Below are 140,456 nucleotides of genomic sequence, written 5' to 3' on the forward strand. Positions count from 1 at the left end.
CTCAGGGGATATTTGGCAACATATGGAAACATTTTTGATTGGAGGTGGACTGCTAATGGCATCTAGTGAGCAGAGTCCAGGGATGTCAGCACCCTGCAGTGCTCAGATACAAACCTGCTCTATAGAATGATACAGATCAAAATATTAATGTCAAGGTTGAGAAATCAGACTTAAGGGGATGGCATGCTTCAACTCTTCACCATCCAACTCAGCATCAGGTAAGGCAGCAGCTGAGGTAGGACCTAATATGCTAAATCCAGTGTCCCAGGAGAGACACCTTGGTGACATGTGGCCTCACAGGGAGAAGAAGTAGGTGTTAGAACTGTGAGGGGCCTATGACTTTATGTGCAAGCTGATAATTTAACCTGCCACAGTTTCACAGGTATGGAAAGAAGACAAGAGGCTCCAGACTCAGACAAAGTATTCTTAATACTTGAGGCACAGCAGGCAGCATGAACTTTGGCCAGGCTTCCCAAGTCCCCTGGACAATGCAGATGAACCCAAATAGGCACTGGTCATAGGATGGGCTTACATTACAGCTGAGGACCTCCCAGCTTAGAATTCCCAGTTTCTTCTAGTGAACTGCAAAGAAGCAGACCCTACCTCTATGTCAGAAGGAGGCATTATCTTCATTATGTGGATAGCTAATCTTCCCTCTGCTCTACAAAAAGAAATTCTGTCTTCCAAGACTGTTTGTGATACAAACATCTTTGAACAGAAAGCCCAAACAAATATTGTACACACCCCTGTTTATAAGTTGTGTGAAAACTCCAGAGACATAGAGAGAATTGTCTCCCAGTAGTGGTAGCATTAATACTCAATGGGCAGTAGCTGTTGTCTGAAAAGATAATTTGAGCTATATACCAGGGGTTAAAGAGAATTCTGGGTATAGCATAGTGGTTCAGGGTGCAGACTCCAGAGCCAGTCTGGTTTCAAGTTCTGTATCTGCTACTTTTTAGTTGTGTGGCCTTGAGCAAGTTATTTGACCATTCTGTGCCCCAGTTTCTCCTGCTGTAAAACTGAATAATAATAATCCCTATTTTATAGAGTTACAGTGGAAATTAATATATGAGCTAATGTCCAGCATCATTAATCCTCAGGGAGATGCAAATCAAAACCACCATGAGATGTCACCTCACACCTGTGGCAAATGACTATTATCAAAAAGACAATAAACAGGTGTGGTGAAGATGTGGTAAAAGGGAGCCCTCATGTTGTTGGGAATGCAAACTAGCACAGCCATGTGGAAAACACTATGGAGGTTCCTCAAAAATTAAAAATAGAACTTCCACATGATCCAGAAATTCCACTTCTGGGCATTTATCTGAAGGAAATGAAAGCACTATTGAAAAAAGATATCTGTACCCGCAGGGTCACGGAGACGGAATTTTACAATAGCCAAGACATGGACGCAAGCTAAGTGCTCATCAAAGGATGGATGGATAAAGAAGACGTGGTATACATACTCAAAGAAATACTACTCAGCTACAGAAAGATAGAATCTTGTTTTTTGTGACAACACAAATGGGCCTTGAGAGTCTTATGACAAATGAAATAAATCAGACAGAGAGAGAGAGAGGAAAATATAATACTATAAGATTTATTTGCTGAAAGCTCTGCTTCCTCTACGAAGAAAAAATATGGACCTTCTCAGACAAACAGAAACTCCAGAAATTCATTAGAACTAAATCCCCACTCCAAAAAATTCTACAAGAATTCTTAAAGCCAAAACCAACAGAGGAATGAACAAAAAGAACAGAATAAAGCAAGGAATAAATTCACAAAAAAGACAAACAAAATGGCAAACATAGATGCCAACATATCAATATTAACTCTAAATGTAAATGGATAAAATTCATCAATAAAAAGACCCAGAGTAGCAGGCTGGATTAAAAAACTAAATCCAAACTTCTGCTGACTCCAGGAAACACATTTAAACACAAAAGATAAACACAGACCGAAAGTAAAAGGTTGGAAAATAATCCTACAAGCAAATGGACCAAAAAGAAGGCAGGAATAGCCAAACTTACATCAGATGAAATAGACTTCAAAGTAAAAAAGGTAAAAAGAGACATTGATGGACATTACATTATGATCAAGGGGACAACACATCAGGAAGATATAACACTCATCAACATATACTCAACAAATGAAGGGGCACCAAAATATATTAGACAATTATCAGCTCTGAAAACAGACATTAAAGAAAACATATATATAGTGGGAGACTTCAACACCCCACTCTCACCAATGGACAGGTTAACGAGACAAAAAATAAAACAAAGACACTAGAGCCCTAAATAAAGACAAAGAACTCATGGACTTAACAGACATCTATAGGAAACTGCACCCAAAAAAATCCAAGTACACATTTTTCTCAAGTGCGCAGGGATCATTCTCCAGAATCGATCACATACTGGGCCACAAGACAAACATCAACAGATACATGAAGATCAAAATCGTTCCAAGTATCTTCACTGATCATAAAGGCATCAAGCTAGAAATAAATCATGAAAAGAAAACAAGGAAGACTCCCACTTCATGGAGATTGAAATCCACACTACTGGAAGACCACTGGACTAATGAGGGGATCAAAGAAGAAATTAAAAAATACTTTGAGTTGAACGACAAGGAGGACACCACTTTCCAGATGCAGCAAAAGCAGTAATAAGAGGAAAATATATAGCAATACAGGCTCATATCAACCAACAAGAAAGAACCCAAAGAAACAGCCTAATCTCACATCTCAAAGAACTAGAAAAAGAACAACAAAAAAAACCCTAAAGTCAGTAGAAGAAAGGAAATAATAAAAATCAAAGGAGAAATAAATGAATTGGAAATTTAAAAAAAAAATCCAAAAGATCAATGAAACCAAAAGTTGGTTCTTTGAAAAAATAAACAAAATAGACAAACTTCTAGCGAGGCTCACAAAGAAAAACCAGGAGAAAACACATATAAATAGGATAATAAATGGAAGAGGAGAAATCACAACAGACTCAGTAGAAATCAAAAGAATAATCAGAGATTATACAAACAAATTCAACAACCTAGAAGAGATGGACAAATTCCTAGAATGATATAATCATCCAAAGCTGGACAAAGAAGAAATAGAACAAATAAACATACCAATTACAAGAAGCAAAATTGAGGCAGTAATCAAAGCACTCTCCAAAAACAAAAGCCCAGGCCCAGATGGCTTCATAAATGAATTTTACCAAACATTCAGCAGTGAATTAGTGCCTATCCTACACAAACTCTTTCAAAAAATTTGAAAAAGAAAGAATACTACCAAATACGTTCTACAAAGCCAACATTACACTAATACCCAAACCAAACAAAGACAGAACAAAAAAGAAAATCACAGGCCAATCTCCCTAATGAACACTAATGCAAAAATCCTCAACAAAATCCTTGCCAAAAGAATCCAACAATGCATCAAAGGGATAGTACACCACGATCAAGTGGGATTCATCCCAGGGGCACAAGGATGGTTCAACATAAGAAAATCACTAAGTGTAATCCAACACATCAACAAAAAGAAAAATAAAACCCATATGATCATATCAATAGATGCTGAGAAAGCATTCCACAAAGTCCAACACCCATTTATGCTGAAGGTCCTTGAAATTCTCGGATAGAAGGAACACACCTTAACATGACAAAAGCCATATATGACAAACCCACTGCCAACATTATTCTCAATGGCAAAAAGCTGAAGGCCTTTCCTTTAAGATCAGGAACAAGACAGGGTTGTCCTCTCTCACCACTGCACTTCAATATAATACTGGAGGTCCTAGCCAGGGCAATAAAACAAGAGAAAGACATACAAGGAATCCAAATAGGGAAAGAAGTAAAACTATCACTATTTGCAGATGTCATGATAATATACATAGAGAACCCTAAAAACTCCACAGAAAACTACTCAAAATAATCAACCAGTTCAGTAAAGTAGCAGGATACAAAATCAACACACAAAAATCAGGAGCTTTCCTATATACAATCAATCAATCTGAAGAAGAAATCAAGAAAACCATGCCTTTTATAATTGAAACCAAAAAAAAATCAAATATTTGGGAATAAACCTAACAAAAAAGGTGAAAGACCTATACACAGAAAATTATAAAATGTTGTTTAAAGAAATTGAAGAAGACCCAAAGAAATGGAAAGACATCCCCTGCTCATGGATTGGAAGAATCAACATTATTAAAATGGCCATCCTCCCAAAAGCAATATACAGGTTCAATGCTATTCCAACAAAAATCCCAATGACATTCTTCAAAGAAATAGAACAAATACTGACGAAATTCATATGGAACCACAAAAAAAAAAAAAAAACCACAAATACCCAAAGCCCTACTGATGAAAACAAAGGAGAAAGGCGGTATCACACTTCCATCCTTCAAGGTATACTACAAAGCCATAATAATTAAAACAGTTTGGTATTGGAACCAAAACAGACACACAGACCAATGTAACCAAATAGAGAGCCCAGAAATAAAGACCCATCACCCAAATCAGGGATAGTGAAGGCAAAGATAAACACCTGCGATTATATCAAACTGAAAAGCTTCTGTACAGCAAAGAAAACATTAACCAAAACAGAGAGACACCCACCTGATTGAGAAAAAAATCTTTGCATTCCATTCAACTGATAAGGGACTGATCACAAAGATATACAAAGAACTCACCGGGCTCAACAAAAACAAAATAAACAATCCAGTCAAGAAATGGGCAGAAGAACTCAAAAGACATTTCTCCAAAGAGGAAATGCGAATGGCCAACGGGCATATGAAAAAATGTTCAACATCCCTTTTAATCAGGGAAATGCAAATCAAAACCACACTGAGACACCACCTTACACTGTTAAGAATGGCACACATCAAAAAAACAAGCAGCAAAAAATGTTGGTGAGGATGCGGTGAAAAAGGAACTCTCCTACATTGCTGGTGGGAGTGCAAACTGGTCCAGCCACTGTGGAAAGCTGTCTAGAGGTTCCTCAATCTACTAAAAATGGAGCTACCATAACATCCGGCAATTCCAGTTCTAGGGAATCTACCCAAAGGACACAAAACAGTGATTCAAAAGAGCACCTGTACACCTATATTTATTGCAGCACTATTTACAATAGGTAAAACCTGGAAACAACCCAATTGCCCAAAAATAGATGACTGGATCAAGAAGATGTGGCATATATACACAATTCCATTATTCAGCAATCAAAAAAGATAAACTCATGCTATTCGCAGCAACATGGATGGAGCTAGAAGGAATTATGCTCAGTGAAATAAGCCAGAAGGAAAAAGAAAAATATCAGAAGGTTTCACTTATAACGTGAATATAGGGGAACCAAATAACCAATTATTATTTTAAAAATAATAATAATATCAGTACAAAACACAACAAAGCAAAAACAGACAATTATAAACCAGAGACATCCTGCAGGGGACGAGGAGGGAGAGGGATCAGAGGAAGGGAGGAAGGAGCATAGGGGACTGTGGTGATGGTGCATGGATTCCTTGGGGAAGGAAATTCTATGGGGACTCAATCTGAGAGGGTGGGGGAAAACAAATATTGTTTAAAAACATTTTAAAAATGATAAATGTTAAAATAAAAATAAATAAATAAAATCAGGAAGAATGAAAACAAAGACTTGCAAATGAAATAAAGTATTTGAAGATTTAAAAAAAGATTTATTTGCTGAATCTAAAAAATAATACAATATGTGGAATCTAAAAAAATTATAGAGACAAAAATGGGTTGGTGGTTACCAAAGAGAAGGGTTGGAGGGTGAGTGAAATGGACAAGGGGGGTCAAGAAACTTGAGGAAAACTTCAAGTTACAAAATAAATGAGGCAAGGAGATGTGACGTACAGTATGGGGACTATAATAAATAATACGGTATTGCAACTTTGAAAGTTTATAAGGAGACATGACCAGTAACTTGTTATGATTATCATTTCACATGTATGAAATGTCAAGTCGTTATGTTGTACACCTGAAACTAAAATAATTTCATTTATACTTCCATTTTGTAAATAAATATATACATACACACATGCCACAAATATACATATATGCTTATATGCAAGGCACTTAGATCAGCGCAAGTAAATTGAGGGCCACGTCTGTGTTAGCTATAATTATTATTAATTATCATGATGAGGCAGCAAAGCTTGTGGTTGTGCCTGTTTTTCGGCATCTGTTGGCAAGCTCTGTAACCCACACAGTTCCCTCGGAATCTGTCTCAGCTACTCGAGGAGGCTATCGGTCCATTTCTCCCTCCCCACCCACCCCCACACTGACTTGCTGCTCCCCAGGGGAATTCCTAATAAAGGGGCAACTGGACAGGAAACTGGTTTCAGGTACCAGGGAATCCGACTCAAGTTCAAATACTGGCCTTGCCACCTGCCAGACTTATGACCTTGGCTGAGCAGCCTCCCTCCTGGGGGGCCTCCAAGTACATACTGCACCAGGCTGCAGGCAAAAGACCAATGAGTCCCCTGTTCCCTGAGATGTTGCACACTCTGGGTCATCCTTAGCCATTGCCATTTTCATTACCATTGTCATATCATTATTCAATGAGCAAGACTGCATAGGGAGGAAGAACATCTTTGCTCCTTTCCTCCAGTACTTGGCAAATTCATTCTGGTCCCTCTAGTTCCCTGCATACCTTAAACTCCAGGTGACACAGTGGTGGCCACCCCCATACTCTCTGTTGTCTGATCCTGGCAACCTCATCATCCACCACACTGCCCCTGCCCAGTCTCTCTCTACAATCAACACACACTCATCTCTCTTAGTCCCACCTTCTTGTGGTCTCTATCTCCTCCAACCCACCTTTGACTCCTCTTTCAGGCCTCAGGGCAATTGCCACTTCCTCAGGGAAGACTTCCCTCATTTACTCTCAGGACTAATCAGGTCTTTGTGTTACATGTTCCATTAACAGTTTCATCCATTCTCAATGTCTGCCCAGGTCCCCTTGGCTCCCACTGATCTCCTCCCAGCCCCCTCTCCTTCCTTCTTCCAGCACCTGTATGGGGGTAGGGGGTGTCTTTCTCCATTTGCTGAGGTTGGCATGGCCCACACAAGGTTTGGTCAGAAATTCTGGCAAATGCATGAAGGGGAGCAGCAATCAAGAGGAGAGGATGGGTGGATAAATACCCCAACTCCCTCAGTTCGATGCCTACAGTTCCAAAGGACTTCTCTCTCCTGCCTCCCACAGGTGCCTGGTAGGACAGTGCCCCTTGCCCTCCATCCTAGTAACTAGCTCCGTCATGCAGCCTTTACAGGCCTTCTTCCCTCTGGGTCTCACTTCCCCACCCCTTACTGGTTTCTCCTTGAGCACCTCCCAAATAAATCACTTGCCCTTCAATGCTTGCCTCAGGGTCTGCCTCTAGATGAGTCTAACCTAAGGTAGCAATTTGCCCCATCATCATGAATTCTGTAATCACCTGCATGTATAGGTTGCCTCTCCCCACTGGGTTGAGTCATGTCCACCACTGTACCCCCAAAACCTGCAAGGTGCCTGGTATACAGTAGATGCTCCATAAATGACCCTGAGTCTCATGACTGTATAGTGACTCTGATGGCAATAGGGAGCTCTGCCCCCACTCTATCCTCAGAGGCCTCCAACAGGAGAATTAAGGTATAGGAGAGATGCTCATTGCTGCACTATTAATGGTGGCCTCTGCCCATCTCATGCCCCAAGTCATACACCATAGACAGCTAGACCAGAATCTTCAGAGGCCAGGAACCCCTAATGGCCCAGCTGGCCCTGACCAGGATTCCTGGGGTATCCCTGGGGAAGATACACAGAGAAGGCATAACTCTGGTCCCAAGGCTACAGACAGGGGGCACAGCCTGTCTGTGGAGAGTGTTGACCTTTAATGCCATTCCTTGGCCCCTGGCATCAGATTTCCCCTCTGGGAGCTCCCTACGCAAGAAACCATTCCAGGGACAAGCCTGCCCTACATGGCCACCAAGCGAGGCAGCATGTCCTAGGAGAGGTCTTGAATTAGCCACACCACCTTTGGTGATGCTGGTCCCAGGATCTGGGGGACAGTGGAGGTGGGGGTCTATGGAGGTGGAGAGTGTTGACCTCTAATGACTCAGCCTGAAACAGTTAAAAGATAGGAATTGAGGCCAGGAAAGCATGGTGAGGGGTCTTATGTCGCTCTGTTCTAAAATCAATTGTTCAGTTTCCAGGTCTAGCACTCACACGCTAGTGAACCACTCTGGATCTCAGTTTCTTTCTCTAGAAACTGAGACTATAAATGGTCCCCTGTTCTTTGAGCTCAAGGAGTAGGGATGGTGTAAATATTTAGTGTGGTGCTGGCATGAACATTACTTCATTATCTATCTCGTGTTCTTTATTTGTCATTGACATTCTACAAGACATGATTATGATAGTCTGCTTTCATCAAACAAAGAGTCTGAGTCTGCCCTCCCGGATATGGGGAAGGGATAGAAAATGGAAGTATGGAAGCAGGGAAGGGTCTAGACTCAGCCCCCTCGGTTCTAAAACACAGAGAGAAGTCAATATCCTTGGAGCATGAGAGAGGTTCCAGAATGTTCTGTTTGCTATTGTTTCAGCCCGCAGGCCAATGTGGGTGGAGTTTTCACCATGGCAAAGAGGAGGCCGGCTTAAGAGGCAGTGGACAAGCAGGACTGGGGCAGATGGGATCTGGGAACTTAATAACTTTGATCCCCAGACTCCCCAGAGGCACTGCACTGCCCAGTCCCTTTATGCAAGAAATGCAAAGCCTCACAACCTACACACCATCCCACATAGACGTCTTGATGTTGGCTGAGGGTGCAAGACTCTATCTAGGAGTCCAGGGGGAGGGATCTTCTGATCTGGGCTTTGAAGAATGAATAGGAATCTCCTAGTCAGATAACTCTGTGTGTGCGTGTGTGTGCGTGTGTGTGTGTGCATGTGTGTGAGAGAGAGAGAGAGAGAGAAAGAGAGAGAGAAAGGGACAGTTATGTGTGTGTTACAGAAAGAGAAAAGGAGAGAGCACATAGTACATAAAGGGAATTGTATTTTGATTAGCAAGGATACTCTTACCTTCTGGGAACCAAACACTCCAGGGGCCACAGATAAGACCAAGGAGGCAAGAAGGCAAAGGCTGGCCCCGTAGCAGCTCACAATCCAAAAGCAATGATCAAATAATAATAGTAATAACTCCCACACTAGAGTGTGATGCTAGGGTCCAATCCAAGAGACATTCTGTGTTCATCAAGTGAATAAATCTTTCTGAATAAACCTTCCTGTCCCAATAGCTGGAGGAGAGAGGAACCCATGCAAAGGCCTGGAGATGGGACTCGGAGGCCTGGACTAGGAAGCGGCTGGAAGGGCTCTAAGCTCCAAGATGGCAAGACTTGGGAAGTTGGGCCTTAAGGCACCTCCTGTTCTGAGGGTGGTGGACAGCCACAAGAGGATTCTAAATGGGGGAAGGGCAGTGGGTGATGAGGCCTGAGAGGCATCAGGAAGCTGTGCTGGGCCTGGGAGTTTCAGAGAGATGGACATAGAGGCTTTCTCACCTGAGTGAGCTTGTTGCATGTGGCGGTGGTGGAGAAGAGGTGGAAACATAATGGGGCAGACATGGAGATACAGAGTTCCAGAGAAAAGACCAAAGAGATGAGGAAACAGAGGGAAATGGAGATGGGAAAAAAGAGAGAAGATAAGAAAGAGGGAGATAAAGAGAGACACAGAAACAGAGCTGGAGAGAGAAAGAGACGATGAAGAAAGGCACAGAGACAGAGACATAGAGTCACCGGAAGAGACCAAGGCCCATCCGAAAGGGGCAGGAGGAGTGCAGAGTCACAGAAGATGGGATGAGAACCCAGAGGGGAAGAGATGGGTGGGCAGGCGACTCTCCCCAGTACCCCTGTTTTGCACCCACCAACAAGTCCTCTCCAGCCCTCCCAATTACAAGCAGGAAATTGACCCCTACTCCAGGGCCCTAGCTGGGGTCCTTCTGGGCCAGCATTGTGCCTGCTGGTCCACAGGGACCTGTGTCACCAGGTTAAAAACGGAAACAGATCAGGCCTTTTTTTTCCTTTCAGAAAATCCTAGGCCCAAATAAGGTGAGGGCTGTGGGGAGAATGATGAGTTGGCCAAGTCCTCCTAAGCAAGCGAGTGGCAACTAGCCCAGTCAGCCTGGTCTTGGGCCTCCTCCAAGACTCACCCCAGCAGCTGGGCGGTGCGCCTGGGAGGCTATAAGGGCCTCCCTCCACCCCAGCTGCTCACTCACCGGCAGCCTAAGTCCCACTGCACACCCTCCACACCCACCTCCCCAAGCCTAGCCATGGAGGCCATCAAGAAGAAGATGCAGATGCTCAAGCTAGACAAGGAGAATGCCATCGACCGGGCTGAGCAAGCGGAGTCAGATAAGAAAGTGGCAGAGGAGAAGTGCAAGCAGGTGAGATGCCTCCGCTGGGCTGCACTCAGCTCTCCAATGCCTTCTCTGATCTGGTTCCCAGGGAAGAAAGGCTGTGGGGCTCAGGATGGGTGTTAAGGAAACCTTGGAACCTTGGAGTTGGGGTGGGGACAGGGGTTGATTTCTGACCAAGAGTGAGGGGACTGTTGTCTTCCTCAGAGAGGTACCTGGAGTGGAGAAAGAAGGGTGACAGGACTCACTCCCAATGGGAGCAGAGGAGACATAGAGACAGAGGGAGAGGGGAGAGGCAGAGAGGGGTGTGTGTGTATGTGTTTGTGTGTGCGCGTGTGCATGGTGGACACACTCAGTGTTGGTGTGGGTTTGGGTGCGGGTGCAGACATGGGAGTACACATATATATGTCGGGGTTTCATCATAAGGTGTATGTACTAGAAGGTGTGGTCAGAGGAACAATAAATGTGTGAAAGTGTATCCATGTGTATTTGAGTTTTCTGTGTGTGCACATGTGTGTATTTGGGTGGTGAGAGTCTCAAGTGAAGGTCACTGAGAACGAATGTGCATGGAGAGAGTGAGCTCGTGCCTGTGGGGAAGTGAATATGAAAGAGTGATGTGCCTGTGAGCCTGTGTGTGTTGGTGTGGAGTCAGCATGGGCGTGTGTCTGTGTCTGGGGAGAGGCTGGCGGTGCGCTCATGTGAAAGCTGGCGTGACTGTAATGGAATGTGCATTGTCTGGGCGTGCACGTCAAGGTGAAGGTGACAGTAAGGAGCTGTGTGTGCACATCAGAGTGTGAATCGAAAAAGTGTGGATCTGTGTCTGAGCGGTGATGGCCCCATGTCCATGTGCAGGTGTGACTGTGAACCTGTGAGGAATGTGGTGGTGGTGGTGGGTTCAGCTATAATAGCTACTGGGCAGCTCAGTGAAGGTCAGGACACCGGGGTGGGTAGAGAATTGAGGGTGAACATGAGAATACATGTCTGGGGGTGTCCCTGCTGTAAGTCTGGCTGGGGAAGGCAGAGGTGCCCACGGAAGGCAAAGGTCCTAAATCCCAAGTTTTGGAGACGAGACCTTGGGGGGCTCCTGAAACAGGGGTACATCAGGGAGCCAATGGAGGGGCAGTGAGGCAGAGGCTTGGCCTGGGCAGTGGTGTGGGGCAGAACAGAAGTCAGTCGTGTGGGTCCAGGTGACCTAAGCAGCAGGCAGAAGGAAGAGGGTCCCTCCTGTCCACAGCTCCCTGCTCCCACAGGAACCATCCACAGGCACCCCACCAGGGTCAACCACCAAGCCCTCAGGAGTAGGAGCATCTGGGTCTCAGATAAGCTCCAAGGAGACACCCAGGGTGATGACAGGTGCCCAACCCTGCCCAGCCCAGATGCCAGGCCAGCTTGGCAGGTAAAAGCACAAGCTCTAGGTTCAGAATGACCCCATTCATGGCTTAGTCATTGAGCACCTTGGACCTGGAACCTTCACCTCTCGGTGCCTCCACCAGTGTGAGAAGGGAAAGTGACAGCCTCCCTTATTGCCATGGCAGGATTCAAGGTGAAGGGGCAGAGGGGCAATTGGAACCCTTGTCCTAGAGCCTGGACTGAGAAAGTGCTTGATAAGTGTGGGACTGTTTCCTGCTCCACCCCACTTCCCTTTGGGCCTCCCCATCCCCCAGTGTCCCGGGGTTGCCCTAAGCAACTGTGACACATCCAGCACACAAGCCTCACCCAAATGCTCCCTGTCACAGACTCCCCTCCTCCTTTCCTATGCCCACCCCTGCAAGCAGACACCCATCCAATGCTAGCTCTCAGCTGTCACTTCCATCCATCATTTAGCACTCACCAGGAGGGCCTTAGTTAGGGATTTAGAGAAAAGCAAATTTATGACTAATTTTTACTAAGGTGTGAATAACTGATATTACAGAGCCTCCCAAGGCAGACACAGATTCAAAAGAGAAGGGTCCTTAAACCTTCAGCCACCTTTGTGGCCAAGGAAACAGGGACAGGTTCTCCAGCCTCCACTTGAATTTTCATTTTGTTCTTTTTCCCTTCACGAAACCACCCTCTTATTGGACTTAGGCTTGAATGCAAGTTGGATGGTCTTCTAGCTTTGTGTCTCAGGGTGCATTGCTCCCCGTCTCTGAACTGTCAGTGTTGTCATCTGTGAAATGGGGACAAACATTGCCTTCTTATGATTGGGCATGGAACCCAAGATTCCAGAGGTCCAAACAGTAGCCAGGGCCCCATGGGGCCCAAAGACCAGTCCAGCTGGGAAACAGAGGTAGAAGTTGTTGAGAGAATCCACTTCTGTTCCTTGTGCTTCAGGAAGCCAGAGAGCATGGGTCTCAGCACCCACCTGATGTTAGGGACTCTGCAGCATAGTCTAGATTCTGGACCCCGTCTGTCCAGTATGGAAACAACCAGGAGCCCCAGCCTGCCTGCTTCCTGTCCATTCCCTTCCCAGGGCAGTGATATCCGCCACTGCTGACCTTTGCCCCCACATCCTGCCTCAACCCTGCCAGGAAGCCCATTTTCAGAGACTAAGGTGTACAGTCCATGATCCTCCCAGCCATTTTACACACAGGGAAGCTGAGGCCCAAAGAAGACTCAAGAACCAGGGCAAGGCTGTAACACCAGCAAGGGCCACATTCCAACTTATGCTTTGTATTTGGAATTCAACAGAGGGAAAAGAAACAGAATTGTGTCTGTCTTACTTATCTTTCAGGCTTACGATCCTGCCCCTGAAGGGTGTGGGGCTGTTTGATTCATTCTGCAAACTTACCCCAGAGTTCCATAGTGAGCATTGGGCCCAGCCCCTGCTGGGGCCCAGATGACCTTAGCCCTGGGCCTGACTCCTGAGGAGCCCCAGTATGGAAAGAACAGAGCCAAACTTGTAGGGACACCCCGCTTTAGGGCCCAAGCCTGGGCCAGTGGGAGGAGAGGACTGGGGGGTACAGGGCAGTGTCAAGAGCTCTGCCCAGGGCAGCAGGGCAGCCTCCCAGGAAGAGGGTAACTGGCACTGGCTGTGAAGGCTCAGTCAGAGGCAGACATGTGGACTGTGGGTACAGCATAGGCTAGTGGTCAAACCAGCTTTGCAGTCAGACTGACAAGGGTCCCAACCCCCTCACTGTATGGCCTGGGGCAAGCCCCTTCCTCATTCAAGGACTCTCTGACTCTGTGACAAGATGGTATTTGCAATGTGCCTGACACATTCTAAATGCTTCATAACTCCCTGGACACCTTATCTAATATTTGTTGTCCAAACATTGCAGAGAAAGTCACAAAAACCCCAACACTCTTTACACCCAAAAAGCCCAATGCTGCAGAACAGGCTCCTGCACTTTCATGTTAAGAAAGAACTGTGCCTGTCACAGTTGGCACCTCATAAACACTGAGCCCTGGAGAGTTAGAAGGAAGTCACAGACACTGAGTCGCACTGACCTGGCTTGAAGGAAACTGGTTCATTTTTTGTCAAGGCAGAATTACAAAAGCAGCTGTAGGACACTCAGTGACCACCATGTCAAACCTTTAACAGGGTCATACAGATGGGCTTTGGAATCAGGCTTCAGACTTATGCCTGGAGGTGAAGGTCAGGCCTGCAGACCCGAACTCAGGTCTGAGCAGCTGGCACCTCCTGCTCCCTCCTGCTTGCCATGAACTTCCTTGGGGTGCCCCTAGGGCCTTTAGACAAAATAACCCCTCCACCCCAACTCTCTGTGGCACCTATGCAACTTTGGCCAACCCCCAAGATTTATCCCTACCCTCCTCCATCTCTAATCACACCCAGCAGCTTCCCAGATGGGATAACTCCTTGGGAGAGCAGCATTTTTAAGATCTGTACACATACTCACATAACACCTGGCACACTGTGCACCTCATCTCCAGGGTTAGCATGCGACCCAGATAAGATTTAGGGCTTAATCTAGAAGCTGCAGGTGCAGCAGCTTTTCTAACAAGCGTTTGAGAAGAAAAGAGACCCAAGTCAGGGAGAGGTGCAGGAAACAGGCCTGGCATGACGAATGGAGTTAGGGGCTTATCTTCACAAGAAATGGGTTCAAATCCTGTTGCTGTGTGACCTGGGGGAAATCACTTGGCCTTTCCGGGCCTCTTGCCATGAGAAGGAAACAGGAGAATGAAGAGGGGTCCAGTGGGGCTGCCTGCCCACTTTGGGAGCATGAATAGGATCAGGTCAAACCACTGGAGACATGAGTCAGATCAAGACAGGGGCTGGACATGATCACTCCAGCCCTTAGTGGGGGGCAAAAGGGGTAGATACAAACAGGTGGGGGCTTAGAGGGGAGGTAGAGGCTTCCTGAGTAGACCCTTGACTGGTGTGTTGGGGGGATGGAGATGGAGAGGTGAAGGGGTCTGTGGTTTGTATCACACAGACTTGAGCTCACATTGGGGGGGTAAGGGGAGGCAAACTCAGGATAAACGAGAACTGAAACTTGGGGGGATATAAGGGATATCTTTACTCAAATGCACAAGTCAGATGTGCAAGAATTTGAAAGATTTAACCTGAGTCCTGGAAGTCCTCTTTGAGAAGCAACTCTTCTTGCCAGGCCCCCAAAGGCACAGGCAGGGTGGCTCTGAGGTCTTCAGAGCACTTTGTGAGAATGTCTGAAAATGACTTTGGCACTGGAGAGCCATGGCAGGTACCAGGCAGGAGGAGGGCAAATATCCACTTAGAGAGTTTCCCTGGCTGTGAGCTGGAGGAAGGGGACAGGCTGGGGAGAAGGGGGAAGTCCAGGCATAGACAATGAGGTGCCCCCTTTCTGCTTAACCCAAGGAAGGCTACATCCCTGAAATTGGAATGCAAAACTAAATGTGTTTATGGGAAATCTGCGGGGACTTCAGTTTCAAGCTGGACTCAAAACTCCAAGAGTACTGGGGGACCCCCTCCCTCAAAATGAGCACAGCAGTTCCCAGGACAAGAGGAAAAAAGTGAAAATCATATTAACAGGTAACACTCATGAGTGGTGCACAGCATTGTTATCCCTGTTTTACAGATGAGGAAACTGAGGTTCAGAAAGAGTTGCACAGAGAACTCTCCTACATGTGGGGGCCTCCTGCACTGCGGGGGGGTGGGTAATGCCTCCCAAGCTGACGCATCTTCCCCCCATCTGTCCCCAGATGGAGGAGGAGCTGACGCATCTCCAGAGGAAATTGAAGGGGACAGAGGACGAGCTGGACAAACACTCCGAGAACTTGAAGGACGCGCAGGAGAAACTAGAACTGACGGAGAAGAAAGCCTCAGACGTACGTGCGCAGTAGTGCGGGGCCCGCGGCGGGGCCAGCAGGGAACCCCTGGGCGGGGCCCCCGGGCAGGCGGCACCCGAGGAAGAGGGAGGAGGAGGAGGAAGAACTGGAGGAGGTGGCGCCTCCCGGTGCTTTCTCCAAATAAGTCCCGAAAAGGGGCCCCTTCCAGCAGCTGCGGCCAGCGGTGCCGACGTCAGGCCCTCCCCCAGCGGTGCTGACGTCGGCGGTCAGGCCGGGTGACCTCATCGCCCCACGACGGCCGGGCCGGGGCGGGGAGAGGCGGGGGCGGCCCCGGCGCTGGCAAAGGCTCGGGGGCTGGGGCGCGGCCGCTGCTGCTCTCGCCGGAGCCGAGCCGAGCCGCGCCGCGCCGCGCTCCCCCGCTGCCCGCCGCCGCCGCGAGCGCCCCCGCGCCCCCCGCCATGGCCGGCCTCAACTCCCTGGAGGCGGTGAAACGCAAGATCCAGGCCCTGCAGCAGCAAGCGGACGAGGCGGAGGACCGCGCTCAGGGCCTGCAGCGGGAGCTGGACGGCGAGCGCGAGCGGCGCGAGAAAGTGAGAGCCCGCGCCCGGCCCCGCGCCGCCCCGGCGCGCGCTCCCCTCGCCCTTCCTCGCGCGGCGTCGCCCCCACCCACCCCATCCGCCCGCCCTCGCGCCCCCGTCGCGGGCCGGCGCCCGGCCTGGCCGCCGAAGCCCCCACCTCGCCTCCATCCCCCCCCTCCCCGGCCCGGAACGGGGTGGGGGGCGCACCTGGGGCGGGCGGGCCGGCCGGACGGGAGGGGGGGGAGGGGGCCGGGAGGGGCGCGCTCTCCCGGCGCCGGGCTGGGGCTCCGCGCGGCGCTCCGACTCCGGGCTGTGGCGCTGGCGGGGCCGGGGTAGGGGGTGGAGGGCGAGACGCCCCGGGAGCGGGAAGTGAGCGTGGAAACGTGGAGTTTCCATTGTCTAGGGCTGGACTAGCCGCCACGGACTATGGGGCCACTGCACTTTCTCGCCTCTTCGGTGGCTTCCCAGCCCCTGCCGAACTTTCCCAGCTGTTCCCTGGGGCGCGGCGGCGGCGGGGCGACGTGTCCGCTCCAGGGTTGGGGGGCGGGTGGGGGGCGGAAGTTGTATCCTGAGCCGCCGGCCTGGACATTCCTTCCCAGCTGGTCCCTGAGGGACCCCGGGCCGAGGAGCCCCGCCTTCGTCCTGCAGACCCTTGGAATGTTTGCGCCGGGCGCTGGACTCACGGCCCTTTAGTTTGCCTCCGTCGCGAGGCCAGAGGCAGATCTCGGAGGTGGGGGCCTCACCGGCGTCTCTACGTACTCCCCCCACCCTCCCTCCCCTGCCCCACCCCCCGGAGCGGGGCAGATGGTGGGAACCCGGGGATCTAATCCCATCTCTCCTACCGCTTGTTCTTAACCCCTAGGATCATGCAGCTCCCGTCTCTAAAATCGAGTTGTCTACCCCTAGGCCTTAGGAGTAAAACCTCCTGTTTGGCATCTGGCACATAGTGGATGTTCCAGTCTTGATTTTGGTTTTTGTTTTTTTCGTACTCTTCCTCTACCCCCAGAAGCGCTCACAGTCTTGTGGGGGTAAGGGAGAAAAATAATGCTAATGGATTGGGGTGGGGGGGGGGTGAGTCCTTGTTTTGTTATAGGAGCAAGACAGGGAAGAAGCCCACCTGGGGCAGAGGCTTCAAGATGGAGGTTGAGGGGGTTCCTATAAAATAGTTTGATGGGACCAGCTATCTGACTGGGCAAAGACTCGGAGGCAGGCAAGTTGGGGAACCCCTGGAAGTCTAGGGTCCTTGAAAGCTGGAGCTCTGGGACTCAGGGTGGAGACCCCAGAAATGGAAAAAGATAACTGGCCAGGCAGAATTGTGTGCAGTGACAGATCTGGAGAAGAGCCTTGGCCTGAGTTGGAGTTTAATCCTATAAGGGCTGCTCTGGCATGAAACGGGCTCAGGAACTCTGTGTAAGCCTCAAACAGTAGCTGGTTTGGCCTCTTTCATACAAGTAACCAGCATAACCCTCTGATCTCATCCCAAGTCATCTCACTGGAGGACAATTACTTCTGCATAAAAATGGCCCTTTGCCACCAGCCAGAGCTTGGGAGTGGGACAGGAAAAGTTTTGGGAAAAGTTGTGACTTCTTCAAAAGTTTGATTTTCAGAGCATTCTCCTTTTTGGTCAGGAGGAGGAAAACTGAAGAAAGTTCTTGGGTAGAAACTGCACCCAGAAAAGGGGGGTGGGGAGGAGGGTGCTTTCTCTTGTAGAGAAAGCCAAGAGCAGGCGTGTGGCAGACTTCTGGGACTGTCTTCCGACAGCTGGTTTCATTTAGATTTTTGTGTGATTAACCGACATCTTCCTGTTCCTTTGCCACATGTATCTAGCTAGCCTCTTTTACCTTATAAGGGAAATCCTTTGTAGAGTGTAGAGGCTTTGATTGCAGGAAGGGGTGGAGTCCAAAATGACTAGCAGTGACTAGCAGTTTTTCAAAAGTACATATATATGTACTTGTGTACATAAATGAATATGTCTTGGAGCCTTTTCAATTCCAGACAGTTGAATGTATGCCAAAAGCATGCTTGTCGGGATCCAGAGTTCCCTGCAAAAGGAGTGGCTCAGTTTTGTTTTTCTGAATGATCTTAAAAATCAATTCCGTGACTGCTAATGGCTATGGGCTTTCTTTTTGGACTAATGGAAATGTTCTGGAATTAGTAGTATTGATTGCACAATATTGTAAATAGACTCAAAACAGTTGTGGGGCAGGGGATCGAAGGGGAATTGATTACTAGCTCCAGTTGCTGTAGAAGGGGGTATGGAAGGGGAATCAATTTCTGGCTCCAGTTGCTGAAGGAGTTAAGAGCCATATCATTTACAAAAGAGTGAAAGATATCTGCTCATTGGAAGGAGAGGTGACATTTCTTAAAATAATTCATCAGCGGTTTTAGTGGATTCTCCAAATTGGTGTTTCTGAGGAAATTTGGACCAGAAACACCTGTGAGAGTTTTCCCTCCAGTTGCTGCTAGAACTCAAGCTGAGGCATCCCTGTGTTTTGTAGTAGTTTTGGCCTCATTCTGTTACCCTATTTTTTGCTGTATAAACTCTGGGGGCAGGGGAAGGAGTGGTTTCCCACAAATTTTTATAGCCTTCCCCAATTTCAAGATTCTTCAGTTTATCTTGATGTGAAGAAATCACTGTGGCTTTGCACTTCCCTCCTCCGTGGAGCTCTATTTCACTGACTTAATATTCTTTCCAAAGTGTGATTGGCCTCAGCTCCCCTGCAGGATTCAGGGTGTAGGTTCAGAAAGGGTGGGAACTTGAGTAGAGCTTAGGTGGCCATTATGACTCTGTGACACTAAATCTCAATGTGCCTCTCCATTTTCCCACCTTTAAAATGTGTGAGATAGGCCAGAATAAAACAAGGTGAAATCTCAGTGGTAAGAACTGCCCTTTTGTGGGACTTCCCATGTGGTGGGTACCCTTCTAGTACGGCCCTCATAGGTGTGTGAAGAAACCAAATTTTCTCTTTTATCTTTCTGTTCCCTCATCTCTCAGTCAGAAATAGTGAAGGACATTTTTCCCTCAGGCCTGCCCTGCCAGCATGACCACCAATTATATGGACTGAGGCTTCCATAATCAACATTTAACTGAGGCTTCTGTATTCTTGCATTGTCATCGTTCAGGTGACTGGGTGAGCCGGGTCACCCATGATCTTACTTTCAGGAATCCCAGAGAGAGGCCAGTGCCGGAGTCTGTAACATACAGTGTCCTTGTCTCTCTGTTGATTTGACTGTCCATCCTGTTTATCATTGAGTATCAGATGTTCCCCTATGGTTTCAGAAAAGATCATGTGGAAAATTCACATTCTCCAGACAAGAGGATGTGAATTCCTTGCTGCCTGGTCTCCTGGGTGTGCTTTGGGGGCATGGGTAGCTTGTTAGCTAAGGGAAAGGGTGCCATGTGAGTGGGGGCTCCCACCACTGACTGGCATGTTACTTAACCTGGCTGCACCTCTGACCTCCCCAGGCCGAAGGAGATGTGGCAGCTCTCAATCGGCGCATCCAGCTGGTGGAGGAGGAGTTGGACAGGGCTCAGGAGCGCCTGGCCACAGCCCTGCAGAAGCTGGAGGAGGCAGAAAAGGCTGCTGATGAAAGTGAGAGGTAAGGAAGCTAAGTGCCTGCTTCAAGGAAATGGGGATGGTACTGGGACCTCCCGGGGCTAGGGTGAGAGTAAATGAAGCCACGTGGACTTGCATGTGTGCACGTGTGTACAGCTGCATGACCACACCCTCTCTCTGGAAGCCATAGCACACCTTATCGATGTTCTAGACACATCCATTTCCAGGGTGATGTGAGATGCAGGGGGGAAATGGATACGTGGAATGATGAATAGTGCTGTCGGACAGACCTTGGGCAACTGTACATTCAGGCCTGCAACAGAGCTCTCCATTCTCTGGAGCCAACTGGTTCTCTGGCACACCTGGGCATGGACTCTGGAGGGCAGATGGTGTAATTCACAAAAGCAGCCATCACCATGTAGTATCCCTGGGTCTCGGTGTGGCAGCAGCATGGGCCAGGCAAGTGGTCACTGCACAGCTACTACATGGTTACACAGAATTCACCATCCACCAGCTTCCTGGTATGATCTCCAAAGGGTTCATTTCTAAGTATGTTGTTATGATCATAAGCTGGAGGTTACAAAGCAACTGGGGAATGTTGGGGGCTCACTGAGAATTGCCTAATTGGAGATTTCTTTGAGTCCAGTAGAACAAGGGACTGTCTCCAGAGCACAAATTCCAGTGCAGTTCCTGCTTCAGGCACTTAATAGGAGAGGGCAGTGGCTCAGGCAGCCCCCTTGAAGTGTGGAGAATCTGGCCATGGGTTGCTCAAGGCTGTCTGGGGCCTGGATTAGCCGCTGCCCACATTCATAATCAGACCAGCAGAAGTGGCTGGATGTCTGACTTCCAGTAACTCCCCACAGCAAATCCTAAAGAGTGAGAAGGACCCCCAACTTTTGTTGGAAACAGTTTTGATGGAAAGAATTCTATACTTTGGGGTCCTCCCACTGCACTTACTGTGTGGTCTTAGGGAGGTCAGTTTCTTCTCTCCAGTACTGCAGTGGGCTTTCTGAGCTTGCTCACACGCTGAGGGTGAGACCTTGTAGAAGTGTGATGGGTACTTGACAGCTGAGAATGGTAGTGACTGCCCAGATGGAAGTATTTACTACACAGCAAGAGGTATGTGGCCCTCTAGGCAAACAGGAGATGCACCGCTACATAATCCTGGGTTGCTCTTTAGTGGTGTCTGATTTACCTAGTCCTCCCCACGGGCCAGAGAAAACTCATTTCAAGGCCTGCTGAGTTGTACACTTCCAGCTGTCCCCAAGACACCTTCCTTTCCAGACTGAATGTATCCACTTTAGTTTAGCTCCTCCTTCCCCATCACCACATTGGTGCCTGCCTGTCACCTGGGTTTCCCACTGCAATCCATCCATCCATTGTTTTGGTTTGAAACCCGCCAGTGGTCCCCTGGCCTTTCAGCATGAAACCGTCAGCATGTCTTTTGGGTACCCAGCTTGTGCTGTAGCCACCCATGTTCTTCCATTCCTCTGGGGCACTCTTAGCACTCCCACTGAAGGGTACCCCTCTGTTCTTCACTCGCTTGTGGACTCTCTTCTGGAAGGCATAAGCACCCCCTCCCCCACACAGGCAGAATTCATCACAGCCTTCCAGAAGGGACAGCCACAGTGGCCCGGGCTTCTGCTCACATGGTTGGCACACTCTGTGCCTTCTTCCTAGATGATGAGAAGCATTGTGGAGCTAGAGGAGCACATATTCTGCAGCCAGACCACTGGGGCTTGATGCCCAGCTCTGCCTCTTAGCACATTCCTAACCTGAGCAAGTTACTCAGCCTCTCAGTGCCTGTCTTTTCCTCTGTCAAATGGGCAGTTGTGAAGTTTAAGGTACTTAGTGCCAGTGTTCAGTAAAGGGGAAGTGAGTTCTGTGGAGTCTGGCTCCTGATAGATGTCAGAGAAGTGAGGTGTGTGGTGAGGCAGAAGTGTGTGTGTGGAGTAATGACAGTGTTGCTCTTTGCAGAGGAATGAAGGTGATAGAAAACCGGGCCATGAAAGATGAAGAGAAGATGGAGATTCAGGAAATGCAGCTCAAAGAGGCCAAGCACATTGCTGAGGAGGCTGACCGTAAATACGAGGAGGTGAGTGGCGCTGGTAGATGACAGCAGCAGGAAGCAAGGAGGAAATGGATCTGCGAGAGGGAGGCCCATGGGACCGCCTAAAGGAAGCTCTTGGTTAGGTCAGCTGTCTTTCTGTGTCCACATCCGTTTTTCCAGAGATGAACACTTGGCTGGAAAACTGTCTTCCCCAATGCCAAAAAGTCCTGCGGAACTCTGTAACACCTGCTGGGGAAACCAACCGATGATCATTTTCTGTCGCACAGCAGGGTGTTTTGGCAGTTTGGCTAAAATTGAGAATTGTGGTTCTCAGCTGTGGGCTTTCAGACCACAAAAGTTCAGTCCCCCTTCTGCCTGCTTCCATGATCTCATCTTTTCCTGCCCCACTCCTGGGACCTGAAGGAGAAAATTTAGATTTTCCCCATGACTATCTGAGATGAAAAATCAGCAGAAAGCTCCATGTTGTAGGTAGCCTGGACGCAGCCTCTCTGTATTCAGGCGGGAGGGTACCCGCTAGCCATGGCTATTGGGGATCAGGATCTCAATCCTTTCTGTCTCTGCAGGTAGCTCGTAAACTGGTCATCCTGGAGGGTGAACTGGAGAGGGCAGAAGAGCGTGCTGAGGTGTCTGAACTGTGAGTAGCAAGGCTCAGCTCCTGGAGCAAAGCAGGAGAGAGGAGTAGGTTTTGTTCGGAATTGACTCCGAACTTATAGGTCAGGTGCATAGGCCTCTAGGACTCGTTGCCTGAGCGATCTCTTTGCTCTTTCAACCTCCAACCAAAATGGGTTTATTTGGCAACAACAAAAGAGCAATTAGGAAAGTGCAGTCTTAATGGCGACACACGAGTGCCCTCCCCTAGAACTAAATAACTAAAGGGGCTTGGTTCAAAGATGCCTCCTTCCTCCTGGGTCTGGAAGCAGTATCACTTCCTGTCAGAGATCAAGCATGTTGGGTCCTGTAGTTTGCTAAGAGCTGTGCATGAGGGCTCTTTCAACCTTCTGACCTCATTTCAGTAGGATTTCTGTCTGTTAATTTTCATACCTCCATGCCTAGCAAAGAGAAATGGCAACTTTTTTTCTTACGGCCCTGGGAGGTGCTGCCCATGTGTTGACTCATCCCACAGGAATATTGGGAAATAGAAATGAGACAGGCAGAAGCAGAAAAGCCCAAAAATCTCACTGTCCCAGATAGGATATTTTAGGAGGCTGTGCCTACCTAAGTGAACACTGACCTGTGGAAAGTACACTGCACCGTCAGTGTTTAAACGCTTTGCCCCTGATGTCATTGTTTGGCCTTGACACATTACGGGGCAAAGGTGAGAAGCTTGGTGAGAAACCTTCAAGCTCAAAAAATAAAACCCAAAAAATCTCCTCTCAGCCCTGGGTGAGGAATGCAGCCCCACAGAGCATCCTGCTGTGCTGATAGAGATCTGGTTTCCTAAATCCATCCCAACCTTGCTTCCTGGAGTGTCGGTGCAAACTGATTGCACTCCTCCTGCCTCCCAAGCTATCTCATTCTTTTCTGGAATCAACCTCATCAATCATGGATTTCACAAGACCCTGTGACCTCCCTGCTGGCAGAGGCCCAGTAGTGCTTTATAAGCCTTCCAAATACCCCTCGGCCTGCCACGCCTTTGCCTGGCAGGACAGGGTTTCCATAAGTACACAGCACTAGACCTCAGAGAAAGCTATTAACATTTTTCTCCTGCATTCCTTCTGGGGGCCCTAGGCAGTGTGGATTCCTCCTTTTGTAAATTTCTTTTAGGGGAATTGTGAGGGAGGGTAAAACACAGAAACCCTTTGTCTTTGCACAGAAAATGTGGTGACCTGGAAGAAGAACTCAAGAATGTCACTAACAACCTGAAATCACTCGAGGCAGCATCTGAAAAGGTGGGTGGTTGGCTTGAGTTGGAGTTAACTGGCCAGACTTTCTTCTTTTCTTCCCCTGAATTGCACAGGAGCATGCTAAGGAATCAGGGCCAGGTCTCTGTGAGCAGTAGTTGTGGTGCTCTGCAACCAGGTTACACACACACACACACACAAAGAGGGGTCCAGTGGCCAGATTTTCCTGTTCTGCGGGGTCCTGCACCATCTTTTATCTCCATTGCCTATGAGGCAGAGATAAGGAACATGAGGTTGGTACCTGGTCAGGCCCCTTTTAGGGAAACCTGAGCATAACTGTGTAAATACCAAGCCTCACTGTCACCTAAATCCTGGTTCCTCAAGCAGTAGGTATCAGAGTGGAATTCTCTGCTGTTCCTCAAGCAACAGGTATCAGAGGCTTTTTAGGCTGAATCACTACCCAAGTCAGTTACTCACGACAGGAAAGAACATTAGGAGCAACATACATGCTCCTCTGTGGCCTGTCCTGTCCAAACCCCAGACCCACCTCGTCCTCGCTTTGGGCTGCATTCATCTTCAGTTCCAAAAATGTTCTGTGCTCACCTGTCACTGCCCCTTTCTCTGAACCTGCTACCCACTCAGCCTGGAGTGGCCTTCCCTTGTGTCTTTGCTTGATAACCTCATGTTTTCTTAAATAGCTACTTAAATAGTGCTCCTTCTGAGAGGTTGATGTTTCTCAGCTGGGTGACTCCCTTCTTTTCATTATATTTGACCACATCCATTATAATCAATCACTCAATTAACTACATGCTTTCCTTGTCATATGTAGGCTTCAAAGACAGGTACCTTGTGTTTTTTAGAGCTGTGTCACCAGTGCCAGTGTTGTGACTATTGTACACAAGGATATTTAGTGAATAAGTGCAACCCATGTGTACATGCCAAAGGCTGCCAATGCCGGGGGGATGATGTTAACAGTCATACAATTCCTGCTTTTGAAGAGCTGAATCCATTGGAGTCAACTGACAACATAACAGAGTATGCTGGAACCTCAACAGAGAGACCTTGGAAAATTGGGACAGGTGTCATGGGGAGGTACAGAGCATGGTGACAGCCAAGAGCTCAAATTTCTGGTAGTTTGTAGGTGTGGCTTGGTCACGACATGCAACTCTCAGCAAATTACTTAACCTCTCTATGACTCTGCATTCATTTGAAAAATAGGATGGAGGATGTCTGGTGATGTAGCAAGCAGTTAATAAATGTGGGCCAAAATTCATCTGAGTTCAGCCTTGAAAGACATACCATTTCTGATCAATAATAATGGAACATTCCATGCAGGGAGCATCCAGCCATAATGTAGGGCTGGGAGCCCAAAGTACACAGGATGCATTTGGGAAGCAGCCATCCCCTTGAGGAAGTTGGTGGGAAGTGGGGCTGGAGACAGAGATGAAGCCAGCTCCTGGGAAATGCCTTAAATAACGTATGGTTCTTTCAGTCATCCGCTCCATCACCGTCTTTTATCACAAATAAGCCTGCTCAGGCCTTCAGCTGAAAACTGTCCCAGAGGGACCATCTATTGTCTCAGCTTCACATGCATTTCTTATGCCTGGAAAGAGCCTTAGTCTCCTTTGCTTCTTAGGCATGTTGACAGCATTCAAGCCCAGACAATGCCCCAAGAAAGGGGAAGCTTGCATTCTTTTGTGCTTTTTCTGTTCTCATTTTTAAAGTAGTGTTTTGGTTTCTCCCACAGTATTCTGAAAAGGAGGATAAATATGAAGAAGAAATTAAACTTCTTTCTGACAAACTGAAAGAGGTGAGTATGATCCCACCACCCAGCTAGTGGCTTGAGGTTTCTCAAGGCCAGACTTGAAGCAACCGTGATGCCTTCTTCTCCTCTAGGCTGAGACCCGTGCCGAATTTGCAGAAAGAACAGTTGCAAAACTGGAAAAGACAATTGATGACCTGGAAGGTATGAAGTTACCGCATAATTGTTTGCTCTGCCTCCTCCGATCTGACACCCCCACAAACAGTTGGGGGAAGTCTGTAGAGGGGTTGAGTTGGGCTTCATTTGTCTTGGGAAAATGAAGTGCAGAATGATGTCACATCTGGAAGAATGGAACACTGGAATAGGACAGTGCAAATCAGATTCAGACTTGGGTTGCCATTTTTCAAGAAGTAAAATATCTCTGCCTAACTAGCCCCACATGTGAGTACAGAGAGCCAAATTTGGCTGATTTTTTTTTTTTTAAGTCTTTAGAATTTCCTTAAATTTGCTCATTTCTGAGATGCCTTCCATGTTTTAAATGCCTTGCATTTTTACAGAAGCTCTCTCCCAGAGAGCTCAAAGCTTATCAGAATATGAGAAAACAGAAATAAAATGGGAAGACCTGAGTAAAGACTCCAGTCCACAAGTCTGGTGCCGACGCATCCCCAAATTTGTTGAGGAGTTCCAACTTTAAAAATACTATCCTGTGTTCTTCATGAGATAATCCCTAAATTCCAGAATTCGGGGGTTCAATCAAAATCTCCCACACTGCCTATCCCACCAAGAAAGGAGGCAAAACTCATCCCACAGACCATGCATCTTAGTGTTCGTTTGGAAAGCAAGGCTTCCATATAAGGGGAAATGCCCCATTTCAAAGTATAACCTTTGGACCTGGTGACATCATTATGAGTCAGAAATAACCTGGTGTTTGCAGCGGAAGGTTGGCAGGGAGAAGCTCTAGTTGCCATTCTTTTAGACATTCACATGGCTAATTCCCTGCAGAACCTCAAACCACTCAGAAATCATTCTGTAGGTCTTTTGTTTTTTCACTCATTTTACTGTCTCCTACTTCATGCTTTCTCACTTTTTTTTTCTGCTTCTTGTTGCTCATCTGTGATACTCCATTCCAACCCTCTCATTCTGTCCCCTCTGCTGCTTCTGAACTCTCCCTGGGGCCCTCCACCCTCTAGATGAGCTCTATGCTCAGAATCTCAAGTACAAAGCTATCAGCGAGGAACTGGATCATGCTCTCAACATGACCTCTCTCTAAGAGGCAAATGGGTGCTGCCTTCTGTCCCAGCAGTCCTGACGTCTGTCTGCTCACTGTGGTGCCTACATATCCTGGGGCCTTCTAGAAGCTCCAGTTTCCTGCTTCCTGGTTTGATCTTTTAAGCCATCCCCAGCCATATCTGTGACTGCAACCGGAATAAAGACAGGCAGTCCTCGTCTTCATGCCTTCTCATTCTCTTTTTCTCTATTTGCCACCTTTGAGCTGTAGCTCTAATGCCCTTTACTGTGACTGTAACAGAAAGTGGGTGATTAGGACGAAGAGCTCATTTCAAAATGAGTTTAGGGGAGGTTGTTTTGGAAAAATGAATATAAAGAGGAATTGAGACAGAAGTTTCCACTTGACTAAAATAAATTGGCGATTTTAATGCCATTTCCAGGTTCAAGAGGCAGTCTGGAAGATGGCTTGGACGTAAAAATGTCAGTTACTAGGACAATTTGAGGTGGTTGAGGTGGTGCAAGGGAGAACTGGAGAAACTTTGAAACTTGAATTAGAAAAATTTATGAAGGCCTGCCTCCCTGGTGGCGCGGGGATTAAAGACACAGTGCTATCAAGCTATAGGCAGCCACTGCAGCACGAGTTCAATCCAACCAGGGAGCTACCCACAAGGCAGGGCAGACCTCTTCTGTCTCACCCGCTGCTCCCCTCAGCAGTGTATTTCACATGATTCTTTTCTAATAATATGATATAATTTGGCATGAGCTTTCAAACACCGTGTTACCGGGCTTCTGCAATAGAAATCACTTTGAATGGAGGCTCCTCTAGCCTCTTAAGCAGCTTAATAGAGTCAGCAGAACTTGCAAAAACAAGCGGGCTTGTGCCTAAAAAGAGGCTACCTATGTATGGGTCTGGATCTACGATTCAAATAGCGGCAGTGGCATTTTGGTCTCCTTGTTCTCTCTCATTTGTTTTCTCTCTGTTATACTCTGAGAATGGTGCCTGGGGTTCCCTGAGCCTGCATTATTCATGGAACATCTATCCAGCTCCATCTTGTGGGGGGATGTTCACCTATGAAGCTCACCTCTATACCTTGCCTTTAGAAAACAACCATACACAGAATTAAAGAACACCCCATCAGTAAGAAAAGGGAGTGAAGTGATTCTTTCCTGAGTTCCAAACAAAGCTGCCTGACATGCTAACTTCTACCTGCCCCCCCCACCCTGCCCTTATACTTGAGTTAAAACCTTGCTTTGGTTTAGTAAGAACCCATAAAGTTGGCATGTGGGTGCTAACAGGTCATGCTTCCAGTGACCAAAAGCCCATGAATTTTTCTTTTTTAAAAAAGATTTATTTATTTATGCGTACAAGAACTGTATGCCAGAGGTGTGGAGGGTGAGAGGACTCACCAGAGACAGAGCGGGGAGCAGAACAGACAGATCTACTGAAATACACTGCTGAGGGGAGCAGCGGGTGAGACAGAAGAGGTCTGCCCTGCCTTGTGGGTAGCTCCCTGGTTGGATTGAACTCGTGCTGCAGTGGCTGCCTATAGCTTGATAACACTGTGTCTTTGTTTAATCCCCGCGCCACCAGGGAGGCAGGCCTTCATAAATTTTCCTAATTCAAGTTTCAAAGTTTCTCCAGTTCTCCCTTGCACCACCTCAACCACCTCAAATTGTCCTAGTAACTGACATTTTTACGTCCAAGCCATCTTCCAGACTGCCTCTTGAACCTGGAAATGGCATTAAAATCGCCAATTTATTTTAGTCAAGTGGAAACTTCTGTCTCAATTCCTCTTTATATTCATTTTTCCAAAACAACCTCCCCTAAACTACCCATACCCTTGTACCCCCTTCCTCTCCATGTTCCTGTCATCTACCTGAACTTGTACATAAGCTCCTCCCCTCACACATTGCCACATATATACCCTTAGAAAGATGACAGACTGTGTAGGAGTGGGTTTTTTCCTTTGCTCTCTGTTCATTCCTGGATTTTTTCCAGAAGTTTGTATTCTGCATCCTTTGAAATAACCGCAGCCTTGCATATCCAATCATTCTGGCTAACTGAGCACCTAAGTGGACCTTTATTTATAGATATTAGTACTATCAACCCACTAATACCTGGTGACAGTCTATGGGCCTGCCACAATTCTCAAGGGCAGTTAACACTTTAAGGCAAAGTTACTTTATCTCAGACCTGATAACACAGCCACTTAATAATGTACCCTGCAGTCTCACTGAACTTTCAGCAATTTACCTGGGGCTTGACTATATTACTATGGATACAAAGACAAAATGACACAATTATACTTGGAATTTAAATAGCCATTCCCAGAAGCTCAAAAGGAAAGATTGCTTACGGGGTTATTCTCTCACCAAAGGCTCAAGGACTAATTAACTGGCACTAGGGGGAGAATGTATTACATCACCCATATGTAGGACCAAAATTTTATGTCTGTATAGCACTTCATAGGTTCTGAAGTATTTCTCATTTGTTCCTCATAATAACCCCATACCACACATTGGTATTGTTAGCTTCATTTGATAGATGAGGAAACTTAAGACCTAGAAAGGTATAGATGGATTACTTCAGTGGCTCAATTGTGGCTTACTTCTAGGTGTTCTGACTTTCAGATTGCCAGATTTAGCAAGTTGGAAGGATGCCCAGTGAAATTTGAGTTTCAAATAGTCAATGAACAATGTTTTAACATAAGTATATCAATGCAACATTTGAGATGTACTTATATTTAAAAATTGTTTATCTGAAATTAAAATTTAACTGAGCACCCTGTATTTTATCTTGCCACTATATCTGATTCTCATACTTAGTACTTAGTTATTTCACAGTGGTCTGCTGTAATGAAAATGTGAAGTACTTTATCTGCTATCATTTTGACTATGTCAGTTTGGAGTTTAGAAACCATTTTTTGTTTTTTGGTTTTTTTCCTTTAACAAAGATGCATATTAATTTATTTTTCCCCCCACTCTTAATCCTCACCAGAAAAACTTGCCCAGGCCAAAGAAGAGAATGTGGGCTTACATCAGACACTGGATCAGACACTAAATGAACTTAACTGTATATAACCAAAACAGAAGAGTCTTGTTCCAACAGAAACTCCAGAACTTTTGTGTCTTTCTCTTCTCTTGTAAGAAGTTTCTTTTGTTATTGCATCTTCGCTTTGCTGGAAATGTCAAGCAAATTATGAATACACGGCCAAATATTTTGTATCAGAGAAGCTTTGGGCACCAGTTAAATCTAATTCCTTTCTTATTTTCAAATGGCACCAGCTTTTTCAGCTCTATTTTTATCCTCAAGTTGCATGTATTCCTAAGGTAGGCAGGGTACATATTTTCATAAGAATGAGGGCATTTGGTTCCTGGGAGAATAGACAACCCCACACTTTCAAAATGCAAACTCCCAATATCTAGTCATGGGTCCAACTTCTGCACTATTTGGTCATACAATAGAACGTCAGGGACCATCACAATAAAGTGGGTGAGAATACCTCACTTAGAGCCCAAAAAACCCAAAGGACTGGAGTGCCTATTGAGCAAGATCAGAAAGCACAGATTAACCTAATCATCTTGGCTCTTTTCCACACTCTACCATATAGAACAAACATCCTCTTAGCAGTCCACATGAGAATGCTTGGGAAATGGTAGTCACCATAATTACCCAGATATTTTCAGGGCAGATCCTTGACCATGATCTTCTACGTTTCTTTCTAAAGAAGCAGGCATTTTATTCCAATAATGACCCATGCTTGTCTGCTCTGGTGCCACCCACTCAACAGGAAAGAATATGGCAGAATTCAGTCCTATTCAGGGAAACCATGCCAAAAAGACTGCCAGTCATCAATAATTGAGCAAGAGTGTTTTTCTATTAATATACATTGGCCAGCAGGGGCCTCTCTGGCAGCAGAGTATGGGAAACTGGAGATTTATCTAGGGATTTAATTCCTTCTTCAGGACCAAGTTAATAAATGAACAAGAAACTCCTGATTAAACTGGATATGGAGTAATTTGTAGACAAGGCTGCACACTTTGGCTTTGTTATATTTCCGCTTTCTCGGTTAACATCTCAACACTGAAACATTCCACATTCCCCAGTAGTGTGGGGGCCGACTCAAGTTTACAACTGACTAAAAATCACCCTGCTTCTAGCTTACTCGAATCCTCTGTCCCCTCACACCTATTTATTAAGCATCACACTACCCAGGAGATACACTAGCAAACTGTGCAACTGAATAAAACCTACACTTTCATTTAGATTCTTGCAACTGTATCATATGTAATAGTATCACTTTTTCTACATTTTGGTCAAATAAATTTTTACATAAACTACAATTTGTGTGTATTTTACAATGTTTGTGGACACATAAGCCATTTTAGTTCAATGAATATGAACAGGATGGAAAGATAACTTCCAAGAACGTAGCACGTGCTATTTATTTGCTTTATAACATGACATGCTGTAAAGATTATGACCTTTATACATTTACCGCCGTAATACAAAAGCTCTGCTGTCCTTTGTTATCCCAGTCCTGCTAAGCTAGGTTGTGAAGGATGAGTACATGGTCCCAACACTGCTTGAGTCAGGAAAGCAGTCAGTCCTGCTGCATAAGACTTTCTATCTGTTACATATATAAAGAAAAAGAAAGTTGGAAAGTAGACTGGGCCCACACTGATGAGAACCTGAACTTAATTTGGTCAGGAATGAAAAACCACTGAAGACTATAGTAGTAACTCAAAGCAAAATATTAAGGAAATCCACTGAGATTCATTTTTAAGACTGGAATGGGGCAGATGAGCCAGGAAGATCAGTAAGGGAGATATTTCTGTAATCCAGGATAGTATTTGCCATGGAATAAGAAGGAAGAAATTATCTGAATATACAAATTTTTTTGTTGCCAAATACAATTAAAATTATTTCCTTCATATTCAATATTATCTGATTGGAATTTGCTTAGATGGCAGATGCAGAAAATGTGACTAGGGCATATAATCCATCCCCCTGCCCCCACCATTATTAAAGTGTCTTCTTTCCCTCCTCCCCACACCCTTGGGCTAGAATCTAATCTCAGGATACTGTGTTAGTCATCCTTGTGCACATAACATGTGATTTGGCTTTGTTAAAATAACCTGTCTAAGCTTTAGGGGGAGTTCCCAGCCCCGTGAAGTATGGGTAGAACTGAGGGTGAGGTTAAGACCAGATTGTGAGGACTTAATCCTACCCTTATACCAAGGGTGAATACTTGGTAAGTGTTTTATAATAAACACTGATTGGAAATGGAGGGCAAGATTCAAAAGCTATTTAGAACCCACTTAACCAGGATGAAAGTGATGTTAACAAGAACCTGGGTTTCACTCAGACAGTAATCCAGGGAAAGCTAGTGTAAACAGATGAGTTCAGTTGTGGACATTTTGAGTTTGAAGTACCTTTGAAAAACCCAAGGCCAAATGCCCAGAAAGCAGTTGGAAAAGAGGTATGGCTGGACGATGGATTCCCTAATTAGTGAGAACCACCAGTGTGGAGATAGTAGTAGCCATAGGAGTGAATGAGATCACCTGGAAAGTGAGAATAGAGATTGAGAACCATGAACACTAACATCTAGGGGACCGCAAAAAACCCAAAGAGTTTGCAATGGAATCTGAATAGCGCCCAGAGGGGAGGTGTAGATGGTAGAAGAAAGAAGCAAATAAAATGAGGGTACCAAGAAAAAAAGAACTCAGAAAAAGTGGTCAGTCACATGAAATAGTAAGAGACTGGTCAATGGCTCTGGGCAAAGCTTTTCCTATACAAGGGTTAGATGAGCAGAAGAAGGAGCTCAAGCAGAAAGGATGGGAGGTCAGGATCATCTTTTGGAAGATATTTGTGAGAGTCTCAAGGCCTTTCTGATGCCCCTAGGTGACACAGCGGAGGCAGTCTGGTGCATCTCTGAGAAGCAAGAAACCAGAATGATCAAGACCTTGGCCTCCCACCCTTGTTGGTCTAAGTTGCAAAACCAACTTCGTACTTCGGGGTCTGGAAAGTAACTTCACCTCTCAGACCTAGGTTTTCTCATCATAAAACTGGTGGAAAACAGAAATACCTTCCTTGGTGGGTTGGTGTGGGGATTAAATGTATATTTTTAAAAAAAGGTGACATCACTGGCGGGCACGAAGTCAATGCTTGTGATTCTCACTTTTCTAACTCCATAGGGGGGTTCCCAGGCTCCCTAACGCGCCTCAGATACCTGCGTGGATGCGGGTTGAGGCTCTCCAGCAGGGGAGAAGGGACCTCGAGGCAGAATGGTCCGCAGGAGCGTCCCAAATAGAAAGACGCTGAGCACCTGAAATCATTACTTGTGGGGGCCTAGGTATCTAAGGAGGCCTCCTGACCAGCACAGAGAGCCCGGGGCAGGTCTTGAGAGGACCTCGCTTCGAATATGACGTTCCTTCCAACTCTTCCGTCCTCTCTGGCTCCCCTTGGCCTGACGACAAGGTCTCAAGACTCGCCGGTATGTGCCACCGTCCCTTCCCGCGCTCTCCCGGCACTCTCTGCGCCTGCGCGGGTCCCAAGCGAGCGCACCCTCTGTCAGCATTTAACGTCTTCCCATCGCGCATGCGCAAGAGTCTCAGCCCCGCCCACCACTTACCACATCCCCTTTTCCCCGCCTCCGGCTAGGCGCGCGAGGGCCGTTTGCGCTCCCACCTCTTCCCCTCCCATCAGGGGTTGGGGCGGAGCCCCCCGAGAGTCAGGGGAGGGGGAAGAAGGCGGGGACAAAGATTCCACACACCCCAGCTTGGTCATTTGAAGCCCCGACTCCTCGAGGCTGGCCAATCGCAGCGCGCCCTGTCTCGAGCGCCGACCAATGACAGGCATGCTCGGGCCGCTTCCGGCTTCGCGCGCAGATCGCCCCTCGCCCAGGTTTCCCCGCGACGGGCGGGGCAGAGGGTGGGTATCGGCCTCGGTGACGCGCAGCGGGCCGATAGCCAATGAGGAGTGGATTCGGTCCTGATAGACGGGGCGGGCGGCCAGTGGCGAGGCGCTGTCCGCACTTCCCGTCGGAGAGAGAGTGTAATATGGCGAAGACCTACGATTACCTGTTCAAGCTGCTGCTGATCGGGGACTCGGGGGTGGGGAAGACCTGTGTCCTGTTCCGCTTCTCCGAGGACGCCTTCAATTCCACTTTCATCTCCACAATAGGTAAAGGGGCCGGGGAGCAACCGGGGGCGCCGAAGGCCGGGTCTGGGACTGAGGGAGCGACTGGGTTGTACTGATCAAGGGGTCTGAGAGGGTCCAGGAGGCCGAAGGGAAGAAGAGCGGCTGCTCCCACTGCGTTTCGGGTGGTCCCGGGCCTTGGGGGAGGAGAGGAGCGAGTGCCCATTTTTCAGATGTGGATACTGAGGCCCAACTCTCGGCCCTCTTGTCAGGGAGTGTGTATCTTGGGCTGGAGTCTTAGTGCCTATCATCTTGTTCTGTCCTTACAGCAACCCTCAAAGCGATTCTTCGGGGGTCCCCATATTACAGAAGTGGAAACAGGCGTGGAGAGCTGGCCTTGAAAAAAGGCCGGCGACCTCTGACCTTTCTATTTGCCGTGTGCAGGGCGCGTTATGTGCATTATCACTCTCGGTCTTCTGTGTTAGGTGCTGGTATGCTTCCGACTCACAGATGCGGGATTTGAGGCTCAGGTTGGTGAGAGAATTGCCCAAGGGTACACAGTCTGCAGGTGGTGAAGATGGGAATTGAACCCGAAGCTGAAGGCTCAACCAATCCAGAGAGATAAGAGGGAACATACACCCCAGGACAAGCACAACTGGTCCACCTTGGAGCCAGGACTCCAACCCAGACTCCTGCACATTACTCTGGAGTGTTTAGGGGTTAGGCCCCTCTCTGTTTCTCACACATAGGCAAATTTCCTCTAGAAGGAATGGCAAAAGGAAGAACAGAGCCCTTTCCTGCCCTTCTTTCCATCTCTCTCAAGGGTAACAGTGATGGTGACAGCTGCCTACCCCAGGACCTGTCATCCCCAAGGAGATACTAGATAAAAACTTCATTTTGAAACTTAAATCAACCACTGTCACAAATATCCTGACTTCCCTATCTCAAAGCCCAGGATACCAATTGTCTGCAGAACAGCTTTTACCACAGAGCCAGCCTACATTGTGGTCAAACAGAATTGTCTTGTTGCTTCTCAGTTCTGTCATCCACAAAAGTGGAGCTAACTTCTCCCCATGCCACAAAAGCAACCCTTGCCCACATAAAAAGGTTTGACCTGTGAGTAACACTGATCAGATGGACTGCCCTGTGAGCTATGCAGCATTGCTCTGGATTGAGGAAATAGAAGTCACCAAGCCCAGGGGTTGATTCCAAATCCCCTGGGTGAAAAAAACCTAGGGAATAGGCTTTGCTTCCCCTGTGTAACTTGAACCCAATCGCGCTATATTCCCAAACCCATGATGATCTGTCCATGCTCTCCTCCAGGGGCTGTCCTTTGTAAAACAATTATATACCAGGTGTAAAGTAGAGAGAATTGGACTGGAAATCGTCTTGTCTGTTTTTTGGGTGCTGTTCATCCTTGAACAAGGACTTCATCTCTCTGAACCCCGTTCTTCACTTTAGGAAGGTGCTCTCTGCCTTAGCCAGTGCTCTGGATGGTTGAGGATAAGATCTATCCGATGTGTAAGGGGTTGTCACCCCTGAAGCCATTTAAAGGAAGCAGAATAATTCCTGTAATGAGTCCAAGGTCAGATGTTGGGACAACACTTGCATCCCTGTCAGTCAGGAAGTGGTGTTAACCTCTATGGCTCTCTCAACCCAGACCTCAGTTTCCCAGCATTAGAAACTTCTGTTCAGCACACTCACTAGTGACATCATTTCAGGGGGTTGTTTCTAATTTTTGACAGAAAAAAAAAAAAAAAAAAAAAAACCTAGTGCAGCACTTCAGGGCTCTGAGGAGGCTGACTTCCATTTGCAGAAGAGGATGTGACTTGGGCAAGGTCACCCAGTGAGGTGGAGGAGATACTTGAACGCAGAATCCCTCCCTCCCAACTAGTATCCTTTTCATTATGTTCATAGCCTTCCTGCAGGCCTCTGTCTTCTAGGAAAGTTTAATTCGCCCTGACCTTGACATTATGGCCTTATAACTCTTGGGTCTCGTAAAGTTTACACTTCCTAATTAAATTTGGTATATTAATAAAGCCTAGGAGGTGGATAGGATAGAGTGATGCACTGGGCTCTGTTGATTAAATAGAGCTCCTTAGTTTCACATTTCCCTGTGAAACATGACAGAAGCAGGGGATGTTTTAGGAAGAGCTGTCACAGGGCCTCTTAGTCCTGATATACAACTTAATGCATAAAGGCAAATCTGTGTTTGCACTGACTATACTCCTGGGTTTCCCTTATAGATGAAGGATTAAGTAAGTGGCTTTTTATTTTCAGTCTGGGTTATGTCTTGCCAGAGGCTGTTTTCATTCGCATAAGCTCCATCGATCATTTGTGGTTGTGGTGTAAACTTGGCTCTGTGACTCCCTGGAGTCAGTTCACCCAGTCTGACTCTGCTCCTGCTGCTTCCTCAGGTCCCCATTCATTCCTTCAGTGAGACAAACCAAGTAACACATGTAGACCCCACAGCGCTCATTCTCACAATTCTCTCATTCATCCTTATGCATCCTTCCTAGTGCCTGCAGTATAACAGACATTCCCCTCAGTGCAGGGACTGCAGAGATCATTCAGATGAATCAGGAAGTAGAAATGAGGGTGTGTTGGGCAGGCAGCGTCTAGCAAATTCCTATCCAGCCCCTTCCAGCCTCAGTCATTGAGTGAGACTTGGATACTGCTTATGGATCTGATGTTCTAGCAGGCAGAATTAAAATGGGGGGTGATAGTACCTGTGTTGTCAGAGGCAGCTTTGGCAGGCCAAATGGAGTTAGCATCCCGTCATAGGTTCTGAGAGGTCAAGTCAGACCTGACCTTCAAGGCTTCACAGGCCAAGATTCAGAATAAGCTCCCAGGACCAAAGACTAGGTTTAGCTCCATGTAGACAATTCAGATCAATGTATTTTACTCCTAGCTTCGTGGTGTGAGTAAACATGCTTATAATGTTGGGGATAAGTGGGTGAAGAAGAAGAAGATGAGGGGAATGAGATATGGCAGATTAGGAAGGCTCCCTGAGGAGGTGACTGGGAACAGGGACCTGAGGGAACGTAGCAGAGAGCCAGGTGGCAGTGGAAGGAAAGATCATTCCAAGAGCAGGAAGAGCAAGCATCAAAACCCTGAGGCAAGACGTGCTTCGGATATTTAGGCAACAGACACTTGGGCATTGTGGCCAGAGAGGAGAGCCTGAGCATTGGGTGCTGAGAGGTAACCAGGTTAGGCAAGACCTTTGAGCACTCCTACAGCTCAGTTCGTATAAGTGGGATCACATACTCTGCTCTCTTTGTGTCTGACTCTCTTGGCGTATTTTCAAGATTCAACCACGTGTGTTGTCATGTGTGTCAGGGCTTCACTCCTTTTCATGGCTGAGTGATATTCCCCTGTGTGATGGACCACATTGAGCTTATCCATTCATCTGTTGGCACACCGGAAGGTTTGGAGTGGAGGTTAGCTTTGTGACATGGCTTGGTTTGTGTTTGAAGTTGGAAGGGGACTGGGGGAACAATGGTGGGATCCTGCAGAGCAACCAGGGAGACAAAGAAGTCTCTCTGGGCCTAGGGGACTAAAGTTGGTAAGTGGGAGAGGAGGGCCAGTCTAGAAGGCTTCTGGGGAGTAGCCTTCCAGTGGGTCTTAAAGGAGTAGAAGGATGACAGGTGGGCAGAGTGGGGGCTCCACAGATAAGAAATAGCATTTGCAAAAATGCCCAAGAACAGCATCAAGGTGCACTGGGGGTGTGCTGCCTTGTGTGCTAGAAGGGTCTGGGCAGGGTGGCAGATAGTGGGGGACTATGGCTTGGCAAGGGCTCTATGAGCTGCCCGTGGGGAGAAGAGAGAGGGAGACTTTGGCACCTGACCTGCCCACCCCCTCTGCTAGTCACAGCTTTACTCTGCAGCTCCTGTCTGCCCTCTGAGCATCAGCTTCCCCTTCCATGAGATCAGGCCCTTCTCCAGGTGCCTCCAGATACCATATGCCCAGCGCCAGATAGGTGCTCCCCAAGCCTGCCTTGGCTGTTGAGTCCACAGGTTGGCAGTGGTTACCTTAAATCCAGCTGGGGACATGAGCTAATGGTGACGTGACTTCGTTTCCTTTTCTTTTTTTCCTTTAGGAATTGACTTTAAAATTAGGACCATAGAACTCGATGGCAAGAGAATTAAGCTACAGATATGGTAAGAGTTGTTGATCTTTGTCAGCCCCTTCACCCAATTAGTGCTTGTAGCCAGAGCCCCTGGCATGGCCTTCCCTCCCTTGCCTACCACTTCTCTTTCTCTTTCTCTCTCTTTCTCTGCGAACAGCACAGACACATCATGCTTTCCTCTGAAGATCCTTGTGTCTGATTCCCAGAGTCTGTGTCAGTACCTTCTGGGGACACAGCCAGCAGGCCCAGGGAGCTCAGCATTCCAGTGTGGGCACAGACTGCATCTGGGCTTCAGAGCAGCCAGCTTTTTTGAATAGTAGTACAGGCTGCTAGGAGAGAGGTGCCTCAGCTGGCATTTCCTTTTGAGCCTCTCAGCTTTCTTGCTTCCTCTTTTTCTTCTGGGGAAGCCCAGACCTTGCTTCCCAGAGCAAAGACCCGAAACCCTAGAATTAAAATAACTGAAGCCAGACCACCTGTAAGAGCTATTTCTATCCCATTCATCTCGGTTTGACTTCCCCATGCCACAGAAAATGAGAGAAGTATGTCCCCATCACTGTAGCCCAGTTCTCAGGGTAGGCTAAACCCAGCTTGATCAGAGGTAACAGAGTCCCACCCTGCAGGAAAGCACTGAGCAAAAGAAAGGAACGTCACATTTGGAAGTGGCACTTCCACCCCGCAGAAACTGTAGGTAGGAGGAGGTACTATGAGATGGGCCACAGCTCCCCCTTTCAAGTCTCGGAGCATGAGTTTTGCCCCAGCTTGCTTCTTGGGCCTTCTGGCTTCGGGTCGTATTCACCTGTGCGTCTGCTTTCACCCAAAATCTGGATGAAGCCCAGTGCCTTATTGATCCTGGGCTCAGTAGTCAGTTTGTGCACCTTGTAAATGACAAGCCAGAAAAGCTCCTCCTCTTGCAGCATATTGGCTCCCCAGCAGCCTCAGTGCCTAAGTCCAAAGAGATAGAGTACCAGCAGGTAGGAGTTTCACTTTCCTTTCTTCCTGTGTTCCTGCTTCTCCTCTTATTGCAATCTAGACCAAGACCACAGCTAAGAATAAAGTGACCAGTGTCACCTGCTGTTGGCATCAGTCAGCTTAGCTGCAAATAAGGTCCTTCTGTACAACCCACACACATATAACCCTGCGACAGTAGTCTTGCCCTGACTCCATGCTGACCACTTTGGTCATCCTTATACCAAACATTGAATGCCCTCTGTGCCAACATCTCGGCTGGGCACAGATATGTCTTATGCAGGTGTTACCTCCATACCTGTGAGCTAGGACTTTCCCCCTCACTTCTACCAAGAAGTTGGGCCCCTGCAAGTTCTCCCCTCTCAGCCCACCAGCAAGGACTGTGTTCCTTCCCATGCCGAGAGACCAGCCTTACACATGCAAACCCTGATTTTTGCACACACAGCTGACTCTTGAACAATGTAGGGTTTAGCTAAACTGTCCCCCTTGCAGTCAAATATCCACATATAATTTTTGACTACCCCAAATATATAAATACTAGTAGCCTTACTGATAAACAGGCAATGAACACATATTTTGTGTTATAGGTACTAATTATGTACTATATTCTAATAAACTTGAAATATATTGTTAAAATCATAAGAAAGAGAGAATACGTTTTTGCAATACTGAGCTGTCCCCTTCACCTTCTGAATTGCAGTTTCCTTCTCTGTAATGATAGGAGAATGGGGGGGTGCTGCACCAGCAGCAGAGGGTGAATCAGGAACAGATCCATTAGATACCCCAGCAACCTAAGTAAATACTCATCATTCCCATTTATCAACCCAACCCCCTTCTCTTTATCCCCAGGGACACAGCTGGCCAGGAGCGGTTTCGGACCATCACAACAGCCTACTACAGGGGAGCAATGGTATGGATCGGCTTCATTTTGTTTTCATCTTTTTTTTTTTTTTTTAATCAAAATGACTGTCACTGCCTTGGATGCCCAAGTATGAATGTTTCTGGAGCACCCATGCTTGGCTTCTGGTGGGAGGGTGGAGAGGGGGAGGTGGAGGAGGTACTTGGTCCCAGCTTAGTTTTAGGGAAAGGTCATGTACCTCGCTCCACCACATGTACATACACCCCCTTCTGACTTCAGAGACAATGCAGGGTTTAAGTAGAGTAGAAACCTAATTCTTTGGGAATGAAGGAAGACACAGGAAGCCTGTTCTTCCAGGTGAAGTCAGCGAAATCAGAGTCGGCATGCCCCAACATTTAGGTACTTTCACATGGCCTGCATCCATCACTGTGGAATTTGCTCCTGAAAATTTGAAGCCAGTCCAGGAGCTAACTTGCTCTGGGCTGTTGGCCATTATTTCTGTTGCCCAGGCTTGAGGGAGGTGATGTGATAGGAAGCCTGGCTCGTCATCCCTCAACTATTTAATGAGTGCCTGCTCCAGGCCAGGCCTAGAGGGGAGACCTGGGGTAGGCCAGGGCCCATAAACTCTATGGGGTATGTATGAAGCAGGTGCTCGGGGGCCAGAGGGGTTGCCCTGGGCCGCCTGAGTCCCATAACCTTGCTGGGATTATGGAAGGAGGAGCAGAACTGTGTCCCAGGCAGTGGCATGGGCAGATGGCCATGTCCCCATTTCCGGCTCCCACCACATCCTGCCGTTTCCCTGGTACACCCTATCATTTAACTTTCTAAGGCCACATTGCAGTGATAGTCAGGTCTCTGTCCCTGGGAATCATGGGAGTTCAGGAAATATTGGTACCCAGCAAAAATGGATGGAGGCATTAAGTATTTAGAACACCCCACACAGCTTTGGAAACACACTAGGAACTTAGTCAACCTTTGCACTCCTCATTAAAATTTACTTACTAATTTTCCCCTTACCTTGCTTCGCTTTGGTGAGGCAGTGGCCTAGGAGCACCAGGTGCCTGTGGGAGCTTCTGTGTGACCTCAGGTAGGGCACAGCCTTCTCTGGGCTGCAATAGCCACCTCTGCCCTATTCATGTGTCCAGGTCGGCCATTAACCCCTGAGTGTGGGCACCATAGATAACCCCCTATTTTGAAGACAAATCTGAAGTTCAGTGCCATCCTGAATCCTGCTTATGTTCATATGGAGGTTAAAAGCTGAGCCAGTACCAGCCAGTTCTCTCTAACACTCCTGCCCTTAGCCAGTCCCTGATAAGGCTGTCCAGCTCCAAGATGATTGTGATTAAAAATCCTTCTGGATTTGCATAGAAGGTACTAGCAACTTGCAGTTTGAATCCAGTTCTTCCAGGTCAATTCAGCAAATTCAGAGAAAGCATAACCCAACATTTAGGCATGGATTTAAATTAAAGAAACCTGGCCTCTTGATGGCACCACATTTCAGGTACCCCACAGTGACCTTATGGGAGTGCACAGAGAACATATCCTCCATCTTCATAATTTGGGCTATATCGAATGTTCCAGGCAGGTGCTCAGAAAAATGGTCACTTGTGTCCTGAGGGGAGTCTCAGGAGCACCCAGAATAAGGTGACACCGTGTTTTCCAGGTAGAGTCATTTAAAGACATTTCTATCAGTGAAACTGCATGTATGATGATCATCCCAATAGGCTGTACTGCTAGCTTAGAAGTGTGCCAGGCTGTGCCATCTAGGTTGGTATCACTGCACATGATTACTGCTTTGTGCTTTTTGCTTTTCTTTTTTTTTTTAAGATTTATTTATTTATGCATACAAGAACTAGGGTACAAACCAGAGATGCAGGGGATGAGAGGATTCACCAGAGACAGAGTGGGGAACAGAACAGGCGGATCTACTGAAATACACGGCTGAGGGGAGCAGCAGGCGAGTCAGGAGGGGTCTGCTGCGCCATGTGGGTTGCTTCCTGGCCGGGGATCGAACTTGTGCTGCAGTGGCTGCAGATTGCTGCATAGTGCTGCGACTTAGCCCCTTGTACCACCAGGGAGGCCCAACTACTGCTTTTTTCTGATAAAGTGCTCCATCTGCTGCCCCACCCATGACAGATAAAAATTTGGGACATTGGGATCTTGGGTACATGGTGCCACCTTAGTGGGGTAGTAGGAAGCTTGGGTCTTCAGAGGGGCCAGTGCTGGATAAAGAGGCAGAAGTCCTCTTGCCCTAAGAGCAGCTACTGCGCAGACATGCCGACAAGACTCGGAGCCTGGGTCCCTCGAGGATGTCCTGAGCAGCGCCATGAAAGAGTGGCCCCAAGTGTTGGTTGGTCTTGAAGAGGGCGCAGAGAGGTTCCCATCAGGAGCTGGTATCATCAGCTTGTTCAGCGCGAGCACAGGAGCCCCGGTGGTACAGTCAGTTATCACAGGGTACTTAAACAGAGTGAGCCCTACCTGGGCTTGAATCTTAAGAGTCTTTTCTTCATACCTCAGTATCCCCTTGTATCATACAGGGTTACATCCCTTTATGGTGATGGTGAGATTGTGGGCTCAGAGACAGGGACATTCTGAGGTTCTTTCAGGAACTATGGACTATATCCCAGTTGCTCACACATAGGTTAGGACCTTGGCAGGCTCAGTATTATCAGGCCCCATGCTAGAAGACTGCCCTAACTCTAATGGGGTTGCTGGAAGTCACCTAAGTCAGGCGGCCTCAGGTTAAGACCCAGTTGTACCTGGAAACAGGAGCCTAGACCCCAGATTCAGCCTTGGGTTTCCCATCTGCAGAATGAGGGTGGTGGTACCCTTCTGACTGGTACCTGTGAGGCTTCAGCAAAGCCTTGCTACATAGTACCTAGCAACATAGTGGGTACCATACAATGGGGCAATGTAGGGTGCCCGAGTGCTACCTAAGCCTAGGTGGTGACTCAGGCAGGGGTTAGTGGTGAGTGACGGTGTGGAGGACAGTGTGGATATGAGGCCCAGAGGTTGGTGGGACCTCAGGGGCTACATGGGGCTGGAGAAGGAATGCTGGTGGAGAGGATGACTTGTCAGCACCTCTGTCACCCCATCCTGTTAGGCCTCTCAGCTTGTAGCATGTCCAGAGTGTGGTTCTCTGTTCCCCTGCCCAGGGCATCATGCTGGTCTACGACATCACCAATGAGAAGTCCTTTGACAACATCCGGAACTGGATCCGAAACATCGAAGAGGTAAGGCCAGAGCCCTTACCTGCGTGGGAACTTTCCATTTGTGCTCTCCTTGGTCCTCACTGGAAGCTCCCTGTTTATAAGGAGATCTCTAGGGCATAGAGAAGAAACTTGCCCAAAGCCCTCTAGATGGTGACACGGGCAGAATGGGACTAGAACCCAGAGAGCACCCCAGCCTGGCTTGACACAGACTGGCCCTGAGAGCCCCATCCCTGTCCCCAGCTGACTATCAAGTCTGAGAGATATCTCAGTTTTAGGAAAAGGAGATCCAAGCTCTCGGTCACCATGAGCATTTGTTGTTTTCTAGAAGAGGAAAGTTCTAGAATGGGTGTGCCCTTGTGTTTGGTGGGAGGAGGTGGTTTCAGGTTGTACTTTGAGCTACCCTGTTCAGCAATACTGAAATCACATCTGGCTGGCCATAAAAGGAGGCCTTTGAACTATGGAGGGAACAGGAGAGGATAGCCCTGCCTCCCCACCTCTGACCATCCTGCGCCCCAAAGAGCTCTCCCTCACCCCAGAGACTTCTTATTCTTGGAACTGCAGCTTTTGATAACTCACCAGACTGGGTTCTGGGTCTGAGGCACAGCCGGTGGACTTTACCCACCCAGGAACGTGGGTCCCTGCCACCATCTGCCCCAGGGCTTAATGACCAGCAGGGCAGCCTGAGAGGCCAACTGACGTTTATGAGCAGTCACATTAGCTGCTTCCCCTACGACTCCGTACTTGCTGCCAAGAGACTGTGACCTGACTCAACAGGAGGGAGTGCTCCCATGGGGCCTTGTGGGAGCTTTATTTCTGGCAAGCAGGCAGAAGGGTCTCCCAGTGTGTAGGAGGTTAGGCAGGGAGTGCTGCTGTGCAGTTCACCAAGACCACATGAAAGCAGGAAGAGAGAAGGGTCCCTTCTGATGCCCCAGACCTTCGAGAAGCTCAGACCCTTTCAGCAGGACTGGGGGTAGAAGGGTTGGACAGTTACAAGAAGAAGCCATTTTTAGGTGGAAGGGTGGGGTTAAGGGAATGTCAGAGCACACAGGACTACTGCAGCAGGAAGACAAGACCCCAGGCACAGACTATTTCTGGAGCCCAAAGAAGGCAAACTGGACTAGGAGCTGAAGATCCCAGAACAGCAGCCGGAGCTTCAAGCAGAAGAGTTGGGGAGGAAGGGAGGCAAGTGGGCTTACCTCTCATAACCCCTTGGAAGCCTGGGCACAAGTACAAGAACCTGGTTGACAGCCTGTAGAGAAGCTGTCCACAGGAGCCAGACAGCTTGGCCTTGGTCAGAGTAGTAGCCGGAAGCCTGGTCTCCACCCTAGCCTTAGCTGTGTCATGTGGGTCAGGCCACTCAGCCTCTTTGCGCTTCAGCTTGTCATCTGTACAGGGTCATGCCTGGCAGCCCTGACTCCACCACTCTGATTTCAAGGGGTGGGTCTCAGGTTAGCCTCTCTGATCTCTCACCTCCACCTCTTATCCCCTTCCCCCTTAGCATGCCTCTGCAGATGTCGAAAAGATGATCCTTGGGAACAAGTGTGATGTGAATGACAAAAGACAAGTTTCCAAGGAACGGGGAGAAAAGGTGGGCCTGGTACCTGGTCACTTTTGGGGCAGAGGGGTCTGGGGGTTTTAGGGTTCCCTGTATGGAAGCCAGCCCTGCCCTGCCCTGCCCCAGAAGGCCCTGAGTGCTCGCCAGCGGAAAGGCCAGCCTTGGGAAAGAATCCCTCACAGTGATGAGCATCAAGTGAACTGCCATCCTGGCTTAGTTCCAAGACTGAGAAGGTCCTAGAATGAGAGGCATTACCAGACAAACTGGGGCAAGTTGGGTTGCCCCTGTGTGGCATGTGCCGTGGGAAGAATGGGAAACATTCTTAAGGCTCCACGCGTCCTCCACCCACCTGCTAGGGCCATTCATCTGGTGGCTGCATGCAACAGTGGGAAGTTAAATCCACAGCCACAATTAATTAATTGTTAATTAATTTTTTCCTTACATCATTGTAGACCCCATAGTTCTCCTGCCACAGTATCACCCATGAACCATCACCATATTCCCTTGTCTTCATCCCTCCCCTGTTCCCTCCCCCCGCCCCCTCCTTTGCTGAATGCCTCGGTTCTAGAGTCAGCTTACTAGTTTTGACATTTTCTTGACCTTTCATTTGGTTTCTCTATATTCCACATGTAAGTGAGACCATCCGGTATTTATCTTTCTCCTTCTGACTAATTTCGGCTAGCATAATCCTTTCCAGCTCCATCCACGTTGCCTCAAACAGTATGAGTTTGTCTTTTTTGATTGCTAAGTAATATTCCATTGTATAAATATACCATAATTTTTTGATCCATTCATCTAGTTTGAGGAATTTGAGTTGTTTCCATATCTTGCCTATTGTGAATAGTGCTGAAATAAGCATAGGAGTGAAGCTTTCCATTCGAATTAGTGTTTTTGTGTCCTTTGGGTAGATTCCTAGGAGTGAAATCACTGGATCATATGGTAGATCATTTTTAGTGTTCTGAGGAACCTCCTCCACACAGCTTTCCATAGTGGCTGGACCAGTTTACGTTCCCACCAGCAGTGTAAGAGGGTTCCTTTATCTCTACATCCTCTCCAGCATTTGTTGTTTCTGGTTTTTTTTAATGTGAGGCCCCACTTATTTCTCTCCCCTCAGGGTGCTCTTGGGTCAGGGGCACCTGGTAGCTTATAGGCATTATGTGTTTGTCTCCCTCCCTCACAGCTGGCCCTGGACTACGGGATCAAATTCATGGAGACCAGTGCCAAGGCCAACATCAATGTGGAGAACGTGAGTCCCAAATGCCCCTAGCACTGGTCCTGTAGAACTAGGGTCAGGCTGCACCCTCCAGAGACTCTGCTAGAAGGACCAGGTGTGGACTTAGGGCTGACTTATCAGTGATCCACCCAAGAGGCACTTCCTGGGCAGTGCCATATGCCAGGCTTCTTGTAAGGCCCAGGTAGCCCAGGGGAATCACCTGTGTATTCTGACATCACCAAGTGCTGGCACCAGTGAATGATACCTTAACCATGGTTTTATGTTTGAGGAAACTGGGGTCCAGAGAGTCCCAGCTAATTGGTGGCACCCGGACCCAATTCCACGTTCATGCTCTTGGCCACACTGCCCACCCAGGCAGTCCCTGGTTACAAGTTCAAACGGCTTAGGTAGCGCCGGCCTTGCCTTTCCTTTCACACATAGCACCAGCCTTGCAGTTTCCACTTGTCCCTTGATCTTTCCAAAACAAATCTCCTGCCTCACTCCTGACCTCAGTCCCCTAGTCTGGCATGGATGGGCCTCTCTAGCTGGCCCCAGTCACTATTTGCTACCCATGGCTCTCCACCCCAGACCCCTATACCTCACCTTCCTCCAAATTTCTACTGTTGCTCCTTCTCCCACACCACTTTCCCCCCTGCCTCCTCATTTACCCCTTAGGACCTGTCCTAGTGGTCCCATCCCAAGAAAGCCTCCTTACCCTCCAGATCCTTAGGCCTGACTTAGGCATCCCAAACACCCAAGCCATTCTCCATGACAACTTTCCATGTTATGTTGGGTGTTTGCTGAGGCTCTAGCTCTTTTACCAAGCCAGGAGCCCCTCAAATGCAAAAACTTACAGGAGACCCAGGGGTAGGCTGGGTGCCAAAGTGGGGTTTAGTAGTATCCATTAAAGGAACAGATGACAGAAGGGAGGAAATGGTCAAGGGGCTGCAACTGAGGCAACAGCCTGGGGCCAGACCAGCTCAAGCTTTCCCCATGTCTGAGAAAATGAATCTTCATCTTATCTTCCCTTCCAGGCCTACATTCTAGGCCAAGACCTAGAGTGAAGCTTTTTTGACCTAAGAGCCACTTGTCTTTCTCTGTCCTGCCCCTGACCCTCAGAAGGGGATAAAAGTGAGTAGACATAGTACAGTAGTCTGGGAAGAAGACAAGATTCTTACTTCACCAATAAACCACCAACTGCCTAGGGCAAGTCATTTGACCCTCTCTAAGCCTCAGTTTCTCTGGCCAATCGAGAACAGTCCCACCTGCCACAGATGTTGGCTGAAGGGAGGTGGCCATCTGGGTTGGGAGTAGCCTGGTCAGGGCAGGAGATGGGGCTGGACAGTGCAGCTAAGGCCACGCAGTAAGTGTTACATGGCCTAAGGGAAACCATCCTGGGATTACTGCTGTCCCCTTAGTGCCCACTCCATAGCCAGGCCCACACCACAGTACAGGAGAGCACAAGCAGGCCCCTGTCTTCTCCCATCATCCAGTGGCATAACGATGTGCTTATTTCACAGGCATTTTTCACTCTCGCCAGAGACATCAAAGCAAAAATGGACAAAAAATTGGTGAGTGTATGTCCTTTCAGGATCCTAGCATGGGTCCCTGTTGGAAATGACTGGCCTCAGCCTCAGTGGTATGATGCCCCCTCAGGCACATGCTGGACCCAGTAGGACATCACCAGGAAAGAAGAAGAATTAAGAGAGAGATGGCCATGGCATTGGCCCTGAACATGCTCGTCTACTTGTCCTTCCTCCATGATCCAGAGCTGATCAGGGCCAGGCTTTGCCCAGGCAGGCAAGACTGGGAGGGGACACATGGCACTTTTCATCCCCTAGAGAGACCAGTGTGCAAGAAGACCAGCCTGCTGCAGAAAAGCCGCTAGGCAGATCCAGACTTCAGTCCCCACTGATTAACAGGCCCCAGCAAAGTTTGTGTCTGACTGCCACTGGCCTTTCCTCCTGGGTAGGCCAGATTGCCTTTTTTCCCCATCAGGCCCATATTCTGCAGATTGAATTGGGTCTCCTGCCTTTGGACACCTCGAGGGCTCTGACACCTTTGGGAGTCCCTGTCTGAAACCCTCCACGTCCACTTTTGTTTTTATTAATACCACTTGTGTGGTTTCACAGTTCCCAGCCCTTGGCATTACGAGTGCCATCTGGTCAGGCCAGAGCACAGAGCCGGACTTGGGTGTTTTAGTGCATAAATACTGTCGTGAGTCTCCTCTGGCACCTCCAATCCAGGGGTCTTTTTTCTGACCAAGTGGTGCTCCACTCATCTGGTATAGGACTAAAGCTCTGTTGTGGCTTCTTTTACGTCTGGTCCTTCACATCTAATACAAAACATCATTCATGTAGTTCATGCCTGAGTTGTAATGTATATTTTATTTTTTTTCTTATGTTTACTGAAATAGTGTATGTATTAGGAGTATGTATTCACACTTGTGCAAAAATGTTAAAACACCCACCACCAGAGCACAAATAATTCTCTACCACAGTCCATCGGGCCCTCCTCCCCACTGTGCTCCACACCCTCTCCTTCTGGGAGCCTTAGTTCTGCAATCAAGTTTCAAGTGTTTGTTTTGCTTTGGTCTGTTCCTTTGCTTTGTTGTTTATATTCCATATATTAGTGAAATCATCCAGGACTTGTCTTTTCTGTCTGACTTATTTCACTTAGCATAATCCCCTCCAGTTCCATGTTGTCATAAATGGCAGGAGTTCCTTTTTTTTTTTTTTTTTTTTTAATAGCCAAGTAGTATTTCTTTTTTATCTTTAAGGTTTTGTTGTTGTTGTTGTTTTGGTTTGGTTTGGGTTTTTTGGGTACTCTTACTTTACATCCTTGTAAATTTTTTCACAGTATGTGATTTCTCACCTCAGGTGTGGTCACCTTAGTTCTCCCACCACCAGAGTACCAGAGTCCATCACCATAGTCCATTGTGCTCTCCCTCCCCACCCCCTATTTTTTGCCCTAATTTCCCTCCCCACCCCCTATTTTCTACCCTATTTTCTCCTTTCCCTCCTACTGCTTCAAATATGTGGTCTGCTTTCAGGAGTCAGTTTTATAGTTTGTCTTAGTCTGATCCATTGTTTAATTTTTCTATATTCCACATGTAAATGAAAACATTTCATATGTATCTTTCTTTTTCTGGCTTATCACTTAGGATAATCCCTTCCAGTTCCATCTATGTTGCCACAAATGGCATGAGTTTATCTTTTTAGATCACTAAGTAATATTCCATTGTGTATATACCACATCTTAATCCACTCATCAGTCGTTGGCACTTAAGTTGTTTCCATAGCTTGTCTATTGTAAATAGTGCTGCAGTGAAACGTGTTTTCCTAAGTGTAAGATGCTGTGAATTAAATGGTAAAGCACTTGCTCTGTTTAGTAGTAACTCTTTGGCCAAAACAGGAAGCAGTGCTTGTAAACCGAACACTGTAACAATATGTCATTTTCTTAAAAGTTTTTCCTCTTCAACATAAAGTAAAATTTTGATTCTTAGCAATCCTCCCAGCTTACTTTTGCCCACCAGCAGTTACAGTATGCATTACAGTGCTTTTTGCAATCAGCCTGTATTTGCCTCCAGAATGGGCCATATCCTTCCAAGGCACAGATAATGAAGCTCTGAAATAGAATGGTGTCTCTTCTTAACTGAAGTGCAAATCATCAATAGTTAAATTCCTACCATTTCCTCCCACGACTGTTTATATTCAGTTGTTGCCCCCATACCATTTCATATCTGTCCTTTTTTATTATTAAAGAAATATAATTGACAAATAATAACCACATTGTGTAACTGTGAGGTGTGCATTCTGTTGGTTTGATCTATTTATGTGCTGTGATTACCTGCTCAGCAGCATTGGTAGCAAACACCTCCTGGACTCTCCAAAAGTAGAATGTTGCTGTTTGATATGATTTAGTAAGTTACTTTGTGGGTCTGGGAATGCTCAAAATTTTTCCCATATATGTTAATAATAATAGTATTCCCAGGCCCAAAAAATATCCTACTAAATTATTCCAAATAGGAACGCTCTGCTTTTGAAGAGTGGGAGAAACTTGTATCATTTTTTCTTGTGTATTGAGAACAAGAGGATAGAAGCAAATAGAATTTTGTGTATACAGATGTTGATTTATAAGGTTGTACAGCTGAGGCCTAGATGATGTTATAAACCAGTGTTACTTTAACTAGGAAAAATAAAACTAGTCTCTTAGCAAAGCTGAAGTCCATAAACAGTATTATTAGCATGAGTGATGATTGCGATGATATGCGTTGGATCTCTAGAACTTACTTATCTACTGCTTGCAAGTGTGTATATGTCCTTTACATCACTGATGTGGCCAGCTCTGCCCAGTCTGTCTTCTCTCTTGAGAACATCGCAGAAAACTGGGCTTTGCTGATGGCTCCTCTCCAACAGATTTGGGGGGCACTCCCTCTCAGCACACTGAGTGCAGAAGACAGCCAGGACAATCCAGCCTCGAGGTCCAGCCACTGCTGCCCTCTCCACCTTGTCACCCTGCCACTTCTTTCCTTCCCCTCAGGCTCAGCCATGCTGATTTTTTCTTGTTTGGATACCCCATGTTTGTTTGGACTTTCTTCTCCAACTGGGGCTGCCTGAGCAAATCCCCGTAACTAATCAGCTTCAGTAACACACAGTGGTTACCTTAATGTCCTGACCTAGAGGTCAGGAATTCTTTGATTCTTGCAGGAGATCTTGTGTCAGCAGGGCTGCATCTCCTGGAGGCCCCAGGGAGAATCCATGTCCTGGCCTGGACCAGCTCGAAGCCCCCTCATTCTTAGCCTCTGACCCCTCCCTGCATCCTCAAGCAGCCACTTGCTTCCATTCTGACTTCTGACTTCTCTTTCTCTGACCACAACTGGGAAAGTCTGCTTCCAAGAATTCATGGGATTCGATTGGGCCCACCTGGCTGATCCAGGGTACTCTTCCCCCTATCCCATCTTAACTCCAGCTACAGATTCCCTCTTGCATGTCTCCTATCACCTATCATAGTCCTCACAGTTTCCAGGGATAAGAGCTGGACATCTTTAGGGGTAGTTATCCTGCTAACTACACCCTGAACCATCCCTGTTCTCACTCTTTCATTCTGTGAGTTTCTCTTTAAATATCTCAATTGAAATACACCACCACCTTTTGCCTGTCTTTCTTCTAGTTACTCCTCTCTGTGGGAAATCACAACTTATTTGTTTACCTTGTGATTTCTGTCTTCCCCCAGCAGAGTAAGCTCTCCAAGGCAGGGCCTTTTGTCTTCCTCACTGTGTCCAGCACCCATAGAAGTACCTGACATAACGTAGGCATTTGGTAGCTACTGTTCAGTACATCCAGGTTTTATCTCAGAACTGAAAGATGAGAGGGAAGTAGTCAAAGAAATGGGGCCAAACATTGCAAACAGGATGAGTTGGAAGGAAATTAGAATTTGAGTTCCCAGAGTTTCCAGGAACCATATCTCCAAGACTTCGAATGCCAGGCCACAGATTTAGGGCTGTCCTCTGAAAACTACAGGGTTCTGATGGGTTTTCAATAGGGCTTGAGTGGAGACGATTAGTTTAGGGCTCACATCACAGGACAGAGGGTGGACTGGGTGAGAGGTAGTGAGCCAGAGCTTGGCCCAGGGACACTGGGAGTATGACCTTGAACCACCCACCCACCCACCACCACATCTCAAGTGACAGTCTTTGTGGTGCCCTCAGCTGTGGCACTGCTGGATGCTCAGCACAGATGGATAGATGGATAAAAAGAAGGAGGGGCGGATGAATAGAGAGAAAGTTAGGGAAGGCATAGCAAATGATTGTAAAGATGTTGAGTGTGAATGGAAAGGGGTGGGTGGGTGGGCGAATAACTGATTAAAATAATGAATGGTTGTAAGGGGTGGAGGGATGGGGAGTCTAATAAGACAAAAAGTAGATCTGTGAGCATGTGAAAGATGGAGAGTTAAATGGAAAGGACAAGTGGGTGCGTGTATGAAAAGCAATGGCCAGGTAAATGGTTGGGGACTTCGGAGGGTGGTTGGTGGATTGGTTCATGGATGTAACACCATTAATGTGCAGCCATAACATCAAAAAATCTGTGATTTCAGGAAGGCAACAGCCCCCAGGGGAGCAACCAGGGAGTCAAAATCACACCAGACCAACAGAAGAGGAGCAGCTTTTTCCGATGTGTTCTTCTGTGAGGAACGCCGCCTTACTCTGAGCCTCGCTCAGCCGAGCTGACTGTGCCTGCCATGAGTGCACCTGTCACTCAGCAGGGCCCTCCCCTCCCACGCCCCCTCCTCGCCGTGTCCAGGGGGCCCATGGCCAGCAGAACACAATTGAGAAATTGTTTATTTTAGTAACCGTCTGATCTTTTTCAACTTTGGAGATGGAATAAGTTAAGAATTTGCTATTTTTCCTGTGACATCTGCTGAACAGGCTCGCACAACATGTAACTAGAGAGAAAGATGGCGTCGGGGCATGACCATCAGCAGCAACCAGCATGGCGGGCCTTGATCCTCATCTGCCTGCCACACAAATAAAGCCCCACCAGGAAACCTGTCCACCTACCCCACAGCAGAGAGGCCCTTAGAGGCCAGCAGTGGTCCCAGGAGTGTCGACCTCCACACCCTGAGCAAGGCGACCCACGCCAGGCCCCCAAGTATCTGCCAGACACATCCCGCATCCACTCACCTCATTTTTGGATAAGTGACCAAAACCATTATTTTTCCCCCTTTCTTCTTTTTCACAGTCAAGCCAAAGGGAAGCACAAATTCAGAAAATCCTGTGGAAAGCTTTCAGAAGGGACAGAGTTGGGGTGCGCTTTGCTGTTCACATGCGGGGTTTGGTCTGTAGCCTCGCCTCCATCTGAGCGCCATGGGGAGCCTGTGCACGCCACACAGACTCTTCTACCCACAGTTGGGGCACCCACCTCTCAGACTCGAAAACGTTCCCACTCCTCTTTGCCCTCCCACTGTCTAAATTGGACATTCTTTATAGCTGAGATTTTTTATTTTCCAGATTGGTAGTCTTTGGTTTCCAGTGGCAGGCTGGGTGACTGGGGACACGCCACCCCTGGCTGGACATGGCTGTCCTCACAGCTGCAGGGCTCAGGTCCAGACATAAGTTGGTACCCAGCCACGGACTTACCTGAGAGCAGTCTGGGCTGGTTTTTAAATGCCATCCAGGTTCTGCGTGACAGTTCTGCCTCCGGAAGAGAGTGCATTGGGACCACATCACCAGGTTGGATGGGCATCACCAGGGAGACTTGTCTTTGTCTTTTTGTCCCCCACCCACTCAAGCCACTGTCAGTCCAAGCCATTAACTTCATAATTTCTTCATTTTTTTTTAATTAAAGCCAATGTACCAACCATAGTCTGCTCTCCCTGGAATCTGTAATATGCTCTGTTTACATCGATAAATGCACTTAAGAGAAACATTAAAGCTCATTTTAAAGTTTACAGATTTTTATGTCCACATTTTCCCTACATCCCTACACAGATGTGGCTTGTGGTGGGTTTGAAAGATGCCTGACCAGGCTGGTGGGGGCCTCAGGTCTAGGCAAGTAGAGCAGAGGTAGTGGGTCAACCGAGGATACAGGGCGCCTTCCAAGGGAGTGACCCCCAATACCAAAAGACATGGAAAAAGAAACTGATACTACCTCCAGCTCCCCACTGTGCAGGAAAGCAGAGATACTACCTCCAGCTCCCCACTGTGCAGGAAAGCACAGCACTACTCTGTGTATGGCATCCCTTCCTGAGAGCATGAGTCCCTGTCATGCCACCAGAATTCTCATGGTACCTGATGGCACCTACTTTGCCAAAGTGAGCACTTCGCTGAGCCATCCCCTTCAGCTCACAGAGACCCACTTCACCTAGTTCCTGACACAGGGCTCTGCCTCCCCCTTCCCTAGTGGCTCTTCCCAGGGCCCTCCAGACTGGCTTCCCAGTAGGTATCTTCCACTCCCGTGGGGGTCCCCAAGACTACCTCCATTTTCAGGGTTCATTAAGACTCCATATAAAGCCAAAGCATGACAGTGAAAGGAGACAAAACTGGCACAGCGAGGAGGCATAGGCTAATGGAGGAGGAAGCGAGGCCCAAACTAGAGTCCTCTCCCCATGGGATCACATGGAACAGTTCAGTTCCTTCATCACTGAGCTATGACTATGAGCATGAAGTGCCCACCAGGGACCCTCCATAGAGACTTATCACCTAGGGTTTCTATTGGGGCCTGGGTCATGTAGGCACCCAGATCGAGCCTCCATGAAGGCAGGCAGTTAGTGTAAAATATGTCATTTGTACAGTAAGTTTAGGCACAAGCATGAACAGTCAGTCCTCGTGTCGGGGAAGTTTTATATCAGCTTAGGCAGTCAAGTTTACTACAAAATCATTACCACCACCATTGCCAGCACACCTTTAGATGTGTCATGACTTCCAAATCACAAATCAGCCCAGACTAGAGTCAGCCCCAGACCCCCATGTCCCTCTGCCTGCTATCCATTCCAATCTGAATGTCTGCTTGGTACCGTAAACATAAGCACAGATGATGCTAGTGAAACACCCAGTTATCCACCCAAAGCAGGGCCCAAAAGCTGGCCACAAGTCTAAAGCACCTCCTGGTGGGTTCCCATAGGAAAGGGGCAGAAGAGACCAGCCAAGTCTGGAAAGAAAGGGGCAAAATCAAAATACAAGTCAAGATAACGGCTACCACTGCCAGCCTCCCCACAGGTCTCTCACCATGTCTCTTTCAAGTGTCTCCTTCCATGTCCTCCAAGTCCTTAGTACAAGTCCCAAGGCCAAGAAGCAAGCATGGCTTTTTCACATGTCTCTGCTCCAAGTGCCTTCTCAAGTCTTCTTCTTGTCTTTCAATCTCTATCAGTCCTTCTTAGCTTTTCCTGGATCCTCAACTCCACCCTTCATTACCTGGGGCGAAGAACCTGGAACCTCCCCTTTCTGTGGGGGTTACACTGTTACTTACAAAGCAAGGGTGAAATCAGGCATAGAGTGGCAACCCCTGCCATACAGTCCCTTCTCATCTGATGAGTTAGGGTTGGTCCTCATGGCCCCTGGCATAACTGCCATCAAGGTCTCTCAGAAGCTTTGTCAAGGTCCCCATGCCCACATGCTCCCAGCACCTGTCTCAGAAAGGCTTCGAATCCTGCTTCTAGAAGTCAGGCCCCCCACTCCAACAATGCCTGATATACAGCCACTTTGGGAAACGTTTGCTTTCTTTACACCTCATTCCGAAGTCCCAACAGAGAGTGCAATGACTCGTGGCAATTCATAGCAAAGGCTGACTGAACACCTGTCCTGTGCATGTCTTTTCCCTGAGTCCTTCGTGGTCATAGGCAGCTGGGAGCTGGCAGCTGGCCTTAGATGCACAGCACAGTCTCTGGCACATCCCCTCACTAATTAAGCCTCAGTTTCTCTTTTTTCCTTTTTTTTTAAGATTTATTTATTTATGCATACAAGTACTGGGGTGTAGGCCAGAGGTGCAGAGGGTGAGAGGATTCACCAGAGATGGAGTGAGGAACAGAACAGGCAGAAATACACTACTGAAATACACTGCTGAGAGGAGCACCAGACGAGACAAGAGAGGTCTGCTGAGCCATGGGAGTCACCTCCCTGGCAGGGGATCAAACTCGTGCTGCAGTGGCTGTGGATAGATTCATAGTGCTGCAACTTATTTACTTGCGCCACCAGGGAGAACCTGAGCCTCAGTTTCTTTGCCTATAGGCTGGATGTGATTCAGTCTCCACTCTCGGGTAGCTGTGAAAGCCAGTGAGGAGGCATGTCCCAGAGGGGGACATGTCATCGTGAGCACTAAAAGACTAACTGCCACCCCATCATCATCATCATCATCACCATTATTATTATCATCATCATTATTATTACTCATCATCATCAATGTCACATCATCATCATCACATCATTTGTCTTGTGTCCCAAGAGAAACTTGCTTCTCTTTTACCTTTTATCTCTAGTGGGGAACAAGTTGTCCTGATAGTTTATGGCCTCAAGCTGTAAGTACTTGCCTTGTAAATGCCCCAAATTTTCACCAGTTGCCCCCAACCAGGTCAAGGGTTGTCCTTTGTCTCATCTTATATCCAAAAATTATTCAGAGAGTCACTAACTCTCCTTATTTCTATAAAATCTGATTGGGTGGCAGGTAGAGACGTGACTCAGATATGGTTCCCTTGTACCAAGAAAGATGACATGTTGGCCTTTTTGGAATAAAAACTTTACTGAGATATAATTCACACAATACACAAGTCAATATTTTTGTAGTATATTCTCAGAGTTGTGCAATTATCACATATCACAGTCCCTATGAGCGGTCACTCCCCACCGAGTCCCCAGACCCCACAACCACTCATCTGCCTTCTGTCTATGAATTCACCTGTTCTAGACATTTCATAAGTGGATAACATACTGTGGCCTTTTGCATCTGACTTCTCTCACTCGGTATAAAACTTCCAAGATCCACCTGCGTTGCAGTGTGCATCAGAGCGTGATTCCTTTTTAAGACAGAGTAATACTTCACTGTGGGAGAGACCACAACTGTTTCTTATCCATTCTCCCATTGATGGATATCTGGGTTGTCTTGATCTTTTGGGAACCTTGGCTGTAATCTCCTCAAATATGCCAAGTTCATTCCGATCTCAGGGCCTTTGCCCTTGCCACTTCCTCTTCCACCAGCCTCTCCTGTGTGTGAACATGTGTAACATCCATTTGCCCTGAGACTGTGAGCTCCAGCAGGGCAGGGCCAGTGCCTGTTTTATCTTCTGCTTTATCCCCAACTTGGTGCCTGCAGCTGGGGCTCAGCCAATGTTTGTGGGATGAATGAATGAATAGACTGGAGGTATTGTAGGATTGTTACAGGGCAGGAGAGGGGCACCCCAGACCCTGCAAACCTGCCTGCTCTAAATAGGTTCTGCTATCCACCGCATCAACACAAAACATGTGAGACTTTAATGAAAAGGAACTTTAATACAATTAGGAAACAATACAGGAAAGGCAAACAATATAGTTTCTAAATCATGCACCCACAGTTACCCATCCCCTCATGGGTAAGAGTCCACCCAAGCAGGACTTTTATTGTTATCATTAGTGGACCAGAGCAAGGCCCGAAATCCTGCCACAAGTCTAAAGCACCTTCTGGTGGGGACCCACAGAAAAGGATTAGAAACAACCAGACAAGTCAGGGAAGAAAAGAGCAAAATCAAAATCAAGACAAAAACTGCCATTGTCACCTCCTCACAGGTCTCTCACCCACATCTGTTTCACCCAGTCCACGACCAAAAGGCAAGTGCAGTTTCTTCACGTGTTTCCCTGCTCCATGTGCCTCCTCCAGGTCTCCTTCTGGCTCTCCATCCTGCTTCCTTCCTTCCTCCGTCCCTTCTGCAGCTTCTTCTCTCCCTGCTCAGCTCCACCCTCCTTTGGGTGGGGCAGGGAACCTGGAACCTCCCCTCCTCCTAGGGACCATCTTGTTACAGGATGACAGAACAATAAACTTGCATGAAGTCCAGTATTGAGAGAGCTTTAGGACTTCCACATTTCTGCCCTCTGTGGCCCCAGCATATCCAGGGCTGAGACACCATTGTGTCTGCCTACCCCAAGGGCCATCTCCTGGGACTCTGACTATCTGAGTCGGGGCTGGGGAAGGGGGGGAGGGGGGCTGACATCAAAGGGTCAGGGGCTTTGGTGTTCCAGGCTCGCTATCTCCCTACCGATGCCCTTACACCCTTCCAGCAGTTCCCCTGGGGGCAGCAGGTCTGTCTGCAGATTCTAGGACTGCGGTGACCAAGAAGTAGGGGACAATTCTGTTGTGACATTCTCAGAAGACGTTAGTTCGTGGGAAACCACATCCGCCTAAGTAGGTCATGTGAATCAGGTTGAAGCCCTGTGTGGTGGAACTTCAGGGGACAAGGCCAGAAGGGCACTGATAAGCCCCATGTTTCTGGAGACTAAACTCCAAGCAAATGAGACCCCAATGCACAAAATTTCTAAGTGACCAGGGTCTCTCAAGCACTTCCTACAACCTCTGAAACAACTATTATTAATTATTTTTCATTCTTCTGCATCACTCACTAGATGGTGGATATTAGGAGGGTTTGGGGTTATGCCTGTGTCCCCCAAGGACCTGGTATGTAGCAGGTATTCAGTAAAGGCTTGCCAGGGTCTAGGTGGACAAGGTATCTCTCCAGCACCTGTGCCTGGACTGCAGACACAGGGGCCCCACCTCAGGGCTCACCTGCTTAAGGAAACCTCCCCAACGCATTGCTCCTTGTTGTGGAGGCCCAGAGCCCTTCCCTTGAGCTGCATAAGGCCTGGAGGATCAGAAAGAAGTGAGTTGCTGAAGGCAGTCCAGATCTTGCAGTTTGGAACCCAAACTTGGGTGTCCTCCAGCCACACCCAAAGTCATCAGATTAAGTGACAGTGGAATGCTGATATGATCATCCCAACCCTATGTTGCATGTTAGATGTCTGTATCCATCACCATCATCATCTGACTAAGGCAGGCTATCGTCATGCCCACTATACAGATAGGGAAACTGAGGTCCAGAGAGGTGCAATAACTCAGCTGCTGAGTGAGTTATGAGAATCTGGGTTCCATGTGTCTCCTGCTTGGGCTTTGTTGACCCATAGATTCCACCCCAGCAGAGAAGGTGGGGTGACCCAGCTTGAGTCCACAGTGAAGACTACCAAGACTGGCTGGGTCAAGTTGATAGGTCCTTAAGGAGGCCCCCAACTTGGCTATGAGGAGCTGAGTAATTTTTTTGCTAGAAAGGGGAGGAGGAAGTGGTTTTGCCTGTGTATTTTGGGTGTAGAAGGAGGCAGAATCTCACATCCGGGACTGGCTAATCTGGTAGGCACAGGCTTCCAAACCAGAGCCCACAATATGTGCAAGGATCCTCAAAATGAATACCATAACAAATATATAATAACATATGACAAAGAATATGTAATATGTATCCAGCCTGGACCACTTGAGAATTGGTCTTAACACCAATGCAGTCATTAAATAATATTTTAAACGTGTCATAATGAGGCCCTGTATACACACAGAGTGCCCCTGGCTGGTCTGGACTCCTCCCTGCCTCAGGGCCTTTGCCCATATTGTTCTTGGTGCCGAAAGCACTCTTGAGTTGCGTTTTACTTGCCTCCAGATGACCTTTCCTCCAGGTCAGCTAGGCCCCCTCTGGAAGTCCTGGCAACTACAGCGCCCTCTTTCTGACAGGCTGTTCACTCTGAAACAACTTCATTCTTCTGCATCACTCACTAGATGGTGGATATTAGGAGGGCTTGGGGTTATCCCTGTGTCCCCCAAGGACCTGGTATGTAGCAGGTGTTCAGTAAAGGCTTGCCAGGGTCTAGGTGAGCAAGGTATCTCTTCAGCAGCTGTGCCTGGACTGCAGACACAGCAGCCCCACCTCAGGGCTCACCTGCTTAAGGAAACAGGAACCACCCTCAGGCAGTAGCCCCGCCCTGCTGACGTACAGACCATGAACCGAAACCCAGGCTCCTCCAGGCTCCAGGCCCTGTCTGAGTGAGGATCTCGCTACCCAGGGAACTCCCAGGTAGGTGCCCAGATGGGACCCCTCCATCAGTCACCTGTCCATATCTGTGCTGCCCCAGGCTGGGTGAGGTTGGGGAACCCAAAAGCCTCGGCCCCATCCAGCTCTCAGGAAGACAGAGCAAGGGGGCCAGACTTGGCCAGAAGGAGTGATGGGACCCATGAGTTCCAGAGAGGTAAGAGGAAATTTCTGTGGGTGCTGGGAGTGACCACTGGCATTGGGTATGGGGATTTCTGGCAGGGGTAGAACCCAGGCAAAGGAATGGAGGAGAGGGAGCTTGATCAGATTGAGGTAGAGAAAAAATATTTTTAGAGCTGGAATGTGGGGATTCAGAGTTCAGGGGGGTTGGGATGCAAGAGCAGACGCCTGAAAACTTAGTGGGTTTACTTGTCACTAGACAATTATTCATCAGCAAATACCCCCACACCTCCTTTGTGCCCTTCTAAAACCAGGGGGCTCTGGAGATCCAGAAAAATCAATAGAACCTATCCCTGGCCCTGGCCCCCAAGAGCCTTTAATATACTTCAACTCCATGAGGCAAGGCTAGGCCAGAGGCAGAAGTGATGAGGAAAAGGGGATTCAGAGTAGGGTGCCAGGGCTTTGTCGAGGGAAGAGGCAGAAAAGCTGCCTGGAGGTGAGGGTATATTTGCTAGGTCTTGAAGGATAAGTAGGAGTTCTCTCAGGTAGAAAAAACAAGAATGCAAACATTACCCATTGCTAGATCACTACTGGATTCATAAATTTTTGCTACATACATATGGTGCTTAGCTCTGCACCAATTATACAGCAGGTCCTCAAATAACAATTACGTTTAATGTCATTTCATTGTAACATTGATGAGGAAAAAAATCCCCTCTCATCATTGAATGAAACATAATTTGCGGATCTGCTTTTGTTATGTGTCATTTCACTTAAAGTCAAAAGTATCCACGACATTAAGTGAGCACTTACTGTACCTCCCCAGGTAAATATCATCATTATCTCCAAATTGCAGATAAAAATATAGGCACAGAGAGGATAAGTCACTTGACTATGCTTACACAGAGGCATTTGAACCCAAGCTGTGTGGCTCAGATTTCAGACTCTTAATCTCTCTGTCACCCTGCTTTATTAAACATTTCTTAAGAGGCCTATTTAATTTCACTTACCCCAGAATTCCTTTGAGCCACTCCCCAGAGGGTATGCTAGCTGTCTCCTGGCAGGAGAAAGTCAATATTGACTGGGTGAGTCAACATGCCCCCTCACTGTGGAAACAGCCTGGTAGCAACAATCTTTTGCTATATTAAATAGTTAGGTGGGGCAGGACCAGTTTGGGAACAGAATCAAGGGTCTTGATAACCCTGCAGGACACGATTTGCTGGTTCTGCACCAACTTCATAGGTTTTGCAAATTGGTGGTTTCCTTTTTTTAGCTCCATGTCAGTGGTTCACGAAGTTCTGTGTAACTTGAGCTTAAAGTTGTCAAAATGTGTGAGTGGACGATGTACTGATATGTCACAGGTGTGCCGGAAATGGCCCCCATGCATGGCTGCAAAAACAACTGCTTGGACCACTACTCTGTAGTGTTCCATGAAGTCACGGCAGCCCACTCTGTCAGCTTTATCATTCACTCACTCACCATTTTGCTATCTCCGCATCTCTCCAAGATATTGATAATTACTTAATATTTAAATAAACTCACTTTGGGGTTTCCCCGGTGGCGCAGCAGTTGAGCGCTGGGGTGCAAAGCTGCCCACAGCCTCTGCAGCACCGGTTCGATCCCCGGCTGCTCCCCGGCCACCAGAGGAGGGTCCCACATGGCGCGCAGACCTCTCCTGCCGCCCGCTGCTCCCCTCAGCAGTGTACTTTGGTCCTTCTGCCTGCTCTGCTCCTCGCTCTGGCTCTGGTGAATTCTCTCACCCTCCCGCGCTTCTGACTGTACCCAGTACTTGTATAAATAAATAAATGAATCTTTAATAAATAAATAAATAAATAAGCTCACTTCTTAAATACAAATCAGATCTTCCTCAATTTACAATAAATCCATCCTAAGTGGGGGATGCATTCATGACACCTCACCTAGCAAATATCACGGTTCAACCTACCCGAACTTAAACAGGGCAAACCATCTCACACAAAGTCTATTTTATACTAAAGTGTGGAATAGCTCATGTAATTGATAGAAGTGTGTACACTGCAGAGTGTGGGGCTGACTGGTAGCTGCAGGGCCTGCTGCTGCCTAGCACCATGAGAAAGGCTCATGTTGTACATCACTAGCAAGGAAACAGATGAAAATTCAAAACGAAGTAGAATTTCAACTGATTTCGTATTGCTTTTCCACCATCACAAAGTAAATAAAATATCGAAGTCAACCCATCATAAGTCAGGGACTATTTGTATTTATAAAGAAAACTATTGGTCCTCCCTGGTGGCGCAAGGGGTTAAGACACAACCTGTGAAGCTATCCACAGCCACTGCAGCTCGAGTTCGATCCCTGGCCAGGGAGATACCCACATGGCTCAGCAGACCTCTCCTGACTCACCTGCTGCTCCCCTCAGCAGTGTATTTCAGTGAATTTCCTGTTTTGTTCCCCACTCTGTCTCTGGTGAATCCTCTTACGCCCCTCACACCTCTGGCCTGTACACCAGTTCTTGTATGCATAAATAAATCTTTTTAAAGAAAAAAGAAAGAAAACTATCACTTGTAATAAAGGCATAATAAGAATAAAAGGAAAAAATCTTGGAAGATTTTAGGGAGGATTTCATAAATGAATGTTCATAAAATGCCAGCACATAGTAGGTACTCAAAAAAACACAAGCCAGTTTCAAACTTGTTGCTCTGTCCTGCCTGGAGGACTTCTCAAGGGAGGAGGCACCCAAGAGCTGTAAGAATAAAGCAAAAATGAGAAGTGGACAAGGCTTGATTCTTTCCTCCCTCCCACCCCCAGGAAGCCATGACAGAGGCCAGACAGCTGCCCCCACCGCTGCCTCCACGACTACACTGGTTTGTGCAGACACAGATGTGCCAGCTAGCTCAAGGAGGGGTTCCTGCTTGGTTCCATGGTGCCATCTCCAGAGAGTAAGGACACTTTACCCTACCCTGTACCCTCTTTCCTCATGTGTCCCTAGGCAGGTTTTTCACTGTAGAAATCTAGGCTCCCCTCTGCCCAGTGTGTCAAAAGAATTATGGAGTCCTGAGTGTGAATCCTACCAGTAGATTTGCTGTGTGACCGTAAGTAGCTTACTTCCCCTCTCTGGACCTCCACTTTTTCTATACAAGTGACTACCAGATCAGCACTACCAGGGACCTTACTGTCCACCCCATTCCCACCCAAACCAGGTACACCAATCACTGAAGGCAGGATGCAGCCTCAGGATCCTTTTAACACAGTGCTCCAAACAATTGCTCTAAAACCACCAGGAATGTAACTAATGTGCTCTTTCTATATCAGCCTGAACTCTGAGAACATGAACAAACCTAACTAGTGAGCCATCCGCAGGGCCTAACTCTAAGTAGAGAAAAGCACATGTATTGCTACCCTAAGCATGAAGGGCATATTTTTATAGAAATTTATTAGATATAATTAATCTTTACAGTAGAATATCTGGACAATCAGGTAGTTACTTAAACTTTTACTTGCCCTGATCTAGCAGCTTCCATTTCTGTTAAAATTCCCAAAATGTTTTCTCCAATCCCCTGTCTTGACAGATCACTTTAAAAATCAAGAGCCAAGGACCTGTCTACATTTTAGGAATTTCTTTTTAAAAGCATTTTTAAATTTTATTTTTCTTTGATATGTGCACATGTTCCACTCACCCTCCACAAAGCATCCCAATGGGCCCATGCCTCATCTGACTCCCTCCCCCACTCCCTCCTCCCCACCATTCCCTCTGGTAACCATTATGTTTTTTCACTGAGTTCAAGATTTATTCCTACTATACTTTGTTTGTGTATGCTTTTTGGTAATCTATATTCCACAGTTGAGTGAAACCATCCAACATCTGTCTCTCACTTTTTTATTTATTTCACTTAACATAATTACTTAGAATTTCAACCATTTTGTCCCAAATGGCCCTATTTCATGCTTTTTCACAGCTATGTAGTACTCCACTGATTATATATTGCGCCATTTCTTTATCCATTATCTGCTGAAGAGGAATGGGTTGGTTCCATGAGTGGCAATTGTGAACCGTGTTGCCCTATACCTAGGCATAGATAAATCTTTTCATATTAGTGTCCATATAGTTTGGATAAAAACTAGATCATATGGCATTTCTATTTTTATTTTCTTAAGAAATCTACACATCATTTTTCCACAGGAGTTGCACCAACTTGCATTCCCACCAAGAGTGGATGAGAGTTCCTTTTTCACCGCAACCTTGCCAACATTTCTTGATTCCATTCATTTTGATATGGGCCATTCTCACTAGGGTGAGCTGGTATCTCAGTGTGATTTTAATTTGGATTCCCCTTATGATAAGTGATGTTGAAAAATTTTTAATGTCTGTAGGCCATATGAATTCTTGTGTCTATGTAAGTCCTTTGCACATTTTTTGATTAGGTTATTTGTTTGTCGTTATATTGTATAAGAACTTTGCATGAAGGGCATTGAAAGAAAATTGTGAAATCTGGGGCCTCCCTGTGACCTAAGGGTTAAGCCTCAGCATAATCACCACTACGGCCTGAGTATGATCCCCAGCCAGGGAGCTAACCCACATATGGTGCAGCAGATCTCTCCTGTTTCACCCACTGCTCCCCTCAGCAGTGAATTTCAGTCCATCCATCTGTTCTGCTCCCCACTCTGTCTCTGTCTCCAGTGAATCCTTTCATCCCCCACACCTTTCACCTGCACCCTAGTTCTTATATGCATAAATAAATAAAAGTAAATCTTTAAGAAAAAAGAAAATTGTAAAATCCACAGAGAGAAGGAATTGGGCATGTTTTCTGAGTTCTGGAATGTGCCAAGAGAAATACATTGTGAGCCACACATGGCTATTTAAATTTTTTTAGCAGCTTTATTAGAGAAGTAAAAAGAAAATGGTGCAATTAATTTTGACCATATCTTTTGTTTAACTCAATTTATCTAAGATATTATTTCAACATGGAATCAAAGAAAGTTCAACATGTGATCTCAACATGTAATGTTAATTGTGCCAAGAAATCATTCATGAGGGCCTCCCCGGTGGCACAGGGGTTAAAGACAATGGCGCTATCAAGCTATTGCCAGCCACTGCAGCATGAGTTCAATGGCCAGTTGGCCAGGGAGCAACCCACATGTCACAGTAGACCTCTCCTGTCTTGCCTGCTGCTCCCCTCAGCATTGTATTTCAATAGCGCTGCCTGTTCTGCTCCCCACTGTCTCTGGTGAATCCTTTCACCCCCCGTACCTCTGGTCTACACCCCAGTTCTTATATGCATAAATAAATAAATCCTTAAAAAAAAGAAATCATTCATGAGATGTATGTGTGCCTTTAGTGTACTTTGAAGACTTAGTACAAATAAAGGCACACATACATCTCATGAATGATTTCTTTTCACATTTTGATTTGAACCAGATATATTTCAAGTATTCAGTAGCCACATACAGGTGTTTGTATTGGATGGCACAGCTCCAAACCCCCATCTTGGCCCATGAAAGCCACTTACTTTCCAGAATCCCAGATAAAGGTAGTGATGATGAGATGATGATAGTAAATAACAGTCACAGTAGTAATGAACATTCTGTGAGTGCTTTCCAGGTAGTGTTCTCCACACTCACATTGCTTTTTATCTGCCTTCATATTGGTCCTGAGGTGAGGGGGTCGGGGTGAGGGCTCATTTTCCCTCGAGGAAGGTGAAGGTCAGAAAGGGACTGACCCTCACCAGTGGTCACACAGCTACTGAATGAGAGAGCTAGGGTTTGACCTCAGGTGGACCTGGGAACAACTCCTGCTTTTTTACTTGTGACATCAGGATCCACCCAAAGATGCTTTAATGGGGGGATCTCAACCACTGGAAAGGTAATTAGGGGCTGTGGGAGATGGAAGGGGGTCAAGGTCAACAGAGGCCTCCCTCCACTTCTGGGGGAACATTCCTATCCCTGAATATCTCAGGGTCTGAAACAACCCAGAAAACGGTTTTAGGGTATTGATTTAGAAAACAGAAAAGCACAGACCTCTGTGCTCAGGAGGATCAATCCTGACTGCGCACCATGTGCATCTGAACCTCACTCCTCTGCCTCCTGTGTGTGCCCCTCCAGGGATGCTGAGAACTTGCTGGTATCACAACCACTGGGATCCTTCCTCATCAGAGTCAGCCACAGCCATGTGGGCTACACACTCTCCTACAAGTAAGGCCTGGAATAGGGGCCAGGGCAGCAGGAGGAAGTGGGGCTTCCTTGGAGGGGGCAAGGGGTTCCTCATACCACAGCTTCACAGAGAGCTCCCAGAGTGAGGGTCTGGGCAGATCTAGCTGAGGAGCGCAGCGGGACGTCCAGCTGTAACCAGCAGTCGTGGGCCTGGTGGTTACTGAGACTGTGTCTGAGAATAAGGGGTCCCAGGAGGCCCAGAGTATCTACTGTCCTTGCCCTCACCCCCGTCCCTTCCACACTCTACTTGGCAGCTGTCTGACTTGCCCAGGGAGAAGTTAGTGAAACTCAGCCCCACATTACAGATGGGAAAGTGAGGTGCTGGCTAGTGAGTGCAGAAGCCCATGTGGGAACCTGGGTGGTAGGTAATACTCCTCACCAAGGGTCAGGATGGGGACAGAAAGAGGAGGAGTGGGGTGTGCCAGCTACAGTGTCTCGACAGAGCCCAAAGTTGCTGTCGCCACTTCATGGTGAAGCTCTTGGACAATGGGAACTTCATGATCCCTGGGGAGAAGTGGATCCATGACTCATTGGATGCTCTGGTCACCTTCCACCAGCAGCAGCCTATGTGGCCCCATGAGGAGCTGCTAACTCAGCCCTGCGGGCAGGTAAGGTGGGAGCCCCCAAGGGTCTCCCAGAGGTCAAGCCCTCAAAATCTTTGGTTCCCATCAACCCCTTTCAGTTTCTTAAGCTTCTTTCACTTTTGTGGTCCCTGTCCCCCCATGGTCCTGCACCTCCAGGTCTTTGTTCACCGACCCCCCAACTCCCCGCCGGCCTTTTTACAAGGGTTGAACTATCTGATATAACCTTGGCTGATCCATATGGATAGCATATTCCTTATGAAGCCCAGTAACCTAGGCCTCAGAAGCTGTGTGGATGGGCATGTCTCCTTATAAGGTTCGGTGGGCAGGGCCTTGGGCCTGAAACTGCTGTGGGCTTGTGTCCATAAAAGATGAAGGGTGAAGTAGCTCCTGAGTCTGGCTGTCAAGGGTTTGTCTGGAATGATGAGAGCTCTGTCCCCATTCTTGGTACTGAGCCACATGACCCTTCTGCTCCACAGAAAGATCCAGAAAATGTAGATTATAAGGATCTCTTCTTTTATTTCTCTGCATTGGCTGAGGAGGCCTCTGGGCCTGGCCATGGATCCAGCAGACATCAGAATCCCTCCTCTTGTCCCATGGAGGCACCTGAGCAGGTATGTGACAGAAAAGTAACCCTCCAACAGGAGGGAGTGGTAGGGCAAAGGTGGCCAAAAGCTGCCAAATGAGACTCTACAATGTAGGTTAGATCCTGTAGCTAAGAGTTTAAACCCTGCAGTGATTTCCCAAGGCAAACAGGTTAAAATCCCTAAAGTCCCTTCTGCCATCACCAGCCCAGGTCCAGGCTGTCTGCCATTATTCAGGCACAGCAAGCTAACTTCAGACCTTTCCTCATGCTGGTGCCACCTCAGGGCCTTGCCCCCAGATTTCCCATATCCGGCTTTTCCCTTCAGTTCTTTGAGGGTCTTTGTCCCCAGTCTCCAGACCTACCCCTCCCACAGACCTAAAACAGCCCTCTTTGAATTCTCCATTACATCTACAACATTTGCTGCAAAGCACCCTCACAATTTGAAAAGTCATATTTATTTATGGGTTTGCACGTTTCCTGTCTGCCTCCCCCATGAGACTGAAGTGTGGGAGACCTGAGACTCTATCTAACTTGTTCACCTCTGCCTCTCCTGCCTACAGAGAGGACCCAGCAAATTAGGGTGCTCAATTAATGCATCTGTGGAGTAGATAGATGAATAGATGAAGGAATCCCAGGTTCTCGTGGCTCAGTGGACCTTCAGGCATCCCTTGGTCAAGACTTAACTCTCCCCCCAGGCTCCCTACAAAACAGGGAAGTTCTAACAGTAGCAAACACAAAACAGGCTGGTGTGGTGGGCATCAGTGGGTATATGGGTGGTCATAGTCAAAGGAGACTTCCTGGAAGAGGTGGTGAGATATGGGACATGGATCTGAGTGGGAGCCAGTCACACACAGAGATGCAGGGAAGATGCCCAAAATAGGCAACAGCACATCCAACGGTCCTGAGGCTCAGCATATTTTAAAAAACAGAACAACAAGGGCCTCCCCGGTGGCGCAGCGGTTGAGCACTGGGTTGCAAAGCTGCCCGCGGCCTCTGCGGCGCCGGTTCGACCCCCAGCTGCTCCCCGGCCACCAGAGGAGGGTCCCACATGGCGCGCAGACCTCTCCTGCCGCCCGCTGCTCCCCTCAGCAGTGTACTTCGGTCCTTCTGCCTGCTCTGCTCCCCGCTCTGGCTCTGGTGAATTCTCTCACCCTCCCGCGCTTCTGACTGTACCCAGTGCATGTATAAACAAACAAACAAACAAACAAATAAATAAATAAACATGCCTCTATTAAAAAAAAAAAAAAACAGAACAACAAAAGCAGGGAAGTTCTAACAGGTGAATGGAATGACATTTGATTGTTGGGAATTGAGGGGCCAGAGTCAGTAGGAGCTGGATCTGCAGGACCTTGGAGCCAGGCTGAGGAGCTAGACAGTTCCATACTGCTAAGACTCAACCCCTTACACCACCATAGAGGGCCCTACTATCTGGTCCTTATAGGAAAAGATTGCCAACCCCTGGGAGAAAGTGAAGCTGTTTACCTAGAGAGTATGGATGGGGCAAGGGATTAGATTTTGGGGGTTTCAGAAGGACATTTCTTGGCCCCAGGACATCTGGATGAGATCCAAATTCCCAACCAGGGCAAATTCAGAGCTTCGGAGGGTGGGCTGGCTTAGTTCTCACCTATTCTCGGTTTCAGGCCTTGTCAAGGTCAGTCCTGCTTCATCAGCCAAAGGAAAGAAAGTCATCAGCAGAGATGAACAGAGCACACTCAGAGAAAGCCACTTCCTCCTACACCCCAAAAGCTCCTCTTGAGGAGGCCTGCCAAAAACTCTGGAAGAACCTCAAGATGCTCCCCCAGACAGGCAAGAAGTACCAGCAGCAGCTGAAATCCCACCTGGCGGCTGTGAACTTGTCCTTGCCATGGGATGCCAGGCGAGGGGCGGGTGGCCAGGACCACTCAGGTAACGAGATTTTGGAAAATGTCTACACGGACCCTTTTGCATCCTCATTGCCTGTAAACCTCTCACAGCCCCAGGCCACAAGAAACACAGACGTCCTCTCCAGGAAGGCCTTGAGGTCAGCCAGCTGTGGTGAGGTACCCACCAGAGACAGTGGTTGGCGCCAAGCATTGGAGAGGTCCCTGTCTTCACAGGTGTGCAAACCAGAACCAAAGAACTTGGCCAAACCCCAGGATGACTGTTTCCCCGAGGAATACCGCCCACCCCCGCCCTTTGCTCCTGGGTACTGCTAAGGAGGAGATCTACTCTGGATCTGGGTCCCTTGCTGCCAAGGATGACTTACACATAGATCCCCTTACTCTTTGCCAACACCCACCAACACTCAGGAGCCAGAGAAATGTAATAAAGGCATTGCTTGGTTCCTGTTCTGTAACTGCCAGTGGGTGGCCTGGGTGTTTAATGATGACGATAATGATGATGATGAATTACAGCAAGTATATGGGGCATCTGCTGTGTGGCAGGCCTCTCACCTGATATTGCAAGATCATTATTTCTTTTAAGGGAGAGTCTTCCAGGCAGTGGGAAGTGGGGGTTAGGGTGGGAGCAGGGCCATCTTGTCTTTATTTTGGAAACCATGGTTCAAAGAGGAGGACAGGAATGACCAATGTCATACAGCTACGGGGCCTCAAAGCCAGGATTTGAACCAGGCCAGTTCAAGCTCTGGCTCCACCACATCCCCTGCACCAGGCTCAACTCCTCCTATTACCTCCGCACCTGTGAATGGGGCTGTTTATGCCTCCTCTGGGGGTGCAAATGAAAGAGATGAGACTTTGGGAGCTTGACACACAGTAAGTACTTCCAGCATTGATGATAGCTCTACTATGACATTCAGGACAGCTGTGAGTCCTTTTTCTTTAAAAAGAAAGAGGCAACCCAGGACTCTCAGTTATTAGGTATCCTGGGCCACAGGGCTGTGTGATCCTTGGTGAGTCAATCGACTTCTCTGGAATTGTTTCCCCATCTGCAAAATGGAGAAAAAAATAATCCTTCTTTCCCAGGATAAACTGGCAGGATGTATGTAAAACCTGGGGCTTTGGCACACAGTAGGAACTTCATAAACTGGGGTGCCCTAAGTATGACAGTGATGGCCTCTGGAAAAGTCCCTGGGGGCTGGTCTGTGTTGGAGGAAATGACCACTCCTTAGACTGATTGGGCCATACCTGGGGCTCTGCAAGTATACTGCAGGTGGGTGTGGGGTTTCCCAAATCTGTAAGGTGGAGAGGTGAGTGATCTGGAGCAAGTGGCCTTGGACAAGTCCCTATGTTCCCTCTGAGTGTAGTGTGGCTCTCCTGGCCAAACTTGCCTATTTGTCACAGGAAAATATGTGATGGCAGTGGGGCGGGTATTCCATGGACTGTAAAGTGAAAGCCACCCCTTCAGAGGACCTCTCTGACTGCCCTAATGCATCAGCAAGAAGTTAAAGTTTCAGTGCCTTTGAGGAACTCAGGGATTGAGAGAAAGGGATTGAGCTGTCAGGAGTAGGGTCTGACCTTGGGCTCCAGGGAAGGGGGGGAGTGGGAAGGATAGCATGGCCTGATCACACCTCATCTTTGCCCCAGAGACACATAAGGAGGCACTCCCAGCCCTCATAGTGGAGAAATATCCAGAAGTCAGCCCCTTCCTTATACAGAGGGGAGATAGTGGCTCAGAGAAGGTGTGGCACAGCCAGGGTCACACCACAAGGGCAGAGGTGAGATCCCAGTTTCCTCTCTCCCACCCCCCACATGCAAGGTGGAAAATGCATGCTCCCAGCAGGTACAATTTCAATGATCAGCATTTATTCCCAGAGCCCAGGAAGGCCAGCTTCCATGCTGGAGGAGGGTCATCTACCATCCTCAGCCCTGCCCCTTCTCCATGGTAGCTCAGATGCGGATGTGGAAGGTGCTGTGTGCAAAGAGGAAAGGGGTTAGTGTCACCAGGTGAAAGGCGACCCTCATTCATCCCCCTGCCCAATACTACTACCAGGTGTCCCCAAGACAGGTGGGGGAGATGGACCCCATCAAGAAACCCCAGCAAAATACTCAGGTAAATGAGGGCTGAAGTCTAGCTATGTTCCATCACCCAAAGAGCTTCATCCACCCACTGGAGGTGTTCACAGATTCCCAAATTATACCCATTTAAAGATGCAAGGGCTAAGACTGGGGAGGCTGAGAAGGTTCCCAAAGTCACAAATGAATTAACAGAAGGACTTTCAAAGTCTGTGAGCTGTCTCTGTATTGATCACCTCTGAGAAGGGAGAACAGATTGTGCAGGGCAGAGAGAAGAGTCACCTGAGGAAGTCAGGGGCCCGCAGGATCATGTTCTGGAAGTCTTCTAGAGACAGCCGGCCATCATGGTCCCCATCGGCCTCGTCCAGCACCTTTTCACACACCAGGCTCACCTCCTCCACACTCAGCTCCCCCCGAGTCAGCTTGGTCACTGTCTGCTCCAGGTCCCACGCACAGATGTAATTGTCATTGTTAAAGTCTGCAGATTGGGATGGATGAGGACATGGAGTTGGGGGACAGCAGGGGCAGGCAGGCTGGGCCAATTGTTGACACATCTTGTCCCCATGTTACAAAGGAAGAAACCACCAATGCATTGGAGGGAACCCAAAAGTTAGGTCTTGCTCTGGATTGTAGCAAGGACCTCATTCACTCAACAACTATACTGAGTATGCCAGGCACTGTGATAACTGTTTTTCATTCATTCACTCATTCATTCATTCATTTGTTCATTCACTCAGCAAATATATCTCAAGCACCTACTATGTGCCAGTCACATAGTCATTCACACAAATATTCACTGGGTGCCTACTATGTGTCAGGCCCTGTAATAAAGTTTCCTTCATTCAGTGTTTATCAAACTCCTACTCTGTGCCAGGTATGGGAGACACATGATGCATAAAACAGACACCATCGTTCTCCTCAGCCTCCTCAGAGAGAAACTCAATGAAAAGTAAACAGATCAACAAACAAGAAAGGAAGCAGCATCACTCTGCGCTAGAGAGAAACAGGATGAAGAATGGAGAGAGCCTGGGGGTCGAGGCTACTTTCAACCTAGATTTCAAGGTAAGACAGAGTCAGGGGAAAGGTATTCCAGGCAGAGGGTATAGAAAAGGCAAAGATCAGGCAGCAGAGTTTGTATGCCAGAGGGAGACTGAGTGAGCAAGGGGATGTGGGTGGGAAGGACTGGGATGGGGTGCTGGGCAGGGTCAGGCAGGGCTTTGAAGCACCTTGAAGTGACATGTAGGACAGCATGGCAGCCCCTGTCCCAAGCCCCACCTTGCTCCCACTCCCACCCTCACACATCTCCCCCCAGGGCCCTGCACGCACCATAGATTTTAAAGGCATAGTAGGCTTTCAGGTCACGGGGAGCCATTTCACTCATCACGGAAAACAAGTCCAGAAAGTTGTCCAAGGTCATGTGGCCATCCCCGTCCTCTGAGAATACCTGGGCAATCCTCTCTCGAAAGGGGTTGTCCTGGGGACAGCAAGCAGGCCACCTCCAGCCAGCGTCTCACTCACAGCACATGTGCTCTCACTCATAGAACCCAACTTCCTGGGCACTTCCAACCACCCACCACCAAAACCTCCTCCACCCTGTCCCTGCACAGGACTTCAAGCAATTCCACTCTCCACCCCATGTGGCCCAAAGCCATGGAACTTCCCACTTCTGGCTCCAGAGGTGTCACCAGATCTGGGGGAGGTTAAATGAGAGCTACCCATTGACCTGGCAACCGTGATTGGCCATTGTGATGGCCATGTGGGCTGCCCTTTGCTTTGTGTCTGAGAAATTGAGATGGAGGGACCTGCTTTCTTCTGGGCCCAGAGCTGACAGGAGAAAAACTAGGGCTCCTGAGGATTACTTCAGAGCATCAGGAGAGGCTTCTTGAGACTGATGCTTCTTCCTGAGAGGATCTGAGAGATGGAGTCCCAAGCACATCCTCAGAGACGATGGTTCTAGTCACACCTGAGCCTCGCCCTGACCCTGGACATTTTGTTCATGAGAGCCAATCCACGCTATCCCTCTTGAATGAGATTCCTGTGCCTTGTGATGAAATAATCTCCACTCAAAATCACTAACTTCACAAGTCCCCTCCAAAACCACAAACTATGAAGCATCCAGCTGTGAAGAAGCTGCTTTTACTAGCACCTACTATGAAAAGAGAAATGGGGGGGCGGAGCAACATGGCGGCGAGGAGACGCTGCGAGTAAGATCTCCCATTAAAAAAAGTTAATAGGGAGGAAAAGCGGCAGGTCCCAGTGAGAACTGGGACACGGAAGATAAACGGACGACTCCAGCAAACTGCCCGAAGAAGAAAGTTGCCATAAAAGAGGACCAGAAGGGAGGGAAGCGCAGAACCCTGCTCCCCTCCCCCACCCACAAAGTCGGCACTCTCCGACCGGCAGAGAGGAGGAAACAACAAACCAAAACGGCCAACAAGAACAAAGGACGCAGCAAGCGGGACTGTGAGTGGAAAGGAACTATTGCAGCCACCACACCCTGTGAACGGGAGCTGAGGAGAACCCCCGCAGGATCCGCCGCGGAGGTGAGCTCCGGGCGCCATTGAAGAGAGCCCCGCCCAGGAGGAGGCCAGCACCAGCACACAGCCCCGGCCGCCCGGTAAGCCTGCGCGGAAAGCGGCGCGCCGGAAAAACAGACACGGAGCGGGATTGCGCGGGGAAAGCGGCGCGGATTGCGCGGATCGGATCGCAGCTGCCCAGGTCCCCGCGCCTGCGACCTAGGCTTGCGGGGAGACGACCTAGGCTTGCGGGGAGACGCGCAGAGGCCCTCCCGGAGTGAGCAGGAACCAGGCGCCCAGGCAGGGGAGCGGGATTAAAAAGGCGCCATTCCCGCGCCACTGATCTGGGCTACAGCCCGCGTCCTGGAACTGAGGGCTTTGGAACTGAGACCCGGGGCATGAAATTAGGGGCATGGGTTCCCCACGACGGTGGGGCACAAGGCAGACACAGCACCCCAAAGCCGTTGAGGTGTACCCTACCATCCCTGCTCTGCTCCCTGTCCCACTGGGTGGAAAATCAGCTCCCCAAGGGCTCCAGGAGAGATCTCTGGCGCCACCTAGCGACTTGAAGCCAGCACAGGCTCCTGAAGGAGCTAGTGGCCAGCTGGGGAGTTAGCCCACGCCGGCCCCTTCCGAACAAGTACTCTGAGCCCACAGGGAGAGCGAGCACCCACAGCCGGGGCAGACCAAGTGCGCAGAAGAGTGTGCCTGAGACCAGACGCGCAGGGAGTGTGTCCCACATCACCATTATAGAATAGGGACATTTCTTCAGTAAAGACTACCTGCAGAAGGCTTCCTCAGGAGCCAGAGGTGAGCGGGGGAAGTTCGCCCACGCCAGACCCCCTCTGGCCTGCAGTCCAAGCCCAGAGGGGGAGCAGGAACCCACCGCCGGGGCAGACCAGGCGCACAGGGGAGTGTGTCCCCACATCGGCATTTTAGAACAGGGACCTTTCTCCAGTAAAGACTGCTTGAAACTGACAGATGACTCCTGGAGGAACCAGGGGGGAGCAGAGAAGCCCACCCAAGATGCCGGCCAGTTCCAACTACACAGTGTCCCAACGCATACGGCAAATTAGAAAACAGACAGTAGGGAGGAGAAGAACCACACGCAACCTAGCAACTCTCCAGAGAAAAAGCACACCACAAAAAGAAAACCAGCCCCCAGATGGCAACGACAGTAACTTGGAAGAACTTCTGAGCCTTCCAGAAAGAGAATTTAAAATTGCCGTGATTAAAAAACTGACAGAAGTCATAAAGGAAAACAATGATAAGGGAAAAATAATCAACGATCAGAAGAATGAAATTGAGTCCCTAAAGAGGGAAGTAAAAGAAATGCAGGAGATCAAAGAATTAATGGAAGAACTAAAGAATTCTGGGAAAAGCAATGAAAGCAAATTGATGAAATGGAAGAACGAATAAGTACTCTTGAAGACACAGAAATAAAAAGAACCAAAACAGAAAAGGAAAGAGAAGTACGAAGGAAAAAGAATGAAGAAAGACTTCGGGAACTATCTTACTCCATGAGGAAAGGAAATATAAGAGTTATAGGAACACCAGAAGGAGAGGAGAGAGAAGTAGGAACAGAGAAAATATTCAAAGAGATAATTGAAGAGAACTTCCCAAATGTGAAGGAGGAGCTGAAAATTGATATACAAGAAGCAAGAAGAACACCAAACTTCCACGACGAAAGGAAAAATACAGCAAGACACATAATAGTAAAGCTCCCAAGAATCCAGGACAAGGAAAAAATAATGAAGCTGGCAAGAGGGAAGAAACAGATAACATTCAAAGGAAAGCCAATCAGGCTGACATCAGACTTCTCCGAAGAAACACTACGGGCAAGGAGAGAGTGGAGGGACATAGTCAACAGACTCCAAGAAAACAGATGCCAACCAAGAATACTCTATCCCGCAAAGCTCTCCTTCCTCTTTGAAGAAAGAATATGGACTTTCCCAGACAAACAGAAACTCCGGAATTTCATTGCAACTAAACCCCCACTCCAAAAAATACTACAAGGAGTCCTAAAGCCAGAACCTCAGAGGGACGAATAACAATGAAAGAAGGCCAAAAAAAAAAAGTTATTAAAAGAATAAATAAATAAAATCAAAGGAAAGACAAACACAATGGCAAATACAGATGTTAACATATCAATATTAACTCTAAATGTAAATGGACTAAACTCTTCAATAAAAAGACACAGAGTTGCAGCCTGGATTAAGAAACAAAACCCAACCTTTTGCTGTCTCCAGGAAACACATTTAGCTACAAAAGATAAAAATAGGCTCAAAGTTAAAGGATGGAAAACAATCCTACAAGCAAATGGACCAAAAAAGAAAGCAGGAACAGCTATACTTATATCAGATAAAACAGATTTCAAACTCAAAAAGATAAAAAGAGACCCCAATGGTCACTACATTATGATCAAGGGGACAATACTTCAAGAAGAAATAACACTCATTAACATATACTCACCAAACGAAGGAACACCAAAATATATCAGACAACTGTTGTCCTCTCTGAAAACAGACATCAGAGAAAACACATACGTAGTGGGAGACTTCAACACACCACTATCAACAATGGATAGATCAACAAGACAAAAAATAAGTAAAGAAACCAAAGCTCTAAATAAGGACCTAGAGCAATTGGGCTTAACAGACATCTATAGAACACTAAACCCCAAAAAAACGGAGTACACATTTTTCTCAAGCACACACGGATCATTCTCCAGGATCGATCACATACTGGGGCACAAGACAAACATCAACAGATACACCAAGATTGAAATCATATCAACCATCTTTTCTGACCATGAAGGCATCAAACTAGAAATAAACCATAAAAAGAAGGCAAGGAACTTTCCTACCTCATGGAGATTAAAAACCACACTACTGGAAGACCACTGGACTAATGAGGAGATGAAAGAAGAAATTAAAAAATTTTTTGAATTGAACGACAAGGAGGACACCAATATCCTAAATGTATGGGATGCAGCAAAAGCAGTAATAAGAGGAAAATATATAGCAATAGAAGCTCACATCAAGAAACAAGAAAGAACTCAAAGAAACAACCTAATCTCGAAGCTCAAAGATCTAGAAAAAGAACAACAAAAAAACCCCAAAACCAGTAGAAGAAAAGAAATAATAAAAACCAAAGCAGAAATAAATGAAATTGAAACTAAAAAAACAATCCAAAAGATCAATGAAACCAAGAGCTGGTTCTTTGAAAAAATCAACAAAATAGACAAACCCCTAGCCAGGCTCACAAAGGAAAAAAGGGAGAAAGCACAAATAAACAGGATCATCAATGAAAGAGGAGAAATCACAACGGACACAGCAGAAATCAAAAGAATAATCAGTAACTACTATGAACAGTTATATGGAAATAAGTTTAACAATCTAGAGGAGATGGACAAATTCCTACAACTCTACAATCACCCAAAGCTAGATAAAGAAGAAATAGAACACCTAAACAGACCAATTACAATTAGCGAAATTGAAATGGTAATCAAAAACCTCCCCAAAAACAAAAGCCCAGGACCTGATGGATTTACAAATGAATTCTACCAAACATTCAGAGAAGAATTGGTGCCTATCCTTCACAACCTCTTCCAAAAAATTGAGAAGGAAGGGACAATACCAAACACGTTCTATGAAGCCAACATTACACTAATACCAAAACCGAACAAGGACAACACAAAAAAGGAAAACTACAGGCCAATCTCCCTAATGAACACTGATGCAAAAATCCTCAATAAAATTTTAGCCATCAGAATCCAACAATGTATCCATAAGATAATTCACCACGACCAAGTAGGATTCATTCCAGGGGCACAAGGATGGTTTAACATCCGAAAATCAATCAACGTTATCCAACACATCAACAAAAAGAAATATAAAAACCATATGATAATATCAATAGATGCTGAGAAAGCTTTCGACAAAGTGCAACACCCATTCATGATAAAAGCCCTTGAAATTCTTGGGATACAAGGAACATACCTTAACATCATAAAGGCCATCTATGACAAGCCAACAGCCAGTATCATTCTCAATGGTGAAAAGCTGAAAGCAATTCCATTAAGATCTGGAACAAGACAAGGATGTCCACTCTCACCACTGCTTTTCAATATAATACTGGAAGTCCTAGCCAGGGCAATAAGACAAGAGAAAGACATCCAAGGAATCCAAATAGGAAAAGAAGAAGTCAAACTATCACTATTTGCAGACGATATGATATTATACATAGAGAACCCCAAAAACTCCACAGAAAAGCTAATTCAACTCATCAATCAGTTCAGTAAAGTGGCAGGATACAAAATCAACACGCAAAAGTCAGTAGCCTTCCTATACACAAACAATAAATCTGAAGAAGAAGAAATCAAAAAAACCATCCCTTTCGTTATTGAAACAAAAAAAATCAAATATTTGGGAATAAATCTAACAAAAGAGGTAAAGGACCTATACAAAGAAAACTATAAAACACTGTTAAAAGAAATAGAAGAAGACACAAAGAAATGGAGAGATATCCCCTGCTCATGGATTGGAAGAATAAACATTATTAAAATGGCCATCCTTCCAAAAGCAATATACAGATTCAATGCTATTCCAATCAAAATTTCAATGTCATTCTTCAAAGAAATAGAACAATTATTGATGAAATTCATATGGAATCACAAAAACCCCGAATAGCCAAAGCTCTACTGAAAAAAAAAGAAGGAAATGGAGGCATCACACTCCCAGACTTCAAACTATACTACAAAGCCATAATCATCAAAACTGCATGGTATTGGAACAAGAACAGACATACAGACCAATGGAATCGAATAGAAAATCCAGAAATAAACCCACAGATTTATGGTCAACTAATCTTTGACAAAGGAGCAAAGACTATGCATTGGAGCAAAGAAAGTTTGTTCAATAAATGGTGCTGGGAAAACTGGGTCGCTACATGCAAAAGAATGAAGCTTGACCACTACCTCACACCATACACAAAAATCAACTCAAAATGGATTAAAGAATTAGACATAAGACCTGAAACCATAAAATATATAGAAGGAAATATAGGCGAAACACTACGTGATTTGCACATCAAAGACATCTTTACAGACACATCACCCAAAGCAGTGATAGTGAAGGCGAAGATAAACAGCTGGGACTACATCAAATTAAAGAGCTTCTGCACAGCAAAAGAGACAATAACAAAAATAAAGAGAAACCCCACCAACTGGGAGAACATTTTTGCACCCAACACTAATGATAAAGGACTGATCACAAAAATCTGCAAAGAGCTGATGAGACTCAACAACAACAAAGAAAATAATCCAGTCAAAAAATGGGCAGAAGATCTAAAAGAAACTTCTCTGAAGAGGAAATGCAAATGGCCAACAGGCATATGAAAACATGTTCAACATCACTTGTCATCAGGGAAATGCAAATCAAAACTACCATGAGATACCATCTTACACCAGTGAGAATGGCACATATTAAAAAAACTAGCAACAACAAATGTTGGCGAGGGTGTGGAGAAAAAGGAACTCTTCTGCACTGTTGGTGGGAGTGCAAACTGGTCCAACCACTGTGGAAAGCTGTGTGGAGATTTCTGGACCTACTAAACATCGAGCTTCCATATGATCCAGCAATTCCACTCCTAGGTATTTACCCAAAGGACACAGAAACATCAATTCCAAAGAACACCTGCACCCCTATGTTTATAGCAGCACTGTTTACAATAGCTAAGCTTTGGAAACAACCCAAATGCCCAAAAATAGATGACTGGATCAAGAAGATGTGGTACATATATACCATGGAATATTACTCAGCATTCAAAAAAGATAAACACATGCAATTTGCAGCAACATGGATGGCGCTGGAAGGGATCATGCTCAGCGAAATAAGCCAAAAAGAAAAAGAAAAATACCGGATGGTCTCACTCATAGCAGGAATCTAGAAAACTTAAATAAGGGACCAGGAAAATGAATAACTATAAGAAAGTGAAAATCAAAATCAACAAAAAACTATGAACCAGAGACACTTTTAGGGGGGCAGGGGCGGGAGGGGAGGGATTGGGGTCAGAATGGGGGCGCTGCAATTGTATGGGGAATATAACAATAAAATTTATTATCTAATAAAAAAAATAAATAAATAAATAAAATTTAAAAAAAAAGAAAAAAAAGAAAAGAGAAATGAATGTTTCCTAAGTAATTGACATATAACAGGCCCTGTACTGTGTCTTTTACTTGCATTATCTCACCTTATCCTTCCAACAACCTGGGTTGGTATCCTGTCACTATCTCTCATATCCTAGCTGTGTGACCATGGAGAAGTGTCTTAACCTCTCTGAACCAGTTTCTTCATTTGTAAAATGGAAACAATCTCCGCAACTACCTCATAGGAATATAGCAAGGAACATACCTACTATCTTTCCCTGCCTGCCCCATGGCCCAGGCATACCTTCAGCTCAGGCATACTGATGATGAGTTCGTAGGGCACCTTGATGTCAGGGAAGCTTGTGTAGTCGAGGGGAACAAGCTGAGGGGCCAGATCCTGGTAGCGAAAGAAGAGCCTGATGTGGGGAGAACAACAATGGGAAGGACTGAGAGGTGAGTGTGGGGGAGACTTGTCCCGCCTCACTCATACTTGCAGCTGCTTTGCCACACAGAGTTCTGGGTCCCCAAGAGCCACCAGCTCTGGAACTAGCTTTCAAGCCCACAGAGCCTATACTCTCCTGGAGATAGGGTCAAGGTGGAGAGAGAACCCCAGAGCAGGGGAGACTAAAGTGGGGAAAGCAAGCCAAGGAGGAAGGGCATCAGCACGGGACTTTGAAGCATGAGTAGGAGTTTACCAGGAGATAGCAAAAGGAAGAGTGGTTAAGGCAAAGTCATTTCAAGCATTTAGAGAATCTTGACTAATCTATGCTAGTCTAATCTAAATTAATCTATGAATCTCTGCACATCTACATGTTGTCAGGAAAATACTGCCTGTGAAAACCCTCACCCTCAAATTTGCCTTCTCTCCCTCCATAATGGGAGGCAGAGTTCTCTCATTGTGGCAGAGCAGACTAAAGACTAATATTCAGGAATTTTTTTATTAAAGAGTGAATAAAAGCATTTTTCAAAACATCAAGTACCATGGATATTCCCTAGATTGTAAGGCTGGCTGCCCACTCCAATGCCATCACTTGGTAAGGCCAGACCTCTACTGGGGCAAGCTGGGCAACAGCCTGGTAGAAACCACCCTTGATGAGTCAGAAGTGCCCAGACTGCTAGGGACTTTTTCTGAAGGGTACATGAGCCTCTGCGTTATATCACGGCCAGGAAATCAAGGAGGAAGCATCTACGACTTCAGTCCTGAATACCCTACTTCCTATCTGGGCTCCCTTAGCTGGGGTTTGGGTGTCTGTACAACCTTGAGCAAGTTGCTCTTCCCCTCAGAGCCTCAGTTTAGTCTGTTGACAAGCAAGAAGTCTGAGATAGACACAATGTCAGCCCTCAAACTCCTTGGGGCTCTGCCATCTGTAGAGCCAGAGCCATTCTCTCCTGTCTGAGCCTCAGTTTCCCCATCAGTAATCTGATCGCCATGGCCAGGGTGACCCTTCCAGCTGTCCTCACCAGGACAATGGGGCTCATTGGTAAAAGGTGAGCCCATCAATAATAGATAGCTTGTGCCCACGCAATTGGGGCCTTGGCCCTGATCACTCTGCAGCTGAACCCCAGCCAGCTTGGGTTTCACAGCTCCAAGTTCATGGGTTGGGGCCTCCAGACAATGGCCTCATGGGCTGAGTGATGACGTGCGGTACCTGTCTATGCCAGTCTCACTGGGCTCATGCCAGGGACTGACCGCAGACTCAGGCCACCTCCCTGCACCTCACCTGATATGAACCCCACCGCCCAAAGCTGACTCTAAACTCTGCCTATGAGCTCCCAGGCTCCAGTTCCCAGCCCCTTCATACTAGTCTTAGGGGAGTCTTTCTAATATGCTGACCTGTCCCTTCCCTGCTCACATACTCTCCATGGCTTCCCACCACCCTTGAGACAAAGTCCAAACTCATCAGCCTAGAAGCTGTCACAATATGCCAGGATGTGACTTCTCACAATATGCCATCTCAGCCTCCATCCCCTAACCGAGTCTGCAATGTCCTTATTAGTGCTTTAACCACCAGGAAGCACAGAGCTCTGTTAAATTGCAAATATCTTCCAGTAATGTACAGAAAGTTGTTTCCAGGTATTTCTCTTCAGACTAACCTCATAATTTCCTTCCTGGTGAAGAAGGTGCAGTCCTGCAGAGAGAGACATTGTCTTGGTCCAGACCCTGCCTCCTTCCCTCCTCCCCACTCCATGTACATCTCTGCCTAACGCCACACACAGAGCCATGCCAAGAACCCTCACCACAGAGCCACACTGGGAACCCTTGCAGACTATACACCCAAAGGGATGCTGTCCCCACTTCTCAGGCCAGGGAACCAAGGCTATCAAAGTCACCAAGGGCCCAGCCTATCATCCCTACCTGATAAGCCTCTAACTGCTCATGAGTGAAGACTGTCTGCTTGTTGCCCATGAAGACCACGTTCCCAAGCAGGCTCCCAAAACCCCCAGTCTCCTCAGGGCCACATGGGTTATCAGACTGCTGCACACCAGTGTCAGGACAAATCTCCCTGCCCTGGCTGTCACCCGCCCACCCGCCCCATCATCCCCAGCTTGGGTGAGACTCAAGTTACAGCTTAGCTCTCTGGGCAACAACCTGAGTATGTCCATGGCCACCAGGCCAAGAAAGACTGAGAATAGTCAGACAGTGGGAAGACCACATCTGCTACCACCAGGTAAGGCTGAGGGTCTGGGGCACCTTTGAGAGTTGGGCAGGGTGGTGGAGAGGCGGTTGGCAAAACCCAAATCAAATTCTAGTCCTCCACCCACAAGCTGTGTAGCTTGAGGCAGACCACCTGACTTCTTTTAGTTTCATTTGTCATGGCAAATATATTAATACCTCCCTCCCAGAGTTGCTCTGAAGATCTGACAAGATCATTAATGCAACAACAAAAAATATTTGGCTTTTGGATATTGGACAGTTCTAGGCACTGGGTACATAACACTGAGCTAGCTAGATGAAGTGTTATTAGAGATACAATGATGATGATAATGATGATGATGGTGGTAGTGGTGGTGGTGGTGGTGATGATGACATAGTTTGAAAAAATCATGAGCTAAGTTGGAGACACAGTAGGTTATATAATAGATTTCTTGATTGCAGGCTTGTCAGAGACTTTAATATGCTACTATGCACCAATGAGCCTCAAGGTGTGGGTACAATAGAACAGCTACCAAAGTTACTAAGGCCCAGAATCCTCTTGGGCAGAACATGTGGGAGTCAAAAGTTCTGAGTCTTATGCTCCACACCCTTGTTACTCTGAGTCCTGCCTGTCTTCCACTTTCCTCTCCTGCCTGTCTTCTCCCAGCTCACACTCCAGGCTCACACTCTTGGGTCCTCCTCCTCCCTAAGCCCCATTCTCCCTTCCTGGACCATCACAGTCCTCCTAGCTATTCTGGCCCCTGCCCTGGTTTCATCAACAATCCTCTGCCCAAGTGTGTGAAGTCATCATGTAGAATATGATAATGATCAAGAATGAAAGGCACCCTAAGGATCCCCCCAAGCAAAACTGACAATAGCAAGAGTTGTGAAAATGGGGAGCATTGGAATTCTTATACACAGCTGGTAGTGTACTCTGAATGTGAAGACTTTCAGGAAACCTTAGCAGTTTTATACTGTTCTTTGTGCATATACACAGGAATAGTGTTTAATTGTAAAAACAACAACAAAACACCTGTTGTTTTTTTTGTCTTGAAATCTCAAGACTCTGTAAATGGATATAAAAAAACATTGAGCAAACAAAAGCTTTGTGTCACAGTTTATTTGGGATCTTTCTCCTTAGAACATAAATTATTGATAAGGCCAATATTGCCCTCAATGGAGCAAAAATTGGTTCTGGGAGGGTGTAGAACCCAAAATCTTAGATATCTCAATGGTTTGTGATCCTCCAAAATTCAGTTTTTCCTCCTTGAGAAAATCTTATTGACATTTAACTTCTCTCATTAAGTTAGAATGTTCTATTTAGAGGGTTAACAGTGGGGGAAAATGGTTGAGAAAAACTGTCTTAAAAGGGCCTCCCTGGTGGCTCAACCCTGGTGGCACAGCCGGTTGAGCACAAAGCTGTGAAGCTGTCCAGTGAAGCTGTCCAGCTCTGCAGTGCGGATGTGATTCCTGGCCAGCCAGGGAGATACCCACATGGCGCAGCAGACCTCTCCTGCCTCGCCTACTGCTCCCCTCAGCAGTGCTTTCGGTCCGTCTGCCTGTTCTGCTCCCCGCTCTATCTCTGGTGAATTCTCTCACCCTCCCGTGCTTCTGACTGTACCCGGTGCTTGCATAAATAAATAAATAAAATTAAAATCAGGATGGTTTACATAATGAGGTGGCTGTGAGGGTAATGTGATAATTTATATAAATCTATATAAGTATTAGTCGTTTTCACTATCAATATTCTCATTTTATAAAGAAGACAGGGAAGCTCAGAGAGGTTGAGTCATGTATTCACAGCCCAGGAAGTTCCAGAGCAGAGTGCCACAGCGGCAGGATTGTCAGAGGGGAGAACAGATACCTCCATTGAGTCTGTCCTGTCTCTCTCTGAGAGGTTGGTTCCATCATGGACAACCCCATGAATAAGCTAGCATGGACTGTCAGCCCTCATTCACTGACATGAGGAAATGCTTTCTCTTTTGGTTCCAATTCTAGAGCCAAAGATCACACTAACAGTTGGAGAATTGAACTGTCACTTGCTGCCTCCTGCAGGTAGAACTGGAAAGAGCAGGTACCTTCCCCTTTGTGCAGGGAACTCTACACTTGAGCTTTTATTCCCTTCTCTGCCACCTGAAAGTCCCTGGTACAATCTGAGCAACAGCAGTCCAAATTAAGTTGCAGTTAGACCCAGCAATTCCACTGCTATGAATTCAGGCCACCTGCAAAAGTTGGACAAGATTTGCGTGCAAAGCTGGTCATTATTTGGAAGTGTTTCTCTCAGTCACAGAGCAAGTAGCCTTTGAGGAAGGTCAGGAGGAAGTTTGTCTTTTGAAGACCTTCAAGACATTTGGCTAAATGATGAGCTGAGAGCAGAGATAAAAGAGTATCACGTAGGTATGTCGATGTTGTCATATACATATACATAATCAAAATGAAATTTTGTCATTTTGCAAGGAAGTTGGGAAGAGAAGTTTCCAAGCCTGCCTGTCTTCCTCCCTCCCTTTCTTCCTTCCTTTCAACTTTTTCTGTTCTGTGTGGTTTTTTTTCTTATATGGGATGCTTACGTGTATATATTTAATGTAATCAGAAGATTATGGGAGGTTTTAGATTTTCTCTTTATTTTCTCTTTTCTCTTGATTTCCTTCTGCATTAAAAACTCAGTGATTCAATAGTAAAAATGCAAACTCAAAAGCAGTCACAATATGGTGATAGGAGAAAAGGTTGATGATAAAACAAGTGTAGAATAAGATTACACTTTAATTTTTTTAATTATAGATAGCAAGAGACTGGGGGTAGAGAAACCAAAACAATAACGCTATTTCAGATGTGAGTGGTTTCTTAAATGTCGTTTTGGATTTCTCTATATTTTTCTGATTACATATTCCACAAAAAAATTACTTGAATATCATTTTTTAATTACAATATGTAATATGTATGTGTAATCAGATATGTGTTTTGTAATAAATAGATGTACAACATGGTGAATGTATTTAATATCAATGAGTTGTACAATTCAAAGTGAATACAGGTTGGTTATTGCAAAGTCACTTTCTTTTAGGGAATGACAGGCATATATCAGGTGGTTTACCTAACTAGTGCTGATAAAGTAATTTTTCATTGACTAGCTGAAAATTCTATTTCTGGGAGAGCTGAAACTGCAGTTAATTTAAGTCTAGATTTGGTGACATGGGCTTAGCATAAGATACTCCATTTGGGGCCTGTTGTCTTGATTTTTTGAGAATATGTAGGTCCCAGATGAGGAAAAAGGGAGACAATTTTCTCCAAATCAAGTTCTAGATATTGAATTGAGACTGATTTATGACTTAAAGTGATGATACTACTGTGTGACATATAAAAACATGAGAGGTAAATCATGAGGTCAGATAGCATTTCATCCAGGGCCAGAGGACAATGACCCACATTGAAAAATGTATTAAAATGATGAAAGCAAAGACAAATAAAACTGTCATCAGGGGCCTCCCTGGTGGTGCAAGGGGTTAAGCACAGCATGGTGAAGCTATCCACAGCCTCTGCAACATGAACTCAATCCCCGGCTGGCCAGGGAGCTACCCACATGGCACAGCAGACCTCTCCTGTCTTGCCTACTGCTCCCCTCAGCAGTGTATTTCAGTCAGTCTGCCTGTTCTGTTCCCCATTCTGTCTCTGGTGAATCCTCTCACCACCTGCACCTCTGGCCTGTACCCCAGTTCTTGCATGCATAAATAAATAAATCTTTTTTTAAATTAATAATTTTTAAAACTGCCATCAGTTTTGCTTATGATAATAGTTCTGCTTCTTCAACAAATTGCTCGTGATATTAGGTAAGGAAAAACAACACAATATTAATAAGAAAAAACAGCTCATTGAATGCTCAGCATTATGGCAGCAGTACCATCTTTCAGCACAACCTCTGAACTATATTCTATGATCACAGCCTCAATGCCAAAGGGCTAACATTTTATTCTGGGGAAAATCAAACCTTGCTACAATACCGTCTCAAGTAATGGAAGCAAGGGGTTTAAGCCCAAAAGAAATGAAACCTATATCCATACAAAGACTCATATACAGTCATGCATCACATAACAATAGGAAATACATTGTTGGTCAATTTTGTCATTGTGTGAACATCATTCTGTGTAATCACAGAAACCTGGATGACACTGCCTTCTTCTACACACCTAAGTGGTATAGTCTGTTGGGACCACCATTGCATATGAGGTCACTTAAAAACCATCCTTAAGCAACACATGACTGCACCCACAAGAGGTGTATTCGTTACAGCCCCAAACTGGAAATAACCCAGGTGTCCATCTGCTACAGGGCAGCAAAGGGGTACTGAAACTGGCCAATGACACTGCCCAAATAGTTTACTGGTCACAGTCTGGGTTCTTCATCCGTGTGTGCAATTGCAAGACTACTCATGTTCAGAGAACAGCAACAATGGGGTTTATTTAACAAAGCAGGGTAAAAAAAAAAAAAGTTACTGAGGCCAAAAATGGCCATTTATCTCACTCGAAGCAGTGCCCAGTACTTTAAAACAAACGGTCCCAAGATAGCAAATTCCCACCACTGAGGCCTGGAGTACGTGCAGCCAGACTATAGGCCGGGATCCAACGCACAAAGACAGCAGAAGACCCAACAGGAGATGCTCACCAGAGCTGCCAAACTACACAGCAGCCAAACCACCTGATAAACAGCCACAATCATGTAGCTCAGCCAGGCGCTCCACTACCATCTTTGGGGTCTTCACCTTCCCTGCCAGGCTATAACAGCAGCTAAATGGAGACAGTTTCAGTCCCTCAGCTACTTGTAAAGTCCGTGAACTGCACCTCTCTGAGGTTGGTTGGTGGAAGCCTCTCCATGTTCTTCAGACGCCCACAACAGCCTTCTGGAAGATTGGCATGGTGGGGGCAGAAATCACTGACTCCGGAATCCCTGAAAATCCAAAAAAGTTGAAATCCCCAACGCTGGATCTGGAACACTCAATCTTGGGGCTGCTTCTGCAGTCCCTTATATTTCTTATCAGAGTCTCCAGCCCCACCAATACTTTGTTTGAATTTTCCCTGGGGCTATTCATCCTCACCTGCAGCGCCCTCCAGAGGGTGCCACCTCTAACAGTCTTTGGCTTCAGTTGCCAGTTACACATCCCTAAGTGAGTGGATAAACAAACTGAACGTGTTCATACAATGAAAAAATACTCTGCAATAAAATTGAATAAAATACTATTAACCTAATAGAAAGACTCTCATATTATGCTCAGTGAAAGAACTCTAGCTCAAAGAAACACATACAGTATGGTTCCACGTCTGTGAAACTTTTTAAAAAGACAAATCTAACTTATAGTGAGAGAAAACAAATGGAGTTGCCTGGAGAGAGGGAACAGCATGTGAAAGTTAACTGGGAAGGAGAATGAGTGGGTGTTCTATATCTTGACTGTGGCAGTGATCCCGTAAGTATGTAAATATGACAATTAAAATAGGTGCCTTTTGCTGTTGAAAAACTATCTCAATAACATATTTTTAAAAAAAAAAATATTTATTTATTTATTTATACAAGCTCTGGGTACAGTCAGAAGAGCGGGAGGGTGAGAGAATTCACCAGAGCCAGAGCGAGGAGCAGAGCAGGCAGAAGGACCGAAGTACACTGCTGAGGGGAGCAGCGGGCGGCAGGAGAGGTCTGCGCGCCATGTGGGACCCTCCTCTGGTGGCCTGGGAGCAGCCGGGGATCGAACCGGCGCTGCAGAGGCTGCGGGCAGCTTCGCAACCCAGCGCTCAACCGCTGCGCCACCGGGGAGGCCATCAATAACATATATTTAAAAAAAAAAAAATTTTAAGATTTCTGCTGAAATTTCTTTTTTCCTTTTTTTTTTTAAGATTTATTTATTTATACATACAAGCACTGGGTACAGTCAGAAACACGGGAGGGTGAGAGGATTCACCAGAACCAGGGCGGGGAACAGACAGGCAGACTGACGAAATACACTGCTGAGGGGAGCAGCGGGCGGCAGAAGAGGTCCGCGCGCCATGTGGGACCCTCGCCGGTGGCCGGGAATCGAACCAGCGCTGCAGAGGCTGCGGGCAGCTTCGCAGCCCAGCGCTCAACCGCTGCGCCACCAGGGGAGGCCTATTTTAAAATTTTAATAGCACTGATATATTTCACATTATAGCGTCATTTACAAAAAGCTGAAAATCTAATGAGTACTGACTAGTTTTACAAAATTAGGTTGTCGTCCCCTGACAACCGGAAATGTGGCAGGAGACAGGACGTAATGGAAGCGAACAGGCACGACTCCATATGCGGCCAGCCACCCGGAAGTGTGGCCGGCTCTAGACACCAACGGCGCACGCGCACCTCCTAGATCAGCCAATCAAGACGAAGTGAGGCCGGCGTTTGGAAGGAAATAGCGTACTCAAACAGGAAGTGTGGCAGTTCACCTAGAACCGGCCGCAGGCGTTATGGCGGCTTATGAGCAAGTTCAAAAGGGGCCTTTGAAGCTGAAAGGCGTTGCAGACCTAGGCGTGACTAAGCGGTGAGTGCTGAGAACGTGAAGAACATTCTCATCTTACCCCCTTAGGTTCCGGACTCCTGCCCTCTGACCCGCTGTCGCCTTCTCTCTCCCCTTCTCGTCTCGCCTTCCAGGAAGAAGAAAAAGAAGGATAAAGACAAGGCGAAGCTCCTGGAAGCGATGGGAACGAGCAAAAAGAACGAAGAGGAGAAGCGGCGCAGCCTGGACAAGCGAACCCCGGCCCAGGCGGCCTTTGAGAAAATGCAGGAGAAGCGGGTGAGACTGGGTCTCCCGGCTGGGTGTGGAGGCGGGGCCCGGAGACTCGAAGCTGAATCAGGCCCGGACGCACGGAGGAGGCGGGCCAGCGGTCGGAGGGAACCTTAATTTTGGGCTAAAGATGCTGCGTGAGTGAGAAAGGAGTCCCCCATATCTGGGCATGCGCCCGGATTGGAAGCCCCTCTGTGTCGAGTGGACTTGCGGAGGGGGAAGCTATAGCTCGTGTTGAAAGGAGACCAGAGCTGGATACCGGGCCTTGGATTCCAGCACTCTCTTTGTCTCATCTTATCCCCGGGCTTCCATGTCCTCAGCTGTAGAGGTCAGGATGGTGCTTTCTCCTAAGAGAGGAAAACAGGATGAAGAAAAACTTTGTCACGAGGTCCATCAAAAAATTGGTACTCAATTGAAGTCGGTTGTTGACATTAGTTGGCTCCCTGATATAAATCACCACAGAGTCTGTTTCTGTAATGACTGGCAGATTCAAGTATGTTGTATTTTAAGGCTGTAATATGTAATTTCTCATATATTAAGAACTTAGTTTGGGCAGTGTGATGTGGAAGTCAGCATAGTATAAGGTTGACCACTTTTACTGTTGGAGAAATAATCTAGGTCAGTGGTTCTCAACTGGGAGCTGATTTGTCCCCATCTCCACCCATAGGAAGACATTTTTTGAGGCATCTAGTAGTTTGAGACCCGGGGTTGCTGCTCAACATCTTACAATGCTGAAGAAAGCTCTCCCTCCCCTCAAGCAAAGAGTGAGCTGACCCTGAATGTCAATAGTGCCCACGCTGAGAAACCATAAACTTAGTCTGGGTGATTTGTCCAGTGACATCAAGAAAAACAAACATTACTTCCAGGCCTAAGTCAGTTCAACACCCAAAAATGGTGAGACAAAAAACAAACCTGGGTTCCACCCTGCTTCTGCCATTTGGTGGTGGTATTTCTCTGGGTGAGTTGGCTGATCTCTCACACATGAGTTCCTTCATCTGCAAAGTGGGACTAGGCCCCGCTTTATAGGCTTATGGTGAGGATTTAACAGTGAATGCATGTGAAGTCCCTTCCCTAAGGTTATAGAGACAGAGTTGGTATTTTACTGCTGGAGCCAGGGTGGGTGGGAGAGAGACTAATGGTGACTGTTAAAGTCAAATGTCACTGATTGACACCTTGGTCAGCAAAGACCTGCCTATACAATAGTTGTCTCAATAGGGTGTACCATCCACCCTAGGTGTATAGTAAGCTCCCAGCAGAGTTCACCCATGCTCACTTGGCACTGGTTTGTTTCCTGCCACTCCAATCAAGTTCCACTGGGAACTTGGGCATCCCTATTAGGCCAGCCCAAGTGGAGCTGAGGGAAGGACAAGGTACACACTCAAAGACCTCCAGCCATCTGAGTGTGAGAGCCAAGCTAGCTGGGGGTCCCTGTTTTTAATCCTCTTCTGGCTGTAAAGCATGTGGATTCACCTCCATTTCTCTTTTTCAGCAAATGGAAAGGATCCTGAAGAAAGCATCCAAAACCCACAAGCAGAGAGTGGAGGTAAGCCATGTGCCTCCTAGGGAGCCTGATCCCTGTAGCATCCCAGCAGGTCCTTGAGGCTTGCAGCCAGGCAGAAGAACCATTGGGTTGTTGACAGGGAAGTAGTGGTTCCCCCACAGAAGGGAAATCTCCCCTTGATTGTTTAAGAGATAACCCAGAGATTGGATATCTGTAAACTTGGTAGGGTGACTGAGAAGAGGGGCTCACCGAGGAGAGATGGGATGGGGGGGATGGCACTGTAGCAGGTCTCCAGTGCCCTGCTAGGGTCTGTGCTGACAGGCTTTCTCCTTGCCTTCTCCAGGACTTCAATAGACACCTGGACACACTCACAGAGCACTATGACATTCCCAAAGTCAGCTGGACGAAGTAGCCTCCCATCACAGGTTGTGGAACACCATTGAGCAGAAGGGGTTATGTGTGGTGCCTTTGATGTTTGCTCAGAATATCGTACACATACCCTTTCATCTTTTGCTGAGACAGTGCTTTTCAAAGCAGTGTCCCTGAATTCTGGAACTCAATTAAAGTAAGATTGCCCTTTCACTCTATTTTGGTTTCTCAGTAGCACAGGGAAGATAAGACTTTTTAGTTTGGACTGGAAATTCCTGAAAGCTTATCCAGAGGTCATTTCTGTGTAAATGCTATGGAAGGTTTAACCCTGAGTTGTATCTAACTCTTGCTAGACGGGCAGCTATCTTTGCATGGATGAAACTGACTGTAAGGAGCTCAGCAAGGTTCAAAACATGCCGACCTCTTGAAGTTTTGCAGGGCTTTCCAAATTCTTTCTAGCTTGGGGTAGATGCTGTTCACCCAGGCCCTGAGGAATCTACTTGCAGCTTCATGTCATCCTCAGTCACCTGGCCAGTGAGGAACTAGGAAACAGCATTCTCTTCCCCATAAACCCTTTCCGAGTATGTCCGGTAGACATTGCTAACTGTGCGCAGCATTGTGATGTAACCCAGAAGGTATGTGCTTCGCTAAGGGGCCTCAATCTGTATTTGTACAGAGTTGGCACAGAACATGGAGCCTGTTTGGTGTTTCTGGCCTGAGGACTCTGGGGACAGGACCAAGTAAGAGCACAGAGAGCACAGACAGACATAGGTACAGTTAAAGGGTCAACCCAGGTTCTGGTGCTGGAGTGTCAGGACCTTTAAAGGCTTACATATACCTGATGAGGATGGAACTGCACACACTTGTGGGAGAAACATGGAAAGAAAAATAGATGAGAAAAGCTAAGTGGTGGATTTGGTGCTGTCGTGTGAACTGAAGAATAAAGCAAAAGCCAATTATTAAATATGTCTGAGCGTCTTGATTATAGGCTGTTCGATTATCACTAGCAATACATAATTTTTAGATTTATCACACATGAAAAATCTGCATACTGCCAAATGACCCTCCACCCTTAATTTGGAAAATATTAGATGTGTTTCTACCTGTGGTTTTTAACTACCTAAGATAATATACTATTTCATTGCAGCGAGGCAGCATTTCAGGCCTATCTAAGTAGCAACTGGGTCTGAGTGGGATATGGTTCTATAAAAATCCTGCATTGGTGGGCCCCCCCTGGTGGCGCAGCAGTTGAGTGCTGGGCTGCAAAGCTGCCCACAGCCTCTGCAGTGCCAGTACGATCCCCGGCTGCCGGCAAGGGTCCCACATGGCACGACAGGCTCCTCCTGCTGTACCCGCTGCTCCCCTCAGCAGTGTATTTCGTCGGTCTGCCTGTTCTGTTCCCCACTCTGGCTCTGATGAATTCTCTCACCCTCCCGTGCTTCTGACTGTACCCAGTGCTTGTATAAATAAATATTTTTTAAAAATCTTGCATTGGTGTGGTAGAAGATAATCCAGTTCTCCCTGTGTAAGTTGGTGCAAGAATTCTCACCTCTGGCCTGTACTCCAGTTCTTGTATGCATAAATAAATAAAAAAAAAATTCTCCCAGACCAGGATTAGTAGCCTTTAAATATTCCATTTTTCTCTGAATTTTCTTACACCTCTCCCCTCAAGAGAGGATATAGAATCACAGAGATGCAAAAACTCATTCAAAACCCCAAGCGGTGGTAGAGAAGGAAAGATGAGAGCCAGGCTGCCTGGGCAAATGGTTCCAGGGCACTGTTGATGGTTCACTGGCATTTCTTCACAGCCCAGCTGCATAAACACAAAGAAGATAGAACTCACATGATAAACCCAGGGACCACAATTTGCATTACCCACTTGGACACTAATTATAGTAACATAACACCTGGGTTTATTGGCTCTTGATTTCTCAGACAATTCCAGGCAATAAGCAGGCAGATTTGTTCACTAATAGTGGCACTTAGACAGGTAATAGGTAATACGTTGCTAAGGCTTAGTTGCCATTCAAAGAGTTTGAAAACTTTACAGGCATCCTCCACCTCACCCTCCCATAGAGTTTATCACAGTTGGTGACGGCCTATTTGTTTCCTAGACTTCCCCACCAGAATGAGCTCCTGCGCCCCAGGTGAGCCCCACAACCGAGATCTCTCTCTTGGCCCACAGGAGTGGGTGTCCAGTCGCCCTGGCTCGGTCGCCCAGCGGAGTTGCTAGAAAAGGCATCGCTTCAGCCCGCCCCGCCCAATTCCGCCAGGGCCCGCTTCTCTGGGCCTTACTTCCGGGGTGCTTGAAGCTGGAAGTGGGAGGGAAACAAGCTCACATTGGGCGTTTTGCGTCCGCGCACGCTCCGTCTTGCGCCTGCGCACTCCTGGCAGCTCCTCCCCGGCCGGACATAACGGTTCCCTCGCGGCACCCGGACCGGAAGTGTCGCGGGGTGCGCTGGGCTTTGCTCAACGATCGGCAAACCCAGGTGTCGCCGCCGCCCTCGGCCGCTGCCGAGGCCTGCTGCAGCCGCCATGTCAGCCAGCGCCGTCTACGTGCTGGACCTGAAGGGCAAGGTAAGGAGAGCGTCACACCCTCTCGGTTGCCAAGCAACCGGCGGGGGCCTTGCCCGACGGAGACCCACCCTGTTGCTAGGTAGCCAGCCAATAGGACCCAGGCTGGTCTTAGGCCAGGCGACTGGTCGGCCTCACCTGAGGGATCTACCCTGTTGCTGGATAACCAGTCGGGGCCTCGGGTCCGCGAGTCGCGCCCTGTTGCTAGGTGACCAATCGGGGTCTCAGGTCCTCCAGCCTAACCTTGTTGCTAAGTAGCTGGTGGGCCGCTGCCGTTGCCAGGTAACTGGCCGCAAGTCCACCTCACCCTGGAGGGCTAGGGGCTCAGGCCTGGGTGGGTCTCAGGAAAGCCGTGTCAGTAGAGAGAATGGGCCGCTGCTGGCTTCCAAGCCTAGCCCGACAACGAAGGTTTTAGCGACCCTTGGCCGGAGGTGGCCAGGCATATCAGTGTTGGCAGACAGTGTACCCTCGGGCTGGTTCCGCCCTCTCGGACCAAGAGGCTGTGGCTACTGTTTATCGGCGAATTCTTTGTGCCAGTCCCCACAGGCATTTCCTAACGTTCGTGGTGACATTGAGTTACAAGGGTTAGGTGATCAAGGTGAGAGGTGGGGGTAGCGGCATCTTAGGCAAGAAGAAACTGAGGCAGGAAGAAGTGATGCCACCTACCTTCTCTGTCACAGAGAAATGGCAGGTCTAGTTTAACCGAGAATCATTTGTTCATCCAACTAATATTTAAGGGCACCCACCAAAGTCAGACAGGGTGCTAAACCTTGGAAAGAATAGAGTTCAAATCAGTCTCCTCTGGAACTGGCAGTCTGGTGGGACCATGGACATCAGTCTCAGCGAATACAAATAATTGTAAAATGTAATGGCAGAGCAGTGAGGATATAATAGAGAGAACCAGCCCCAACTGGAAGGGTCAGGAAGGGCCTCCTGGATGGGTGTGACAAATCAGTCTAAGATGTGAAGGAGTTGGACCTAAGGTGTGTCTCCCAGGGGTAGCTAAGAAAACTTCTTAAAGGAAAAATCTCAAAGTCCTTCAACAGTGGACCACTGCCTTCCCCTAAGTCCATCTCACTGCGGGTACCTGGCCTCTTGCATCTGAGAACACGGAGAACAGAACAAGTAGCATTTAAACAGTATGAGAGAAATGTGGTGTCGGGCAGGCGTTAGGAGTGAAGAGATGAAGTGGCTGCCCCTTCTGCCCCACTGCCCACACCCTGCACTCTCCTAAAGTTCCTTGAGTGAGTTGCTTGCCTTGGATGCCTTCCAAAGTCAATAGCTAGTGACGTCCAGGGCTGGACTTCCTTCCCCAGCCTTCTTAGAGGCAAGGAAGGACAGAGGGTACACCAGAGGCTGGGTGGGCAGTGCTCCCTGAGTTCTCGTAACAAATGTTCTTGTTTCTGCCCTGGCCACTGTGTCCCCAGAGATACCAGCAGGATGCCTGTGTCAGATCACTTAATTCCTTTGCAGATATTCAATGAGCACCAAGCATATACCAAGTCCAACACTGACCATCTCACCATAACTGCGGAGCTGAACCCCAGAGTCATCTCTGCTGTGTGACCTTGAAAAAGTGCCTTCCCTTCTCTGAGCCTCACTTTTCTCACTGGTTAAGTGAGACTTTGAGGGCATTATTGTGTGAACTTAGATGAGCAGATACATAGGGTGGCTCAGCACCAGCCATGGCTCACCCACAGTCCATGCTAGCCCCCATGCACCTCAGAGCTTAGCAGGGACAAGACTTTGAAACTGATCCAGATGGTCAGCTCTAGTTAGACACCAGGACCTGGAAAACGCCTGAGGTAATACAAGTGCCCAACCTGTTTGGGGTGGTAAAAGAAGAGGTGGTTATGAAAGTATTCTTGGAAGAGAGAGATGCTGGAACTGGGAAGGTGACCAGATGGCACCAGATGGCAGGTAGACAAGGAGGTGTTGCAATGGGCACAAGAGGCGCAGGGCCTCCTGCTAGGACTGGCAAGCAGGCAGCAAGTCCTGGGTAATGCTGGAATCTGGAGCATGGCACCAGGAGGGTTGGAAGTGATGAGGATATCCAGACAAGAGTGGGGACATAGGGGATCACTTTACTCCCAGGAGGACTCACCGTGAGGAGACAGTAGTGTGGGAGAAGCATGATCAAACCTGCCTTTCAGGAAGCTGCCTGCTGTCAGCAGCAGCCATTGTGCCCTTGTTACTCCACTCCCGCAGACCTCACGTTTGAAGAGTTTGCCTCTGGCAAAAGGCTGCATTTAATCAAAAACAAGTAATGGCACATCAAGAAATTCATGACTACCTGTCTGCCAACCAGAGCCTCAGGTCACCAAGTAAACCAACCTAGCCACACTCAGCTATAGAAAGCCCTCTGTGCGTACCTCCTCACCCTTCTCTTCCTAGCTTCTCTGTGGCATCAGACTTCGTTCTCGCACTCCTCCCATCAGGCATCTCTGGTCTCTGGGTTGCCAGTTTTGTGCCCATTTCTCTCTCTGCCCACCATCCTCTCTGTTTCCGCCCTCCCTTGGTCTGTTGGCTCCTCAGGCCCAGGCGTGCCTCCAGCACTGTCCCTTTCCCAGGCAGGCTGATTCATGTCAGTGCACCAGTGACTTAAATGTGCTCCCAAGTTCAGAGCTCTTCTCTGGACATCCGCTGGCCTCCAGGATACCGTGGGGTTCCACAGCCACCACCAACTTGCATTTCCCAGACTACACACATCAGTCACCTGGGCATCACTCTCCCTTTCTTTTCTCTTACCCACATACCCACTGCACACACACTCACCTGAACTCATGTATGGGCCAGGCTCCGTTAGGACACAGCGATGACTGATGCGGAAGTGGTCATGACTATCAAGAGATGTTAGTCCTTATTAGAAGCCACGAAACATAAATGAGGATACAAATAAATACCTAGTGGATTGGTGATGTGGGCAGTGAAGGTAAATGGGTTGGGGGAGGAGGGGACAGGATATGATCCTTGCTCTGGTTGAGAGAAGACTTCTTTAGGGGCAAGAATAGCTGTGAACGATTCAGAGACTAAGTAGATCAGGGTAGCAGCAGTGGGATGAGTCTGGGGAACATGGGTGGAGCAGCATTAGAGGGGCCATGAAGAGCCAGACAGGTCAAGAATAGTGGCGTGGTGGGGCTGCCACCTCATCGCCACCTGCCTCACTCCTGTCTTCTATCCGCAGCCTCAGCTCCGAGGCTGGCCTCTCTGCCTAACCAACATTCTCAGGTCCCCCTGTGGCTTTAGCCCCCCTGCCGCTCTAGCCCTACACCTCTACAGCTTGAAGGTCATGCCCTTGGGGCAGCCCTCGGTTCCCCCAAGCAAGCATACCAGTGTAGGAGCCCAGTTCATCTTAGCACAGCTCATCCAGGCGCAGCGCAGCGCCGCCGTTGCGGAGGGGCACGCCGCGCATGCTTGCTGAGACCAGACCTCTGCAGCCCTGCTGAGCCAAAGCAAATCAGTCACTCCCTGCCCTTTCCTTGGGGGGTCCAAGTGCCTGTGCCAGAAGCACCTCCCAATATTACATGGGGAAGGAGATGAGTTTTGGGAAACTCAGGAAGCAATAAGTAGGGAGCAGAAGTCGCCCAGCAGGGAGTGTAAACAGGGAGTTAAATCTTGACTCACTTTCATTCACTGTATGACCTCAGGCCGGTGGTGTTGCTTCTTTGGAACTTGCTGTAAAAATAATGGTTGTACCTCATGGCCAGGGTTTATGAAACAGTGTATACTCCTTGCAAGGAGAATAGAGGAAACACTGATTTGAACTAAACAGTTTAATGAGTCCCCCAACCAGGGCAGGTCCAGGTACCCGTGAGCACACCTGCTGAGTCCTGGGTCCTGAAAAGCCTCAGCAGGAGGAGGGCACAGTGTCCCTTCCACCGACCATGGGAAGAATCTAGGAAAGGAAGATTCTCTCTCTTCTGACTTAAAACAACAGAGACACCATATTTCATGACGCTACAGGTTCTGAGCAGGAGACATCCAGGTTGGTCATGTCAGTGACCAAGTCCTCCTGCTTATTGTCCTCATGAATCCCCAAGAGCTGCAGCAGCTCCAGCCAGAACTTTACCCAGGCTGGCAAAGCTCAAACCCCCTTTTTATTCCTGAATTTAAGGAAGTATAGTTTACGTGTAATAAACCACTGATTTGAAATGAACAGTTTGATGAGTTCAGCTGTTGGGTATAACAGGGAAGCCAGGGCATGCATTCTGTCCCTCCACACCTTCCTTGCAACCTGTGTCTAGCCCGTACCCAGGCAGCCATTCATGCATTTTCTGTCACCATCTCCCAGGATTTTAGGATTTTGTGTAAGTGGAATCTTGCAGGACATGCTCCCCCATCTGGTTTCTGTCTCTCGGCCCAGTGATCCTGAACTCCTCCCATGCTGCTGCCTAGGCCAGCCCTGGTTCCTTTTCACCTCTGAGCAGTGTTCTCTGGCATGAGCAGCCACAGTACATGTCTCCTTCATCTGTGGAAAGACATTGGGGTTTCCTCCAGCTAGGTCTGATTAAAATAAAGCTGCTGTGAACCTCCACGTGTAAGTCTTCATGTGGGCACGGGGCTTCTGAGTAAATACCCTATTGAGGAAATGCCAGGTTGTTAGCTAGGTTTTGCTTTCTAAGAACCTACCAAACCACAGCATAGTAGTCCCATTTTATGTCCCCATCAGCAATGGACAAGTGTTCCAGAGGCTGCACATCCAGCCCACAGGCTATGAAAGAGGCCAGGAAAGGGCTTCTCCTCTTCAGGCCATGGAGGCTCTGGTAGATGCGGGCACTCACACTCAGACACTTGGAATGGGCACCTGACACAGGCAGCAGAGCAGAGCAGGAAAGGTTCCAAGATCTGCAGAGAGCCTTCGATGCTGTTTGAACCTGATGAGTTTAAATTATGCCATCTTGACCCCTGGCCAGGGAGCTGCCCTCCTCAGACAATGCCCTGGGGATGGAGACAAACTTGAATATGCCCTTTGATGACCATTCTCAGGAGGGAGGCAAGTCTTCCCTCCACCCCTAGGCACAGGTCTGGGGGCCTCAGAGTAAACTACAGTGTCCTCTCTTCCACCCCCATGCAGGTGCTTATTTGCCGGAACTACCGTGGTGATGTGGACATGTCGGAGGTAGAACACTTTATGCCCATCCTGATGGAGAAAGAGGAGGAGGGGATGCTGTCACCCATCTTGGCGCATGGGGGTGTCCGCTTCATGTGGATCAAGCACAACAACCTGTATTGTATCCCTCTGCCAGGAGTTTGGGGACAGGGGTGGAGGGAGGCAGGGGGCTCCAGTGTAGGCACTTTCATGCACACCTGGTCCAGTCCGGGGCCAACTCAAACACAATGGGGCCTTCAGGCAGTACCCTGTCCTCTCTGAGCTCCCTCCTTCCCAGGAGACAGGCCAAGAATACACTGTTATGGAGTGTATTATCTGGCTCAGAGTCTAGAAAGCACCCTCTGTAGAGGTGATGTCTGAAGAGACCAGCATCCTCATCCAGAGGAGCGGGCACAGGGGCTCTAAATTAGCTACTGGCAGCTTTGATGAGAGGCAGCTTTGGTGAAAGGGCTGTGGGGCACTGTGGAGGGGGTGAGATGGGGGAAGGAGGTTCAGCAGTAGGTAGAACATACACTCATACCTTAAATATGTTGTGAAGTCCTGTAGTTTTAGAGGCAACACAACCAGCTTTGCATTTTCTGGAGGTCTTTGGCTGCTGAGTTGGGGCCAGACTGCAAGGAATTGGAGTGGACTTGAGGAGGTAGAGAAGAAGTGGGATCAGTACCCGAGTGGGAGGGAAACAGAGAAGGGGAGAGGTTGCCTCTCAAGCCTGCCCACAGCTCTAAGCCCCCTGCTTTCTGCCCATGTGGATACCTGGCTGAGCCAGTTTCCATCCATGAGGTCTGCATGGCATCATCCCATGGCTTTCGTCATCCCTGCCGGCACGTTTGACCTCTGGGCCACTTGCAAGCAGGGCCTGGCCTTACAGTAGGCAGCCCCATTTACACTCATCTGCAGTAGCTGTGACGGTAAGCGAGTCCTCATTGTCCCACTAACCCTCAGGAGCAAAGACCACTTCCTGCAAGACGCTAGGATCAGTTGAGCTGATGTGTGAGCATTGCACCAAGTAGACATGAGTTCTACCCCCTTCCCCATGTTCTTAGAGAAATGCAGGAGTCCTGAATCTGTTAGTAGGGGAGGGGAAGCAGGCAGCGAAAGCATCTCTTAGGAGCCATTTACAAATGCAGAATCCCAGGCTCTGAAGCCCTGGCAGCTCAGAAGTCATACTCCAAACTAACCCATCCCTAGCGACTTGCGTGCAGTGCATCATGGGGAGGTGCTAGCTAGGACCCTCAACGCCCCCCTGAGGTCTGCTCCCTGGCCATGCCTGTTTTTACACTTAACCACTGGAAGACCTGGGAGCAGCTCTGCCGAGCCCTGCTGGCACTTATAACAGAGTGGCTGTCTGTGAAACCACTCTGAGTCTGGGCCTCGGCCATCCAGTATAAGGAGGGGTGGCTGGGTGAGCTCAGAACTGTAAGGCCAGTTTCCAGGTGGGCTCCATTTCAAGTGGGCCAGGGAGGAGATAGCAATGGCTTACCTGCCTGAGTGGATGACCTCCCACCCCATCCTTGTTCCTAGTTCTGTGATTAGTGAGGGTTTTTCACTAAGGTCTGGCCCAGAGGGTCGCAGGTGCCCTCCTTAGAAAGTACCTAAGGGCAAGGTTATGGAGGAAGGAGGAGGCCAGTGTCCTTTTGGGCCCCTGTGCTGTCAAAGGATCAAGTGGGAATGGACAGATGGACATAGATGGACATAGTCTAGCCCTTGCTGTCTCCTTCCTGGAGCTCATAGCTCCGCTCTGGAGCTGGGTGGCATAGGTATGTCATAAATAGGAAGGCCAGGGAGCAAGGACCTGCAGTAAAGGAGATGGCTTTCCTGGTGACTTGAGCCCCCACCCCCAACCCCCAAGGGAGAGAGGAACCAGAAATACCCAACACAGACTGACCCCATGAAGTGGAATCCATTCCTACACCAGGAGAGTGTCCCCAGTCACCGGGTGAGTCTACTCATAGCACCCCCTCTTGCCCAACAGGAGAAAAAAATGGAGGCTTCCTTACAGAGGTTTGCTTTGGGAGTAAAGATTTGCAGGCGGAGTCAAGGTCTGCATGGGCCCTGGCTGGCAGCCCTGGCCCATCAACTTTGGAGAAGGCCAGTTGTGGCTGGGTTTTCTGTTCCCAAGAGGCCCACATCTTCTCCTCAGGCAAATGTGTTAGTCCACCTGAAGTACCCTCCCCCCATCTCCATTCTGGCTCCAACTTTGTTCAGACATCACCTCCTCAGGGCAGCTGGGTTGGCATCTCCATGCCCCCTGCTGTCCCTCTGTCTGCTGAGTGCTCCGTGAGGGGCCCCGGGACCACATCTACTTGGTAACTGCCTTATCTCTGCCCACATCTGCATGGTAACTGTGTGTCCTGGGCCATGATCGCCTAGTAACTGTCATCTCCCAGGCCTGGCTTGGCTCAGAGGCTCAGGGTGGGGGTGGCGGGGATGAGGCTCTGAGCCCTGATGGGTGAGGACACCCAAGCTCTGGAAGCTCCTTAACTGCTGCCATACAGTGGTTGCCACTTCCAAGAAGAACGCGTGTGTGTCCTTGGTGTTCTCCTTCCTCTACAAGGTGGTGCAGGTAAGCCCCACACAGGGCTCAGAGGGGGTCTGAGACCTAGTGCCCAGGCTTGGCTTTGTGCTCCCTAGACTGGCCACTGGAGGGCTGTAGGAAAGGAGTAAGGAATAGGAAAAGGGGCTCCCACTGCCCCAAGTGTGGGATTCTAAGGCGTTAGTTGCTCTCTGCCTGGTAAGGAGGAGAAAGTGAGCAGGAGCAGGTGGTACCACAGGTAGGAATGCACCCTGGGAGTGACAAGTCTGTCCCCAAGCAGCTGTAGAGCGTGGAGGGTGAGCAGCTGAGAGTCAGGTTGGGGAGCGGGAGTGACCATAAAAGGGTGGAACCAAGCTCTGCTCAGAATCTTCTTGGGGCTTTAAAAGCACAGAGGCCTGAGGCCCGCTATAGAGAGATATCCAGAGCATGGAGGTGCTGGGGCACCTGTGGTCAGGAGCACCAGGGAGGCCAGTGTGCCCAGCATAGAGTGGGTCTGAGGTCAGCAGGGTAGATGGGACTAGACATTGGGACTAGACAGGACCTAATGAGGAGTTTAGGTCATATTCGAAGTCTGTTGAAAGATGGTGGAGGACTTTAAGCGGAAGACTGACCAGACCTGATTGAAGTTAAGACAATCTTAGACTGCCATTGAAGCAAAAATATATTATTGAGCAAGTAAATATAATAAAGATTCCAGCATAACTTCCAACCAGATGCAATGAACACTCCATTGCAGGCATAATCAACAAGTTTGCTTACTTACAGCTCCTTCCCTTTCAAGATTCATGGCCAGGGCCTCAGCACTCTAATCTACAAGGTCGGGCAGCAGGCCAAGCTGGTCTGTCTCTCCAAGGCTATCCCCGAATGCCTGCATCTTTCCCCCTGGTCTTGCCCCTCTTGTCTGGGGACTTTGCCACAAATGGTTGTGTCTGCTGAAAAACGATGCTATCAGTGTAACAGATACGGAGACAATTGTGTATAAAAGGAACGCTTAGTCTTTAAACGGGTGCTCAGACCTTATGGGGCTACCCAGGTCTGGGACCTCATGCATGAGTACTAAAGCTTCTCCTGACCTCACCATTCCTGAAGTACCGCTTGTTCTTCCTCTGCCTGGGTAAAAGGCTAGAATTTATTTCTACAACACCATGAAGAGAGAAAAGTGGAAGGCAGCAAGGAATCCATGAGGAAGTTGCTGGTGGCTTCTTGAAGAGAGACAGTAGACTGGCCCCAGCAGGACTGTGGGGTTGAAGAAAGTGGAATGAGACCTGGGAGACCAGGGTAGACCCAGGATAGCTTCCATCCCTTGGTGATGCCAATGCAGCTGGCTCTGGAGCCACCTGTGCCAGTCTCAGTGGGGACAGGCTGATCTGGGTATCGAGGGTGTGAGGGCGGGAGAGCAGTGCAGTCCTCTAGGAGGCTCCAATGTGGCCAAGAAGTGATCCTTCACTCTGGAGTCCTGGCAGTGCTACATGAGATTTCAGAGTAGGGGTGGGCGGTGGTCCTGTAGTGCTGAGGACAGCAGAGCAGAGAGGATGATTCTCCTCCCTTGGGTGTTGAGCACTTCCTTTCTGTTTTGGTGACCTTCCTTCCATGTTTGTGCCAATGAAAGAGCACCTACCAAGACTGCCTATGGCATCTCCTACAAGTCCCTTTTCTGTCTCCTTCAATGTCCCTTCTTTGACCCTCTAATTTTCTGTTGAAATGGAAAGATGTGTCTGCATACACACTTGTACAGACTGGCATCTTAGGGAGGCCAGAAGAGGACCCTTGTCTTGGCCCCACAGACCATTGTCCCTTTCCTCATCACTCCTGACTCACCAGCACAGGCTGACAATTACAGTCAGAATTAAAGGGAAGCTCGGAGGTGCCCCAGGCCTGGGCATGTCTGGCAGGGAGCAGATGCAAGGCTTTTGACCTGGACCCAGATGATACATGTATGCCCCCAGCCTGGTTTCTACTCACAGGCGCCAAGTCCCCCACGAGGGCTTTGCCCTCAGCATATCACCCAGCCCAGGAATGGACAGAGGCAGTGTTGGGCCTTAGGGCATGAAGGGCAAACAAGTTTATGCAGCATTCACCCTTCACCCCTTCCCTCTCTTCTGCCCTCCACCACCCCAGGTGTTCTCAGAGTACTTCAAGGAACTGGAGGAAGAGAGTATCCGAGACAATTTTGTCATCATCTACGAGCTGCTGGATGAGCTCATGGACTTTGGCTACCCCCAGACCACTGACAGCAAAATCCTGCAGGAGTGAGTGTGGGTGGGATGGGGGGCAGACCTTGGCACCCATCTCCAGCTCATGTGGGTGTTTGCTGAGTGAAATTTCAATGAGTTGGGCAGTTGAGATGCTTCTCCACATGACATCCTTGCTTGTCTGAGCATCTCCCTGTTGCTGGGTCGTTAGCCTCCCCCCACACAGGTGCACTAAATGCCTCCTTGTCAGGGAGTACCTGCCTTTGTTTTTGCTGTCATAAATGAGGTGGTGAGAATAAATCTTCTCCGGAATCCTGCCTTCAAATAAAAGCCCATGTACTTTAAGAACTTCCTGGGAATCTCAGGCTCAGGGGAGTAAGTTACATTCACTCAATTCACTAGAAGGAGACAGTAGGCTGGCCCCAACAGCACTGTTCTCCCCACTCTTGGGGGTGCAAAGGGACACTCAGAAGCTACATAATTTTCCCATGTCTCCCCAAATGGGACCAGGGTCACTAGGTTACACTCCTGGGGGTCAGTCCCCTCTGCATGTCCCACAGAGGAGAAACCCGAGCCCACTCCATTTACTTACAGTGCTGCAGTGCTTCTTGACTGTTAAAATGAATGCTCTGTGCTCATTGTAATTTAAGTCTTGATTTTTTTTTTTTTAATATAAGCTATTCTTGCATTAAATAGCCATGGAGGAAACTAGAGTCGGCCATTTCTGGAGCCTGCTGCAGTAAGGTGCTGTTTTCAAGACTGTTAGTCCCTTAACTCTGAGTGTGGCCCCCCCAGGTACATCACTCAAGAAGGCCACAAGCTGGAAACTGGGGCCCCCCGGCCCCCGGCCACTGTCACCAACGCAGTGTCCTGGCGGTCTGAGGGCATCAAGTACCGGAAGAATGAGGTGTTCCTGGACGTCATTGAGTCTGTCAATCTTTTGGTAGGCTTCCTTTCTTTTCTGATTTTGTCTTCTCGTGATAGAAAGCATAGCGAGTAGATTTTTAAAGCTACCAAAGTGCTGAAAAATATTTAGAATCTATGTGATAGCAGGTAACAGGATTCAGTTTGGGCCACTCATTGAAACTTCATTTGCTTTTGTTCTTATTTAGAATCAATGCTTGCATTTTGCAAAAAAGAAAAAAACAAGCAGTGTGTATAGTTAGAAAGCTAAGGACACTGGTAAACACTGGACATTTACATAGTGAACAATTGGACGAAATAAAATATTTACAAAAACTAGTGGACATTAATGAACACTGCAAGGGCATTGAGGTTAAGAGGGAAGGAGAAGGGAGAAAGGAACAAAGGAATGTAAGGGATGATGGTAAGGAAAAAGTAAATAAATGAATAAATTCAAGGGAGAGCAATTTCTCTACAGTTCTAAAGTTAGAATGCTAAGGATTTGTCAGAAGACCAAGTAACTTAAGTTTCCTTGAGGACATCATTCTGTAGATATAAAAATGTGTGCTGTTTTTCTATAAAAATGAGTGTAAGATGTTCTCTTACAGCTTGTTTGGATTTTTATTTTGGGGTTGTGGGAGAATTTGTTGTCTTTTTTTTTTTTTTTTTTACTGTTTTATATGTTTGGTTTTTGGTTTCTTTTTTATTACGTAAAATTGATCTTTTTTTATGAGTTTCATTCCACTTATTTACCCCATTATCATAATCAGGATACGGAACAACTCCATTACCTCAAAGCCTCCCTTGTGCTGCCTCTTTGTCATTGCACCCTCCTACCTGTTCCTGCCTCCTGGAAACCACTGATTTAGTCTCCGTCACTATAATTTGTCTTTGAAACTGTTGAATGAGTGGAATCATAGAGTTTGTAACATTTCAAGTCCAATTTCTTTCACCTAGCATCATGCTTTTCACAGTCATCCAACTTGTTATGTGTGTCAAAAAGTTTCTTATGTTTATTTGTATGTATTTTATATTTTGAACCACACTTTTTTCATTTATCCATTGAAGGACATTTGAGTTGTTTCCAGTGTTTGGCGATTATAAATAGAGTTGCTATAAACGTTGCGTGTACAGGTTTATGTGTGGACAGAAGTTTTCATTTCTCTAGGGCAGATACCCAGGAGTGGGATTGCTGGGTCATGCGGTAAGTGTATGTTTATCTTTATAAGAAATTGCCAAACTGTCTTTCCAAAGTGGCTTCCCCATTTTTGCATTTTCACCAGCAATGGATGAGAGCTGCAGTTGCTCCCCATCCTTGATCAGTATTTTTATTTTTGCCATCCTAATAGGTATGTAGTGGTGTCTAATCATGGCTTTAATTTGCATTTTCTTAGTGGCTCATGATGTTGAACATCTCTTCATGTGCTGCTTTGCCGTTCATATATCCTCTTTGGAGAAGTGTCTCTTTGTGTCTTTGAGCATTTTTAAATTGGATCATTTGATTTCTGACTCTTGAGTTTTGAAAATTCTTTATATATTCTGAATACAAGTATTTTGTCAGATATGTGGTTCTGTCAGCTACATAAGTATTTTCTCACAGTCTGTCACTTGTCTTTATTAAAAGTGTTATTTATAGTAATACAAAACAGTTTTTAATTTTGATGAAGTCCAATTATTTATTTAATTTATTATGCTTTTGATGCCATGTCTAAGAATTCATCGGCAAACCCAAGGTCATATAAGGCATATAAGATTATATAAGTTCTTTTTGTTTTTTGCACATGGCACAATTATTTTTCTTTCTCCTTTTTTTCTTTTATTAGCACAATTTTTTGTAGTTGTTCCAACATTGTTTTTTAAGAAGACATTGTTTTTTAAGAAGTTAAAAAGTAACTCTGCTGAGTTACTTTTGCATTTTGTTAAAAATCCAGACTATATTTTTGTGAGTCTATCTGTTCTGTCCCATTCTTCTATTTATCTATTGCGTTACCAAAAGCGCAGTCTTAGTAAGTAACTTTATATAGTAAGTCTGAAAATTAGACAATGCGATTCATCTAACATTCTTCTTTTTCAATATTGTTTTAGCTATTCTAGTTCCTTTGTATAGAATTTTTGAATCAACTTGTCTATATCTACAAAAAAAAATTGCTGGGATTTTGTTTGGTGTTGTGTAAAATAACTATTGATCAACTGGGAGATAATTAATACATTTAGTATATTAAGTCTTGCAATCAATCCATGAACACAATAACTCTCTCTATGTATTTAGATCATCTTTGATGTCTTTCATCAGAATTTTATATTTTTTACCATGTATATTTCATTTTTTGGAAACTAGTATAAATTGTTGATTTTAAAATTTATTTTGTATAATTCACCAGTGAAACTATCTGTACCCAGAGATGTATTTTTTAGAATGTTTTTAACTACAGATTTCAGTTTTATAATGGTTACAGGTTATTCAGGTTTTTCTCTTTCATCTTGAGTTTTTCATTTAATGATATATTGTTTCAAGAAATGGGTCATTTCATCTAAATCAATGAGTTTACAGAAAGTGTTCTTTATATATTCCCTTACTATCTTTTTAACATCTTCAAGGTCTTTATGATCCCTTTTTCATTCTTGATTTTGGTCATTTATGTTATCTTTCTTTTTTCTTTGTCAAATGTGAGAGGGTCTTCTATTTTATTGATATTTATAAAGAAGCAGCTTTTGATTTCATTGGTTTTTCTCTCTTGTTTTCTTTTCAATTTCATTGATTTCTGCTCTTACCTCTAGTATTGCCTTCTCTTTGATTAGGATTTCTTAAGGGGGAAACTTAGCTCCTTTTCTAATATGAACATTTTACTGTTACATAATTTCTCTCTAAACTGCACTAGCTGCATCCCACATTGATATGTTGGGTTTTCATTTTTATTCGAGGTATTTTCAATTTTCCCCTTGAGACTTCATTTTTGACTCATGGATTATTTAATAAAAGTACATTTGTTTAATTTCTAAATGTGTGCAGATTTTGGGGGTTTTTTGTTATTTTTTATTGAACTCCATAAAATGTGAGAATACACTTGAATAATATCAATTCTTTAAAGTTTGTTAAGGCTTATTTTAATGACCCAGAATACTGACTATCTTAGTGAATGGTCCATGTGCAGTTGGAAAAATATGTATATTCTGCTGCACTGGGTGGAATATTCTGTAAATACCAATTAAATTCAGTTGGTGGATGGTTTTATTCAAATTTTCTAGCAATTCTTGTCAGTTTTTGTCTACTACTTACATGTGTTACTGACAGAGGAATGATTTAAAATCTCTAGCATCATTTGAATTTGTTCATGTCTTTGTTTCACATGCTTAGAAGCCTTGCTTTCTGGCACAAACACATTTTCATACTTTCTTGGATGAATTGACCCTTTTATCATTATATAATGTCTCTCTTTATCCCTGGTAATTATTTTGCTCAGAAGTCTATTTTTCCATTAATACTGTCATTCCAGAATTCTTTTGATTAGTGTTTACCTAGTTTGTCTATTTTTAAAAAATACTTTTACTTTTAACCTAATCTATGTCATATTTGGAGTGAAGTTCTTGTAGACAGTATATAACAGGGCCATTTTTTAAATCCACCCTGATAGTTTCTATTTTTGGCTTTTTATACTTACTGTAACTATTAATTTGCTTGGATTAAGTTTTACTCTTTTATTTTTTTTTTCCCCCATCTGTTTTTCATTCCTTTGTTATCCTTTTCCTATTTTTCCCGGGGCTATTTAAACAATCCTAGTTTCCCATATAATTTTTTTCATTGTGATTTTGACTCTCTCTTTGCATAGTTTTTTTTTTTTTAATGATTGTGATAAAATAAACACTTTTCATTATTTTGCACTTTTTCAATATTATTTTTCCACATCAGTTGGAATTTAGAAATTACTACCCTATGCCTGGGAAGCCTGCTTTTTGCACCCCAGTCATTACTTCCACTCCCAGTTTCTTCAACACTTCCCTGTATATTCATCCGCTGTATATATACATTGAAAAACCCCAGCAGGCAGTGTTTAATTTTTGCTTTCAAATTTTTGTTGTCAACTCAGGAGGAGAAAAGTCTACTGTGTTTACCCCAGATATTTACCATTTGTGTTGCTCTTCCTTTATGACTTTCCAGATTTCCTTTTGCTATCATTTCCCTTCCATCTGAGAAGCTTCTTTTCACAATTTTTCTGAAACACATCAATTGACTACAAATTCCTTTAATTTTCCTTCATTTAAGAATGTTTTTACTTCACTTTATTCCTGAAGGAAATATTCACTGGATAGTGAATTCTGGGTTGATAATTTTCTTTCAACACCTTAAAAATGTGTTGTGTTCTTCGGGGCTCTATGGTTTCTGATGAGAAGCAGTCGCTCAAATCCTTATTCCTCTATGATGTTTTTCTCTGCTTTTGGGATTTTTGCATTGTCTTTAGTTTTTAGCAATTAGATTATGATGTATCTAGTTATGGGTATCTGTTTGGGATTGGTTGAGCTTCTTAAATCTGTGTTTTATATCTTCACCAAACTTGGGACATTTGCAGTCATTATTTCTTCAAATATATTGTCATCTTTTCCTCTCTCTTCTCTTATGGTCTTCAGCAACATGAATGTTAGACCATATTATCTATCCATATTATCTACGGCTCCCTGCGGCTCTGTTCACTTATTCTTTCTTCCTCTCTCTTTAGATAATTTCTATTGACCTGTTTTTAAGTTCACAAACCCTTTTCTACATTCTCTCCACTCTGCTATTAAGCTCATCTAGTGAGTTTTTAAGTTCAGTTACTGTATTTTTCACTTCTAAAATTTGCATTTGGTTTTTATTTTTACCGATTTCTATTTTAACATTTGTTGCAAGAGTATTTGCAATTTTTTCTCACATCTGTTTAAAGTATTTGTCAGATAATCCCCATCTGTGTCAATGCTGGCATCGACCAATTGTATTTTCCTTGTGAGCTGAAATTTTCATGTTCTCTGTAGACTGAGTAATTTTAGCATATGTCCTAGACTTTTTTGACATTACATTATAAGAGTCTAGGTCTTATTTAAATTATATGGAAAACATTTTTGTTTTAGCTGGCAGTGACCTGGTTAGACTCAGGCCACAAATTCCAACCACCAATCTGTGGGCCATGAATGAGTTCAGTTTTCAAAGCTTTCGCGCCATTTGCTATTTGAGTCTATCCTAGGTGTGCCCAACCCTGTGGTCAGCTAGGACGGGGCAGTTTGGTTGTCAAGGCCTTTGGCATGATAATTAGGATCACATCCCATGCATGCCAAGTTCTAGAGAGCTCAGGAGACAACAGTTTTTGGGGGTTGCTTCCCTGAATTCTTCACTTGCTACTATCTCCCTGGTACTTTCTGGTTCCCTGGGGCTTCCCTTATTGGTTCTGTGACCCAAAACTTGAGGCTCTAGATCCCCATTCTGTCATGCTTATCTGCAGTTGGACCCAAATCCTGGGTTTTCCCCACCTTCTCAGAACAGCAGTTATATTGCATGTGGCCTGGGAAGTGAGAGAATAGAAAAAAGGGGGAAATGAGGGGCTTCCCATCCTCCCTCTATGTGCCTGGACTTCCCCTTCTGGCCATGGAGCCTGGGCAGCCTGCTCTCTGCACCCCAGTCCTTACTTCGACTTCCAGTTTCTTCAACACTTCCCTGTGGGGGAGTGGCATTGCTAATTCCATTGATCCCAGATCCACCTGTTATGCTTCCCAGTCTTCTGAAATCCTGCCCAGCTTTCTTGATTGTATTCAGTGGCAGAAAGGCCAGGTACAGGCCACTCCATCCTGCCTGCCTCCACATCAGGGATTGCCTCATTTCCTGATGTCTAGGGGCATTTGGCACTTAATTGTGTCCATTTCACAGTTACAGATGGTGCAGAAATGAGTGTGTTTGTTCATCCCTGCATGAATTTGGGCATTTCCTTTACCCGGAGGGCTCAGTTTTTAAGACAAAGAGTTGCTTAGTCACAGTGCTTTTCCAAAAGGGTCTCTCAGTGTGGACTTAATGTCTTTGCCTTACTACTTTTTAAGTTATCAGATGAGACAGTGGTCTTGATAACCAGTTTCCCTTTTGCCTCAGGACCTTGAGCTGAATTGTTGACTGAGCCCAGAACATGGCTCTAGTGTGTCCTTGGGGGTAGCAAATCCTGGAAAATAACTTATAAATAGCTTTGTGAGAAGTACTAGGAGTTTGAGGCACCCATGCTCACAGCTGTGCCCAAAGGCAACCTGGTCTTCTTTGTAGGCTAGCACAAGGCGGGTGTGGATGTGCCAGGCATGTGAGAACAGCACATTCCTTAGTGTGATTGCAGAGCTGGCAGTAAAATCTACATTAGCCTCCAGATTCTAGAGTCTGGAAGCAATGGAGGGTTTGAACAATTGATCATTTGGCAAACATCTCTTCTGCTCCCACCCTGGGGAAGCACTGACTCTGAACCACTGAACACTCTTTGGCAGAGAAGGCCAGTTGCTCCTGGTTCTGTCTACAGGGCCAAGATTAGCCTGTGGGCTGTGGGCTCTTCACTCTATGTCCTTGAGTTTCTAGTGTTGGTGACCTCACATGGTCAGTTGCAGAGAACCATGGAGACTTGTCTCCCTATGGGGTAGATAACCAGCCCTTCAGAAAAGGGGATCTGGGGCAGTCACTGTTGGAGGGAGCATGGAGGGCCCATTGCAGTCAGGCAGCTGGGAGTGGCAGCCAGTCAGACCACGACATTGAGAGCCTCCAGGCTGTGCCCTTGTGCACCCAACAGTGAGCATCCCAACTCCATCTCTCACTACAGGGGCACAGAGGCAGGCTGGCAAGGGGCAGGGGAGCAGGCAGTGGCTGTGCACTGTGGATCAGGGAGCTGCCTGCTAGGTAAGGGCAGTGAGAGGCTATAGTAGACAGAGAGACATGAGCGATGGAAAATGTCAGCAGACCCTGCAGGATCCTCGCTGCCCTGTTCTGTGCCTATCTCAGGGCGTCAGCCACTCACTGGTGCTTCAGTCCCCTTCCTTCGGGCGTACAGTGATCTCCTGTGTCCAGAGTTAATTCTGGACACTCAAGTCAAAGATAAGACAGATTGTTCTGCTTCTTCACAGAAGCGAGAAACCTATGCCCTCCCCAACATTAGCATGGAGCATGGCCAGCACCTCCTTCGCACAGTCTTGGGGTTTGCCCATCCCTTCTGTGATTTATAATGACATTCACAGATGTATCCAGTTTGCATGAGATACGGATACCAAGTCAAGCACTGCCCACAGATTGTATGTGTTTAGGTATATGTGTTATTCTGGATCAGTGATTATCAGACTTCAGGACAACCCTGGGGAGCAGAGAGGGGTCAAAGGCCCAGAAAGTTCATCTTTAACAAGCCCTAGAGAATGTGTGACAGGTGCCTCCCCAGGCCCCGCTGGAGAAACAGAGCTCTTAAGACAAGCCATTCTGGTCTGCTCTGAGAGAGCCTAGCCTGGTGGATGAGCAGCCTCTATAGCATCCATCCCCTCCAGGTGGCAGGCCCACTATCTCAGGGGATATGAATGAGCCCCATAGTGTGGGGGCTTCTCAGAGGGAGTGGTGCATGAGGGAGCCCTCAGAGGGATTCCAGGCCCAGTGAAGGAGGGAGGAACCTAGTGAAGCCTGAGACCTGGGAGGGTGTGGCCCACAGTGTCTACCTCACTGACCCTGGCACGAAGGCCAGATGGGAGAGATGTGAGGCTCCCCAATCTCAGGGGAGGGTGAGATGAGCATCAAGAGATTATGGGTGGCCAGGAGGGTCACGAGCATGGTGGGCTAGTCAAGGGGCCTCCCCTCATGGCTGCTCCACCACCCCCAGGTCAGTGCCAATGGCAATGTCCTGCGCAGCGAGATCGTGGGCTCCATCAAGATGCGGGTCTTCCTCTCAGGCATGCCTGAGCTGCGCCTGGGCCTCAACGACAAGGTCCTCTTCGACAACACAGGCCGTGAGTATCCAGGCAGCACTGCGCCTGTGGACAGAGGGCCTCACCCCTCAGATGAGAGCTAAGGGATCACATGAATCACAAGCCCTTGGAAGAGAAAGGTTTCACATTGCTTGCAAGACAACTGTGAAAAATAACACCAGCAGAACCAGAAAACTTGGGAGTAAAAAGCCCAAAGTCAGGTCATGGGGTAGGCAGGGAGTGGCCCCAGGCTAGGCCTCTCTCCCTTGCTGGGCCTCAGCCATAGGGTCTAGGCTGTGTTCAGACTCTGACAAGTTGGCCTGGATGTGGCAATTCTGTGGCAGGACAGGGAGCAGAGAGGCCTGAGGGGCCCTGGGTTGCTGGGACTCCATATTTGCAAGCTGGGCCACCAGAGGTGGAGCCGTGTCTGCCTCACAATAGTTAGATCAACAGTGGCAGTGGGGGCTTCTCAGGCCTAGCGGAGCAGCCCCCTCCCAATTGGGTGGGAAACCAAACAAGACCCAAAGGAAACTGTCCTGAGCAGCAGTGCTGGCTAGGCTTGGGTGAACCAAGCCAACCAGCTCTGCTCTCAGGGGCCACACCAGTGGGACTCTGGGCACATGCCCATATCAGTATACGACAGGTACCCCAGATTGTGAGAGGAGTCAGCTGGTTCAGAACCCAGCCCCCCTGGTGTTCTCACACATTGGGATCTGCCTTCCTGACCCCTCCCCTTTAGGTGGCAAAAGCAAGTCGGTGGAGCTGGAAGATGTGAAGTTCCACCAATGCGTGCGACTCTCGCGCTTTGAGAATGACCGCACCATCTCTTTCATCCCACCTGATGGAGAGTTCGAGCTCATGTCTTACCGCCTCAACACCCACGTGAGTGTTCCCTGAGCAGTTCCTCCCCAGTGAGTGGCTGCCTCCTCCCTGTATGTGAGAGCTGTCCTGATTCAGAGTGAGTCTCACAGCCTCCAGGTGAGGCCAAGGGCCACAACCCTTTCCCCGTCCTGCACCCCTTGAAGGTCCTTGCAGGTCCCTGCTATTTTAGGCTTAGTGCTCTGCCCCATCCAGACAACAGTGCTCTGGGCCTCACTTTCCCCTCTGTAATTCAGGGCGTGACCCCATCTTCACTGTCCCCTACAGGTCAAGCCATTGATATGGATCGAGTCCGTGATTGAAAAGCATTCCCACAGCCGCATTGAATACATGATCAAGGTGTGTGCAGCCTGCATGTCGTGTCACCCTAGGGGCATGGGCACAGTGGTCGGGGAGCAGATGCCTGCCTGGTGAGAACATGCTGGTGTCTCTGGCCTATCCAGGACCTTAGGAGGAGGTAGGGGAGGAGACGTATGCCAGGACCTCTGTGATCCCCATCCTGGAGGGTGAGCCCAGGACAGAGAGGAGACACAGGGACTAGGGGGCTCCCTCCTGCCATTCGTTAAACCTGTCTAGCCCAGACCAGCCTGGGGATGCATAGCACTGTCCCAGGATGCAAGAACTGGGCCAGAGGGAGGTATGGGAACCCCAAAGACCAAGGGCACATGAGGGCAGAGACAGAACTTCAGAAGTCAGGCACAGGGAGAAGCTCGGATTTGAAGGCATGGGCAGCACCTGGAGAAATCAGGGTCGTGTACCAGATCAGGCTGAGGGATACATGGCCCTTGTGGGGGCGTGGTGGGTGGGGGCCATCCCACCTTCGCCCTCTACAACCTTGGCTGCACTGGCCTTTTCTCCAGGCCAAGAGCCAATTCAAGCGGAGGTCAACAGCCAACAATGTGGAGATCCACATCCCTGTTCCCAACGATGCTGATTCACCCAAGTTCAAGACGACAGTGGGGAGTGTCAAGTGGGTCCCTGAAAACAGCGAGATTGTGTGGTCCATCAAGTCCTTCCCGGTGAGCACCCAAGTTGGCTGGGACCCCTTCCAGACTTCTTTTTTTTTTTTTTTTTTAAGATTTATTTATACAAGCACTGGGTACAGTCAGAAGCGCGGGAGGGTGAGAGAATTCACCAGAGCCAGAGGGGAGAGGAGAGCAGAGCAGGCAGACTGACGAAGTACACTGCTGAGGGGAGCAGCAGGTGGCAGGAGAGGTCTACGCACCATGTGGGACCCTCACCCATGGCCAGGGATCGAACCAGTGCTGCAGAGGCTGCGGGCAGCTTCACAACCCAGCGCTCAACTGCTGCGCCACTGGGGAGGCCCCCCTTCCAGACTTCTGGCCCCACCCACAGGCTCCCTTTGCCTATCACAGTGCTGTGAGATGACCTTTATGTATAAACTAGTTTTTCAGCATCAGGACTGCTTTCCCTCACTTTTGCTCTCTTAACGCATCACATCCTTGAGGCCAAGTGCCTTCAGTTTCAGGAAAGCAGAAGCTTCCTGCCTTGCCAGCTCCTCACTGGTGACTGCCTAGCTTGTGGTCAGGGATTTGAGCTCTGAAGTCTGGGTTTGCAGTGGTCATGCTCCAAGAGGCAGAGGGTGGTGTATGCCCGAGCTGGTGCCTGATATCTGAGGGGCATTTGCATTCCTTTCTCGCAGGCTTTGGTAGCTGTCTCTTGCTTGTTTTTCTGTCTGTTTGGTCATTTTCTTTGTTTCCCAGAGCTCTTGATACAAGGGCAAGATTTTCTTCTTATATAAGGAGATTTTCTTTGAGCTAAGTTGCAGATTGTTCTCATCAGTTTAGGGTTTGTCTTTTGACTTTATTTCTGGTGGTTTTTTGCTATGTAACCTTTTCTGGTTGATTCTTTGTTTTACTGTTATTGTTTAAAATAGTTAGATTTCTCAATCTTTTCCTTTTATTGTAGCTGGATCTTAGTCATGCTTTGAAAGGCTTCCCTATTCCTGGTTATAAAGAAATCCACCCATGTTTCCTTCTAGAACTTGTGCAGTAGTACTTTTCACCTTAGATTTTGGATCCTTTCAAAGCAGACTGGGATGAGATACAGATCCAATTTTATCTTTTTCCAAATGACTGTCCAGCTTTCTGACATCATGTACAAAAAATGTCCATCCTTTCCCAGTGGTTTGAAATATATGTCTAATAAGTATGAAATGTTCATGCAACATTCTGTTTCTATCTCTGCACCAAGGCCACCTTTTAACCAGAAGGTTTACTCTGTGTTTTAACATCTAGTAGACCAACCCTAGCCCCACCCTAGCCATCCCCCAACCCTATTGCTTATTTTTTCCCTGACAAGTCTTGCTTGTTTCATTTTCTTTATGAATTTTGGAATCAGTTTGCCCTAAATTTATAAGTTTGCTGGGAAGACTTAACACTTTATGGGACTGAGTTGTCCTGCCAGTAGCCTTGTGCCTCTGTCACACTGTGCCTTTGAGGACTGTTAGGACATTTACCTTGTATATTTCATGTGAGCTTTCCCATTGTTGTAAAAAAAAAAAATACTTTCATTGAAGCACAGCATGCAAAAAGTACACCAATTTAAGGTGTACAACTCACTGAATCTCCTCAGTGAACACATCTGTGTATCTGGGGCCAAATATAAGCCACAGAGCACTCTCCTCACCCCCAGAGCACCAAGGCTCCCCACCGGCTGCCTCCATTTCTCATTAAGATTACTTTTAAGTCAGCGTAAATGGGTCTTATATTTCATTGTCTTCTAACAAGTCACTAATGTTTCTGTGGCAATTTTATATGCTGGTACTTTTATTGGATTTCCAAGTTTGCAACAGTTTTTCTTTCTATTCTTGTGAGTTTTCAGATCTTCTCTCTTACTATTTGCAACCAGATACAGTTTTCCTTTTTCCTCTTCTGCTTCTGGGCTCTGGCAGCAGAGTGCTTCAGGGCTGCGAGGGGTGTGGGGGTTCCTAGCCTAGCCTGTACCTGACGCCACCAGGTGGCGTCACCCTCTGGACTGCATGCTCAGTCCAGTCTGACCTGTGTTTTTAGCATAGGTGGGCAGTGAATTTAGCCAAGTGCCTCTTCAGTGTCTGTCAGTTCATATCTTTTATTTGGGATGGATCCAAACTATCCATGCATTCGGGTTAGTATCACCTGATAATGTTTTCTTTTGGATGCACTATTGAATTCTGGTGGTTAATGTTGTATGTAGGATTTATTTGTTCTTATTCATAACTGAGATTGATTTTTTTTTTTGGTACAGTCTCTATCAGGTATCAATCTTAGACCCATTTCATAATTTTTTTTGTCTCCCTTTCCTGACCTCTAAGTCTTTCTCATTAACTGGAGAATTAAACCCTGTTATAGGGACATGACTATGTGAGGCGATCTGGGGGGCTATTCTCTGCGTGTCCTTCCTTCCATTTCCCTTCTGTCTTCATGAGGCTCAGGTTTGTTCTGCTTACTGTTTCCTGCAAGGCTGATGGAGCTAAGTTTATTCCCTGCCACCTGCTTTGTCACTGGAACCACATTATTGTTCTTTCATATCCCAGCATCTTCACTCAGCACATGGTTCCTCACTCACTGACACGCGCCCTCTTTCGCCTTCCTTCCCAAGGCCAGTCAGTCTCATTTTCCTTGAAGCAACTAGTCTTCTCTCTTGGGAGTTTCTGAAACTTTCTCTTGATCCTTAGCACTCCATGATTTTCCCCAGAATGGCCCCCTGCCTGCCCGTGAGGCTTATTAGGGTAGCTGAGCACTGTGTGATCCCAGGTTTCACAGGACAGGGCTCAGGCCAGGCTGGCAGCCTGGGCTTCTCCAAGGCAGCTGTTGGTCGAGCTGGGCTGGGACCGCAGCTTGACAACATCCACTCTTGTTCACTCCCCAGGGTGGCAAGGAGTACCTGATGCGGGCACACTTTGGCCTCCCCAGTGTAGAGGCAGAAGACAAGGAGGGCAAGCCCCCAATCAGTGTCAAGTTTGAGATCCCCTATTTCACTACCTCTGGCATCCAGGTGAGTACAACCGGGCTGCAGGCCCGGAGCAGACATGGACAAGCCAGGGGACCCTCACAGGGACTTGGTCTGGGCTCAGACAGCTGCTGGTGGCACACATCAATGTGCAGCAGTCTTGGGATTTACCATGCTGCTCCAGCTCTGCCCCAGCTCTGCCCCTCTGCACAGGCAGCAGGGCCTGATGGAAAGAGGCCTGCACCCATCTTCTCAGACCCAATTCTGTGCTTCAGCTCAAGCTCAGGGACACATTTGCCCATAAATTGGAGCTGAACCTCTGATGTCCATACACTTTTGGGGCCCATTTTCCTAACTACCTCCTCAGAAAATCTGTGGGGAGAGGAGAACGCCAGCCCTACTCCAGAATCTGCTAGAGGGCCATATATATAGGCCTACATCCCAGCTCTCCACCATGTCTTCTAGAAGTGGCTCTGTCTCCCAGGACTTCTCTCTGCCCCCCACCAGGCTATGCTCACTCACTCTTCCTCAAGCCTCTTGCACCCAGTACGCCATGGCAGGGGTCATTATGGGGGAAATCAGGAGGGAGGGAGCTTGTGTGTGTTCAGGGTCCTGGTACCTGTGCCCCAGGTGCGCTATCTGAAGATCATCGAGAAGAGCGGCTACCAGGCCCTCCCTTGGGTCCGCTACATCACTCAGAATGGAGGTGCGTACAGCCCGCACTGTGGGTGGGTAGGAGGCATTGCTGAGAGAGGGTTTCCCTTGGCCTGTGCCACTGCCCCCAGGTGGGGGTCAGGGAGTGCCTGAAGGGTCTGGCAGGTGGGTGGGCCTCCCTGGTGAAAAACAGATCCTGGACCGTCTCTCCATCTCCTAGATTACCAGCTCCGCACCCAGTGAAGGACCATGGCCAACACCCGGCCCTGGCACCGGGACTCCTGGTGGAAGCACCAGGAGGAAGCTCCTGCCAAGTATGCCAAAGGAGGGGGTACCCACCTGGCTTCGCCCAGGGACCCCTCCTTCTCGGGGTACAACTGCTCTGCGTTGCCACTCTCGCTCCAAAGTCCTTCTTCCAGAAAGGCTTGTTTTTGAGAAGTCTGTCTCATTGCTCCCTTGAGTCTGTTTTGGGGAAAGGGAATGAAATGCTTCCCTCTTAGAAGTAAAATAGAGCCTGTGTTGTTTAGCCTCCTGGGCACCAGAAAGTCTGAGAAATGCTCCCCAGACCTCTGACTGCTCATGGCATCTCTTCACCAAGGATGGTAGCCCCCTTGGCACAGGCAGTGCCGCCATGTTGTCACCATTCTGTTGAACTTTGTGGGCTTGAATGTATCTGGATTTTGTCTTGTTTATTTGTAACTGTTTATGTGACCCTCACTGTCCACGCTCCCACCCCTCTCCTGAAGCACTTGGGCAGCACTTATGAGGGCAGGCCCCCCCCTCCTCACCTTCCACCCGTCAGCGGCCACCCCATCTGTTGGGCCAACACCTGCGCTTCCTTGGTGCCACTGTTCTGGGGGTTCCTGGCCTGGACCTACAGGCTTCCTTCCACAGGGTGCCTTCCCAGGCTAGCCCGTGCCACATGCTGCTGTCACTCAGCCACATCAGTGTTCCCCCAACCCAGGAGGTGGGGTTCAGCCAGGCACTGGCCCTGGAGGGTGGGGGGCACATGTTATCCACGTCTATGTTCTTGCCATGATTACATTAAATTCCATTCATTAACGTGCTGCCTGCCTTTTCTCTGATGCGCCGCCCACAGGCTTATCCTGGTTGACCAAGGAGCAGGTATGTGGTTCGCCTGGCTCCATCACCAGCCTGCATGTAGCCCCATATGGTGGTGCCACCCTGGAGGTTCATGAACCCACCCTGACCTTCCAGGTGGTAAAATCCCCCACCTGACTTGTATTCACGCAGGAGTTAGCAGACTGCTGCCGAACCCACAGAGGTACAGGCAGTGTGTGGGCAGGAGGTGCCCTGTCTTCCCACCACAGCACCTGCATTCATTCCTGTACCCCATCTTCCCACTGCAGTACTTACCCCACTGCCCCCTAATGCTAGTGGTCCTGCACCACCCACCCCCTCACACTTTCAAGGGCTGTGCTCCCCTTCTCTCCCATGTTACCCTGAACCCTCTGATACCTACCTTTTGCTGCCTACACCCACATCATCTGTAGCCAGTCCTCATGGCCTCCCTCTAGAAACCCTGGGTCTGAACACATTTTCTGTCCTCAGTGCTGCCCCTGGAGGCCAGGCTCCAGGTACCAGAGCTCCTGGGGCAGAGAGTCAACTGCAGTGCACAGCAGGGCTCTCTTTGGGACTAGAAATACACAGAAGTTGGCAAAATAAAAAGTACACAACATAAAGCAGGGCCTGAACAAGAGGGGATGCAGGAGACATGGTGTGAGCGGCTCAGGCAGTGCTCTCGGGAACCAGGGCTTAGCTCTGAGGATCAGGGCGAGGGTGGGACTCAGGCCTGTGGACACACTGCATAAGGCTAGGTCCCTGGAGGGCCATCATTTTCCCACACTAGAAAAGCAGGTGGGGCAAGTTAACGCCCTCCAGTCCTGGTGATGGAAGGCATTGTTTGCTTTCTTGGCTGGTAGAGAAATTCTCTACCCCTGATGTCCTATAACCACTGGTTAGAGAGGTGAAGTGAATGCTACCTACACAGTGTGGAAATGCCAGAGCCAAGACACTACTGAGAACCTCCCTGAGGGACACAACTCCAAGGTCCTTGCATGCAGGGACACCCTGAACCAGAGTGCACACCTGGAGATGACAAAGCACACAGCGAGTCCACAGGCAGCATAGACAGGATCTCACTCTCATACCTTATTATTAGAGCATTACCAGATGTGTTGATGGGCAGTGAATACACCAGGTATTAGTGAACAAATGGAGCTGCAGAGCATGTTAATGCTGCTAGGAGTTGTGTAAATGCATGTAACCACTATTTTAATGGGCAAACTCAGCAAAGTTAACATTGTGTTTCCTGCAGAGTGTCAGTGCTGTCCCTAGATGGAAGCTCAGCCCTTCTCGGTGGGCTTCCACAGCTCATGTAGGCCCTGATGTCTAAAGGCAGCTGTTGTTTATTAGGAATTAACTTCTTTCCAACATGCTCAGAATGAACTACCTGTGCACTTCCCATGCATTCTGTGCTGGTGTCAGACTATTGATAACCAATGTTGTGTCTGGGCCGATGCTAATGGTTCTTATGATTGCAAGATCCCTTCAGTGATAGCCACCAGGAAACTTTGGAAAAATAGAAGTTTCCTGCTTATATGACCTGAAAATCACACAAGTAACCACACTGGGACCACAGTGAGGTCACTGCTAGTGAGTGTGCACACAGTTCTGTGCTCCTGCTTTCACTTGGAGACAATGGCAGGGGAGGTCTAGCATTTCTAGGCTCACTCTTGGTAAATTCAAAACATGAGAGTGGTTATTTAGAAAGAACCATAAGTGACCCCATCTAGTCAGTCATCTAAATCAACCGGGATCTTTAATACAAAGAGGCCTCATATAGGAGGCAACCTGGCTTCTTATCCAGTCATGTGGCTGGCGACGTGTTTGAGCTAGCCCTCTTTAGAGTGGACACCACAGCATCAAAGCTGAAGTCATTACAAAAAGAAAAGCCAACTGCCAGGGTTACACTACACTGTAGAAAACTTGAGAAAATAAACCCTGAAATAATTTTCTGTATGGTAAACTTCTCTAATAGAATTCTAGTTGAGACACACACACAAAGAAAGATCATATCTGCAGTAAAACTGATGCAGTAAAGTTCATGACTGCAAAAAAACACAAACTACCCAAACATCCCTCAATAGGAGAACAAATAAAGGTGATCTTTTCATACAATAGAACAGAGCAATGAAAATTAGTTGAACGGTTATACAATTCATGAGGAATCTTTATTTTTTATATATTTTTTACATCATTGTTCATTTTTAAACAGTTTGTGTCCCCCACCCTCAGGTGTCCCCATAGAATCTCCTTCACCAATTCACCCGTGCTCCTCCCACTCTCCCTTTAATCCTTCTCCCTCCTCCTCCCCTGAAGGATGTCTCTGGTTTATATTGTTTGTTTTGTTGTGTTTTTTTTAATATTTTAATATTTTTTAATATTTTATTTTTCATTTTTGCACAATGTATGTATTTTCATTTTGGTTATATTCCCCACACAATTGCACCCTTATTTTGACCCTAATCGTTCCTCTCTCCCTTTCCCTCCCATAGTGTGTCTCTGGTTTATAGTTGCTTGTTGATTTTGATTTTCACTTTGTATTAATTAGTCTTTTTCCTGGTCCCGTATTTAGGTTTTCTAAATTCCTGCTATGAGTGAGACCATCCGGTATTTTTCTTTTTCTTTCTGACTTATTTCGCTGAGCATGATCCCTTCTAGCTCCATCCATGATGCTGCAAACTGCATGTGTTTATCTTTTTTAATTGCTGAGTAATATTCCACTGTGTATATGTACCACATCTTCTTGATCCAGTCATCTATTTTTGGGCATTTGGGTTGTTTCCATAGCTTAGCTATTATAAAAAGTGCTGCTATAAACATCGGGGTGCAGATGCCCTTTGGAAATAATGTTTCTGTGTCATTTGGGTAAATACCTAGGAGTGGAATTGCTGGATCATATGGAAGCTCTATGTTTAGTAGGTCAAGAAATCTCCACACAGCTCTCCATAGTGGTTGGACCAGTTTGCACTCCCACCAGCAGTGCAGGAGAGTTCCTTTTTCTCCACATCCTCACCAACATTTGTTGTTACTAGTTTTTTTAATATGTGCTATTCTCACTGGTGTAAGATGGTATCTCATTGTAGTTTTGATTTGCATTTCCCTGATTACAAGTGATGTTGAACATTTTTCATATGCCTGTTGGCCATTTGCATTTCCTCTTCAGAGAAGTTTCTTTTTAGCTCTCCTGCCCATTTTTTGACAGGATTATTTTCTTTGTTTTTATTGAGTCTCATCTGCTCCTTGTAGATTTTTGTGATCAATCCTTTATCGTTAGTGTTGTGTGCAAAATTTTTCTCCCAGTCAGTGGGGTTTCTCTTTATTTTGGTTATTGTCTCTTTTGCTGTGCAGAAGCTCTTTAATTTGAAGTAGTCCCAGCTGTTGATCTTTGCCTTCACTATCACTACTTAGGGTGATGTGTCTGTAAAGATGTCTTTGATATGCATATCGTGTAGTGTTTCACCTATATTTCCTTCTATATATTTTATGGTTTCAGGTCTTATGTCTAGTTCTTTAATCCATTTTGAATTGGTTTTTGTGCATGGTGTGAGGTAGTAGTCAAGCTTCATTCTTTTGCTTGTAGTGAGCGACCCAGTTTTTCCAGCACCACTTGAATAAACTTTCTTTGCTCCAGTGCATATTCTTTGCTCCTTTGTCAAAGATTAGTTGACCATAAATCTGTGGGTTTATTTCTAGATTTTCTATTCGATTCCATTGGTCTGTGTGTCTGTTCTTGTTCCAATACCATGCAGTTTTGATGATTATGGCTTTGTAGTATAGTTTGAAGTCTGGCAGTGTGATGCCTCCATTCCCTTCTCTTTTTTTTCAGGAGAGCTTTGGCTATTCGGGGTTTTTGGTGATTCCATATGAATTTCATCAATAATTGTTCTATTTCTTTGAAGAATGTCATTGGAATTTTTATTGGAATAGCATTGAATCTGTAAATTGCTCTTGGTGGGATGGCAATTTTGATAATGTTAATTCTTCCAATCCATGAGCAGAGGATGTCTTTCCATTTCTTTGTGTCTTCTATTTCTTTTAACAATGTTTTATAGTTTTCTTTATATAGGTCCTTTACCTCTTTTGTTAGGTTTATTCCCAAGTATTTGATTTTTTTTTGTTTCAATAATAAAAAGGGATTTTTTTTTTATTTCTTCAGATTTATTGTTTGTGTATAGGTAGGCTACTGATTTTTGCATGTTGATTTTGTATCCTGCCACTTTAATAAACTGATGAGTTTAATTAGTTTTTCTGTGGAGTTTTTGGGGTTCTCTATGTATATTATTATATCATCTGTGAATCGGGATAGTTTAACTTCTTCCTTCCCTGTTTGGATTCCTTGTGTGTCTTTCTCTTGTCTTGCTCTGGCTAGGACTTCCAGTATTATATTGAAAAGCAGTGGTGAGAGTGGACATCCTTGTCTTGTTCCAGATCTTAATGGAAATGCTTTCAGCTTTTCACCATTGAGAATGATACTGGCTATGGGCTTGTCATATAGGATGTTGAGGTATGTTCCTTGTATCCCGAGAATTTCAAGGGCCTTTATCAAAAATGGTGGTGTATTTTGTTGAAAGTTTTAAGCATCTATTGATATTATCATATGGTTTTTGTATTTCTTTTTGTTGATGTGTTGGATAATATTTTTTTTTCTATTAAATTGTAGTATCCTGAGGGTAAGAAAAATTTTATTTCACTGTAAAATGTATTTTCATTTTCAGGAACAATTTCAGCCAAAAGGAAAAATTTAAAAAGAATCCAAAATATGTTATCTATTGTACATACAATATGTACCCCACAAAATTAATATTGGAGTTACTTTCATAATCATGAATATATTCAAGAAATGCAGAATTTATGATGTAGTTCTCAAAAATACACCTTTAGAAACAAGTTTAGAATATCTGAAAAAACTACTCATCCACTTACTTATTATAAGACAGTCTTAAAATTAGATGGAGTTATTCTACATGTATTCTACATTTTTTTTAATATTAAATTTTATTTTTATATTCCCCCATACAATTGCAAACGCCCCATTCTGACCCCAATCCTTCCCCTCCCGCCCCCCACCCCCCAAAAAGTGTCTCTGGTTCATAGTTTTTTGTTGATTTTGATTTTGAAATAAGCCAAAAAGAAAAAGAAAAATACCGGATGGTCTCACTCATAGCAGGAATCTAGAAAACTTAAATAAGGGACCAGGAAAATGAATGTGTTGGATAATATTGATTGATTTTCGGATGTTGAACTGTGTTGTGTTTTGTATTGTTATTTTCTCCCCCTGATATCTTACTTGGTTCCCCTATATTCCTCCAATAAGTGAAACCATCTGATTTTTTCTTTTTCCTTCTGACTTATTTCACTGAGCATAATTCCTTTTAGCTCCATCCATGTTGCTACGAATGGCATGTGTTTATCTTTTTTGATTGCTGAATAGCATTCCATTGTGTATATATACCACATCTTGATCCAGTCATCTATTTTAGGGCATTTGGGTTGTTTCCAGGTTTTACCTATTATAAATAGTGCTGCCATAAACATAGGAGTACTGATTTTTTTTTGGAATCAATGTTTTTGTGTCCCTTGGGTACATGCCCAGGAGTGGAATTGCTGGGTCATATGGTAACTCCATTTTTAGTAGACTGGGGAACCTCCAGACAGCTTTCATAGTGGTTGGACCAGTTTGCACTCCCACCAGCAATCTAGGAGAGTCCCTTCTTCATCACATTCTCACCAACATTTGTTGTTGCTAGTTTTTTTGATATGTGACATTCTTACTGGCATAAGGTGGTATCTCATTGTGATTTTGATTTCCATTTCCATGATTATAAGGGATGTTGAACATTTTTTCATATGCCAGTTGGCCATTTGTATTTCCCGATTCATGATGAATCTTTCCCAGCATTGAGTTATAAAACCAAGTTATGAATGAAAATGTACATGCTACAATGACTATAAAGTATTGATATTAACATTTAATATTAAAGTAAAAATGCTAGGAATCCATATATGTGTAGCAAGTCTAATGAGGTGCTTAAGAATTGCAAAGATTTAAGTCTGGCTATTAGAAGCCTCTGCCATATCACTGATTTCCTCAGCTTGACAGTGCTATTTGTTTTTTGGGCTTTTTTGGTTTTTGTTTTTTGTTGCTCATAAATACTACTTAATTTTTTAAAAGACAAGATTTAAGGGGGGTGATGCAAGAATTTCTAGAAATGAATAATTTGCTTGGAAGGCATTAAAATTCAGATAAGACAGCTGAAAATATAGTGAAATAGAAGAAAGTTACTTAAGGCAATTATCCAGGCACAGAGATTTTTTAAAAATAATATTTTATATTTTCCTACCTATTATATATGTGTGTGTCTGTGTGTGTGTCTGAGGGTTTGAGAGGCAAGAGAGTAAGAAGACCTAACACCCACAAGTATCTAAAACAAATCAAATAGTGGGAATTATGGAATCTCAATATACAAAGATAATGGCCAGAATCTCCCAAATTAAAATAATTAACTATAATTAATGAAATTAGTTAAAGAAAACCTTGAAATCCTCAGATTCATAAACCAATGAGCCCAAATGAGGATGAACAAACCTAAATCTATAACCAAAAACATAAAGCCAAAATACAGACCATCATAATCAGTGGTGATCATAAGGATAATTATCAAAGAGGATAAAAACACTAGAAAAATGAAAACAATCAGATTCAAAGTGACTTCACAGAGAGCAACACAAATTTGGAAGATGAGGAATAGCCTCAAATTGCAGAGAGAAGATGATCAACCTAGAATTCTGTACTCAGCTAAACTATTGGGGCTGTTGGAAAAGTCATGATGCATTTTTGGTTGAAAAACAGAAAAAATACCTCATGACTATTCTGACAACCCAATAGAAAAAAGCAAAGTTTTAAAAAAAACTTAGCAATGGCAGACCCTCATGCAAGTAACATCACGAGGGAGATTCAAAGCAGAAAGAAGGAAGGAGACAGCAAGGAATGCTGGAAAACTTAGACTATCTACACTACTATGGACTATATGAAGCAGTGACAATGATGAGCAACATCTGGACTGGCAGCATCGGTCACTACTAAAATTCTGGGCAGCAGCATCCAGCAACACAGCATATTGGGGGATGGCACTGATGAGTGCCAAAGTCTTTTTACAATTTAGGAGGAAGACAGGCTAAAGTCTCAAAAAGTGATGTACTCATTCATGGGTAACCGCCAAACCAGTGATTGAGAAAGGGTTTAAGGGAAACTTTAACACACCAACAGGGAGAAAGAAAGTAAAGAGAAGCATAGTAAAATCAGGATAAATAAATGCAGAGTGTCCTAAAGAACCATCTTTAATTAATAAAAAGCACTTAAAACAGCACCAACACTTTTCCTTTTGTGCTATAGAAACAATATGATATTGTGGAAATAGATCCAGTCGATGTAAGTGAATCATAATAGATGTAAGTGTAGCAAACCTGATAGTTTAAGATATTGTCAGAATGACACACAACTGACAACGGGTTAATTGACAAGATGTACAAAAAAATCTTAATTTAGCAATTAATAAACAACCCAGTTAATACATGGGCAGAAGATCTTAAAAGTGACTTTCCCAAAGAGGCTACCAAGAAGGTCAATAGATTCATGAGAAAATGTTCATCATTATTTTTAATAAGGCAATTGCAGATCAAAATCACAATGACATATCATCTCCAACTAGTTCTGGAGAGCATGTGGGAAAAGAGGAATCCTAATGCGTCATTGGGAATATAAACTGGTACAATCATTTTGGAAAGTGATCTGAATTTACCTTTATTTTTTTTTTTATTTAAAATATTGGTCACTTTATTTCAGAGAATTTAAGATTATGAGACCAGGGCTAATGAAACAGTTACGTCTTTCATAATTTCTAAAAGAGCAACATATAAATAACTGTTTAGTTATTTAGGAGAATTCCCAAGTCATAGAGGTTTTCTGGTACATCTGCTTGGTACATAGTTGATGCTAAATAAACTTTCTTTAATCAATTAAAGTATTAATTAATTAAATGGCCAAATGTTTCTAATGTTATTACAAAGGGACATTGATTTCGCTTATCCCTAAATTTAAAAAAAAATATTACTTATGTCTACTTAATAACAATATCTAAGGAAAGTTTTATTCCATGCATCTGTCATGTTTCTTCTTTTTTTAATTTAAATTTTATTTTTATATTCCCCATACAATTACAACCCCCTTATTTTTACCCAAAGCCCTCCTTTCCCCGCCCCCCACCCCCCATAGTGTCTCTGGTTCATAGTGATTTGTTGATTTTTTTAAATAAATTTTATTTTTATATTCCCCATACAATTGCAACCCCCTTATTTTGACCCCAATCCCTCCCCTCCTCACCCCCCACGCCCCATAGAGTGTCTCTTGTTCATAGTTGTTTGTTGATTTTGATATTTTCTTTCTTAGAGTTATTCTTTTTCCTGGTCCCTTATTTAAGTTTTCTAGATTCCTGCTATGAGTAAGACATCCGTTTTTTTTCCTTTTCTTTTTGGCTTATTTCGCTGAGCATGATCCCTTCCAGCGCCATCCATGTTACTGCAAATTGCATGTGTTTATCTTTTTTGAATGCTGAGTAATTTTCCATGGTGTATATGTACCACATCTTCTTGATCCAGTCATCTATTTTTGGGCATTTGGGTTGTTTCCAAGGCTTAGCTATTGTAAACAGTGCTGCTATAAACATAGGCGTGCAGGTGCTCTTTGGAATTGATGTTTCCGTCCTCTGGGTAAATATCTAGGAGTGGAATTGCTGGATCATATGGAAGCTCTATGCTTAGTAGGTCAAGAAATCTCCACACAGATCTCCATAGTGGTTGGACCAGTTTGCACTCCCACCAACAGTGCAGAAGAGTTCCTTTTTCTCCACAACCTCACCAACATTTGTTGTTGCTAGTTTTTTTAATATGTGCCATTCTCACTGGTGTAAGATGGTATCTCATTGTAGTTTTGATTTGCATTTCCCTGATTACAAGTGATGTTGAACATTTTTCATATGCCTCTTGGCCATTTGCATTTCCTCTTCAGAGAAATTTCTTTTTAGCTCTTCTGCCCATTTTTTGACTGGCTTATTTTCTTTGTTGTTGTTGAGTCTCATCAGCTCTTTGTAGATTTTTGTGATCAGTCCTTTATCATTAGTGTTGTGTGCAAACATGTTCTCCCGGTCGGTGGGGTTTCTCTTTGTTTTGGTTATTGTCTCTTTTGCTGTGCAGAAGCTCTTTAATTTGATGTAGTCCCAGCTGTTTATCTTTGCCTTCACTATCACTGCTTTGGGTGATGTGTCTGTAAAGATGTCTTTGATGTGCATATCGTGTAGTGTTTCACCTATATTTCCTTCTATATATTTTATGGTTTCAGGTCTTATGTCTAGTTCTTTAATCCATTTTGAGTTGGTTTTTGTGCATGGTGTTAGGTAGTAGTCGAGCTTCATTCTTTTGCATGTAGCGACCCAGTTTTCCAAGCACCATTTATTGAACAAACTTTCTTTGCTCCAATGCATATTCTTTGCTCCTTTGTCAAAGATTAGTTGACCATAAATCTGTGGGTTTATTTCTGGATTTTCTATTCGATTCCATTGGTCTGTATGTCTGTTCTTGTTCGAATACCATGCAGTTTTGATGATTATGGCTTTGTAGTAAAGTTTGAAGTCTGAGAGTGTGATGCCTCCATTCCCTTTTTTTTTTTTTTCAGGAGGGCTTTGGCTATTAGGGGTTTTTTTGTGGTTCCATATGAATTTCATCAATAATTGTTCTATTTCTTTGAAGAATGACATTGAAATTTTGATTGGAATAGCATTTAATCTGTATATTGCTTTTGGTAGGATGGCCATTTTAATAATGTTTATTCTTCCAATCCATGAGCAGGGGATGTCTTTCCATTTCTTTGTGTCTTCTTCTATTTCCTTTAACAGTGTTTTATAGTTTTCTTTGTATAGGTCCTTTACCTCTTTTCTTAGATTTATTCCCAAGTATTTGATTTTTTTGTTTCGATAATAAAAGGAATTTTTTTTATTTCTTGTTCTTCAGATTTATTGTTGGTGTATAGGAAGGCTACTGATTTTTGCATGTTGATTTTGTATACTGCCACTTTACTGAACTGATTGATGAGTTGAATTAGTTTTTCTGTGGAGTTTTTGGGGTTCTCTATGTATGTTATCATATCGTCTGCAAATAGTGATAGTTTGACTTCTTCTTTTCCTATTTGGATTCCTTGTATGTCTTTCTCTTTTCTTATTGCTCTGGCTAGGACTTCCAGTATTATATTGAAAAGCAGTGGTGAGAGTGGACATCCTTGTCTTGTTCCAGATCTTAATGGAATTGCTTTCAGCTTTTCGCCATTGAGAATGATACTGGCTGTTGGCTTGTCATATATGGCCTTTATGATGTTGAGGTTTGTTACTTGTATCCCAAGAATTTCAAGGGCTTTTATCATGAATGGATGTTGCACTTTGTCGAAAGCTTTCTCGGCATCTATTGATATTATCATATGGTTTTTATATTTCTTTTTGTTGATGTGTTGGATAATGTTGATTGATTTTCGGATGTTGAACCATCCTTGTGTTCCTGGAATGAATCCTACTTGGTTGTGGTGAATTGTCTAATGGATACATTGTTGGATTCTGATAGCTAAAATTTTATTGAGGATTTTTGCATCAGTGTTCATTAGGGAGATTGGCCTGTGGTTTTCTTTTTTTGTGTTGTCCTTGTTCGGTTTTGGTATTAGTGTAATGTTGGCTTCATAGTACGTGTTTGGTATTATCCCTTCCTTCTCAATTTTTTTGGAAGAGTTTGTGAAGGATAGGCACTAATTCGTTTCTGAATTTTTGGTAGAATTCATTTGTAAATCCATCAGGTCCTGGGCTTTTGTTTTTGGGGAGGTTTTTGATTACCATTTCAATTTCGCTGCTTGTAATTGGTCTGTTTAGGTGTTCTATTTCTTCTTTATCTAGCTTTGGGTGATTGTAGAGTTGTAGGAATTTGTCCATCTCCTCTAGATTGTTGAACTTGTTTCCATATAACTGTTCATAGTAGACTCTGATTATTCTTTTGATTTCTGCTGTGTCCATTGTGATTTCTCCTCTTTCATTTATGATCCTGTTTATTTGTGCTTTCTCCCTTTTTTCCTTTGTGAGCCTGGCTAGGGGTTTATCTATTTCATTGATTTTTTCGAAGAACCAGCTCTTGGTTTCATTGATCTTTTGGATTGTTTTTTTAGTTTCAATTTCATTTATTTCTGCTTTGGTTTTTATTATTTCTTTTCTCCTACTGGTTTTGGGGGTTTTTTGTTGTTCTTTTTCTAGATCTTTGAGCTTCGAGATTAGGTTGTTTCTTTGAGTTCTTTCTTGTTTCTTAATATGAGCCTCTATTGCTATATATTTTCCTCTTATTACTGCTTTTGCTGCATCCCATACATTTAGGAAATTGGTGTCCTCCTTGTCATTCTATTCAAAGAATTTTTAAATTTCTTCTTTGATCTCCTCATTAGTCCAGTGGTCTTCCAGTAGTGTGGTTTTCAATCTCCATGAGGTAGGAGATTTCCTTGCCTTCTTTTCATGGTTTATTTCTAGTTTGATGCCTTCATGGTCAGAAAAGAGGTTGGTATGATTTCAATCTTGGTGAATCTGTTGATGTTTGTCTTGGGTCCCAGTATGTGATCGATCCTGGAGAATGATCCGTGTGCGCTTGAGAAAAATGTGTACTCAGATTTTTTTGGGTTTAGTGTTCTATAGATGTCTGTTAAGCCCAAGTGCTCTAGATCCTTATTTAGAGCTTTAGTGTCTTAACTTATTTTTTGTCTCGTTGATCTATCCATTGTTGATAGTGGTGTGTTGAATTCTCCCACTATGTATGTGTTTTCTCTGATGTCTGTTTTCAAAGATAATAGTTGTCTGATATATTTTGGTGCTCCTTTGTTTGGTGAATATATGTTAATGAGTGTTATTTCTTCTTGAAGTATTGTCCCCTTGATCATAATGTAGTGACTGTTGGGGTCTTTTTTATCTTTTTGGGTTTGAAATCTGTTTTATCTGATATAAGTATAGCTGTTCCTGCTTTCTTTTTTGGTCCATTTGCTTGTAGGATTGTTTTCCATCCTTTAACTTTGAATCTATTTTTATCTTTTGTAGCTAAATGTGTTTCCTGGAGACAGCAAAAGGTTGGGTTTTGTTTCTTAATTCAGCCTGTGACTCTGTGTCTTTTTATTGAAGAGTTTAGTCCATTTATATTTAGAGTTAATGTTGATATGTTAGCATCTGTATTTGCCATTGTGTTTGTCTTTCCTTTGATTTTATTTATTTATTTTTTAATAACTTTTTTTTTTGCCTTCTTTCATTGTTATGCGTCCCTCTGAGGTTCTGGCTTTAGGATTCCTTGTAGTATTTTTTGGAGTGGATGTTTAGTTGTAATGAAATTCCAGAGTTTCTGTTTGTCTGGGAAGGTCCTTATTCTTTCTTCATAGAGGAAGGAGAGATTTGCGGGATATAGTATTCTTGGTTGGCATCTGTTTTCTTGGAGTCTGTTGACTATGTCCCTCCACTCTCTCCTTGCCCGTAGTGTTTCTTCGGAGAAGTCTGATGTCAGTCTGATTGGTTTTCCTTTGAATGTTATCTGTTTCTTCCCTCTTGTCAGCTTCATTATTTTTTCCTTGTCTTGGATTCTTGGGAGCTTTACTATTATGTGTCTTGCTGTATTTTTCCTTTCATCATGGAAGTTTGGTGTTCTTCTTGCTTCCTGTATATCAATTTTCAGCTCCTTCTTCATATAGGGAAGTTCTCTTCAATTATTTCCTTGAATATTTTCTCTGTTCCTACATCTCTCTCCTCTCCTTCTGGGATTCCTATAACTCTTATAGGAGTCATATAGTTCCTCATGGAGTCAGATAGTTCCCGAAGTCTTTTTCCTTCGTACTTCTCTTTCCTTTTCTGTTTTGGTTCTTTTATTTCTGTGTCTTCATGAGTACTTATTCGTTCTTCCATTTCATCTATTCTGCTTTCATTGCTTTTCCCAGAGTTCTTTAGCATCTCCATTAATTCTTTGATCTCCTGCATTTCTTTTACTTCCCTCTTTAGGGACTCAATTTCATTCTTCTGAGCATTGTTTTCCTTGATGGCTTCCCTCTTTCGGGACTCAATTTCATTCTTCTGAGTGTTGTTTTCCTTAATGACTTCTATCAGTTTTTCCAGAACAGCAATTTTAAATTCTTTTTCTAGAAGGCTCAGAAGTTCTTCCAAGTCACCGTAGTTGCAAGCTGGTGGGTGGTTTTGTTTTTTTTTTTTTTTTTTTTGTGGTGTGTCTTGTTTCTGAGGTGTTGCTACTTTGCTTGTAGTTTTTCTTTTCCCTGCTGTCTGCCTTCTAATTTGCTTTATGCATTGGGACACTGTGCCGCGGGTACTTGCTGGAATCTTTTTGGCGTGTTCTTTTGGGAGTTTCAGAAACTGACAATCCAAACGAGTCAAAAACTGTTATGCCAGAGGTCTAGTGAGGCAGTGGTACTTTGAGTATGTTAATGGTCACTGTCACAGAATCTCTCCTCCTTCTGTGTTTAGTTACAAATGTGCATCTTAAAGTCCCACAGACTTCCCTGCAGGTGGGGCAGCTGGATTGCATTCTGGGTTCCAAATCTCTGGATCCTCCTCTGGGTCCGACTTCCTGCCAGGTGGGACCAGGCTTGTGGGGGCCTTCAGCTCACCTCTGACTGTGCAGGGAACATTCTCCCTCTGGCTCCAGGGGGAGCCTTCTGCCAGATTCAAGCAGTCTTTATTGAAGAAAGGTCCCTGTTCTAAAATAGTGCTTTGGAGACAGGCACTCTCTTCCGCGCGCCCGGTCTGCCCCGGCCGTGGGTGCCCACTCCCTCTCTGGGTTCGGACTGCTGACCTGAAGGGGCCTGGTGTGGGCAAACTTCCCAGCTCACCTCTGGCTCCTCCAGGAGCCTTCTGCCGGTTTCAAGCAGTCTTAATGAAGAAAGGTCCCTATTCTAAAATGGCAATTTGGAGACAGGCACACTCTCCTGCACGCTGGATCTGCCCTGGCCATTGGTGCCTGCTCCCCCTCTGGGTTTGGACTGCTGGCCAGAAGGGGCCTCGCGTGGGCAAACTTCTCAGCTCACCTCTTGCTCCTCTGGGAGCCTTCTGCCAGTTTAAAGCAGTCTTTATTGAAGAGAGGTCCCTGTTCTAAAAAGGCAATTCAGAGACAGGCACACTCTCCTGCACGCTGGATCTACCCCTGCCATCGCTGCCCGCTCCCTCTCTGGGCTCAGACTGCTGGCCAGAAGGGGCCTGGTGTGGGTGAACTTCCCAGCTCACCTCTGGCTCCTCCAGGAGCCTTCTGCCGGTTTCAAGCAGTCTTTATTGAAGAGAGGTCCCTGTTCTAAAAAGGCGATGTGGGTACGCACTCCCCTGCGTGCCTGGTCTGCCCCGGCCTTGGGTGCCCACTCCCCCTCTGGGTTCGGACTGCTGGTCAGAAGAGGCCTGGCTTGGGCGAACTTCCCAGCTCACCTCTGACTCCTCTGGGAGCCTTCTGCCAGTTTCAAGCAGTCTTTACTGAAGAAAGGTCCCTATTCTAAAATGGCAATTCGGATACAGGCATACTCTTCCATGCGCCCGCTCTGCCCCGGCCCTGGGTGCCCACTCCCCCTCTGGGTTTGGACTGCTAGTCAGAAGGGGCCTGGTGTGGGCGAACTTCCCAGCTCACCTCTGACTCCTCTAGGAGCCTTCTGCTGGTTTGAAGCAGCCTTTATTGAAGAAAGTTCCCTGTTCTAAAAAGGCGATGCGGGTATGCCCTCCCCTGCGCACCCGGTCTGTCCCGGCCGTGGGTGCCCACTCCCCCTCTGGGCTCGGACTGCTGGCCAGAAGGGGCTTGGCGCGGGTGAACTTCCCAGCCCACCTCTGGCTCCTCCGGGAGCCTTCTGCTGGTTTCAAGCAGTCTTTACTGAAGAAATGTCCCTGTTCTAAAGTGGCGATGTGGGGACGCACCCCCTGCGTGCCCAGTCTGCCCTGGCCGTGGGTGCCCACTCCCCCTCTGGGCTCGGACTGCTGGTCAGAAGGGGCCTGGCTTGGGCGAACTTTATAGCTCACCTCTGGCTCCTCCGGGAGCCTTCTGCAGGTTTCAAGCAGTCTTTATTGAAGAAAGGTCCCTATTCTATGGAGTGTTGGTGATTTTTTTCTGGTCACTAGGTGGCGCCAGAGATCTCTCCTAGTGTCCTTGGGAAGCTGTTTTTTTTTTTTTTTTTTACCCTGTGGGACAGGGGAACAGAGTGGGAGTGGTGGGGAAAGCCTCAACGGCTTTGGGGTGTTGTGTCTGCCTTGTGCCCCACCGTCGTGGGGAACCCACGCCCCGAATTTCATGCCCCGGGTCTCAGTTCCAAAGCCCTCAGGTCCAGACACAGGCTGTAGCCCAGTTCAGTGTCCGCAGAAATGGCGCCTTTTGCACCCCGCTCCTTTGTCCGGGCGCCTGGTTTCTGATTACTCAGGGAGGGACATTCACCTCAGTGAGGGCCCACGCGCATCTCCCTGGAAGCCCAGGTCGCAGGCGCGGGGACCTGGGCAGCCGCGATCTGCATATCCTTTTCACGTGCGCCGCTTTGCTGCACAAGCTTACCGGCTGGCCTGGGGCTGTGTGTAGGTCTCCGGGAGTCTTTGTTTTTCTCTAATGGTGCCTGGAGCCATTCACTCACCTCTACAGCGAATCCTGCAGGGTTCTCCACAGCTCCAGTTCACAGTTCATGGGGTGTGGTGGCTGAAATAGTTCCTTTCCACTCTCAGTCCCATTTGATGCGTAGTTTTGTAACAGGGTGGTCCCCAGGAAAGGGGGAGTTTTCCTGCCCCACCCAAGAGAGGGTGGAGCTGAGCAGGGAGAGGAGAAGCTGCAGAAGAGACTGAGGAAGGAAGCAGAATGGAGCCAGGAGACCTGGAGGAGGCGCATGGAGCCTAGAGACCCGTGAAGAAACTGCACTTGCCTTTTGGTCGTGGACTGGGTGACACAGATGTGGGTGAGACCCATGGGGAGGTGACAATGGCAGCTTTTATCTTGATGTTGATTTTGCTCTTTTCCTTCCAGGCTTGTCTGGTTGTTTCTGACGCTTTTCTGTGGGTCCCACTGGAAGATGCTTTAGACCTGTGGCAGGTTTTAGGGCCTTGTTCTGGGCCGATCCCATATGGATGGAGTTTTACCCATGAGGGGACGGGTAACTTTGGGTGCTTCATTTAGAAACTAGACTCTTTGCCTTTCCTGTATTGTTTCCTAGTTTTATTAAAGTTCCTTCCCATTAAAGTCTCATATGTTTTGTGTTGATGCAGTGGATGGCAGAACCCATTTAGAATAGGCAGGTTTGCCAGGTTTGGGTTTCCCCTTTCCCTGTCCTATAATAGTTTTTTCTTGTTAGTTGTTTTATTTTTTTTTTTTTTTTGTTTTTTCCTCCTTCCTGTTGGTCGGAGAGTGCCGACTTTGTGGGTGGGGGAGGGTAGCAGCGTTCTGAGCTTTCCTCCCTTCTAGTCCTCTTTTTTTTTTTTTTTTTTTTTTTAAAGTGACAGTCTTTTATTTATTTATTTATTTGTTTGTTTTGTTTATACAAGCACTGGGTACAGTCAGAAGCGCGGGAGGGTGAGAGAATCCACCAGAGCCAGAGCGGGGAGCAGAACAGGCAGAAGGACCGAAGTACACTGCTGAGGGAAGCAGCGGGCGGCAGGAGAGGTCTGCGCGCCATGTGGGACCCTCCTCCGGTGGCCGGGAAGCAGCCGGGGATCGAACTGGCGCCGCAGAGGCCGCGGGCAGCTTCGCAACCCAGCGCTCAACCGCTGCGCCACCGGGGAGGCCCACCTTCTAGTCCTCTTTTATGGCAACTTTCTCCTTCAGGTAGTTTGCTGGAGTCGTCCGTTTATCTTCCGTGTCCCAGTTCTCACTGGGACCTGCCATTTTTCCTCCCTATTAACTTTTTTTTAATGGGAGATCTTACTCACAGCGTTTCCTCGCCGCCATGTTGATCCACCTCCTCTGAATTTACCTTTAAAAAAAACTAAAAATGCTAGCAATACTGTGACCCAGCAATCCAACTCTTGGGCATGTAACCAAGAATATTCTTTGAATTTCAATTCAAAAAATTACATACTGTATGGTGCTTATTGCAGCATCATTTACAATAGCTAGGATATGGAAACAACCTAAATGTTTCCTGATAAACAATTACATTAAGAAGATGTATAATATTCAGCCATTAGGAAAGACAAAGTGTTGCCATTTACAGCAAAATGGAGTTTGAGGGAATCTGTCAGTAATCTGTCAGTAAAGTCAGAATGACAAAGGCGCAGGTTGTATATTGACATAGCTGATGATTTAACAAAGGAAAATAGAACTAGCAGATACTGATAAGTGGAGAGAAGTTTCTGAGGCTAAGAGGAAGGATGGAGGAAAAAGGGGTAAAATAAAATACTGAGCCTATGAACAAGCAAGTTCACTACGTTACTCAGAGTTGGGTCATTTGCAAATTGGGGGAAAATTGTCAGATGTAACAAAAACACAAGCTACAACTACATCCTATTTATGAAATACATACCTAAAAAGTACACAATACCCTTAAAAGTAAGAGGATAGAAGATAACAAACTTAATGTAGTTATTCTGATATCAGACAGAATACACCCGAAGGCAAAAAAAAAAGAGTTAAACCCTCCTCCAAAGTTCCTACATATACTCAGTAATTTTTAGTATTAGCATCCACATTCTCTAAGGAATTCTCAAAGGAATTGAGTTAGAATTCAACAACAAAGTTCCTTAAAATATTTATAAATGTATGAAGTTTTTAAGAACACTTCTAAATCACCATATGTCAAAATTAGAAAATATTAGAGAATTTTTTTAATCGATTATAGGATACATGGGTGTGCTCACTTATGAAAATTCATCAAGCAATCTTCTCTAAATGTATTACACTTGAGTAAAACATTTACAAAGGAGAAAGACAACTCTTTAAAGCAGGAAAAAACTCATTAACCTCAAAAGTGTGAAAACTAGACAAACAGCTGACTCTTAGGCAGCAACAAAAGATGCCAGATGACAGTAAAATGACATTTTCAATGTGCTGAAAGAAAACTGCCAACCCAGATATACACCCAACAAAAATATTTCAAGAATGCAATTGAAATAAAAACATTTTTCAGACAAAACCCAGAAGGGTTTGCCATCAGCAAACTTATACTAAAGAGAATTCTAAATTATGTAATTCAGGCAAAAGGAAATTGATCCCAGATGGAAGGTCAAAGGGGAAGAAAGAACAAACAAGGAGTAAGTACACTGGAAAACTTAAACAAAGATATGTTGCAGGAAGTAATAGTATTATGTTTTCTGAAGTTTAAAAGAAGTGATAGAATTAACATATATAGAAGAAAGTCAAAAGGGAGATAAAAGGGACTTTGAGGAGTAAATGGAGTGAAAATGTACAGTTCTATGGTTATCTAGAAGGAGAGTAAAATAAGTCAATTCAGTCTGCCCTTTGATTAATATGCATTTTAATTTCTTACGGACCACTAAAATAATAAAAGCAGAACTATAATTTCCAAATGTTCATAGTTTAAAAGATGATTTTTTTCCAAACCACAAATAAACTAAAAGAAGGTCAGAAGGGAGGACCTCCCTGGTGGTGCAGTAGGTTGAGCGTAGCGCTTTGAAGCTGTCTGCAGCCTCTGCAGTGTGGGTTCAATTCCTGGCCAGCCAGGGAAATACCCACATGGCGCAGAAGACCACTCCTGTCTCTCCCGCTGCTCCCCTCAGCAGTATACTTTGGTCCATCTGCCTTTTGTGTTCCCCACTGTCTCTGGTGAATCCTCTCACCCTCCCCCACCTCTGACCTGTACCCCAGTTCTTGTATAAATAAATAAATCTTAAATTAAAAAAAAAGAAAGTCAGAAGGGAGATAAAAGGGAACATAGAAAGGGTGGGAGAGTAATATGGTAGATAACCAGACTTAAATGTGATATCAGTTATTACATTAAATGTAAAGGAACTAAAGATTCCAACTTTGTCAAGTTGGATTTTTTAAATTCCAATTCTGCTATTTATAAGACACATCAAAACCATAAAAGTGCACAAAAGTTCAAAGATAGAGGAAATAAAACATACAAATTCTGACCAAAAGAAGCCTGGAAGAGTTATATTAATATTAGATAGCATATGCTTTAAGGCAAAATCATTGCTGGAAATAAAGAGGGACATATTATAAGGATAAAAGTTTCATTTGATCAGGAAGAAAACAATTTTAAAACTTGAGTGACCCTAGTAACATAGCCTCAAAATACATAAAGCAAAAATTGACACAACTGCCGGCAGAAATAGTTAAATCACAGTCATAAAGAGAGATTTAAATTCATCTCTCTTGGCAATTGATAGAGAAAGTAAACATAAATAATCATAGATTATAAAGACAAACTATTTGAACAACACAAAAATTTACTTGATGATTCTGTGTATATATATAGAACACTATATTTGGCAAAGACAGAATATATTTTCCTTTCAAACACATGCTGGGTCATAAAGCAAGAATAAAGGAAACCTTCTCCCTTTTTTTTAAATTGAAGTACCATTGTTTTAAATCCTTGTTCTTTTTTTTTTTTTTTTTGACATAGGATTTCTCCCTTCAGCTGTGGTCACCATTAACTCTCCCGTCGCCAAAGCACCCATAGTCCTCCACCACGGAAATTGTCTCCTGACCTAAATACTGTTTAGTTAGAATCAATTTTAAAACAACAGGAAGAAAAATCTCCATTTCTATGGCATTAGTTCAAAATAATCCATTGTTCAAAGAAAAAATTCTAAGAAATTTATAAAATATTTTGAACAGAGAGATAATAAAAATTGCTACATTTCAAAACTTGTGCAATGCAACATTGGGAAAGAAATTTATGTATAATATTTTATATAAATATATAAAATTTACATGACAATGTAAATCACAAATTACATATAAACTGCATATAACGTGTTATATAGCAATACATAAAGTATGTATGATACTATATATTACATCATTTAATACATAGTATGTTATATATACATATATAACATGTTATATGTTTACACATAAGTAAAAGTAAATAATGAGCTTAGCATCAGTCTCAAGAAGTTAAAAAAAGAACAACCAAATAACAACACAGAATAGAGAACAGATAAGAAGGAAAGAGAAAACAGTAAAGAAAGTCAGCATACCCACATGTTGATTAATTCAAAAGGCGAATGAAGGGCCTTCCTGGTGGCACAGGCAGTTGAGCACTGCACTATGAAGCTGTCTGTGGCCTCAGCAGCACAGGTTCGATCCCTGCCAGCCGGTGAGACTCCCACATGGTGTGGCAGACCTCTCCTGTCTCTCCCGCTGCTCCCCTCAGCAGTGTATTTCATCAGTCTGCCTGTTCTGTTCCCCGCTCTGTCTCTGGTGAATCCGCTCACCCTCCCGCGCATCTGGTCTGTACCCTGGATCTTGTATAAATAAATAAATCTTTTTTTAAAAAGTGAATGAAATTGGGAAACTACAGGCAAATTTGATCAAGATGAAAAGAAAGCACAAATAACTACTACTGGAAAAGAAAAAGAAAGCTTCTATAGCATCAAGGAGATCAGAGAAGGCCAGCACCAGTTTGCAAGGCATTAAGCCCACTCTCCACTCACCAAGCTGTGTACCTGGCCCAGAGCCCCAACCACCTAGAGGAGGGGTTGTCTCCTCTGCATACAGATACCATATGTAGAAAAAAAATATCAAGCAACTTTATGGCAGCAAATCTGAAAACTTTATTCAAGTTCCTAGGGGGAAAAAACTGACTCAACGAAATTTAAAATCTGAATAGTCTTATAATTACTAAAGAAATGGAACTACTCAAAACTCCAGGTTCACATTGCTTTGCTGGGAAAGTCCTACCAACAAAACATCCTACTGAAGAAAACATTTCAAAAGAATTTTATAAACTCTTCCAAGGAAAGAAAAATAGGAAGCATTCCCAGTTCATTTTATGAGATGACATATACAATACTTGAAATAAGATGAGACAGGGATATTATAGACTAATCTCAGATGGGACCAATAATGTGAAAACCCTAAACAAAAAGTGGGGTATGGGTAGGGGTGAATAACTGGTTGATTCCATTTGAGGTCAACTCACACAAAAGGCAATTAGGTTGCTAATAGGCTGATGTTAATAGGGAAATGACCCCAAATGAGCTGGGTGTGCCCAGGGTAACACAATGGTCCTTAAAGAACTGACAGAAACCTCCATGGTGCAGCCTACACACTTGGCCTATGGGGTGCAGCCTGCTGAGACCACAGTCATATGTGAAGTCCATCCTCAACTGGAAGGTTGTTACGAAGTGTTTGACTATTTCTTACACAACCGCATCTCACAGCTACACTCAGTGTCCTGTACCAAAGCTGACCGTTTGCCTGGTTCCACTCACCCACCCCACAATTCCACCCGTGGGCATCTACCCAAGAGAACTGAACATATATTGCCATGAAGACACAGGTACAAAGGTTCACAGGATCCTTGTTCACAAGGCCTGCCTCCTTGGCACCTGTAGCTCAGCTCCAATGTCACCTCAGTCACTTCAGCTCAGTCCTACATGCACATTTTCATTGTTCCACATTTTCCTGTGTCTGCCTAGAAACCCAAGAGCAGGCTCCCCTGCCTGGTTTGTCACTGCTGTCCCCAGGGTCCAAGGCAGTGCCTGATAGGGACTGGGACCTGTGGATACACCCACATGGTACTTCCAGACACGACCACGAGAGGGCGCGTGTGGGTAAAAGATCAATATTTGGTCCATTCATTCCCAAGTATGGATGAGGACCAAGGTGAAAGGGAGAAAGGAGAGGACTAGTCTGGGGAGGAAGAGTCCCATGACTTCTGTGCGCACTGGGGCCCCCAGATCCCTGATGTCCCTTCTACAGATTTTCACAGCGGCATGGTTATGACAG

The 140,456-nt window shown here is 46.2% G+C and overlaps 6 protein-coding genes across 12 annotated transcripts; 5 read left to right on the plus strand and 1 right to left on the minus strand.

The window, feature by feature from the left end:
* Positions 1-10,276: 10,276 nt before the first annotated feature.
* Positions 10,277-31,007, plus strand: TPM4 (tropomyosin 4). 4 transcript variants are annotated; one of them, XM_054693337.1, is made up of 9 exons: positions 10,277-10,424; positions 15,516-15,641; positions 19,647-19,780; positions 21,715-21,832; positions 22,372-22,442; positions 23,622-23,697; positions 25,397-25,459; positions 25,546-25,615; positions 26,602-27,004. In XM_054693337.1, the coding sequence occupies exons 1-9, from the start codon at positions 10,311-10,313 to the stop codon at positions 26,679-26,681; spliced, it is 852 nt and encodes a 283-aa protein (XP_054549312.1). In that variant the 5' UTR covers positions 10,277-10,310; the 3' UTR covers positions 26,682-27,004. The 4 variants fall into 4 exon arrangements, with proteins under 4 accessions (XP_054549312.1, XP_037361964.1, XP_037361963.1 ...); XM_037506067.2 differs by lacking the exon at positions 26,602-27,004 and adding an exon at positions 29,637-31,007 and having other exon boundaries at positions 10,283-10,424; XM_037506066.2 differs by lacking the exons at positions 10,277-10,424; positions 15,516-15,641; positions 26,602-27,004 and adding exons at positions 16,014-16,192; positions 29,637-31,007.
* A 2,640-nt stretch (positions 31,008-33,647) lies between these two features.
* Positions 33,648-53,169, plus strand: RAB8A (RAB8A, member RAS oncogene family). Of its 2 annotated transcripts, XM_037506070.2 has the most exons (8): positions 33,649-33,824; positions 37,879-37,939; positions 39,724-39,784; positions 42,889-42,966; positions 44,444-44,533; positions 45,681-45,746; positions 47,234-47,284; positions 51,810-53,169. In XM_037506070.2, the coding sequence occupies exons 1-8, from the start codon at positions 33,701-33,703 to the stop codon at positions 51,900-51,902; spliced, it is 624 nt and encodes a 207-aa protein (XP_037361967.1). In that variant the 5' UTR covers positions 33,649-33,700; the 3' UTR covers positions 51,903-53,169. The 2 variants fall into 2 exon arrangements, with proteins under 2 accessions (XP_037361968.1, XP_037361967.1); XM_037506071.2 differs by lacking the exon at positions 44,444-44,533 and having other exon boundaries at positions 33,648-33,824.
* A 5,912-nt stretch (positions 53,170-59,081) lies between these two features.
* On the plus strand, positions 59,082-69,096 carry HSH2D (hematopoietic SH2 domain containing). Its single transcript, XM_037504401.2, has 6 exons — positions 59,082-59,282; positions 62,205-62,335; positions 65,496-65,585; positions 66,046-66,211; positions 66,664-66,798; positions 68,411-69,096. The coding sequence occupies exons 2-6, from the start codon at positions 62,211-62,213 to the stop codon at positions 68,963-68,965; spliced, it is 1,071 nt and encodes a 356-aa protein (XP_037360298.1). The 5' UTR covers positions 59,082-59,282; positions 62,205-62,210; the 3' UTR covers positions 68,966-69,096.
* A 1,412-nt stretch (positions 69,097-70,508) lies between these two features.
* Positions 70,509-81,791, minus strand: CIB3 (calcium and integrin binding family member 3). Its single transcript, XM_037507970.1, has 6 exons — positions 81,741-81,791; positions 81,479-81,513; positions 79,689-79,800; positions 72,047-72,194; positions 71,003-71,198; positions 70,509-70,616 (listed from the first exon to the last, which is right to left on the minus strand). The coding sequence occupies exons 1-6, from the start codon at positions 81,789-81,791 to the stop codon at positions 70,595-70,597; spliced, it is 564 nt and encodes a 187-aa protein (XP_037363867.1). The 3' UTR covers positions 70,509-70,594.
* A 6,634-nt stretch (positions 81,792-88,425) lies between these two features.
* FAM32A (family with sequence similarity 32 member A) lies at positions 88,426-92,143 on the plus strand. The gene is made up of 4 exons (XM_037506075.2): positions 88,426-88,551; positions 88,662-88,803; positions 90,284-90,337; positions 90,639-92,143. The coding sequence occupies exons 1-4, from the start codon at positions 88,478-88,480 to the stop codon at positions 90,705-90,707; spliced, it is 339 nt and encodes a 112-aa protein (XP_037361972.1). The 5' UTR covers positions 88,426-88,477; the 3' UTR covers positions 90,708-92,143.
* Positions 92,144-93,094: 951 nt separating this feature from the next.
* Positions 93,095-118,477, plus strand: AP1M1 (adaptor related protein complex 1 subunit mu 1). Of its 3 annotated transcripts, none has more exons than XM_037506074.2 (13): positions 93,095-93,241; positions 98,313-98,469; positions 100,844-100,911; positions 103,000-103,130; positions 103,869-104,016; positions 105,145-105,180; positions 111,821-111,947; positions 112,645-112,787; positions 113,052-113,123; positions 113,645-113,803; positions 116,655-116,780; positions 117,366-117,441; positions 117,610-118,477. In XM_037506074.2, the coding sequence occupies exons 1-13, from the start codon at positions 93,200-93,202 to the stop codon at positions 117,630-117,632; spliced, it is 1,308 nt and encodes a 435-aa protein (XP_037361971.1). In that variant the 5' UTR covers positions 93,095-93,199; the 3' UTR covers positions 117,633-118,477. The 3 variants fall into 3 exon arrangements, with proteins under 3 accessions (XP_037361971.1, XP_037361970.1, XP_054549313.1); XM_054693338.1 differs by lacking the exon at positions 93,095-93,241 and adding an exon at positions 94,629-95,043; XM_037506073.2 differs by lacking the exon at positions 105,145-105,180 and having other exon boundaries at positions 93,157-93,241; positions 117,610-118,476.
* Positions 118,478-140,456: the final 21,979 nt, after the last annotated feature.

Source organism: Talpa occidentalis, unplaced genomic scaffold (assembly GCF_014898055.3).
Source record: "Talpa occidentalis isolate TD23 unplaced genomic scaffold, MPIMG_talOcc4v2.1 talOcc4.12, whole genome shotgun sequence".
Lineage (NCBI taxonomy): Eukaryota > Metazoa > Chordata > Mammalia > Eulipotyphla > Talpidae > Talpa > Talpa occidentalis.

What these genes read in the sequence shown, in the direction of transcription:
- HSH2D (XM_037504401.2), top strand. Translation starts at nt 62,211, where the DNA reads ATGACAGAGGCCAGACAGCTGCCCCCACCGCTGCCTCCACGACTACAC. An exon ending in TAACTCAGCCCTGCGGGCAG is followed by an intron (nt 66,212 to 66,663) that starts GTAAGGTGGGAG and finishes TCTGCTCCACAG; the next exon opens with AAAGATCCAGAAAATGTAGA. An exon ending in CCATGGAGGCACCTGAGCAG is followed by an intron (nt 66,799 to 68,410) that starts GTATGTGACAGA and finishes TCTCGGTTTCAG; the next exon opens with GCCTTGTCAAGGTCAGTCCT.
- AP1M1 (XM_037506074.2), top strand. Translation starts at nt 93,200, where the DNA reads ATGTCAGCCAGCGCCGTCTACGTGCTGGACCTGAAGGGCAAG. An exon ending in CCTCTTCGACAACACAGGCC is followed by an intron (nt 111,948 to 112,644) that starts GTGAGTATCCAG and finishes CCTCCCCTTTAG; the next exon opens with GTGGCAAAAGCAAGTCGGTG. An exon ending in GGTCCATCAAGTCCTTCCCG is followed by an intron (nt 113,804 to 116,654) that starts GTGAGCACCCAA and finishes TTCACTCCCCAG; the next exon opens with GGTGGCAAGGAGTACCTGAT.
- CIB3 (XM_037507970.1), bottom strand. Translation starts at nt 81,791, where the DNA reads ATGGGCAACAAGCAGACAGTCTTCACTCATGAGCAGTTAGAGGCTTAT. An exon ending in ACCAGGAAGGAAATTATGAG is followed by an intron (nt 79,801 to 81,478) that starts GTTAGTCTGAAG and finishes TCCCCACATCAG; the next exon opens with GCTCTTCTTTCGCTACCAGG. An exon ending in TCAGTATGCCTGAGCTGAAG is followed by an intron (nt 72,195 to 79,688) that starts GTATGCCTGGGC and finishes TGCTGTCCCCAG; the next exon opens with GACAACCCCTTTCGAGAGAG.
- RAB8A (XM_037506070.2), top strand. Translation starts at nt 33,701, where the DNA reads ATGGCGAAGACCTACGATTACCTGTTCAAGCTGCTGCTGATCGGGGAC. An exon ending in CCAAGGAACGGGGAGAAAAG is followed by an intron (nt 44,534 to 45,680) that starts GTGGGCCTGGTA and finishes CCTCCCTCACAG; the next exon opens with CTGGCCCTGGACTACGGGAT. An exon ending in CAAAAATGGACAAAAAATTG is followed by an intron (nt 47,285 to 51,809) that starts GTGAGTGTATGT and finishes CTGTGATTTCAG; the next exon opens with GAAGGCAACAGCCCCCAGGG.
- FAM32A (XM_037506075.2), top strand. Translation starts at nt 88,478, where the DNA reads ATGGCGGCTTATGAGCAAGTTCAAAAGGGGCCTTTGAAGCTGAAAGGC. An exon ending in GACCTAGGCGTGACTAAGCG is followed by an intron (nt 88,552 to 88,661) that starts GTGAGTGCTGAG and finishes CTCGCCTTCCAG; the next exon opens with GAAGAAGAAAAAGAAGGATA. An exon ending in CCCACAAGCAGAGAGTGGAG is followed by an intron (nt 90,338 to 90,638) that starts GTAAGCCATGTG and finishes TGCCTTCTCCAG; the next exon opens with GACTTCAATAGACACCTGGA.
- TPM4 (XM_037506067.2), top strand. Translation starts at nt 10,311, where the DNA reads ATGGAGGCCATCAAGAAGAAGATGCAGATGCTCAAGCTAGACAAGGAG. An exon ending in TCGAGGCAGCATCTGAAAAG is followed by an intron (nt 23,698 to 25,396) that starts GTGGGTGGTTGG and finishes TTTCTCCCACAG; the next exon opens with TATTCTGAAAAGGAGGATAA. An exon ending in GACAATTGATGACCTGGAAG is followed by an intron (nt 25,616 to 29,636) that starts GTATGAAGTTAC and finishes AATCCTCACCAG; the next exon opens with AAAAACTTGCCCAGGCCAAA.